A 126231-nucleotide genomic window follows, 5' to 3' on the forward strand; every position below is an offset into this window, starting at 1 on the left:
CTGGTGGCTCAGACGGTAAAGAATCCACCTGTAATGCAGGAGACCTGGGTTCGACCCCCCTGCTTTGTTCTCAGAGTGGCAGAGTGCTCTTGCCTGCCTGCTTGTATCCTTCACAAGCATCCTATACTATTAAATCCACTTCTTACCTATCACTTTGCCTCTTGTTGAATTCTTTCTGCACCAAGACAAAAGCAGCTGAGCTTCAGTAAGCCCTATGATTAGGTCTGACGTTTCATCTGGGAGATTGTGGGTTTGGGTCCCATCTGAGGCATGTGGCTTCAATTCCGTTCAGAAACAATTTCCTGGTCAGATTTTCCTCAGTCTGCCAGAACCGTGGGAAGTCCCAACTTGTTGTGAATTCAAGATGTTACTGAGAGCAAAATGATCTCAACCATGGAGAATTTTTCTATGATGTTTATGAGGCGTGAAGAAAAACAAAAGCAAACCTCAGGAAAATGGTGTTGGGAGGCCAGAAGGGGGAGCTCTCACGCAGTACACTCAAGGTCAATAACAGAAGAACTGTCCTTTACAGGTCCCAACAGAAGAATCATCAGTTACGGGCACCAAGAAGAAAAGATGTACATTGCATCGCCTACAGGAAATCGACTCCCCCAGGAACTCTGCCAATGAGAAACTGTCATCACATGAACTCTCACTTTTCTCCGATGGATTTTCCTAAAACAATGCCTCTCAACTTCCTCCTTTTTCTCTGTAATATAATGACACTCTCCTTTAAAAAAATGATTATCTATTCATTTATTTGGTTTTTCCAGTAGTCATGTATGGATGTGAGAGTTGGACTATATAAAGAGAGCTGAGTGCCGAAGAATTGATGCTTTTGAACTGTGGTGTTGGAGAAAACTCTTGGGAGTCCCTTGAACAGCAATGAGATCCATCCAGTCCATCCTAAAGGAAATCAGTCCTGAATATTCATTGGCAGGACTGATGCTGAAGCTGAAACTCCAATATTTTGGCCACCTGATGCGAAGAATTGACTCATTTGAAAAGACCCTGATGCTGGGAAAGATTGAAGGCGGGAGGATAAGGGGACAACAGAGGATGAGATGGTTGGATGACATCACTGACTCAATGGACATGAGTTTGAGTAAACTCCGGGAGTTGGTGATGGACAGGGAGGCCTGGTGTGCTGCAGTGCATGGGGTCGCAGAGAGTCAGACAAGACTGAGCGACTGAACTGATTTTGGCTGCACTGGGTGTTTGTTGCATCACGGGCTTAGTTTTGGTATGTGGGATCTTAGTTCCCCAGCTAGGGATTGAACCCAGCCCCTGGGTGTGTGTATTGAGAGCACAGAGTCTTATCCACTGGACCACCAAGAAGTCCCCTTCTCTCTTTTTTAATCATTGGACTTGCCTATGGTTTATGTCCTGAATTGCAGTTCCATGCTATTCCCCCATAAGCCCATCTTTGCTGGTAAAATAACTGTTTTTATTTTCAAGGTCAACAGAGGTGCTGGGTTTGTGTTCTCAGAACAGCCCTCTAAGGCCTGCGTGGTTTTATTCCATCTCACAGTGAAGCACAGAACCTGGGAGCAGTCACTCAGCCAACGGTATCTGTCAGACTACACAGCCCACTCCAGCTCGACCGGACCTTTCAGCTATCCCAGAATTTCCAAACTGTAGCACCTCCGCCCTTTGGGGCCAGATCATTCTGGGGGCTGTCGCAAACATCGCAGGACATTTGGCAGCATCCCTGGCCTCCACTCACTAGATACCGTAACACCCTCCACTCCCACCACTCATGATTCATTGTAACAGTTAGCAATGCTTCCAGAGAGTTCCCTGGCTGTCCTCGGCTGAGACTCTGAGCTCCCAATTCAGGGAGCCCACATTTACCCCTAGTCAGAGAACTAGGTCTCACATGCCACAACTAAGACCCAGCGCAGCCATATAAATAAATACATAAATATTTTTTAAATGTCTCTAGGTGTAAACAAATGTCCAGAGGGGGCAAGATCACCTCCTAGTTGAGAATCACCGTTCTAATGTGTTACCCTGCGGTTACTGGGCTGACTGGTTGCCCTTACAGAGACATGTGCAAGGCCTAACCCCCTAGAACCTGTGACTGTGACCTTTTTTTGGAAAAAGGGTCTTTGCAGATGTAATTAAAATTTCATGATGTGATCATCCTGGACTATTTAGGTAGGTCCTAAATCCAACAACAAGTGTCCTTGTAAGAGGCACAAGAGATAGACACAGGGAAGCAATGTGACGATGGAGGCAGAGATGGGACGAAGATGGCCACGAGCCAAGGAACGCCTGGACCTGGAGGCAGGAGGTGGATGCCCACCACCCAGAGCAAAGGGGTCAGAGATTCATTCCCTGTGGACTGAAACGCCAAGACAAAAACAGCAGGACAATTAAAGGAGGAGGTTGGGCCCTGCCCAGACCACATATTTCTCATTCTCGAAGTCAGGAGAACTGCCCGACCACACGCGTGCAGAAAGACTCTTTAGAAGTCAAAGAAGGCGATGTGGAGGGAGGCTCTACGCCTTTCCAGTGGAATCCATCTTGGCTAAGAGATGCGTACGCACACATGGGAGGGTCCAAACATGGACTGCGGACCAGGAAATCAAAATGACTGGCCAAAGGAAACCCGGAAGAAATGCCCCCTAAAAGTCATTCAACTACAAGGATGCAACTCAGCGGCCCTTTCTCTCTCTGCGTCTGCCTATGTGCCTATCCACGTCAGTCAGATCAATTGTTCCGTCGTGTCTGACTCTTTGTGACCCCAAGGACTGCAGCACGCCAGGCGTCCTGGTCCATCACCAACTCCCGGAGCTTGCTCAAACTCATGTCTATCGAGTCGGTGATGCCATCCAACCAGCTCATCCTCTGTCGTCCCCTTCTCCTGCCTTCAATCTTTCCCAGAATCAGGGTCTTCTCTAAGGCGTCAGTTCTTCACATCAGATGACCAAAGTATTGAAGCTTCAGCGTCAGCATCAGTCCTTCCAATGAATATCCACATGTACTGCACTCTTTTTCCTCTTAATACTTTGCTTCACTACTTTCCATCTTTGTGGGAATTCTTTCCTGTAAAGCCGAAGTGCCAGGTCCTTGTCACTGACCACCAGTCCACTGGCTAAGATTTGGTGGTCTCCCACCGACCCGGCCTCGGTCTCCAGCTGGGAACCCGAACCCTGCTTCAGGCTGTTGCTCACCGAGGACACCTGAGGTCAGAACCACCAGAAACTGAAAGAGGCAAGAAAGGACCCCTAGAAATTCCAGCCAGAGTGAAGGTGCTGACACTCTGATTTCTGAGCCCGGCTTCAGGAGGAACTGTGAGACAATATACTCCTGTTATTTTAAGCTCCTCAGTTTGGAGGATGTTATTATGGCATCCCCACTAAACTGATGCCTCTACTGTGGTGGGCACTTGAACTTGGCTGAGAGAAACTACTCCCTCCCCCACAGTGCTCATGTGTATTTATAGCGCAATTCCCATGCTTTGATTGTCCACTTATTTTATTTTATTTCAACGTATGCTTCACTTCTCTCATTCTTCCAGAAAGTTCCAATAATTCCCTCTGCTGAGGCCTGCAAACCCCTGTGGTTACCTGGGGAAGGGAGACACCTGTCCTTCTGTCTCCCCCACCTACTGTGTGCCTGTTCATTCTCCAGATGAGAAGCCCCCACGAAACTTTCTGCATGGTGCCCTGGGAGGTGAGCACCCAGAGGGCAACCAATGTGCAGAGGTGAGAGGTGACCCACCCAAGATCACCCCGCTGGAGAGGCTCAAAGCCTGCTTTGACCCTGAAGCTTGAGTTCTGCTCCCCTTGTCCAGGTCTCAGTTTCCCCTTCTGTGAAATGGGGACAGGACTGTTCCTTTACCGGTCATCTGGAACCCTGGAGAACTGCTGTTTTTGGAACTGGGAATTATTCAGATCTTAGGCAGGGAATGCTGCCATGTGTTGTGTGATGTCCCTGGGGGTGTGTGGAAGCCCTTATGTAAAGAGATAAACAAAGGGCTTCCCAGGTGGCGCTAGTGGTAAAGAACCTGCTTGCCAATGTAGGAGATGTAAGAGATGCGGGTTCCATCCCTGGGTCCGATGCCTGGGTCGGGAAGATCCCCTGGAGGATGGCACAGCAGCTCACTCCAGTAATCCTGCCTGGAGAATCCCATGGACAGAGGAGCCTGGCAGGCTACAGTCAGTAGGGTTGCAAAGAGTTGGACACAACTGAAGCGACTTAGCAGCAGCAGCAGGGGTAAAAAAAAAAGAACACTGCTTACTGAAAACAGCTTGGGTCAGTGCTAGGGAAATGGTCCCTCCACTGAAGTACTGGCACCATCTTAAGAAAAAGGTGGGTCTCCAGAGCTATTAGGATTTGGCGTTTGCTGACTGAAGACCCAGAAGAGTGTCTCCGGGAGCCATGGGAGGAGTTAGAAGAGATTGTGAATGCAGCATGTGGGATCTTAAGTTGCTCCACCAAGGATGAACCCTGTGGAAGCACAGAATCTTAATAACCACTGGACCACCAGGGAAGTCCCATGTGTATTACTGGTATTCAGTCAGGGCTCAGTAAACTTAGAAAGATGGGGGGAGGGGGAGAGAAGAATGTGGAAGAAGAGGAGGGGAGGAGGGAAGGCCACAGGCCGGGAGGAGAAGCGGCAGAGGAGTGGGTGGAGGAGAAGGTGAGCCAACAGGGAGTGGAGGAAGGCTAAGGGAGGGGGCGGAAAACTTGAAGAGGGGAAGGAGAATGGGGGAGGGGGAGGGGTGGGGGAATCAGGGCAAGATGGAGAAGAGGGAGAAGTTTAAGGAAGACTGAAAGCGGAAGAAGGGGAGCAAGGTCTCTGCCCACATTTGTGAAAGAATGAATCTCAACTCCAGGTTGACACTGTCAAGCCTCAGTTTCTTTATCTGTAAAATGGGGTGATCACAATAGCACTATCTGGAAGGAAAAGAGTAGCTGCTGTAGTTTCTGGGCATGGCTGAGAAAGTCAGGGACCAATGGCTGGCTTTGGGCCTGTCCTCCGGATCTGCCTCCTCAGCCCCATCTCACCCACCCTAGGCAGCCCGCAGAGACAAAAGGCAGCATGCGTGGGGGGAGTGCCTGCCCAGTCCTGTCCTCTAAATAGTGCTGGAAGCAGGCGCTGGCTGCCTCTCAAGGAGAAAACTGAGAAGGTCGGCCAAGCAGGGAAGAAACAAGCAGGGGTGGGACAGGCAGGGGGGCAGAGGAAGGGGGAGCTTGGAGAGAGGGTTCCAAGCCAGAAGCCCACATGGGCACAATGCAATCACAGCAGGCCCCATGAGACTGCAGAACCAGAAGCCCCAAGGGCAGGTTCTCTGTCTTGGCCTCACTGTCGGTGCCCGCCTCCTGCCTGAGCTTCTGGGAGCCCACGATCGAGCAGCCAAAGCCTGAGGATCCGTGAGTGGCTCCAGGTCAGCCAGGGAACAAGGTGGTGAGCAGTGAGGACAGCACTAGACTTCACCTGATCAGTTGGAGGGCTTTAGGGTCTCTAGGTGAGCATTTAGGACTCTGGGAGGCAAGTAAAGGACTCTGTGGAGCTTCCTGTGGAAGGATGGGGACCTGGTGTGTGGATTTTTTTATCCTCCCTGGGCAGCTGGGGTGTTATTGAGACTACACTCATAAGATTTGGAGATTCGGATTTGGGATTACCTGGGTCCCTGGAATATACCTTTAAGACTGAGGTGGGGTTGGATTCCCTCGCAGCTCAGCCTCAGTCGGTGAAGAATCTTTCTGCAGTGCAGGAGGCCTGGGTTCGATTCCTAGGTCGAGAAGATCCCCTGGAGAAGGAAATGGCAACCCACTCCAGTATTCCTGCCTAGAGAATCCCATGGACAGAGGAGCTTGGCAGGCTACACAGTCCATGGGGTCGCAAGAGTCGGACACGACTTAGCGACTAAACCAGCACCCAGGGGTTGGATATTCTGGGGCCCTTAGGCTGTGAGTTTAGGGCTCCTCAGGTTCCAGGAACGTGTGTTTAAAAACCGAAGAGGCGTTAGGGATTGGATTTAGAACAAGCTGAGCCAAAACCCAGTACAGGTAGGCCCTAAGTATAAACTGGGACTTTATAGTCCCCGGGCGGTTAGAATTCAGTTTGTCATCCAGGGCTTGGTCCGGGAGCGCCGGGGAGCCACGCCTCTTGGCTGAGGGACGCACAAGTTTTCTAATTACCAGGCTGGGAGGGGAGCTGGGAGCCTGGCGAAATTTGGTCTTGGAGACAGCGGCCGTCCTTGCCAGGGCGCTCTAGCCCCCAGGTCTCGTTGGCAGTCGTCACTCTGGCCAGAAACAACTCTCTATGGTCCTGGCCTCCGGTGAGGGGCGGGCCTCTGCTGTGCCGCAGCGGGGCTCTAAGTCAGGTCTGAAGAGAGCTTGCCTGGGAGGGCAGGCGGGGCCGGGCCTAGGGTGCTAGGTGGGCCCGGGGGGTGGTGACTGCCAAAGCCTGAGGGCGGGGTTGGCAGCCGGGGTGGAACTCAGGCCTGGGAACACCGGCTAAGCCCGGGACTGGGGGCGGGGCTTGAGCCCCAGGGGCGGGGCCTGATTCAGAGTGGGGCGGGGCCATGGGACTAACCTCGGGGCCGAACCTGGTCTGGAGCGGGCGGGGCTCTGGAACAGTGTTTGGCGCTTACGGGCGGGGCCCGAGGCCCAACCTGGGGGCGGGGCCAAGTGAGTGGCGGAGGCGGGTGGAGGCGGGACCTAGAGGAAAGCTCGGGACCAGGGACTGTGGTGGGGCCAAGGTGGAGCCTAGGCTTGTGGGTGAGTCGTTAAGGTGGAGCTTGGGTTCAGGGCACCGCCGCTCAATCGAGGCATGGAGCGGGGCTCGCCAGTGACTGACGGAACAGGACTGTGTCGGGGGCGTGGAGATACACTAATGATTGGCAGAAAAGCCTGGGCCGGGCTTGAAGCAGGGAGGTCTGGGACGGGGCGGAGCCTGTCCGAGACACGTCCAATCCCAGGCATCGGGGTGGGGCCTGGCTCGAAGCGGGAGCGGAGCTCGATCTGGGGGCGGGGTTGGGTCGGTCGTGAGGCGGGGCCCGGGCTGCCCGCGGCCTCAGAGCTCTCCGCCTCCCCAGGATGCGGGCTCCAGGTGCAGGTTCGGCTTCCGTGGCCTCTCTGGTGCTGCTATGGTTGCTCGGACTGCCGTGGACTTGGAGCACAGCGGCGGCGCTCGGCGTGTACGTAGGCGGCGGCGGCTGGCGTTTCCTGCGCATCGTCTGCAAAACCGCGAGGCGGGACCTCTTGTGAGTGCAGCCCGGGCCTGATCCAGGGGCTGGGGGCGGGGGCGGGCTGCGTGTCCGCGCGGGGCGAAGAGAGGGCGTCTGCAAGGGCGGCGTGAAGGCAGGGGAGAGAGGTTTGGGAGGCTGGGAGGCGGGGTTTGGGTGAGGGCGGGGCTAGGGGCGGTGCCGGGTCGGAAAAGAGTGGACTGGGGACTCTGAGGGCACCTGCAGGGGACAACTTGAGGGTCCTTGGAGGGAGATGAGTAGGTTTCAATGCCCTTGAGACGGAGTGGGTGACTTCAGGGAGCTGGACGACAGCTTGGGGGTATTAGGACTGCGAGTAGGACTTCCGGAGAGCTGAGACTGATGGAGGGGGAGCTGTGCGTTTTAGGGGGGTGGGGGTCTCTATGCGGCTTTGGTGACTGGGAGGACTGGGAACTCTTCAGGGACTCTGGTAGGTCCCTAGGGGTCTGTCAGGGAAACTGTCTCAGGGAAGATGAAAGGGCTTCCTGGGGAATGTGTGAAGGGTTTTTAGGGTCTTTGAAGGGTGTTTGTCTCTTCGGGGCCATTTACAGCTTTCTCTGTAGTTAGAATGCTGTTTGAGAGTTTGAGATCTGTGCGTGATTTTGGGGGTTGTTCAAGCCCTGCCGAGAGGTTGCTGTGTATTCCAAGGCTTGCTTGGAGGTCTCTGGTGACTGACTGTCTCTAGGGAGGGTGCACAGGCATCCTTGGAAGGTGTCTGGGCTGTCTCTGAGGGCCTTGCTCAGAGAAGCTGTTGGGAGTTTTTCTGGGGTGAAATAAATGTTTCTGGGCATTCCACCGGAGCAAGTCTTAGGAACAGCCTCCACGTGGAAGTCCGTGAACACTTGCTATGGGTCTGCCAGTCTTGGTGCCCATGAGAAGATGGGAGGACTAACCCATTGTAAACATAAACTGAGTTTCTGTGAGCAACAGGGATGGTGTGGAGTTGGGAAAAGTTCCTCTGCTAACTGACTGGTTCTGAACCTTTTAGAACCCGTCCTTTCCTTTCTACACCCTGGTCCCTGCCCCTGGTTTTCTGACATGCAGCTCAGATTGTACTCTCTGCTCATACATTTTCCACGACCTCTACCCACTGCAGTAGAAAAGACTCAGTCCCCAGCTGTGTCCTTGGGGTCCTGCCATTCTATTGCCTGCCCATTTGCCACTCCCCACATCTCCATAGGTGAACCCCAGACGGCCCCCAGATCAACTTGCCTTGTCAGGCTCAGGCTGCTTCCTCTGCCTGGAACATGTACGAGTGCGTGCTCTGTCGCTCGGTGGTGTCTGCCTCTTTGCAATCCCCTGGGCTGTAGCCCACCAGGCTCCTCTGTCCATGGGGTTCTCCAGGCAAGAATACTGGAGTGGGTTGTCAGTCTTCAGTCGTGTCCAACTCTTTTGAGACCCCATGGACTGTAGCCGGCCAGGCTCCTCTGTCCATGGGAGTCTCCAGGCAAGAATATTGGAGTGGGTTGCCATTTCCTTCTCCAGGGAATCTTCCTGACCCAGGGATCAAGCCCGAGTCTCCTGTGTCTGGAGGATTCTTTAACACTGAGCCACCTGGGAAGCCCACGGGACGTCTTTTTTTTTTTTCCCCACCTGGTGATGCCTTATGATGTTGCCTCCCTCAGAGGAACCTTTGCTGAATTTTCCTGGGCAGCACTCTCCCATGCTCTAACAATCTAGACCATGTGAGCTTTCTGACCTTGTTCCCAAACTCCTGTCCTTCTCTTTGTCACTCTTCCCACTACACCGGCCTCCGTGCCATTCCTAAACACGCTCCTATTTATTCAAGCCCCAGATCACAGTTCCCTTGCTCTTTATTTTCATCATGGGTTAAATGTCACCTCCTCAGACAGTCCTCCCCGACCCTGTGTCTCTGTAGACCCTCCTACCTTCTTGCTTTCTGGGAGAATAGCTAAGATTGACGCAGGGCTTCTTCTGTGTGAGGTACCCTGGGAATCATGACTTCTTCAAGTGCTCCCAGCCACCCTGGGAGGTCTGTACTGTCTTGTCCCATCTTACAGTTGAGCAGATTGAGGTGCAGCATGGTTTGGTCACTTGCCCAAGATCACACAGTCGGCCGATACAAGGGGCAAGATTTGAACCCAGACAATGTGGCCCCAGAACTTGACTTGTAACCACGAGCAGCATCAGTCACTTACAATTATCTTGTGTGTCTGCTTTCTTGCCTTTTAATTTTGGGGTCTCTTTTCCCCTTCAGACTAAACTGTGGGCCTGGTGGGGGCAGGTGGCACACACTGTGCCACTGTGGCCCTGGCCTCTCCTTCCATCATGGTGGCACTCAGCAAGTGCACAGGATATATTCTTTGGACCTTTCCCCACCTCCTTCCTTGGACTTGCCTAGGCCCCAGCTCTGCTCCACAGGGCATGCCCAGTCCTGTCTCCCCTGGAACAGGGTAGGAGCTAAGTCCACTCTGAATCCCTGACACAGAGCTTGGCACATTTCTGTAAGGAGGTAGCCTGGAAGATGACTGCACCTTCTGGTCTTCATACCTTTGTATGATCCCTTTCCTTTGAGTGTCGGCTGGACCTAGTGATTCACTTCTTTTTTTTTCAGTTCACAAATGTTTATTACCAAATTGCTGAAAGCTTTTAGGAGAAAAGATAAGAGATTTCCTTAAACTTGGAAAAACAAAACACAAAAGAACCAGCAACGTTTTAAGCAAAAAATCATAAAAAATTATAATCATCTTCATCAGTTCATTCAGTCCTATGCAATTAGCTTTTGATCTTCATCTTTTGTTAACAGTTTTATGAATCTAGTTTTTCTTTAGAGTTCTATAAATCCTTACTTAGTTGATGTTATGATCTGAAAGTTACCATAAACTTGTATCCTAGAGTACTTGTCAGAATCCTTTTTAGAAATTTCTCTGAAGAAGGAACACTCTTGTAGGAACTCTTTAGGAAAAGCCTCAGAGTAAAGCAATAACTGTCTGTAAATGTCAAAAGACTTAAAATGCCATGGCTAAAGATCTGATTAGAGTTCATTACAGTGTACTTGACAGGGAAATTTGGTTATTTCTATGATACATAGCACTCTAAGACAGTAACTAGAATTATGACTGATAATATTATCAGTTATTATATTATTATTATAAATAGAACATTACTATATGTATTATAATGTTTTATTACAACATTACCAGATACTAACATATATTATATTTCTGGGAATGTCATATAATTTTAAAAATACTTATATTCCTATATGCTGCTGCTGCTACTAAGTCACTTCATTCGTGTCTGACTCTGTGCGACCCCATAAACGGCAGCCCACCAGGCTCCCCTGTCCCTGGGATTCTCCAGGCAAGAACACTGGAGTGGGTTGCCGTTTCCCTCTCCAATGCGTGAAAGTGAAGTCGCTCAGTTGTGTCCGACTCTTAGCGACCCCATGGACTGCAGCCTACCAGGCTCCTCCATCCATGGGATTTTCCAGGCAAGAGTACTGGAGTGGGGTGCCATTGCCTTCTCCGATATACCTATATAAATACAATATAAAGAAAGCTTAGTATTTTTACTTCTTAATGCTTCTTCACATGTAATTTAATATATCAAATAAGTCTAATTAGTTTAACATCTATATTTTTATGAGAAGAGAGGACAAATCTTTTGTAATATGCTAGGGGCCCTCTAAAAAAATCCCAAAGTTAGTTTGAGGTCAAAAAAACTTCTTTGAGAATTTCATTTTTGGGAAGTTTGTAAAACAATACTAAAAGGTTTAAAAACACTTGGTCACATAGGGTCATAGGACACTGTGAAACAATACTAATGTATTTAACCAAAGTGGCAAAGACTTTACAGGCAAATATAGGTTGCATAGTTAGTGATTCACTTCTGATGAACAGAATATAGCAAAAGCGATAGGATATTATTTCTGCGATTAGGTCATCAAAGACTGTGGCTTCCATCTGGGGTGCTCTTTCGTGGGTCCCTTACATGGCAGTCAGTAAGGCAGCTCTCTGGAGAGTTTCACATGAGTGAACTTGGAAGTAGATTCTTTCCCAGTGAAACCTTGAGATGACCACAGGCCCAGCCAACACCTTGATTTACAAGAGAGCCAGAGCCAGACCACATGAATTCCTGAAACTGTGAGATAATGAATGTTTGTTATTTCCAGTCCGTAACTTTGGGTGTAATTTGTTACACAGCAATAGCTAACTAATGCAGCTTGTCATAATACCCACCTCCCACTCCATACCAGTGTTCTAGTGTTCTCACTAAGTGTTCTTGTAAGGAAGGAATGCTTACAATCCCATTTGATTGTTGATGAACCAAAGCACAAATGGGGCAGGTCATTGCCTAAAAATGCATAGCCAGGGAGGGGCAGGGCTCTAGAGTCTGTTCTTAGCTGCTGTGTTGTGCTGGAGTAGTGGTGGAGGCTGGCTACATTTAGATCTGAGGTTCAAAATATTTAAGCACCCTGCCCCAGTTCTTCCAGCTCTCCTCTATTTTCATCATGAAATCTGATCACATTCATCCTTGTTTATTTCTTCCTGCCCCTGTGCCCTGGGGCTCAGTGTGAAAACAGGAGGGGGCAAAAGGAACAGAGGGACAAGAAGAAGCCTCAGGAAGGGTCCAAAGGCAGACAGTGGCCTCTTTGTCCCCAGAGTGGGGGTGGCTTGTGCTGCTGCCAGGCAGGGCGGCCTAGGCATGTGGCTGGAGCCCAGCGCTGAAGTCCACTGCCTGCCCGTGGGTGTGCTGCAGAGAGGGCTGTGAATGCTCGGGTAACGTGAGCAGGAGCCCCTGCGGCCTCAGTTCGCATTTCTTTGCTGTGTCGTCTGTGGACAGGAAGCATCCTTGTGGGGACTGTTTCCTGTGGTTCCCACCTTTACTGCTAACCCTCTGCCCATGGCTGTAACGCTAGTATACCTTCATGGGGTTTTGGGGTACCCTACTGAATTCATCCATGGGAAGCTCTTAGAGGAGAGCTGGGCACAAAGCAGGTGCTCAGACTTGTTGGTCCTGATTGCCTTCAGGCAGCAGTGGGTGCCTCAGTGGTTAGGAGCTTGGTGGCTGGAGCCAGAGTAGCTAGCCCATGAAATATCACCCTCTGGGTCTCCATTCCTTCATCTGTAAGAGTACGCCTTGTACAGCACCTCTCCTTCAAGAAAACATGAATTGAGCACCTGCTGTGTGCAGCATGGGCACTTGGCCTGCCATGTGGGGCAAGCTTGAGCAGGAGCAGAGGGACCCTGCCAGGGGGCCTGGGTCTGGGTTGTTCTGTCCTCTCCTAGTTGTGTGACCTTGTGTATGTTAATTCACCTCTCTGAGTGCCCCCACCTCATCCACCATCTGACATGGGGATTTTAGAACGCTACTTTGAAGGGTGGTTGTAAGGTCAGCTCAATAAACACTGAGGACGCTCATCGGAGCAACTCTGTTTATTAGTTGAATGGTCAGGATATCAGGATTTGACCAGGGAGTTGAGTGCATAAACGGCTAACTTTTGACATTTTACATTTTCAGGTATTTTTTTTGTAGTGATTAATACATTTAACAGGTACAAAATTCAGATGTTACAGAGAGGTTTGCATGAATGTTACATTCTCTGGACTGCCTGCAACTCTGCAGTTTCCCTCCTCAGGGGTGTCTTATGTCTCTTTTCCAAGATATAGTTATGTAGGGGCTTCCCTGGTGGTCAAGTGGCTAAGACTCCATGTTCCCAATGCAGGGGACCTGGATTTGATCCCTGGTCAGGGAACTAGATCCTACATGCTTCAACTAAGAGTTCATAGGCCACAACTAAAGAACCTGCTTGCTGCAAACAAAACCTGGCGCAGCCAAATAAATACATACATATTTTGAAAAAGAAATATATGCAGACCTTTCGTTCTTTTTTAAAATATTTGGCCACATCCCACGACTTGTGGGACCTTTGTTCCTCAGTTCCTTTCAGTTCAGTCCAGTCGCTCAGTCGTGTCTGACTCTCCGCGACCCCATGAATCACAGCACGCCAGGCCTCCCTGTCCATCACCAACTCCCGGAGTTCACGCAAACTCATGTCCGCAGAGTCGGTGATGCCATCCAGCCATCTCATTCTCTGTTGTCCCTGTCTCCTCCCACCCCCAATCCTTCCCAGCATCAGAGTCTTTTACAGTGAGTCAACTCGTCGCATGAGTGACCAAAGTATTGGAGTTTCAGCTTTAGCATCAGTCCTTCCAGTGAACACCCAGGGTTGATCTCCTTTAGAATGGACTGGTTGGATCTCTTTGCAGTCCAAGGGACTCTCAAGAGTCTTCTCCAGCACCACAGTTCAAAAAGCATCAATTCTTCGGCGATCAGCTTGTTTCAAATAGGAAAAGGAGTATGTCAAGGCTGTATTTTGTCATCCTGCTTATTTAACTTCTATGCAGAGTACATCATGAGGAACGCTGGGCTGGAAGAAGCACAAGCTTGAATCAAGATTGCCGGGAGAAATATCAATAACCTCAGATATGCAGATGACACCACCCTTATGGCAGAAAGTGAAGAGGAACTCAAAGGCCTCTTGTTGAAAGTGAAAGAGGAGAGTGAAAAGGTTGCCTTGAAGCTCAACATTCAGAAAATGAAGATCATGGCATCTGGTCCCATCACTTCATGGGAAATAGATGGGGAAACAGTGGAAACAGTGTCAGACTTTATTTTTTGGGCTCCAAAATCACTGCAGATGCTGACTGCAGCCATGAAATTAAAAGACGCTTACTCCTTGGAAGGAAAGTTATGACCACCCTAGATAGCATATTAAAAAGCAGAAACATTACTTTGCCAACCAAGGTCCGTCTAGTCAAGGCTATGGTTTTTCCCGTGGTCATGTATGGATGTGAGAGTTGGACTGTGAAGAAAGCTGATCGCCGAAGAATTTGTTCCTCAACCCAGGGTCAAACCCATGCCCCCTGCCTTGGAAGGCAGAGTCTTAATCACTGAACTGCTGGGGAAGTCCCAGACTTCTCATGAGTGGCCACACATTCGTCATCATTTTCTTCACCTCATGCTTTCTTTCTTCTCTCCACTTACACTTGAAATTTTTACTTTTATTAAAGTCATGCAAGGTTCAAGATGCAAGATTCTAAGCCGTCTACCTCAAGTGGCAGCTGCCTGCCCAATCTTGACCCACATTTTCTCTTCTCTATCAGGAGTGATTCTTGTTTGAATCTCCAAATGGCTTGTGTGACAGTAGCTCCGTTTTTTCACTTTGAGCGATTGTCTGTCATCCCCCTCTATGGAAGATGAGGATTCAGCACCCCTTTATCCCCCTGTCATTTTCTTTCTGTTCCTGTTCATGCTGTACACCCATACATACCCAGACATACATGTTTCTCCATCCTTTCATTGTCCCAATGTTATCACAGCAGATTCTCATCATCTGTTCTACAGAATTGCTGCAAACATCGAATTAGCAAATACTGAACCATTGTTCCTAGGGAAAATACAGGGTTAGGTTCTTGAGAGCCTCTGATCACATTTCCATCAACCAATCAATACATAATCTTGTTTTATGAGTGTTCTACTTAAAGACACCTCCTATATATTGTTTATTTATTACAACTGAACTCACTGCCAACAACATTATAACTCATGCCTGAATAAAACTTATCTAATATGCACATCTTCTCCAAAAGGCACATCACAGCCTTCTTGTGCTTGGAAACCCTAGACATCATTTCAGCATTATGCGTAGGACCCATTTTAAACAGAAAAATCACCAATAAAAAGCAAAAAGCTTACAAAAACTGTGGTGTATGTGGTGTTTAGTAGACTGCCAAAAGGATGCTTGTTTATAATATGAGCTAAACAACTTTATGTGTTTTCTCTGGAGTTATTGATTGCCTTTGTATTTGTTAGTTTTCTGTGTATTTATCTCTACTTCAAGCTCAAACTCCACACATTTGTCTCTCTTTCTTCTTATGTTTATAGTATCAGATGGGCTTTCAATTTCACCTTTTTGGAGAAATCTCTGTTCTAGCCTCCAAACTGTGCACATCGCCCTTTCCACCTGGGGTGTAACCATCACCCCAGCCTTGCTCCTAGCCATCTTCCTGAGGATTAGCATCACTTTTGTCTTGGGCTGGATACCCTGTTTCCTGAGTTCCTGGTAGTCCTCCTCTTTGGTTTACTCTTTTAATTAGTTGGAGCACATCTTTATTAGTTTTGCGAGAAGTGATGGATGGGAATTTAAGTTTTTGAGACCCTCCATATATGAAAATACCTTTATTTCCACCCTCACACTTGACTGATGGTCTGGGTATAGACTTTTAGTTTGGATATTATTTTCCTTCAAAATTGAAGGCATTTCTTATTTTCTTCTCACATCATGGTTATTACTGAGAAGTCTAAAACCCTCTGGTTCCTGATCCTTTGTAGTGGCCTGTTTTTTGTTTTTTTTCTGGCAGGTTGTGGGATCTTTTCGAGATAGTGGGCTGTTTCCATCCATTGTACGATCTGTTGGTGGGGTTTCAGGTCAAGGAAGTTTTTTTAATGCTGTCATTGGTGATTTCTTCACCTTTCCTTCCTTTGTTCTTCTTGGAATCCTATTATTGAGTGCCTGGAACAATGTCTAGCTTGATAACTATTTGTTGAATGTGATGTTGGATCTTCTGGACTGATGATATATTTTCTTATCTTTTCTCTTTTATTTTCCATCTCTGTCTTTTTATTCTACTTTCTATGATATTTCTTCAAATTACTTATAACCCTTCTGTTAATGTTTAATTTTTGCTCTCACATTTAAAATTTTTATTTTGATTATCATTTGTTCAAATTAATAAACTTTTTATTGATATTTTATTATGTTTTTTCTTTTTTACAAAGACTTCATTTTTTATTGTCAGTTATAGGTTTACAGAAATTGAGCAGAAAGTATTATATACTCCCTCCCTATCCCCTGCAGTTTTCTCTGTTTTTAAGATCTTGTATTAGTATAGTACACTTGTCACAATTGATAAGTCATTATTGATACATTACTATTAACTAAATCCGTATTTTTCACTAGGGTCATGTTGTATACTTCTATGGTGCCCTCACATTTAAATTTTCCAGATTTTTTTTTTTCTTCATTCCCTGAAAGCTTTTTTTAATAGCATTCTATTCTTATTTCATGGATGCAGTAAATCTTCTTACATCTTCAGGAATATTAATGACTTTTTAGTTTTTTTCCCCTCTTTGCACAATTTTTTTTTCCTCAAAGATTTTCTTCTTTGTTTAGTTTAGTCTCCATCATCCCTGTTCGGAGAAGGCAATGGCAAGGCACTCCAGTACTCTTGCCTAGAAAATCCCATGGATGGAGGAGCCTGGTAGGCTGCAGTCCGTGGGGTCGCTAAGGGTTGGACACAACTGAGCGGCTTCACTTTCACTTTTCACTTTCACACATTGGAAAAGGAAATGGCAAGCCACTCCAGTGTTCTTGTCTGGAGAATCCCAGGGACGGAGGAGCCTGATGAGCTGCCATCTATGGGGTCACACAGAGTCGGACACGACTGAAGTGATTTAGCAGCAGCAGCAGCATCCCAGTTAGAGGAGATCCTCAGGAGTCTGGTAGTCATTGGTTGTAAAGCCAATTAGAAGCTCTCAGCATGAGTGTGTGTAAGGGGCAAGGGGTCTTGTCAACTGAGCTTTGTGATGAGGGTCACCTGGCCAGGTGGTGCTTTGGGGAAACCACAGTGCAGTGTCTTTGGATCGTTCCTCTGGGCCTGGTCACGTTTTCCCATAGGAAGCTCTTCTGGTCTTCTGCCTGGGGTAGAGACCCCACCAGCAGCATCCCAGGAATGCAGAGGGGGAAGAGGGCTGGAAGCTCGGTATCTGGCAGGTGAATGCTAACACCCATTTGCAGGAAGGTGTCCCATGCAGAAACCATCCTGTGGTTGGATGTTCAGTCTCCTCCTGGGTGGGAGAGGGGCCACTTTCTTTTTAAATTGTATTTATTTATTATTTTTGGCTGTGCTGGGCCTTCCTTGCTGTGTGGGCTTTTCTCCTGTTGTAGCGAGTGGGGGCTATGCTCTAGCTGCAGTGTGCGGGCTTCTCATCTCAGTGGCTTCTCTTGCTGCAGAGCACAGGCTCTAGGGCGCGGGCTTCAGAAGTTGCAACACATGGACTCAGTAGTTGTGGCTCCCGGGCTCGAGAGCACAAGCTCAGTAGTTGCAGCACAGGGGCTTAGTTGTTCCATGGCATGTGGGAATCTTCCTGGACCAGGGATCGAACCCTTGTCTCCTGCACTGGCAGGCAGATTCTTTACCACTGAGCCACCAGGGAAGCCCTGATTGAGATACTGACATATAATACTCTTGGTTTCAGGTGGGTGACATAATGATTTGCTATTTGCCTAAAGGTTTCCCCTGCTATACAAAAATAGAGCATTCCTATGAAACCGTTCATAAGCCAAAATGATATAATGCAAAGAAGCAGTTACCTTAGGGTGAATCTTGCTAATGGATGCACAAAATAAATTGAGACAAAAGTCAGATGCTCACAGAGTTCAAAGCTATAGTCGCTTGATACTAGGATGCCAAGTGTATTTAGTTCCAGGGTAAGGGGCTTGGCGGTGCCTCTCTTGCTCCTTTGGGTTCATGCTGCCCCTGTAACAGTTCCCTGAAAAACAAACGCTGAAGGCTGTTTTCACATTTTGCCTTTTACTGTAAAAGCGAAAGTCCTCTTTGGATTTCTTTTGGTTAGCAAAAACAGGTACTCATTTAGGTCTTTCACATAAGTGAAGAGGCATTAAAGTGAATGTTTGAGAAGTAGAGTGCATTATGTATATTACGAAATGATTGTATTATATATATCGTATCTTGTATATTATGAAATGATTAATCACATTAAATCTAGTTAACATCCATTACCATACATAGTGACAAATTTTTTTTCCTTAGGATAAGAACTTCTAAGATCTACTCTCTTAGCAACTTTCAAATATGCAATGAGGTATTATTAACTATAGTTGCCATGCTGTGCATGCATCCTCGTGACGTTTATTTCACAGGGGGAGATTCTTAATTTTATTTTATTTTTTGGCCGTGCCATGAGGTATGTGGGATCTCAGTTCCCTGACCTGGAGTGGAACCCGCACTCCCTGCACTGGAAGCACAGAGTCTTAACCACTGGACCTCCAAGGCAGTCCCAGAAGGGGTTTCTTAAACAGACTTCTATCAGTCCTGCAGCCCAGGATTCGGCTTTCTCCCACCTCCTAGAGCCCCCACCTCTTATCTGCTGTTTCCCAGCTTTCCAGAGTGAGGTGATTTGGTCTCTGTGCCCATCTTACCAGTCCTTGTGAGTACACACTTTAAAAAAAAAAAAATCCCTTTAGGGACTTTCCTGGTGGTCCAGTGGTTAAGACCGCACACTTCCACTGCAGCGGGCACGAGTTCAACCCCTGATTGGGGAACTAAGATCCCACATGCTGTGTGGTGCAGCCACAAATAAAAACAAAAAGCTGAAACAAAACAAAAAACTAAACCCTTTACTAGCTGTTTGGGGGGATGCAGAGAGGTGTGATGACCAGTCAGCGTCTGGGTGCTCAGTCGGCTGCCTTTGCTGAGAGATCAGCACTGACTTTTCCCGTTTACCTTCAGGGCCCTTCCTCACTCCGCGCAGTGGGGGTGCCGTTCTTGTGTGCAGCTTTCTGTTGTAACTTCGAGCTGATGTTCATCTAATCCTTCACCTACTGCAGGATGTTTGGATTCCTTCCTATCTTCTGCTCAGAACTTTCCAGGTGACTCAGTAGCAAAGAATCCACCTGTCAATGCAGGAGCCGCAGGAGACCCAGGTTTGATCCTTGGGCCAGGAAGATCCCCTGGAAAAGGGAATAGCTACCCATTCCAGTATTCTTATCAGGATAATCCCATGGACAGAAGCCCCTGGTGGGCCACAGTCCAGTGGGTCACAAAGAGTCAGACATGAACTGAGCACACATATCCATCTTCTGCTCATTGGAAGCTACAAACGAATAATGCGCTATTATTTCGCCCATGTGACTTTAATGTGCCAAAATCAATCCATGAGCTAGTGGAGCGATTCAGAGCCATGGAGAGATATTCCCGACCCTGTGCTCTCTCTACCCAGTCTCTGCTTCACTCTCTCTTCTCCCGTGGGCCTTTGCTCTCTTTCTTGTAAACCTGCCAATCTCCTTTCTGCCTCCAGGTCTTTGCACTCGTGGAGCCCTCCATCTGGAATTCTTTCCCTCGAGCTTAACCTATGGCTGATTCCTTCTTGTCCTTCAAACTTCAGAGCAAATCTTGCTTCTTCAGGCAAGGTTCCCCTGTCCCCGTGGGTGAAATCTGGTCCTGGTTGTGCCTGATCACATCATCTTGTTTGCCTTTTTCTTAGGAAACATATAAAACTGTCATGGTTTTTGTTTGCTTTCTCCTTGATTATTAACTGTAGACCCATGGTGGCAGGGATCATACCTACCTTGGTCACCTGTGTGTCCCCGTTCCTGTCATGATGTCCAGCATGTTGTAGTCCTTCATGGAGGTGCACTGCACATGTGGATCAACTCCTCTGGGGAGGCGTTCTCTGTGAGGAGGCTTCGGCTGCAAATAGTGGGAATCCCAATTAGAAGTGGCATCAATAGTAAAGCACGTTTATAGCCACGTTCAGTGGGGTATTGGGACATGATCAGGTTGATCAGTTTGTGTTCAGCATGTTCTATTGACCCAGGTTCCTTCTGCCTTTCTGCCCTGGCATCCTTGCTGCAAAGGCTTGGTGTCTCCAGTTGATTACCCTTATGGTCTCAGATTGGCTGCTGTGGCTCCAGCCATCACATGCTGACAACTTCTTTGGACAGAAGAAAGGGTATATGGGACTACCATGTCCCATGTTGCAGGGGGTGTGAAAGGAGCTATTGTGATGGCAGGGGGTCTGTGAGTTGGGCACTGATGGAGTCAGAGCCTGATTTCCAGAGCTTTGAACACTGAACAGAAGAGTCTTCTGTTCCTGGGGAATGGTTCTGAGTAGGGAAGCAGCACAGCCAGGCTGACCTGCAAAGAGGAGGATGGTGGCTTGCAGAGGAGGATTTGGGGCAGCCAGGCAGGAAGTGCTCTTGTTCCCAGATAGTGGGAATGGAGACACACACCCCTCTCTCCCCTTGAATGGGGCACAGGGGTGAGAGCAGTAAGGAAGACAACCAAAGGTTGGAGATGAAGCAGTGTGTGTTAGTTTCCCGTGGCTCTCAGAACAAAGTAGCACAAACTGGGTGACTTATAACAACAGAAATTTATTTGTGGAGGCCTGCAGTCTGAGTCTTCCCAGGTGGCACAAGTAGTAAAGAAACCACCTGCCAATGTAGGAGACATAAGAGACGGGGATTCAATTTCTGGGATGGGAAGATCCCCTGGAGAAGGAAATAGCAAACCAATCCAGTGTTCTTGCCTGGGAAATCCCATGGACGGGGGAGACTGGTGGGCTACAGTCCACGGGATCACAAAGGGTCAGACACGACTGAAGCGACTTAGCAAGCGCCCAGAAAGTCTGAAGTGAAGGTGTGGGTAGGGCCTTCTGGAGGCCCCAGGGAGAATCTGTTCCACGCCTCTCTCCTCGCTTCCAGCGGCTTCCAACAATCCTTGGCAGTTCCTTGGCTTGTGGTTGCATCACTCAGTCCTGTCTCCGCCTCTGCCTTCTCATGGCCTTCTTCTCTGTGGCTGTGTCTCCTCTTCTGTGTCTTAGAAGGACACTTGTCATTGGATTTAGCTGTGCTTAGTCGCTCAGTCCTGTCTGACTCTTTGCAACTCCATGGACTGTAGCCCGCCAGGCTCCTCTGTCCATGGGGATTCTCCAGGCAAGAATACTGGAATGGGTCGCCACGCCCTCCTCCAGGAGATCTTCCCAACCCAGGGATTAAACCCAGGTCTCCCGTATGGCAGGTGGATTCTATACCATCTGAGCCACCAGGGAAACCCATTGGATTTAGGGCCTACCATAAATCCAGAAGGATCTCATCTGAAGATCCTCAACTTCGTTACATCTGCAGAGACCCTTTTTCCACAGAAGGGCTCATTCACAAGTTTTGAGGGTCAGGACTTGCATGTGTCTTTGGGGGCCACCATTCACCCCACTATGTACAGGATGGAGCCTACCCAGGGTGGAGGTGGGAGACTCGGAGGAGGGGACTGCACTGTTTCAGGTGTGTGATGTGGGGCCTTGGGCGGGCTGGTGAGATCGTCAGGCTCCAGCTAGTCTTCAATGGAGAAAGTAATTTGTTGTATCCAGCCTTGAGGACCTCCTGGGCACCACACCCCATCTGGGCTTCGGGATGCCAGGGTCACTGTGATGTGCTGTGAACACATCAGGCACTTTTTGTGTCCTCTGGAGCCCACAGCATAGTGAGGGAGAAGGACACTTGAGAAGGAACTAAGGAAATAATTTAAACATCAGAAAGTGACAGGAAGGGGACTGCTCTGGTGGCTCAGTGGTGGAAGAGCCAAGCTGCCAGTGCAGGAGACACAGGTTCAGTCCCTGATCGGGGAAGATCCCACATGCTGTGGAGCGACTAAGCCCATGCACCACAACGACTGAGCCTGTGCTCTAGAGCCCACGAGCAACAACTGCTGAGCCCACCTGCTGCAACTACTGAAGCTCTGCCCCTAGAGCCCGAGCTCTACAAGAGAAACCACCGCAATGAGAAGCCTTTGCAACGCCACTAGAGTAGCCCCTGCTCACCACAGCTAGAGAAAAGCCCGAGCAGCAGTGAAGACCCAGCACAGCCCAAAATAAAAATAAATAAATAAAATTTATTTTAAAAAAGAGAGCAAGTGACACGAAGAATACAGCATGAAGCGGGGAGTCAGGGTTCATGCTTGACTACTTCAGCCAGGGCGGTTGGCATGGCGCACCCTGCATAGGCAGTCAGAGAAGAAGGAACCAAGCTTGCAAAGCCTAAGGAGGAAGACCTGCTCCAGGCAGAGGGAACACCAGGTGCAAAGTCTGGAGGCAGGACCCTCCTGGGCAGAGTAATGATAAATCCCTCTTATTTAGTCCTTTTACTTGGTCGGGCACTTAATACACTTGACACGTATTAGGCCAAGAATCCTATTGTTTCCCCATGTACACGGGCATTGCCACTCTAGGCCTTGCTTCCTGTTTATAAACGGGGTGATGGCAAGTACCCACACTTTGCTGAGCTGCAGAATACTTGAGAGGTTGTGATGTTTAGCCTTCTGATTCCAAGTAAGGAAACTGAGGCCCAGAGAGGGCAGGGTCTGCCCAGGTACCACAGTGGGTAGGTGGTACCAAAGGTGTCAACTCCAGGCCACTTCTTCTTTCCTCTGGGTTCTGCTGGAGCTCAGAGCTCTGGGATGGACACTTGAGGAATCAGTGTTTGCACAAGGCTCTCAGGTGATGTCTTGCCCCATCTCCTAGACTCCTTGGGGATTTCCTGTGCTGGCCTCCACTCTTGGAACTTGTTTGTTCCTCTTTCTTCCTTGAAGAGTGGGTATGAGTCAAGTTTGGGAGCTTCCCTGGTGGCTCATATGGTAAAGAATCTGCCTACAATGCGGGAGATCCAGATTTGAACCTCGGGTTGGGAAGATCCCCTGGCGAAGGAAATGGCAACCCACTCCAGTATTCTTGCCTGGAGAATTCCATGCACAGAGGAGGCTTGAGGGCTACAGCCCATAGGGTCATAAAGAGTCGGACATGACTGAAATGACTGAGCATGAGTCAAGTTGCTGGGCAGATAAAATGCTAATTCAATTCTGATTTCTTATTGATAGTGCATACCTCCCTGAGGACAGGACAGCAGCAGATTTTATTGACTGTGACTCACTGGAAAAGACTCTGATGCTGGGAGTGATTGGGGGTAGGAGGAGACGGGGACGACAGAGAATGAGGTGGCTGGATGGCATCACCGACTCGATGGACATGAGTTTGAGTGAACTCCGGGAGTTGGTGATGGACAGGGAGGCCTGGCGTGCTGTGGTTCATGGGGTCGCTAAGAGTCAGACATGACTGAGCGACTGAACTGAACTGAACTGAAGACATGTCAGGCCCTGTCCTTAGACGTCTCCGTCCATTTCTTTTATCCCCCAGTGACCTGAAAGGCACAGAATCTTATTGTCTCCATTAACCAGGAGGCCCAGTGCAGGATGTACCCACCAGGGTCCTCTGTATGAGTGTCCTGGGGCTGCTGTACCAAATGACCACAATCCTGGTAGCTTAAAACAAAAGGAACTTGTTGTCTCAAAGTCCTGGAGACCAGAAGCCAAAATCAGCTTCTGGGGACTCCAGGTGTCTTTGCCTTGTGGCTGCATCACCCCAGTCTCTGCCTCTGTCTCCACAGGGTTTTCTCCCTCGTGTCTCTGTGTTCTCCCTTCTTCTTCTTTTTTAAGATCAATACTTCCTGGCCTACGCACATCACTAGCATGCAAGGTCTTAGTTCCCCAACCAGGGCTCGAACCCACACCCCCTGCAGTGGAACTGCACTGTCTTCACCACTGGACCGCCAGGGACACCCCGTCTCTTCTTGTAAAGATAACTGTCAGTGGATTTAGGGCCCACCCAGGCAATCAGGAAGACCTCACCTCATATTTACCTTAGTTACATCTACAAAGACCCTGTTTCAAAATGAGGTCACAGTCTGAGGTTCCAGGCATACATGAATTTTGGGGCCACGCTTCCACCACTACAGTCTCATGGAAGAGACTGGGCTGCATTCAGGTCAGCCTGTGGGACACCAGCATTATCCTTACATCCTAGGCCCTATCTCTAGTGCCGGAATTACAGCTCTGGACACAACAGACAGACAGACAGACAGATGGGGTGCCTGCTGTCATGGAAACGGACACAGCACTTAGGAAACCCGCAAAGGAAGAACTGTGAAACCCACAGCTTCAGATTGTGATGGTTGCTCTGAAGGAATAAAACCATATAGGGGTGGGACCTGGGGGTGTATTTACCCACTGCTGTGTAACAGATCACCCGTGAGCCTCAAGGAGAGGCCTAGGGCAGAGTACTCCAGGCAGCGGGAGCCGTGCAAAGGCCCTAGGGTAGGAACCTTTGACTTGCTGAAGATCAGGGAAGGAGGCAAGAGCAAGGTGGGGAAATGAAGGGTGAAGAGGTGGTCAGATGCGTGCGGCCGGTCCATGCTGGGCTTCCCAGGACACAGGGAAGGCATTTGATCAACAGAACAATGGGAGCCTTTGGAGAGTTAAAGTATTATTTTTTAAAATTGATTTTTAATTTTTTTAAATTTTTTAAAATTTAGGGAATTCCCTGGGCAGTCAAGTGGTTAGGACTCCATGCTTCCATTGCAGGGCACCCAGGTTTGATTCCTAGTCAAGGATCTAAGATCCTGCAAGCCACATAATGTGGACAAAAAAATAAAAATTAAACATTTTTAATTTTTAAAATTGAAACATTTTATTTTAAATTAAAAATTATTTAATTTTACAGATTTATTTTGATTTTTTAAATTCTATATTAAAAATTTTACTCTGGAAAATTCAAGGCTGCAGAAGTAGAAAGGATAATGTAATAAGCCCATGTGGCCACCCCCCAGCCTTCGTGATCTTCATATGAGTGTTTCCTCGTCTCCACCCACTTCCTCCTCTGTCTGAATCTCAGTGGCATGAATTTTCATCTGTTAGTTTTCCAGAGTATATCTCTGGAAGGCAAGGACTCCCTTTTGTAAGCTTGCCACAGATAGGCTTCACGAGTTTCAATAATTTTTGTGGTAGTAAAATGAATATAATTTACCATCAGCCACACTGAGTACATTCACAATGTTGTGCAACCATTAGCTCTAATTCCAGAACATTTCCATCACCCCAAAAGGAAACCCTGTCCCTATTAGCAGTCATTCCCCATTCCCCCTTCCACAGCTCCTAGGAACCACCAATCTGCTCTGTCTTCATGGATTGTTTTTGAGGTGTAATTGACATATAATAAAATGTACCCATTCTAAGTGTTCAGCTGGGGCTTGGGGTATGACGCCCAGGTTACCACCACCATCAAGATTTGGAACATTCCTGGGCTTCCCTAGTGGTCCAGTGGTTAAAAATCTGCCTTGCAATGCAAAGGATGCCGGTTCAATCCCTGGTCCAGGAAGATCCCACATGCAGAGGGGCCACATGCACAACTACTGAGCCTGCACTCTAGAGCCCTTGAGCTGCAACTCCTGAAGCCCACCTGCCCTAGAGCCAGTGCCCCACTGCAAGAGAAGCCACTGCCATGAGAAGCCTGTATATCACGAATAGAGAGCAGCCCCAACGAGCCACAACCAGAGAAATCCCGTGCACGGCAAGACCCGGTATAGCCACAAATCAATCAGTAAACATTTGTAAAAGTTGGATTAATCATTTCAGAAGGATATGGGACATTCCTATCTTCCCAAGGACCTCTCCTGCCCCTTTGCTGTTAGTGTCCCTGCCCTCCGCCCCAGGCCCCCACTGATCTGCCTTCTTCCACTCGATCAGGCCACCTGTCCACAATAGGTGCTCACTGTTTCCGGGATGAATGATGGGAACTGTGCCTTTGTACTGCTCCAGGAGGGGAAAGGATTCTGGGCTCCATGTTCAGGTGTGTGAGCCTCTGTTTCCAGAGCACCTGCTATGTGCCAGGCTCCTAGTCAGATGCAGATGGTGTTGCTTCCTCTGGGCCCCCTCACCAGGTTGCTGCAAACAGTGGCTTTGACGAGGGGAACCCTCCAATTGGAGATGTTCACTTACAAGGATCCATTTGGCCACCAAAAGTAACAGGGCAGGCACCCAAAGGGACCTGGTGGGCAGGAGCCTGCCCAGGGCTCCTTGTCCTCGCTCATCACATCTGTCCCCATTGCTGGCCCCTAGACAGAGAGGCCTTGCCCCAAGACCCTATTCATGTGTGGCTGCCCCTGCCTTTGCCAAGGATCTGACCAGGGCCTGACCAGCTGCTCCCTTTGGTTGTGAGGTTCAGGCCTGGCCTGGGAGCCCCAGACACTCCTCCCTTCCTCCAAGTGTCCCATGCGATTATTTGTGGCAGGCTCACTCTACTCCAAGAGGATGAACCTTGGTCTGTCTCCTCCACTGCTGTCTCTCTCGGGCCGAGGATGAAAAAGACCGAAGTCTTGTCTACCAGGAGCAGGAGCAGAGACCTCTCAGAGGCAAATGGTGAACGAGTAAACTGCATTTGGCATTTGTGTGTGTGTGTGTGTGTGTTAGTTGCTCAGTCGTGTCTGACTCTGTGACCCTGTGGACTGTAGCCTGCCAGGCTCCCCTATCCAAGGGAGTGGGTTTCCATTCCCTTCTGCAGGGGATCTTCCTGACCCAAGGATTGAACCCAGGTCTCCTGCATTGCAGGCAGTTTCTTTATCGTCTGAGCCACCAGGGAAGCCCTTTAAAGACCTTAAGTCCATGTTAAAAAAACAAAGCAGGGAGGGGACTTTCCTGGTGGCCCAGTGGTTAAGACTTCACACTTTTACTATAGAGGCTGTGAGTTTGATCCCTGGTGGGGAGCTAAGATCCCACATGCTTTGAGGCATGGCCAAAGAATAATAATAATTAAAAAAAAAAAAGCAGGAGGGAGTTCCCTGGTGGCCTAGTGATTAGGAGTCCATGCTTCCACTGCCATGGCCCATGTTCAATTCCTGTTTGGGAAAGTGACATCCCGCAAACCATGAGACACAGCCAGGAAACAAACAACAACAAAGCAGGCACCCGAGAGGGAAGAGGAGAGGGTGGTGCAATAACAGATGGGGGTCCAGGAATGGCCACCTGAGAGGGTGGCATTTGAGCCACGACCTTATAGGGGTCGGGGAGGAGCTGCTTGGATGCTGGGTGGTCCAGGCAGAGGGCAGAGACTATGCAAAGGCCCTGAGGTGGAAGCGTGCCAGATGTATTCAAGCAACAGCATGGAGGCTGGAGTGAGTGAGTGAGGGGGAAGTCTTTGGGGAGGCCGGAGGGGGAGGAGGGTTGGTCTCCATCACCATTGGGTCTCTCTAGGCCTGGCACACAGTAGGTGCTCAGCATTTGGGGATGAATGGAATAGTCTGTGCTCCTGAGCTGGCTGCTAGAGAGGGCAGGCACATCAGTTTCTGAGTTCAGGCAAGAACAGTTATTCAGTTTCCGTTTACTGAGCACCTGCTACATGCTAGGCTCCTTGGCTGGAGCAGATGTAACTTCCCTGGCTGTGCAGAACCCTGGAGAAAACGGACTCACAATAGGGTGGCTTCACACAGGGGTTTTGATGGGGGGTGGCAGGTAAGGGGGATTAGGGAGGGCTCTTAGGGTGGACAAGAGAATATTCCCTGAGCCCAGCCAGCACCCAATCCAGAGTGCCCCCTTTGGGGATGTGATGGGAGGGCAGTGGGCGCAGCACAGGGCCTGAGCCCTGGAAGGCTCCCTGGGGGAGGTGGTGAAAGGAGTCACCAGAGAATGAGCAGGTATGTGGGGCTGTGTGTAGCTCAGTGTGCTGGCAGGTGACACGTGTGCAGGTGCGCTAGCTGAGCCAAGTCACAAGGGCCACAGAATCCTGGTCCCTTCCCAGGGGCAGCTAGAGGGGCCTTCCAGGGACTCTCAGGATGTGCATCTTGACCCAAACAGGAAGTCTCATAAATCTCTCGGAACCCTGACCTCTTGCTTTTAAAAACTACAGATGCAGGTGGCTGTCTGGATCCGTCCTCTCCTCTAACAGACCTTCCCAGGCCATCCAGGACCTTGTCTCCCTCCGTTCCCCAGGTCCAGTCCGACCCCAGGGCCTTTGCACTGGCTGTGAACCTGGCTTTACACACCACTGCTTTTCACTTCTGAGGCCCTGCACAGGCCTTACCTACCTGGTTCACTCCAGGGCCACCGCTGCCTCCATTCTGCCCCTCGTCACTCTGACTGAATCATCTGTCACAGCCTTGTCATCATCTAGCGCTTTCCTCATGCTCATTCATTTATGTAGAGGGCGTTTCTCTCCTGGGAAAACTGTGAGCCTCGAAGGGTTGGATCTTGTCGTCTCTGAGCCAAGAATGCCCAGAGTGCAGTAGGTGCTGGTACCAACAGAAAGCAATCCTGAAACAAAGCAAACAAAAATAAAGCCAATTAGATCTTCTAATTAAAATATAAAGAAAGTCAATTAGATCTTCAAACTGAAAAAAAACAACACACAGTAGGCAACTGATACACATCAGTTGCCTTCATGAATTAAGGACAGAGGGAATGAATGAGTGAATGAGAATGCTGAGGTCTGTTGTGGATCTGTTGAGTCTGAGGAAGCCACTGCAGGGAATTAAGGAAGCAGCACAGAGGAAACAGTAGGGACACAAAGGATGGTTCTGATAACCAATTTGATGCTAAAACTGCTGGACACAACAGCCAGATGAAGCCTAAAGAGGGGGCAGAGTCAAGACCACTTGTATTGGTCAGGGCAGAGGAAGCTGCTGTAACAAACAGGTCCTCGCTCATCAGTGGCTTAACCCAGCACCAAGTTACCTCTCAGAGCCAGGGGCTCTGGATGGGGGGCGCAGACAGGGAGCCAGATAAAGCCAGAAGACCACTTGTTTCTTGAGCTTCTGCACTAGGAAATTCTGGCTTTCTCGGTTCTGTGATCTGAAAGCCATCACTTTTGCTTTAAACAATACAAACAAGTTCAAGTCTCACTCATCTCACGGCTTGGCGTCAGTGATGGCTGCTCATCTCGACAGGGTCATTCGGGAGGCTGGCTCCTTCTCTTGGAGTTCTCCTTTCCCCTGGGACCTCTGATCGCCTTGTATCCGCTGTCAGGTGGGGACAGAGGAACAAGACACCTGCCGTTAGGGCCTCTCACTAGCCTGTCTCCTGGCCCCACCTTGAGCAGAGACAGCTCGCCCCCTTAGGTGGGGGCACCCGAGCTGGATGACTCAGCCAACTCAGCCTAGTGCCATTCAGTGATGGGGCAGCCACCCAATTCAGGATGGACCCCAGGGCCCAGTTGAGGCAGGCAGGGCATGAGGAGTCCAGGCTGGAGGCAGTGTGGAGTCAGCATGGGGTACTCTGGGTCCCCCAATAAGGAGAAAGGAGAACTGGGCCCTGGCTTCCTGAGGGTCACCGGGCAAGCTGTGATGGGGAGGACAGGGTGACTGATTAACACTGCATGGCCAGCTTTGAGAATCCGCCTCCTTCTGGGCTGGTTGGTAAATAGCCCTTTGCCCTTCGTTCTCCGAGAGACCCGGCAACCCAAGCATCCTCTTTGAACCCTCGTCGCCCATGGGGAACCGGGCTCTTTTCCTCTGATCTCTCCGTGTGGGGAGGCCGAGGCTTGGGGAGGTATCCTGGGGTGGGCGGGGCACCCAGTGACACCGTCTCCTCATCCCCCTCCCAGCGGCCTCTCCGTGCTGATACGCGTGCGCCTGGAGCTGCGGCGGCACCAGCGCGCGCGCCACACCATCCCGCAGATCTTCCAGGCGGTGGTTCAGCGGCAGCCCGAGCGCCTGGCGCTGGTGGACGCGGGCAGTGGTGCGTGCTGGAGCTTCGCACAGCTGGATGCCTACTCCAACACTGTGGCCAACTTCTTCCGCCGGCTGGGCTTCGCGCCGGGCGACGTGGTGGCCATCTTCATGGAGGGCCGGCCTGAGTTTGTGGGGCTTTGGCTGGGCCTGGCCAAGGCAGGCGTGGAGGCCGCGCTGCTCAACGTGAACCTGCGGCGGGAGCCCCTGGCCTTCTGCCTGGGCACCTCGGGTGCCAAAGCCCTGGTCTTCGGAGGGGAGCTGGCGGCGGGTGAGGCCGGGTGTGGGTAGCATCTTCCCAGTGCGGGCCTGGGGCTGCTCAGGGCAGGGAGATGGTGCTTCTCTGGCCCTGGGAGGGGCACCTGTCCATCTTCAACCACGACATGTTTCGGGCCGCAGCGGTGGCGGAGGTGAGCGGGCAGTTGGGCAAGAGCCTGGTCAAGTTCTGTTCTGGAGACGTGGGGCCTGATGGCGTCTTACCGGACACCCAACTCCTGGACCCGCTGCTGAAGGAGACCTCCACAGCCCCCCTGGCGCAGCCCCCTGGCAAGGGCATGGATGGTGAGTCCAGGTGGGATCCCCCTGCCCACGCCCATCCTGTCCGCTCGTCCCAGCCAGCCCAGCCTCTGGTCCCCAACACCCTGTCTCTCTCAGATCGACTCTTCTACATCTACACGTCCGGGACCACGGGGCTACCCAAGGCTGCCATCATCGTGCACAGCAGGTGAGGGGCCCGTGGGTGTTGCCCGCCCCCCCCCCCCCCCCCCCCCCCCCCCGCCAACTGCCACTGGAGAGCCACTCCAGGTTGTCTTTAAGGCCTGATCCTCCTGCCTCCCTCCCCCGCCCCGCCCCCGCCCCAGCTCTTGTTGAGAATCTTGTGGGCATCTTGATCTCAACTGGGTAAAACCCACAGCCCATCTCAGGACCCCATGCTGTCCTCTGCCCCTCCTCAGCCTCCTCCTGCCCCCATTCCAGCCCCCAACAGCCCTCCTCTCCTCCATGACCATAGGACATCCCAACTCGTGCAAAACTGCCCTGTGCTTACCTTGGCCCTTGGAATAAAAAGCCTCATTCATGTTGCGCACCACCTGCCACTTCTCTGATGTCATTTTCCTCCTCTGCCTCTTTGCTCGCTCTCTCCTCGATTCCTCCAACCTGCCAGGTTGCTTCTGACCTCAGGACCTTTGCATATGCTCTGCCCTTCACCTGCGTGCCCTTCCCTAACTCTCCCCACAGCTCCTTCTCACCAGGTCTCAGCCACCTCCCCAGCAGGATACCCCAGCCTCCCTGGCTTTGTCCCCTTCAGCCTCTCTCTGTTGCTCTGTTATAGTCCTCATGGCACCAAGCATCATTTCCTTTCTTTGTTGCATGTTCCTCGCCCACCAGCCTGTAAGGCCCCTAAGAGCTGGGCTGGCTCTGCCTGGGTCCCTGCTGTGTCCCCAGTACCCAGCACGCTCTGCCCCCCCCCACTCCCACACTTTTCTCGGGGACGTGGGCCCCAGCCCCTGCACTCCCTGCCCCGCAGGTACTATCGCATCGCGGCATTTGGGCACCACTCCTACAGCATGCAGGCAGCAGATGTGCTCTACGACTGTCTGCCCCTGTACCACTCGGCAGGTACCACGGGGCGGCTCGGGCGGGGAAGGGGGCGGGGGACCGGGGACCCCTCATCAAGTCCACTCTCTGCAGGGAACATCATGGGCGTGGGTCAGTGTCTCATCTACGGGCTGACGGTGGTCCTGCGCAAGAAGTTTTCAGCCAGCCGCTTCTGGGATGATTGCGTCAAGTACAACTGCACGGTCAGGCCCCGCCCCCGCCCGGTCAGGCCTGGCCCCGCCCCTCTGTCACCCCTACCCTCCTCCCACCTGTCCGCCATTACTTCTCTGAATGGCTACCTTGCAGGGACGTGACGGGGCTCGGAGGGGGCCATTGTGCTTTATGCTTTCTGTCCGGCCAGAGACTATACCTTCAACATGTAAACTCCTTGTATCCTCATAGCTGCTTGGGAGCAGGCAAAGGCATCACACCCATTTTGCAGGTAGGGAAACTGAGGCTTCTAATGCAGTTAGGATTGGACACAGACTGCCTGAGCTCCTTAAGATGCTGCCTTCCCCACACCCTGTGCCGGAAAGGTTTTCCCTGCTGGTAGCTGCCAGCATATGGGTGGTTCACCGCCCTGGCCTGGTTAAGGCCACAGGGCTTCCTGGTGGGGTAAGCATGAGGCAGAGGTGGAGGGCATCCACTGTCCTGCAGAGCAGGTAGGGGTTAAGACAAGTCCTTTCCTATCCTCTGCCCTCCTCAGTGAGAGGAGACAGCCCGAAGGTTTCAGTGCCGTGGTGGGGGTGGAAATACAGGTGCTAGTACCTTCCTCCAGGTGGAAGAAGGAGTGAGAAGGGGGTGTGTCCAGAGACTGACAAATTGGGAGGTACTGACCTCACCTTGAACAGGTGGGAATCGAAGAGGTTCAGCCAGTTGCCTGAATCACACAGTAGGGCAGAGGGGGGGCTCTGGGCTGGCATCCTGGGGGATCCCTCAGGGTGAGGACGGACCTGCTCTGCTTCTGAGGATTTTATGTTCTACTTGGAGGTAGGGGGGTCTGGGGAAAAATTGCTAATCTGAATCTTGAAATAGAAAACAGTCCATTTGATTAACTTAAACATTGAGAGTTGCAAATATAAATGCAGACAAAAACGTTTAGGGGCTTCCCAGGCACCCATCACTCAGCTCCAGAGGAAATCAGATACGCTGTCCTGCCCCCTCCGCCTCCCCACCCATGTCCCTCCTTCAGCCTTGTTGTGAAGCAGCTCCAGACAGCAGCCTGTTTCCTGCATAGATACCTCCGTAAAACCTCCAAAAGATGATTGGTTTTTTTCTAATTGAGGTGAAATTTACATAAGATTAGCCATTTTGAAGTGGACACTTTAGTGGTATTTAGTCCGTTTATAGTGTCATACAACTAGCCCCTCTCAGTTCAATTCAGTCGCTCAGTCGTGTCCGACTCTTGCGACCCCGTGAATCACAGCACGCCAGGCCTCCCTGTCCATCACCAACTCCAGGAGTTCACTCAAACTCATGTCCATCGAGTCGGTGATGCCGTCCAGCCATCTCATTCTCTGTCGTCCCCTTCTCCTCCTGCCCCCAATCCCTCCAAGCATCAGAGTCTTTTCCAGTGAGTCAACTCTTCGGATGAGGTGTCCAAAGTATTGGAGTTTCAGCTTTAGCATCAGTCCTTCCAATGAACACCCAGGACTGATCTCCCTTAGAATGGACTGGTTGGATCTCCTTGCAGTCCAAGGGACTCTCAAGAGTCTTCTCCAGCACCACAGTTCAAAAGCATCAATTCTTCGGTGATCAGCTTTCTTCACAGTCCAACTCTCACATCCATACATGACCACTGGAAAAACCATAGCCTTGACTAGACGGACCTTGGTTGGCAAAGTAATGTCTCTGCTTTTTAATATACTATCTAGGTTGGTCATAACTTTGCTTCCAAAGAGTAAGCGTCTTTTAGTTTCATGGCTGCAATCACCATCTGCAGTGATTTTGGAGCCCCCAAAAATAAAGTCTGACACGGTTTCCACTGTTTCCCCATCTATTTCCCATGAAGTGATGGGACCAGATGCCATGATCTTTGTTTTCTGAATGTTGAGCTTCAAGGCAACCTTTTCACTCTCCTCTTTCACTTTCATCAGGAGGCTTTTTAGTTCCTCTTCACTTTCTACCATAAGGGTGGTGTCATCTGCATATCTGAGATTATTGATATTTCTCCCAGCCATCTTGATTCCAGTTTGTGCTTCTTCCAACCCAGCGTTCCTCATGATTTACTCTGCCTCTATGCAGTTCCAAAAAATTTCCATCACCTCAAAAGGAAATCCTGTCCCCATTGGCAATCACTCCCCATTCCCGCTTCCCAGCCCTATGGCAACCAGGGATCTTTCTGTCTCTATGGACTGGCCCGTTCTGGACATTTCTTGTAAATGGGACCTCTGTGTGGGCTTTTGTGTCTGGTGAGGGCTGTTCTTAAAAGATCTGAAAGCAGGGTCTCAAAGAGATATTTGTCCATCCATGTTCATAGCAGATTATTGACAATAGGTAAAACATCAAAGCAGCCCAAGTGTCCATCCACAGATGAATGGATAAGCAAAATGGGTCCATCCCTACAAGGGAATATTATTCAGCCTCAAAAAGGGAGCAGATTCTGACACAGGCTACAGCGTGGATGAACGCTGAGGATATTACGCTAAATGAAATACAACCATCAAAAAAAGACGAATACCGCCTGATTTCACTTACATTAGGTACTCACAGTAGCTAGAATCATAAACAGAAAATAGGGTGGTGGTTGCCAGGGGCTGGAAGGAGGGAAAAATGGGGGCTGAGCATTTAATGGGGATACAGTTTCAGATTTACAATATGAAAAGAGTTCTGGGATGGATGGTGGTGATGGCTGCTCAATAATGTAAATGTGTTTAATACTCTTTTAAAATGGCTACCCAGGTGGCACAGTGGTAAAGAATCTGCCTGCCAATTGAGACATAGACTCGATCCCTGGGTTGGGAAGATCCACTAGAGAAGGAAATGGCAATCCACTCCAGTGTCTTGCCTGGGAAATCCCAAGAACAGAGGAGCCTGGCGGGCTACAGTCCATAGAGTTGTAAAGAGCCAAACATGACTGAGGGACTGAGCATGCACACACACAAAAATGACCAAGATGGAAAAAGAAAATGCTGAGATGGTGAATTTCATGTCACGTGTTTTACCAGGATAAAGAGGGAAAAGAGGAGAAGAAGCCCCAGCCACGTAACTGCCGTATCATTATCACAGCCCAAAGCGACAGGATTTCTCAATCATCAAGAGTCTGGACACCGATCCCCAGTGTTTTACCATGTCAAAAATATGGGTGTTTTTTTTTCCTTGTTTCTATATATTTTTTTAAAATTTAAGTTAGACAAGACCCACACACGGCAACTAGTTGATGTTTCTTGTAAGATTCCTTGTCTCTCTCTTATTCTTTCTCCTTTTTCTTCCTCCCTCCCCTTATAATTTATTTATTGAAGAAAGGGAGTTTGCCCTGTGGTGTGTTCCCAGTCTGGGGATTGCTGTGAGGTCCCTTGACATACTCCTGTCACTCTGCTATTTCCTGTACCTCGGGAGTAGGGTTAAGCCCAGCAATTCTTTTTAATCCATTTTTAAAAATTGAAGTGTAGTTAATTGACCTTGTTGTGTTAGTTCCAGGTGTACAGTAAAGTGATTTGGTCATGTATATCTGTTTTTTTCAGGTTCTTTTCCATTATAGGTTATTACAAGGTATTGAGTATAGTTCCCTGTGCCCCACAGTATGTCCTGGTGTTTATTTTATATATAGCAGTGTGTATCTGCTAGCCCCAAACTCCTGATTTTATCCCTTCCCACCCCCGGTCCCCTTTCATAACTATTGGTTCTCTATGTCTGTGAGTCTGTTTCTGTTTTGTAAGTAAGTTCATTTGTATCGGTTTTTTGTAAGTGATATATGATATTTGTCTTTCTCTGCGTGACTGGCTTCATTTTATGTGGTGCTCTCTGGGTCCACCCATGGTGCTGCAAATGGTGTCGTTCCGCTCTTCTCTGATGGCTGAGCAGTGTGTATATTCCGTTGTGTGTTTACCCCTCCTCCTCTTTACCCATTCATCCGTCAGTGGACATTTAGGTTGCTTCCGTGTGAACACTGAGATGCACGTATCTTTTCAAATTAGAGTTTTGTCCAGATACATGCCTGGAAGTGCGACTGCTGGGTCATATGGTAGCTCTATTTTTAGTTTTTTTAAGGACCGTCTGTGCTATTCTCCATAGTGGAAGCACAGCATTTCTCAACTACAGCGCTGTGGACACTTGGTGCTGCCTCATTCTCTGTGGTGGGGGCCATCCTGTGCACAGTAGGATATTTAACAGCATTTCTGGCCTAAAATCACTGGACGCCACCAGGACCCCACCTCCCAACTGTGATAATTAAAAATGTGTCCAGACATTGTCAAGTGTCTTGACCATGGTTGAAAACCACTGCTTTAGATATTTGATTGATTCAAGGTCTGCTTTTTGTCTGGGGTTCCCTGTGGGTGGTGTCATGGCCTCCTACTGGGCGGCCCGCAGTGTCTGGTGGGCCCTCTCTTTGTCCTGGACATGCATATGTTGCATCGGGCTTTGTTCACTGTCTCTAGGCCCCTGAAAGGCTTCCATTCTGTTTCCTTGAAGAGTTATTTCTGTGACCAAGAGAAAGCTTTGAGGGGCTCTATAAGGAGTAGACAGGGTGGAATCCTCAAGTGAAAGTCACTCAGTCGTGTCCAACTCTTTGTGACCTCATGGACTGTAGCCCGCCAGGCTTTTCTTTCCGTGGCATTCTGCAGGCAAGAATACTGGAATGGGTAGCCATTCCCTTCTCCAGGGATCTTTCCTACCCAGGGATCGAACCCAGGTCTCCTGCATTGCAGGAGGATTCTTTACCGTCTGAGCCACCAGGGATGCCAGGAAGACTTAAGAAATGCTGCTGGGTTCAGAAATCCCATCTCATGGCTGTTGGGTGGGGGAAACTGCATGGCTGTTTGCTTTTTTTTTTGCAGCAGTGGGTGCTGGCCCAGATCAACTGGCCAGCTATCCTCATCAGAGGCAACAGGCTGTAATCTGCTTTCTTGGCTGCATAAAGCAGGTGGGCAGGCAATAGACAAGTCAGCCCATCATCCATCCGTGGGTATACAGCTCCTGTGTCTCTCTGTCCATTTGATTATGTGCATTTGGAGTTGCAGCGGGGGTCCCAGGTTGAAAATTCACTCCTAGCTTCTGCCCAGACGCTGCCCCGCAGGCTGGAGGTCACAGCATGGGGCGCCTGGTGTCTCCCTCTCTGAGCTGACCTGAGTTGTTTTCCCTTTAGCCCTCGGTCTGTCTGAAGGTCCAGGCCAGGGTAAAGATCAGCTGTTTTACTCTCAGTATGTAGAGCTGGCCTCAGGGCTGCAGGGATGTCATTGTCACCTTCAGCTGCCTCAGTTGTGGTTGCGTTATCCCTTCCCCAGCCTAACTTCTGAAGAGGACAGGTGAAAGCTGCCTGGGACTACTTGTGATGGTCTGGAGGGCAGCTCTGTTCTTAGGCAGGACATTGTCAGCTGACAGGTAAAACCAAAACCCTAATCCCAGCCCTAACCTAAACTCTAGCTTTCTTGAGGAAAGGGATATATCAACTTATGGAAGTGAGGAGGCCAAATAGTAGACAGCTTCAGGCACACCTTGATGGGGGCGGGGAGGGTCTCTTGTTTTTCTCTTCCTCTTGATCTCCTCTTTCCTTAGTGGGTGGCTTCCTCCCCAACCCTGCTTCCCCAGGAGGGTTCCCAGCAGCTCCAGTTGACAAAGAGCCTGTGTTCCCACCAGTCCATTAAAAGTCTCAGGGATGATTCTCATTGGCTGAGCTGTAGTCACATGCTTATCCTTGAACCAATCAGTGTCTGAGGATGGACTGGACTGATTGGCCAGGCTGTATGACTTGCTCTGCCCTGGAAATGGGGTGGGCTGGGCCACCAAGACACTTGAAGGAGCCTGAGGGCAGAGGGACTTAGCCTTGCCCAGGCTTACCTCCTGGTGATCTTCGCCCAACTGTATCTCCTCTCTGGGTCTTATTGCGTTCATCTTCAATAGGGAGTGTTGGGAAGATTAAACAGATGAGCTCTGTGTTCGACAGGCTTGTATTCATCAGATCCGCACCAAGTCCTGCTCAGCCATGGTGGCATTTGAACTGAGACCTGATTCTCAGTGCGTCAGAGGGAAGAATGTTCTAGGCAAAGGGCACAGTACGTTCAAAGGCCTTGAGGAGGAGACCCATGTGTCAGAGCCACGTGAGCATGGGAGTTGGAGGGAGACAAGGTAGTGAGGAAGGCAGGGCCAGATGGAGTTTATCACAGGTCAAATTTTATAATGCATTTTGGTGTGAGTACTTTGAAGCTATAATGATTGTCATGGTGGTTCATTCTGAACAGGTAACTGTTTCATTGAGACTCTGGAGCCAGGCTGCCAGATTCATATCAGATTTTACCACGTTATCAGCCTTGGTGGGCACTCACTGTCTGTGAGCATCTGTAAAGTGGGGAGGGTAATCATTCAGAAGCCCACCTGGAGATGGGGACTCAAGGGCAACTGGGGTATCTGGAGATGGAGGGTGGAGCCATAGGAAAGGGAGGGGTGGTGAGTAGGTGACTCCCTAGGCCACTGGGGCTAGGTCTGTGCTGTGACTTCAGGGAAGCCACAAAGAACATGCCCTGACAGTTGTCCCACCCCTTGGGCAGGGCTGTGGGTGGGCAGCCTGAGCTCAGACAGGGCTCTGAGCGAGTGCATAGATATAAATGGTCTGGACTGTTCTGCTGTCATAATCTTTAAGGCCATTTTGCTCCTAGCGCCCAGATGGGAGGAAGGAGGTTGCTAGGTCTGGGGGGCCCCTAGCCCGTGGCAGCCCCCGCCCCCAGTGGGCTCCTCTCTGCCCCAGCGCAGGCGCCCACTGCTCACTTCCCACCCCACCCCCAGGTGGTCCAGTACATCGGGGAGATCTGCCGCTACCTCCTGAAGCAGCCGGTGCGCGAGGCAGAAGGACGGCATCGTGTGCGCCTGGCAGTGGGCAACGGGCTGCGGCCGTCCATCTGGGAGGAGTTCACGGAGCGCTTCGGCGTCCGCCAGGTCGGCGAGTTCTACGGGGCCACCGAGTGCAACTGCAGCATCGCCAACATGGACGGGAAGGTGGGCGCGGGTGCGGCGGCCCGGGCGGGCCTAGGGGCTCGGGGAGCGCCGCTCCTCGGCCTTGCCGCCGCCGGGTTCCCAGAGAACAGCCTGGTTGGTGGTGAGCAGCTCAGCCAGGGCGCTGGGCAGCCTTCCTGCCAGCTTGCTCAGTCACCTGACCGTCGCCCCTGAGTTCCGGTTCACAGCGTGGCTCTGTGCCCCTGCCTTTCAGAGCCTCAGTTTGTAGCAACAGAGGTGGCAAAGGAGAGCAGGGCTCTGGGGGAGCCACGGCCAGGAATGGGGTGCTGATCCAGGCAAGTCACTCAGGCTTCTTGGGTCTCGGTTTCCTCATCAGTAAATGGGATTAACAACTTCAGTTCAGTCAGTTCAGTTCAGTCGCTCAGTCGTGTCCGACTCTCCACGACCCCATGAATCACAGCACGCCAGGCCTCCCTGTCCATCACCAACTCCCGGAGTTCACTCAAACTCATGTCCACAGAGTCGGTGATGCCATCCAGCCATCTCACTCTCGGTCGTCCCCGTCCCCTCCCGCCCCCAACCTTTCCCAGCATCAGAGTCTTTTACAATGAGTCAACTCGTCGCATGAGGTGGCCAAAGTATTGCAGTTTCAGCTTAGGTTTGTTCTAATCATGGAACATCCTGAACTCAGCACAGCACCCTTTCCCTCTGCAATAAGCTCTCTGAAAGCATGCAGACGTTTATGATTAGCAAGTATTATCTCCGCTCTATGCTTGCAGGACCCTTCTTCTCTCTTATCAAGCCTTTCCCACCCAATGTCAGGGACAGAAAAGGAGAAGAAAAATACAGCAAGCGCCCTGGAGGCAGGGGTTCTTTTCTGTCTCTTGCTGCTGGGTCCCCAGCACTGGACGACAAGGCCTGGTTCCCACCATGCACATGGGTTCGGTATGCAGCCCCAGAGTACATTCTTGCCAAACCAGTAGAGGCTGCTGCTGTAACAAACACGCCCAACCACGTGCAGCAGTGCAAACCCACTAGATGGGCATTTCTGCTCATAGAACTGAGCCGGGCAGCATGCCACGCACTGGGCAGAAGCTCTGCCACGGTCCCTTCATGGCTTCAGAGTCACTCTGGGCATCCACTTCCTGCCAGCCTGGAGGGTTTTAAGGACCAGGAAGTGGTGACCGACGGGCAGGTCTCCTCACGTGACTACAAGGGAGGCTGGGAATGGGGAGAGAAGGGGCATGATTCCGGGGAGCCTGCACTTCATAGTCCCCCCGTTCAGATCATCAAAGTTCGCAGAGTCAGTGCTAATTCTAGGCCCTGAGGCAGGAGAGGCAAGGTGTCGGGGGTGGGAGTTGGGGGAGGCCACACCGTGTCACTGCAGGGCTCCTCGCTGACTGGGTTGGCCCCATCCCAGGTCGGTTCCTGTGGCTTCAACAGCCGCATCCTGCCCCACGTGTACCCCATCAGGCTGGTGAAGGTCAATGAGGACACCATGGAACTACTGCGGGATGCCCAGGGCCTCTGCATCCCATGCCAGACCGGTGAGCAGGGTCCCGTCCAGTGCCCCCCAGGGAGCTGGGGGCCCCACCTCCTGCCCGCCCGGCACAGCCTGAGTGCTGCCTCCTCCCCAGGGGAGCCCGGCCTTCTCGTGGGTCAGATCAACCAGCAGGACCCACTGCGTCGCTTCGATGGCTACATCAGTGAGAGCGCCACGAGCAAGAAGATCGCCCACAGTGTCTTCCGCAAGGGTGACAGCGCCTACCTGTCAGGTGTGCAGATCCCGGGGGCCGGCTGTGGGAGTGGCGGGTCACCGTCTCACCTCCCCCTCTCCCCTCTGCCAGGTGACGTGCTGGTGATGGATGAGCTGGGCTACATGTACTTCCGGGACCGCAGCGGGGACACCTTCCGCTGGCGTGGGGAGAACGTCTCCACCACTGAAGTGGAAGGCGTGCTAAGTCGCCTGCTGGGCCAGACAGATGTGGCTGTGTATGGAGTGGCTGTGCCAGGCAAGCTGGGACTCTGGGGGTGGTCCTTGGCTCCTGGGGGCAGCCCCAGAGGAGCCCAGCCAGGAGGAACTTGGAGGTACAGATGCCCTGGTAGGCAAGACCTAAAGCAGTGCACAGCCTGGACAGTCTCTCAACAGGGTGGTGGCTTGGATCTGAAATTATTCCTCATGCCTGATGTTGAGCTTCAGTTTCCTCATCCAGGAAATGGGCTCATGAAATCAGCTGTGGCTCAAGGTTGCAGGGAGTGCAGCAGGAGCTCAATAAAGTGTTCACTGCTTCAGCGAGGTGGATAGGGCTGGAGATCAGAGGCCAGGGGCCACCACTGGAGGATGGATCTGGTCTCATGGGCAAGGGGTGGTGGTCTCAGCCAAATCTCTGTCTCTAGGAGTAGAGGGCAAAGCAGGCATGGCAGCCATCGCAGACCCCCACGGCCAGCTGAGCCCCAATGCACTGTACGAGGAACTGCAGAAGGTGTTGGCGCCCTACGCCCGGCCCATCTTCCTGCGCCTCCTGCCCCAGGTGGACACTACAGGTGCGGCCCCTGCCTCTCTGTCCGTCCCTTTGTCAGTTTCTCGACCATTTACTTGCCCGCTCTGGTTCCGCCCCTGTGCCTGGTCTCACTGACGGCCCACGGCCGCTGGCACTGTGAGCTGTGCTCTTCCCTTGTCTTCAACATTCGCTTCTTTCCATTCCTCACTCCTACGCCCACGGGCCTTCCTGCTATGTTTGGTGCATTTCTTCGTTTTCAGCATTTTTCTGAGGACTAGGAAATTTGACCTGGAGAAGGCAATGGCACCCCACTCCAGTACTCTTGCCTGGAGAATCCCATGAACGGAGGAGACTGGTGGGCTGCAGTCCCTGGGGTCGTGAAGAGTCGTCCACGACTGAGCGCCTTCACTTTCACTTTTCACTTTCACGCATTGGAGAAGGAGATGGCAACCCACTCCAGTGCTCTTGCCTGGAGAATCCCAGGGACAGCGGAGCCTGGTGGGCTGCCGTCTGTGGGGTCACAGAGTCGGACACGACTGGAGCGACTCAGCAGCAGCAGGAAATTTGAACGAAACGTCCCCACCTATGAGGCTCCCTGTTCTGTGAATCACCTGCTCGTCGTATCCTTGGCCGATCGTAGTATTGTCTCACTCTTTCTTTGTGACTTACAGGAGTTCCTCCTAACAGTCTAGATGTTAATTCCTTAGCAATTTCAGACATTTTAAATCTCCTCTATTTTGGACTCTGTTAACTTTGTCCATGGTGCCCTTTATTGAAAAGAAGCTTTAATTTTGATACAAACAAAAACCCCACCATCATCACCTCTGCCCCAGCTTTTTTAATCTTGAGGTTTGTACTTTTCAAGTTGCTTTCCTTTTTTTCTAATGGCCAAGCAGCCTAACTTGCGGGATCTTAGGATCAAACCTGTATACCCGCAGTGAAAGTGCAGAGTCCCAAACACCAGGGAACTCCCTGAAGTTTCATTAAAAGAAAAAAAAAATCCTTCCTAATTCTTGAGCACACAGGGATTCTCCCTCGATTTTCTACAAACCCAGATCTTTCACAAAACCCTTCTTTAATTGCCTACTGCAGGGACTGCAAACTTTTTCTTTAAGGCCCAGATAATAAATGTTTTCAGTTTTGCGGGCCACAGCCTCTGCAGCAATAATTCATCTCCTCAGCTGTAGGGCAGAAACAGCAGTAAGTAGTGTGTATGTGTCCGGGGGTGGCTTCCTCAGATAGGGGGTTGAATTTGGCCCGTGGGTGGATCATGGGCCTATAAGTTGCTGACCCCTGACCTCCTGTGTGACTGACCCAGCCCTTTCACCTTCTTGGTCTTGTGTGGGGTGACCATGTGACAGGCAGGGAGTATACATGGAGTTTTGGGTCATGAGGGGGGTAGTCAGGGAGGCCTCCCTGGCGGAGGGAGCATGAAGCTGAGATCCAAAGGCCAAGGGGGAATCCGGCGGGCAAAATGGGGAAGAATGCTTCTGGCAGAGGGGACAGCCTATTCAGAGGCCTGGAGGTTCTGGAGAGAATAGTGAGCTGGGGTGGGGTGGGGTTCCTGGCAGCCCCCTGCCAAGTTCCCACCCCACCCCCACCCCTACTTCCGCACATGTCCCCACAGGCACCTTCAAGATTCAGAAGACCCGGCTGCAGCACGAGGGCTTCGACCCACGCCAGACCTCGGACCGGCTCTTCTTCCTGGACCTGAAACAGGGCCACTACCTGCCTCTGGATCAGGGTGTCTACACCCGCATCTGCTCAGGCGCCTTCGCCCTCTGACACTCCTCTGTCGGCCCAAGACTCTGCGCCAGGCCCAACAAGCAAGGCGGGCTGGAGCCAAACAGCCCTGCCCTGTCGTGGGGCAAAGAAGCCCGATTGCAGAAGGAGCCCTTGTTTCCCGCCTTCTTCCTCCTCCTCTCCACCAGCTGGCTGCCCCCGCCTGTCTTCTACTCCTGTGTCTGTGTGTCTATCTGTCTGTCTCTGCTCCCTGCTTCTGGGCCTCCCTGCTGTCCCTGACTGCCTCACCTTTTCCTCCGTCTCTCCTCCCCTGCCCACTTCCTTCTGGGAGCTGCAGTCTGTGCGGGGCCACAGCTGCCCTGGGGGCCTCTGCTGGTCCTCCCCACTGGGTGGTAAACCTGGAGGGGCCGCTGCACCTCCCTCTCAGCTGTGCCTTGTGAACAAACCCCACCCAGCCCAGCCCTCCCTAGGCTTCTGGGTTCCAGGACATTGTGGCCCTGTGGGAGCTCCAGGCAGCCCCTCTGCCTTCCTTGCTGAATGAGGAGCTAGGGATGGTCTGCCTGGACAACCTGGGTTCAAGGGGGCCTCAGCCCGGGGCCCTCCAGGTCAGCAGGGAATCTCTGCCCAGCTGGGCCAACTGCCTTTTGCACTTCCTGTCCCTGGTGGCTCTCCCTTCTCTTGCCTGCCTTTCCTGATGCCCCAGAAACTTCTGGAACTGACTGTGACCACTTGGATGTGCATGGAGCTCCTGCTGGAGGGGACCTGAAGATGGCCCTGCGTGGCTGCTTGGCCCACTGCTCAGATGCTTACCCTGGTGGAGGCCTCTTGGGGACCCCACCTGCCGTGGCTGCTGGCAGGACCCAGGGGAATGGCAGCAGTGGATTTGGGGGCGCCTCCAGGTCAGAGGTGGCCTCTGAGATGCCCTCAGGGGTTCCTGCCTGTTGACTGTTGCCCTGGCCTTGCTAGTGACGACTTGGACCCTTGGTTGGCGACATCCTGAGTCCACCCCGCCAGGACAGCCCGGACATTCCCATCAGCTTCATCAGTGGCTCATCCCAGACACCCATCGGTGGGGCTGGCCACCCAGGCTGCCCCGCGTCCCTCCCTTTGGCAGCACCATCCAGCAGTTAGAACAGCAAGGCCAGTAGGAAATGACCCCATGCTTTTTCGCATGGGCCTTTTCAAGCACTGAGGTTTTGTTTCCTCGTTGAGTTTAAGAAATAAACCTGCAGAGCGCCTGGTGCCTGATAGGAGCTCAGTCACTCACCTGTTGTCCCCACATGGCCGAGAACCCTGTGAGTTTCAGAGAGCAGGCCCCTCCCAGGGAACACATGGTTGGTCGCCAGACTCGGGCAAACACACTCGGCCTTTACTGACAGCTCCTGTTGCCTCTTCTCCCACCTGCAAGGTCCGGGGTCTGGGGACTGGGTAGGGGCTCGAGGGGCCACGGGTTAGCATTCTTACCACCTCCCTGCAGCCTCTGGGTTCTGGCAGGTGCACAGGATGGCCCGGGACAGTGTGTCTCTGCAGGTCTGGCCGCCCCTCTCTGGGGGGCCAGTGTGTGTGGCTGTAGCTCTGAGTGAGAGCCACCAGGCCTGCGAGGGTAACTGTCTGAGCTGGGATTTGAACCCAGGACATTGAGCTCCAGAGTTCATCTTCTCAGCTCCCGCCTGTCTCGTCTCCAAAGGAGAGAGGAAGAAAATCTTATGAAAATTGCTAGGTGCTAGGTGGGGGAACCCGGGGGGTGACTGGGGATGGATGGGGGTGGATGAGTCCTGGACCAGCCTAAGAATGGATGAACTGTTGTTGTGGGGTGCTGGTCCTTCACTGCCCACAGTGCAAGGAAGGTGACGGCAAGGTAGAGCCTTTGAGATGCCCTGAAGGTGAGAAAGGTGTGTCGTGGTGGGGATGGAGCCCCCTGGTGTGCTGATGGGTAACATCCCTGCAGACATCTGACCACCTCCAAAGGTGTCATGGTCCCTGTTGAACAAATGAGGAAACTGCAGACACAGGCGGGGAATGAAGTCACTGTCAGGGGCTCTGGTGAGGAAGCGGTCTAGTGGGGCCTTTCTCACTGCAGTCAGTCACTCTAGCTGCAACAGTGTAAGTTCTCTCCAGACCAGCAAGAAGACAATCCTGATGACTCTTAGGTTCCAGCTCTGTGTTTGTTTGCTCTTAAAAATTAATAGATTTTTATTTATTAGGGCAGTTTGAAGTTTACAGAAAAATAGCAGAAAGTAGAGTTCTCATATGCCCTTTGACCACTGTTCCCACTAGAATTAACATCTGACATTCGTGGGCTACATTTGTTACACCTGATGAGTTAATGTTGATACATTATTATTAAGCCAAGTCCACAGCTTGCATTAGGGTTCCACTCTGTTGTACATTCTATGGGTTTCAACAAATACATAATGGCTTGCAACCACAGAGTATCACAAAGAATAGTTTCTCTTGCTCTAAAAATCCCATGTTCCATCTCTCATCACTCCTATCCCAACCTGTGGCAACCACTGAGCTTTTTACTGTCTCCCTACTTTTATTTTTTCCAGACTATCATGGATGGATTTGGAATCAAACTGGGTGTCATCTTTTCAGAGTGACTTCTTTCATTTGAGGTTCCTCTCTGCCTTCTTGTGGCTTGATAGATCTGTATTTTTTTTTTTTTCATACCAAATTAGAAGCTCTGTGACTTGCCCCTGGGAACCCTCAGTAAATCATGAAGAGAGATGGGAGCTGATGGTGCTCTACCCTGAGTTGCTCCTTTCTGGATGGGCCCTGGAAGAATGTGTACAGAGAGGATGCCTGTACTTGTGGGAAGAGAAACACCCCAGCCTGGTGTTGGCAAGTGTCCTGTGAGAGGCAGGGGCTGAGCGGAGCACAAGGGACCAGGAAGAAGCAGCAGCTGCCTGAGAGGGCATATGGAAGAGGAGAGTTAGCGCCAAGAACTTCCCAAGAATAGGGGGCTGCAGGCTGGGTCCCTGCCCCACACTCTTCTGCCGTCTCCATCACTTTGGGGAAAATTCCAGGCTCTTCGGCTAGCACTGCCATCCTGCAGGCTGTTTTCCTTGTACCATGGATAATTGTTTCCAGCTTGTGTCTGGCTTCAACGCCTTCATTCCTATTGTTCCTTGGGCCCAAATCACTGTTTTTAATTGAGCTAATTATTTAGACCATAGATTCGCCCTTTTAAATTGTGCAACATAGTGGTTTTTAGTATATTCACGAGGTTGTGCAACCATCCCGTGTGTCTAATTCCAGAACATTTTCATCACCCCAAAAAACCCTCGTATCCGTTAGAAGTCACTGCTCTTCCTCTGTCCTCAACCTCTGGCAACTACTACTTTCTGTCTCTACGGATTTATCTATTCTGGACATTTCATAGAAATGGAATCACACAGTCTGTGGCCTATGGTGTCTGACTTATTTCTCTCAGCATGTTTTTAGATTCATCCAAGTTGTAGCTCATTCCTTTTTATGGCCAAACAATATACCATTGTATGGATAGACCACTTTTCTTGTTTAATCACCAGTAGATGGATGTTGCGGAGAAGGCAATGGCAAGCCACTCCAGTACTCTTGCCTAAAAAATCCCATGGATGGAGGAACCTGGTAGGCTGCAATCCGTGGGGTCGCTAAGGGGCGGACACGACTGAGCGACTTCACTTTCACTTTTCACTTTCACACATTGGAGAAGGAAATGGCAACCCACTCCAGTGTTTTTCCCTGGAGAATCCCAGGGACAGGGGAGCCTGGTGGGCTTCCGTCTATGGGGTCACACAGAGTCAGACACGACTGAAGTGACTTAGCAGCAGCAGCAGATGGATGTTGGTTTATTCCCCCCCACCCCGACTTTGACTATTGTGAGTAATGCTGCCGTGACCATTTGTGTCAAAGTTTTTGTGTGAACATATGTCCTGAATTCTCTTGGGTGTAAACCCAGGTGTGGAGATGCTAGGTCACATGGTAACTATTTTTAACCTTTTCAAGAACTGCCAGACTGTTTTCCACAGTGACTGTATCACTTTATATTCCCACCAACAGGAGTGTGTGAGTTTCAGTTTCCCACATCCTTGTCAGCACTTATTTTCTCTCTTTTTCTTTTTGGCCGCACCGCTAGGCATGCAGGATCTTAGTTCCCCAACAAGAGGTCGAAATTGCACCCCCTGCAGTGCCATCTTGGAGTCTTAACCACTGGACTGCCAGGGAAGTTCTTTTTTATTGTGATCATTCCAGTGGTATCTCCTTGTAGTTTTGATCTGCATTTCTTGAGGGCTAATAAGCAGAACATCTTTTCATGTGTTTGTTGTCTAGTTGTTAAGTCCTGTCTGACTCTTTGCCACCCCATGGACTGTAGCCCACCAGGCTCCATGGAATTCTCCAAGCAAGAATACTGGAGTGGGTTACCATTTCCTTCTCCAGGGGGATTTCTTCCCAATCCAGGGATTGAACCTGCATCTCCTGAATTGGCAGGCAGTTTCTTTACCACTGAGCCACCTGGGAAGCCATCTGTATACCTCCTTTGAAAAGAAATGTCATTCATATCCTTTGCCCAGTTTTTAACTGGGTTGCCTGTTTAGAGTTGGAAGAGTTCTTAATATCATTCTGTATACTAAATCCTTGTAAGATATGGCTTGCAAATTTCTCCTCTCCTGTGGATTGTCTTTTCACTCTTTTGGTAAGACCCTTTGAAACATAAATATTTTTCATTTTTATGAAGCCCAGTTTGTCTTTTTTCTGGTCACACCATGCAGCATGTGGGAACTTAGTTCCACAACCAGGGATTGAACCCGTGCCCCCTGAATTGGGAGCATGGAGTCTTAACTGCTGGACTGCCATGGAAGCCCCACTTTTGCTTTTGGAATCATTTTCTAGACCAAGGTCATAAAGATTGATGCATCTGTTTTCTAAGAAGAATGTTCTCGTTTTAGCCCTGACATTTAAATTTTTGTATACGGTTTGAGGTGGGGATCTGTGTTAGTTTTCTAGTGCTGAGGTGACAAACACCACAAACTTGGTGGCTTAACACCAGTTATTTTACAGTTCTGAACGTGAGAAGTCAGAACTGGATCTTGGCTAAAATCAAGGTTTGGCAGGGCTGCATTCCTTCTGGAGCTTCTGAGACAATCCACTCCCTTGCCTCTTCCAGCATTTAGAAACGGCCCGCGTTCCTTGACTCCGGCCTCTTCCTCCAGCTTCAAAGCCATCAACAGTGGGTTGAGCCTTTCTCATGACGTGATTTCTCTGGTCCTCCTCCTCCTCCCATTTTCGGTGACTCAAGATGATATTGTGCTCATCCATGTACCCTCTTCTAAGGACAGGGGATTAGCAACCTAATTCAATCTGCAACCTTCATTTCCCCCTGCCAAGTAACCTAACAAATTCACAGATTTAGGGAACTAGGGTGTGGACACCATTGGGGGACTATTTTTCTGCCTACTACAGGGTTCAATTTCATTCTTTTGCATGTGACTGTCTAATTTTCCCAGCACCAGTTGTTGAAAAGACTGTTCTTTTCGTACTGAATGCTTCTGGCACTCTTGTTGAAGAGTCATTGATCACAGACATATGGTTTATTGTTCTAGCTCAGCTCTATTCCATTGATATATATGTCTATTGTATGTCAATACCACAGTTTGATTACTGTAGCTTTGTAGTAAGTTTGAAATCAAGAAATGTGAGTCCTCCAATTTAGTTCTTCAAGACTGGTTGGCTATTTGGGGCCCCCTACAGTTCCTCATGAATTTTAGGATCAGTTTGTTGATATCTCAAAAAAGGCTCTCAGACTTTTGACAGGGATGACATCGTGCCTATAGACCAATTTGGGGATTGTTGCTATCTTAACGGCTTTCCCATGTGGCTCGGTGGCAAAGAATCTGCCTGCCCATGCAGAAGACGCAGGAGTCAAGGCCTTGATCCTTGGGTTGGGAAGATCTCCTGGAGGAGGAAATGGAAACCCACTCCAATATTCCTGCCTGGAGAATCCCATGGACAGAGAAGCCTGGCGGGCTACAGTCCACGGGGTCACACACAACTGAGCACAAGCACAAGCACACATTCCATCTTAACAATATGAAGTTTTCCAATCCATGGATATAGGATGTTTTTCCATTTATTAAGATCATGTTTTAAGTTACTTTTCGGCAAAGTTTTATCGTTTTCAGCGTATAAGTCTTGCACCTCTTTTGCTAAAATTATTAAGTATTTTATTCTCTTTGCTGCTATTATAAATGGAACTGTTTTCTTAATTTGCTACTTCTTTGAAAGATGCACTACCTCTGCAAATCTCACTGCACTTACTACACTATCCTAAACTCTCAGGTTCTGAAGTGGTCCAGCTGCCCTTACCCACCAGACCTCCTTCCAATCCTCCCTGCTCATGTTATTCCCTGAATATTCTATCTTATCGGGCTTCCCTCATGGCTCAGTCGGTAAAGAATCTGCCTGCAATGCAGGGGACCCCGGTTCAATTCCTGGGTCAGGAAGATCCCCTGAAGAAGAAAATAACAACCCACTCCAGTATTCTTGCCTGGAGAATCCCATGGACAGAGGAGCCTGGCAGGCTACAGTCCATGGGGTCGCAAGAGTCGGACACGACTAACCGACTAAACCACCAGCATTCTACCTTATCAGCCAAGGCCCACTTGTCTCAGTCTGGGAGCTTCTCCAGGCAAGACCCAGGGCGGAAGAGATCTCCACAGAGAACACGCAGGAGAAATTCAACACTGCTCCTACACTGTGCCACAGTTCAGGAGGGTTGAGAGGACTCTGTGAACAAACCAAATACACCCGTTCTTATCAAGTATATACTTTAAAATACATAATTATACTTTAATTAAAGAGAGAAACAACAAATACCAACAAGATAAACGTGCTAGTTCAGAAATTTCAAAGTCACCAAAATGCGCGCCCTCCAAGAAGTCGGCTCCCTCCAACCCCACCCCGGGGCCCCCTCATTGCTAGCCTCGAAGCTCTGAGCTCCGCTCTCTGGCCCCGCCCTGATACCGGGAAGTAGAGCTCAGTTGCACCTTCGCCTGCTCCAGCCCAGGAAAAAAGCTCCATGATCAGGCAAAAAAATCAATGAGCCCAACCGGACCAACTGCCCGGCCCCTCCGGGACGTCATTCGTGGGTCTGCGCATGTGCTACAGGCACCTGGGTAGCGGGACTGGCGTTCACGCAGGCGCACTCGTGGCCGCCGGGAGGGCTTCCTCCTCCCTGCCACCGCCATCGCCATGGCCGCGCCGGGCCCCCGCCTCATCTCCGTCTTCTCGAGCCCGCAGGAGCTGGGTGCGTCGCTGGCGCAACTGGTAGTGCAGCAGGCAGCATGCTGCCTGGCAGATGCCGGCGCCCGCTTCACGCTCGGCTTGTCCGGCGGCAGCCTTGTCTCCATGCTGGCCCGCGAGCTGCCCGCTGCCGCCGCCCCCGCTGGACCCGCTAGCCTCGCGCGCTGGACGCTGGGCTTCTGCGACGAGCGCCTCGTGCCCTTCGAGCACGCCGAGAGCACGTACGGCCTCTACCGGGTGAGAGCTACGGGGGCCGCCGGGGGTCACGCCGAGAGGGCCGTGCACATCGCCTGGACCCGGCTACGGAGGCCACCGGGGGTCATTTCGAAAAGGCCGCGCCCACCGCCTGAACCAGGCGACGAGTTATGCAGGGTAGCACCGTGCCCTCTGCCTGGAATGGAGCTGGGGATGGTCTGCTGGGTGCCCCGAGGTTCCATCTGGGGTGCACCTCCACTGCCACCCGGGTGGACCGGTGATGCATAGTTTGTGTGTGCTCTGTCGCTAAGTCGTGTGCGATTCAGGTGGCCAAGTAGAGGGAATGACATGAGCAAAGGCATAGAGGCGAAACAGAATGGTCCATTCCAGGGACTTCGAGAAGCTCAGGCGCTGCAGGCTAGTAAGTGCAGAGGCCGAGTTAGGGAAGAGTCAGGTAGGCGGGATCTGGTGTGGAAACTGGGCCTCGGTTTCCGCATCTCTAACCTGGCGAGTTTTCTTTGATCTCCACTCTGCTTGTGGCGCTGACAACTCCGTGGCTGGTTATCTTTGGCCTGGGGCCCCAGACTCCTATAGAATCAGGGCGACTCCCCCACCCCCATTTCATAAGCAGGGAAACTGAGGCCTGGAGGAGCTACTATCTGAGCTGCCCCTCCCCCCCCCCGCCCCCCGCCCCGCATCTGAGTCAACTCTGCTGTGGATGGAGAAGGAAAACCCACCCAGGGAGGTGTGGCAGGGGTGAGTTAGGCCAGAAGCCTCAGGTTGCTCAGGTCCTAGGTGTGTTGAGTTCTCTTCACAAAGAAGCTTGAACTGGGTTTTTTTGTTTGTTTGTTTGGTAATAAGGAAGGTTTACTGATTACCATGGCTTTATCCACATCATCTCAGGAAACCCCACAAGTGCCTATGAGGCGGGAATTGTTAGTACCTGCATTTCATAGATGGGGAGTCACCTGGTGACCAGGGAGGGAGCTGGGGTATGAACCTGCCTGGCGGAACCCCCAGAGAGCACCCGGGACACATTTCAGGGGCAGGGGCCACTCTCAAGTCTGCTGTCCTGTGTGTCTTCCCCTAGAGCTTAATTTAAAAGTGAGCTCGTGCTTCTTTTTCACTTTGCCAGACTTTGAAAGACTTAAAATTTTTTTTTAAATTTAAAAATTTTTTTTTTTATGTGGACCATTTTTAAAGTCTTCATTGAATTTGTTACAATATTGCTTCTGTTTTATGTTTTGGCTTTTTGGCGGTAAGGCATGTGTGATCTTAGCTCCCTGACCAGGGACAGAACCCATATCCCCTGTGTCGGAACAGGAGGTCCCTGAAAGACTTTTAATTAGGAAAGCCATACTTGGTCAAGTAACAGAATCCTAACAAAACAGTCAAAGAGAAAGTTGCACGGATATACAGTGTGTGTGTGTCCTTGTATCCAGCACTAGGCACAGTTCCCTCATAGGGCTCATGGGGGGTGGGGCACAAACACACAGGGCAATAAGAGTGGAAATCCACTCTTGGCCGCTGTGTAATGCAGTTTGGACAGAAGATAATAGTATGAAATGAGGAGGACTTCCCTGGTGGCTCAGAAGCATCTGCCTACAATTCGGGAGACCTGGGTTCAGTCCCTGGGTCGGGAAGATCCCCTGGAGAAGGAAATGGCAACCCACTCCCAGTATTCTTGCCTGGAAAATCCCATGGACGGAGGAGCCTGGTAGGCTACAATCCATGGGGTCGCAAAGAGTCGGACACGACTGAGCGACTTCACTCCCTGATAGTCCAGTGGCTAAGACTCCTCGCTCCCAATGCAGGGGGGCCTGGGTTTGATCCCTGGTCAGGAAACTTAGTGGAGAAGGCAATGGCACCCCACTCCAGTACTCTTGTCTGGAAAATCCCATGGATGGAGGAGCCTGGTGGGCTGCCGTCCATGGGGTCGCACAGAGTCGGACACGACTGAAGCGACTTCACTTTCACTTTTCACTTTCATGCATTGGAGAAGGAAATGGCAACCCACTCCAGTGTTCTTGCCTGGAGAATCCCAGGGACGGGGAAGCCTGGTGGGCTGCCTGGGGTCGCACAGAGTCGGAACCGACTGAAGCGACTTAGCAGCAGCAGCAGGGAACTTAGATCCTGCATGCTACGATGAAGATCAAAGATCCCAAGTGCTGCAATTAAGACCCAGTCCAGCCAAATAAATATTTTTTAAAAACAGTGTGAGATGATAAGAAGTGCCAGGAGAGAAGGGAGAGCATCTTTCAGCCAGGGCAGTGGGGCACTCTGAGGAGGTGACATTTGGGCAGCGACCGGGAGGATATGAGGAGGTAGCCACAGGTGCCCTGGGGCAGAGGGTACAGCAGAGGCAAATGCTATGTGGTGGGAACTGATGTGGGGTGAGGATTTGCTCCTGCCAGTTTCCCGGGGAAGGGAATCATATTAGTTTCCTGGGGCGTGGTAACAAAATACTAACCATTGGTAGCTTAAAACAACAGTTCTGGAGGCCAGAAGTTCAAAATCAAGGTGTCAACAGTCCCATGCTCCCTCCAAAGGCTCTCAGCGGGGAGGCTTCCTTGCCTCTTCCAGCTTCTGGGGTTTCCAGGTGTTTCTTGGCTTGTGGCCACATCACTCCAATCTCTGCCTCTGTTTCTGTGAAACTTGTTCATCTTATTCTCTCTTTGTGTCCTCCTCTTGTAAGGACACAAATCTTTGAATTTAGGGCCTATCTTAATGCCCTGTGACCTCATCTACACTAATGACAACTGCAAAGGCCCTCTTTCTAAATAAGGCCACAATCTTTTTTTTAATTAATTAGTTAATTATTTTTGGCTGTGCTAGGTCTCTGCTGCTGCACGGGCTTTTCTCTAGTTGTGGCAAGTGGGGACCACTCTAGTTGCAGTGCACGGGCTTCTCACTGTGGTGGCTTCTCTTGTTGCAAAGTTCGGGCTTCAGTAGTTGTGGCTCCTAGGCTCTAAAGCACAGGCTCAATAGTTGCGCACAGGCTCAGTTGCCCTGCAGCACGTGGGATCACCCCAGATTAGAGATCCAAGCTGTGTCTCCTGCATTGGCAGGTGGATTCTTTACCACTGAACCACCAGGAAAGTCCACATTCTGAGATTCCAGGTGGATGTGAATTTTGTGGGAGGGTCACTAAGCAACATGGTACAGGGATGCAGAGATGTTCCTCTCCTGGAGGATGGACCCCGGGCAGTTGGGATTTTCTGAGCATGAATGGTTCACCCTGGGCCTTCTGCTGTCCAGGCTGGGAGGATGAGCTGGGCCCACCTTCCTGGGGATGGTTCCTCAGCACCTGCCAAGTGTTTCGAGAGAACCCACCCGATCAACCAGCAGTTCCAGTTCTAGGAACCTGCCAAACCTGGAAATGGCTGTGAGCCTCTGGGGGGGAGGGCAGCTATGAAGGGGACTCAGGTGACAGAAATAGGGCACCTGTACTCCCCCCGACTTCACTCAGTACAATCCCCAAGGGTGTATGTAGATAGGGACCTTGGGCAAAGCTGGTCTTTCCAACAGTGGATCTGTCTGATCATGCTCCTCACCAGCTCACACACCCTCCTTGGCTCCCCGTTGCCCTCAACGCAGAGCCTGCTCTCCTCAGGCCAGCATTTGGCAGGGAGTCAGCACGGTAAGTTCTGGCTGTCTTATCCCATGTCCTTGCTGCCTTCCCCCTCTGTTCCAAACACCATAGTTTTGTTGTTTACTTACTTTTACTTTGTGGGTCAGCCTGGCATTGCCTTGGCTGAACTAGGCCTTGCCCCAAAGGAGGCACTGAGGTGGGGGTTGCCAGCATCCATCCCAGAGCAGGTCAAAGGGCATAGGACTCATCTCTGCGGGAAAGGGCTGGAGCCTTCTGCCTTGCAGGATGCTTGACTCCAGGTACTTCTGCATTAAACCCACTGATCATAGGCTGATCATAGTGCTTGCTATGGGCCGGGCATGCTCAGCCTGTAGTGCAACCCAGAAGAGTAATCAATGTTTACCACGGTTACACGTCACACCCCCAAGCAGCAGTTGGGGAAGGTACAGGCAGAGGTGGCTGCTCAGAGGAGGCAGCTTGAGGGATGTGTAAGAGTTTCCCAGGCAGGATCAAGAGCTGGTATACCTGCTGAGGCCTGGAGGTCAGCAGGACCTTCTGGAGGGCTGACAGGGGCTAGGTTTTATCCTGAAGCCCAAAGGACCCTGGGCGTTTAGAAACAGGATCCTGGTGTGGCCAGAAAGGTGCAGGCCGGAGCCAGGAGACCTCCAGTCACCAGGGGCTTGAAAGACCTCTGGCGGAATGCCACTGGGATCCTCACTCACAAAGGAAGTGGCTATGAGGACGGTCATGTCCTAGCCTGGAGGATCCAGGTAGTCCCAGGTGTAAGCCCGTGCCCCCACTGACTGTGTGCTTCTGTTGGTGACACTGTGCCTCTGTCTGCTGCAGACCCACCTGCTGTCCAAGCTCCCTATCTTCGACAGCCAGGTGATCACCATCAACCCCGCTTTGCCTGTGGAGGAGGCAGCTGAGGACTATGCCAGGAAGCTGAGACAGGTGAGCCCCCTGGAACCGCTGCAGGAAGACCTCACCCACCCAGTGAGCTCTCCCAGAGCAATGGGGTAAGCCTACTGGTGACACTGAGTGGTCGTCACTGGCAGAAGCTCTCCCTGGGGGTGGTCGGTAGACCCAGTCTCACCCTGGGCAGACTCCTTTGAGGATCCCCCTCTCTCTGAGAGGCCACAGCCCTGCTCTGGGAGAACCCCCAAAGGCGGCCTCACTTCTGACACCCTGGTAGTAGGCCTGAGTGTTCACATCTTGGGCACAGCTGCATCCCCAGATTGTCAGGCTTTGAGACAGTGAAGTGTGAGCCTTGCAGATGAATAGAGTTCCTTTTTTTTGCAGGTGAGGCTGAGCCTTGCTTACTTGCTTACAAGTGTTACAGCAACTTGTTTTTTCTGACAACTGTTTCTTTGTGTCCTCTGAGCTCTTCCCTCACAACTTGTTGGGGCTGTCTTCTTTCCCCACCCAGGCCTTCCAAGGGGACTCCATCCCGGTTTTTGACCTGCTGATTCTTGGTGTGGGTCCTGATGGCCACACCTGCTCACTCTTCCCAGACCACCCCCTCCTGCAGGTGAGCACACCCACGAAGGCCCTGCTCACGTCTGAGCCCTGACCTCTGCCATCTGGGGCTTCCAGAGGGTTGGGAGGTGCCTGCAGCATGGTGTGAGTCAGCCTCAGCCAACAGGCGTGCCCAGTGGGGCTTGACCCTTCTGAGCCTCAGTTCACCCATCAAAACGGGGGCCTTCAATCAAGTGCCACAGAATTGGCAGGGTGGGATGGAATGATGGCTGGACGGTGCCTGGCCTGTGTGAGTACTCAGGAAGTCAAGTGATATTTTCCTGTTTCCACCTTGGGCCTCCCTGCCCCCAGGAGCGGGAGAAAATTGTGGCCCCCATCAGTGACTCCCCGAAACCACCTCCGCAGCGTGTAACCCTCACTCTTCCCGTGCTGAACGCAGCTCGAATGGTCATCTTTGTGGCAACAGGAGAAGGCAAGGCAGCTATTCTAAAGGTAACAGTGAGGGCCCCCTTCCCTAGAAGGTTGTAGGCGAAGAATGTGATCCTGGACACTGTTGTGCTGAAAGCACCAGATCCCAAGGTATTTAGGTAATTCTTGGGTTGAAGGAGAGATGAAAGCTGCAAATGCAGGCTAGTGAGGGGTCAACAATTATGAATTGAAATTGACGCGATATGGCCAAGACAGCTCAGAGGTAAATTCATATCACTTAATGTGTATACATATGTAATTCATTATTAACTAGAAAACAATTGAAATAAACCAGTCAAGCACTTTAGAATGAGAACAAAGGAAAATAACATAAATCTAAGAAAAGTCAGAGGAAGGAATAAGTGAGATTGAAATCACTGAATTGGCTCATATTCTTAAAAACTTGACGGTAAATAGATCCGTAACATAGACAGAGCCATAACACAGACATAGATCCATAGCATAACAACTACCCCTGGTGAAACTGGAGAAAAATCATATGTAGTAGGAATAAGTTTTAAAAAAAAAAAATAGGAATGAGAAGAAAGGTACAGTTGCACATAATATATTAGGAAAGTATGAAATTAATGAATTTATGTTGGGCTACCCTGGTGGCTCAGTGGTAAAGAGTCCTCCTGCCAATGGGGTTGGATCCCTGATCCAGGAAGATCCTCCATACCATAGGGGAGCTAAGCCCATGCGCCACAGCTGCTGAGCCCACGTTCTGCAGCGGTTGAGGCCCCCATGCCCTAGGGCCCATGCTTCATAGCAAGAGAAGCCACCGCAGTGGAAGTGCATGTCCCACAGCTAGAGCGCAGCCCCCACTCGCCACAACTAGAGAGCCCGCACATCTGCGTAGACCCACCACAGCCAAAAACAAACAAAACCACGTTTAAAACAAGCATAAAGTGGATATTAAAAATAAACAAAAAAACACTTTAATTACCGTCACTGAAAAGACCATGGAAGAAGCTAGACATATTTTTAAAGATAAATAAGTAACAATTCCTGCACCAGCTGTTGGGTCCAGATGTCTCCATGAGGGCGGCTAATGTCGGGGTTCAGGTGTGGTCTCCAGCAGACCCAGTGTCCCTGCCAGTGATACCCAGCATGGCCTTAGATGGTCACTGAACCGCCCCGCCCCACCAAGCCTCAACTTTCCCATCTGCAAGGTGGACTAGGAAGGTTCCTCCCCGTGGATCTCCTGAGGGTCAGTTAAGGCAGCTCCAACTCACAGTCCACTCACAGGAGGATGCCCTCAGCCTCAGCTTCCCTGACTGTAAAGAGGGGTGAGACCAGAGGCAACCCTGCAGGGCTGTGGTCAGAAATGAACACGTTAATGACTCAGAGTGCTTGCGGCAGACCCAGCTGGCAGAGAGTACTATTTCCCATGCCCGCTGATCATGAAATCACATTAGGGGGTCAGCCCACCACAGCTAGAGGGACCGAATCCTCCTGACAGCTAAGAAGGCTTTTGACCTTTTAAAGTGGTTGGGAGAAAAAGCAAAAGAGGAGTATTCTTTGGTGTGTGAAAATGTTACCGAATTCAGATTTCAATGTCCACGAATAAAGATTTGTTGGAACCTGGCCACACCCACTTGGCAACGAGTCGTCTGCTGGTACTTTTGCCCTGTAACCGCAGAGCTGAGTAGTTGCAACAGAGTTGGGGTGTGATCTGCAGAGCTGAAATAGTGACTCTCTGGTCTTGGCAGAAAAGGTGTTCTGGAGACTTCCCCGGTGGTCTAGTGGCTAAGACTCCATGCTCCCGATGCAGGGGGCATGGGTTTGATCCATGGTCAGGGAACTACATCCCACGTGCCGCAATTAAAGATGCCCAGTGCTGTAGCTAAGGCCTGGTGCAGTCAAATAAATATTTTTTAAATGTGTTTAAAAAATAAAAATTGTGCTGACCCCACTGTTAAACAGTCACAGATGATAAAAAGGAAGAGACCCCTGTCTCTGCTGATTGGTTGAAGCCAGGACATCTGGGAAGGGTGATCTCACCTCCTGAGGGTTGGAGAGGTCTGAGGGGTGCGAGGGAGCAGGTGGGGCCCCATGCTCCTGCCCTCTCCACACAGCGCATTTTGGAGGACAAGGAGGAGAACCCGCTCCCCGCCGCACTGGTCCAGCCCAGCACTGGGAAACTTTGCTGGTTTCTGGACGAGGCAGCAGCCCGACTCCTGACCGTGCCCTTCGAGAAGCATTCCACTTTGTAACCCGTGCCGAGAGATGCTACAGCTGTGACTATGTGCAGCCCCAGTGGCCTGGGACCTTCTGGGGCTGGGCCCCACTGCCAGCCCACTCCAGGCTTCATTTTAGAAAAGCCAAGTGGTGCCACTGGAAGCCAGTAGGGTCTGGCCACCAGACCCACCCAGGGGCTTAGCCCATGGGCCATGGCTCTGGGTGACTCAGATATTAAAAGGAGCATCTGTTTAAAGTTTCCACTGTCTCGTGGTCCTTGGTGGGTGGTGGAACCATCGGTCTCTAGGTGGCACGCCTGACTCGTAACACTCATCCCAGCCTGTGGAGGGCAGGGATGGGCATCTGGCATGAGTGTCCTGGGCCTGCCATAGCAAAGTACCACACATCAGGTGTCTTAAAACAAGTGCAGGTCTCTGTCTCACAGTTCACAAGGCCAGAAGCCTGAAACCTCGGTGTCAGGAAGGTTGGATCCTTCTAGAAGCTCTGCAGGAGAGTCTGTCCCAGGTCTCTCTTGTGGCTTCTGGTTGCTGCTGGCAGTTCTTGACCTTTCTTGGCTTATAGACGCATCACTCTAGTGTCTGCCTCTCTTTCACATGGCCTTCTCTTCGTGTGTCTTTCCGTGTCCTGTCCTTTTCTTTTTTTCTTTTGGTTTGTCTTGTTTTTTTCTTTGGCCATGTTCCTAGGTTTATGAGATCTCAGTTCCCAGACCAAGGATTGAACCTGGGCCACAATAGGGAAAGCCCAGAATCCTAACCACTAGGCCACCAGGGAACTCACTCCCATCCTCTTCTGATAAGGACCCCTGTCCTTGGACATAAGGCCGCCCTAAGTCCTAAATCTTGAGAGTTTGTCTCAAGATCCTTAATTCATTATGTCTATAAAAATGCTTGTTCCAAATAAGATCGCATTCTGAAGTTTCAAGGGTTAGGACATGGACTTAACTTTTTTTTTTTAACTATTGAAGTAACATAACATAAAATTTACCATCTTAACCATTTTTATACAATTCAGTGGTTTCAAATACATTTACATTTTTAAGCAGCCATCACTACCATCCATCCCATAACTCTTTTCATCTTGTAAATCTAAAACTCTGTATTTGGGACTTCTGTGGTGATCCAGTGGCTAAGACTCTGTGCAGGGGGCCCGGGTTCAATTGCTGGTCAGGGAACTAGATCCCACATGCTACAACTAAGACCCAGGGCAGCCAAATAATTAAATAAAAATAATATATATGTATAAATATGCATATATACTTGTTTATTTAAAAACTGTATACTTATTAAATGCTCACTTTCTATTCTCTCCTCTCCCCAGTCCTGGCAACCACCATTCTGTTTTCTGTCTTTATGATTTTTTTTTTTAAGTATAGTTGGTTTACAATGTTGTGTTAATTTCTGCTATATAGCACATTATTCAGTCACACAAACATAAACAGTTTCTATGTGCTTTTCCATCCATGGTTTATCATAGGATATTGAATGTTGTTCTCTGTGCTATACAGTAGGACCTTATTGCTTATCTATCTTTATGATTTTGACTACTCTTCAGTTCAGTTCAGTCCAGTCGCTCAGTCATGTCCGACTGTTTGCGACCCCATGAATCACAGCACAGGCCTCCCTGTCCATCACCAACTCCCGGAGTTCACTCAAACCCATCTCCATCGAGTCGGTGATGCCATCCAGCCATCTCATTCTCTGTCGTCTCCTTCTCCTCCTGCCCCCAATCCCTCCCAGCATCAGAGTCTTTTCCAGTGAGTCAACTCATCGCATGAGGTGGCCAAAGTATTGGAGTTTCAGCTTTAGCATCAGTCCTTCCAATGAACACCCAGGACTGATCTCCTTTAAAATGGACTGGTTGGATCTCTTTGCAGTCCAAGGGACTCTCAAGAGTCTTCTGCAACACCACAGTTCAAAAGCATCGATTGACTACTCTTAAGTGCTTCATATAATTAAAATCATACAGTATTTGTATTAATGTGATGGGCTTATTTCACTCTGCAAAGTGTCCTCAGGATTCATCCATGCTGTAGTGTGTGTGAACTTCCTTCCTCTTTAAAATACGATCATATCACATTTTAGTTATTTATGCATCAATCGGGCACTTGGGTTACTTCTGTGCTTTGCTATTGTGAATAATGCTGCTGTGAACAAGGGTGGACCAATATCTCTTCCAGAGCCGACTCTCAGTTCTTTTCCAGAAGTGGAACTACTAGGTCATTTGCATATGGTGATTATGCTTTTAATGTTTGGAGGGCCCTCCGTATTGTTTTCCATAGCACTGGCATCATTTTTATATTCCCGCCAACAGTACACAAGGATTCCAGTTTCTCCACATCTGGGCTCATGCTTGTTTTCTGGTTTCCTGATAGTGGCCTGTAGACATTATCCTTTGGGGGGACACAGTTCAACCCTCTCCACACTCACCTGGCCGAACTCCTGCTGCAAACCCAGGGCCAGGGTGACTTCTGCACCTGGCCCTGCTGCAGGTCTACTCAGAACCTTGAATGTGCTGAGGTACTGCTCCTTTGCCTCAGGGCTACAGCATTTTCCCCAGAGTGTGCATGTGCTTATGGCCCACCTGGCTCCAGGGGCCAGGGCAAGCTGGTAGGCAAGGAGCATGGGAACTGAAACCTCAAATCCAAAACCACAGAAAGTGAAGTTTCTTTCAACGTCTTGTCTGGGTTGATCACTCAGCTGTGAGAGTGAGGAAGTGGAACCGATTCTGAGTGGAAACTGAGGATGGTGGAGGAGAGGTTTGGAAGGAAAGCAGCCCAGCCGTGACCTTGGGCAACAGCAGGTGTCATGACCCCTGAAGCCTCAGGCGGAGGCTGAGAAGTGGAGGGAAAGCGATGAGACAGTTACAAAAACCCCCTGTGGAGGGCCCTGCTGAGGTGTGTCACTTCTGTACTCCTCTCCCCTTGCCAGCAGCTCTAGACCTGCCTGTGGCTCCCCTTTGCCTTCATAGTGAAACCCATCCTTCACACTCGACCCACAGGCCCCCATGTGGCCCCTGCAATCCCCCACCCTCCTACCTAACATCTGCTCCCCATTCGTGCTCCTCCAATCCATCCACCTTGTCCATTCCCACCTCAGGGCCTTTGTATGTGTTGTGCCCGCTGCTCAATGTTCTTTTTCCTCCAGCCTTTTGCACGACTTGGCCCTGTTTCCTTCAGATCTTGGTGCCCCATAGCCTCCCTGACCCCTCCTTGCCCCTAGCATTTTCTGTTTTTTCCTGTTCCACATTTCTCCCTTATCCATACTGTCTGACAGTTTGGTTGTTGTGCTAACCAATGGCCCCTGGGGGCTGGACCGGGTGGTCTCTTTTGCCCATGTCTGCATCCCCTGCTCAGGGATGGCACTCAGGCTACTATGGAGGGATGTTGAAACAGGAATTCTGGGGAATTGGTGAAGATTACAGTCAGATTGCCGGGAGAAATATCAATAACCTCAGATATGCATATGACACCACCCCTATGGCAGAAAGTGAAGAGGAACTAAACAGCCTCTTGATGAAAGTGAAAGAGGAGAGTGAAAAGGTTGGCTTAAAGCTCAACATTCAGAAAACTAAGATCATGGCATCCGGTCCCATTACTTCATGGGAAATAGATGGGGAAACAGTGTCAGACTTTATATTTTGGGGCTCCAAAATCACTGCAGATGCTGATTGCAGCCATGAAATTAAAAGACGCTTACTCCTTGGAAGGAAAGTTATGACCAACCTAGATAGTATATTAAAAAGCAGAGACATTACTTTGCCAACAAAGGTCCTCTAGTCAAGGCTATGGTTTTCCCAGTGGTCATGTATGGATGTGAGATTTGGACTGTGAAGAAAGCTGATCGCTGAAGAATTGATGCTTTTGAACTGTGGTGTTGGAGAAGACTCTTTTTTTTTTCCCCATAGGTCGACTTTTCTTTTTTTTTTTTTTCTAAGACTGTTCCACACATCCAAGTCTCTGCTGTTGTCTCGTATACAGGGTTATTGTTATCCTCTTGCTGGAGAAGACTCTTGAGAGCCCCTTGGACTACAAGGAGATCCAACCAGTCCATTCTAAAGGAGATCAGTCCTGGGTGTTCATTGGAAGGACTGATGCTAAAGCTGAAACTCCAATACTTTGGCCACCTCATGCGATGAGTTGACTCACTGGAAAAGACTCTGGGAGGGATTGGGGGCAGGAGGAGACGGGGACTACAGAGAATGAGATGGCTGGATGGCATCACCGAATTGATGGTGGTGGATTTGAGTGAACTCCGGGAGTTGGTGATGGACAGGGAGGCCTGGCGTGCTGTGATTCATGGGGTCCCAAAGAGTCGGACATGATTGAGTGACTGAACTGAACAGTCAGATATTCCTGGTTTAAACACAATGGAGATTTAGCTTTTGCTCTGGAGGGAGGCCATCCAGAAATGGTGGAGCAATGTCAGGAAATCTTCGGGGACTCTGCAACTGACATCATAGTTGTGCCATTGTCATCATGTGAGTTTTACCTCATGGTCCAAAGTGGCTGCTTATGCTCCAACTGTCACGTCCATGTTGCACCCACTGGAATTTGATGCTTTCTTCATCTGAAATCCTGTGAAAACCCCATCTGATCACATTTCAGTTTGAAATGTAGACCTTCCTTCCTCCCTTTCTGCCTTTCTATCTTTCCTCCCTCCCTCCCTCTCTTCCTTCTGTTGCCAAACACTGAGGACTGCTTTGTGCCAGGCAGTAGAAAAACAGGTGAAGGGGTAAGAAGACCCAACTAATTCAACACAGTCCTCTGCTGCAGACAGGTAAAGCAGGATCTGAAGGGACATGTCCCACCTGTCTACAGCAGAACAGTGGCACCCCACCTACTCCTGCCCTAGCACGGACCCCAGGACTGGAGGTGTCCAGTTCTGTCTTCCCAACCTGGGGCTGGACTAGGCCTAAATCCTTTTGGGCCCCAGAATCACCCCGCATGGGTACAGACGAGGGGATAGGTACATGATTTAGATGCCCTATCCCTGCCTTCTCCCTGTTTCCCTGCCCTCTCCACACTAACAGTTGCTCTCATGTGCTGCCAGATATCTGCCCTTCCTCCACCCTCCAAGGCCAGCTAGGTCTTTTTTCTCCACCCGCACCCTGGGGCAGCCCCTACAGAAACCACCAGTTCTGGGGAACTTGGCCCAGGTGCAGGTGCAGGTGCAGGGTGAGGCAGGTGGGGCCGGGGGCAAGGCAGAGTGGGGAGCAGGCATCCCACGCACACACACACCAGGACTGCTCTGGCTGTGGATCCCAGGCGGCTGGTCTTGCAGCATTCGGGCCCCTTGGGTCACCTTGCTCCCAGGGTGGCCCCTGAGTTGAGGAACCTGGGGCGTTGTGGGGAACAGAGGGGTGTTTACTTCACTTAGTGGAGCCCAGGAGGTGGCAGCAGGATGGGCGGGCGCCCCTCAAGCCCCCTGGACAAACAGCAGCAGCAGCACCTGAAGGGTGAGTGAGGTGGGAAGGAGCCCGATGTTGGCAGGTGGGATTTAGGGGTTGTCAGCTACACAGGATGTCCTGTTAATGTGAATTCTAGAAAAGCAATGAGTACTTATTTTAGTATCAGTGTGTCTCAGATTTTGCATGAGGGCATATTTGTGCTGAAAAATGTATTCCTTAGTTACCTGAAATTCAAATTTAATTGGTGTCATGTACTTTTATTTGGTTAAATGTGGTAATCCTACTTGGGCCATGGGTTCAGTTGTAGGTTGGGGGGCATAGGGCCAGGAGGGAGGTGCCCCTAACCTGGCCAGATGTAGAAGGATCCTCTTAGGTGGGCAGGGATCGATAGGCCTCTCTGTGTGGACCTCAGGGACTGAGTCACAGTTCTTCTTTGAGACAAAGAAGGGCCAGTGTTGTTCACACTCCGTACCTGCAGCTGAGCACTCACTGTGTCGCGCTGGGGATGTGGGGGTCTCACATAGACCAGGAAACGAGGTCAAGACATCATTATGTGAATGGGTTCAATAAGCTACTCTGCAGAGTTTTGAAGTTTTTTTCTGTAGTGGCTTAAACAAGATATTTATTCTCTCTCTTAGAGAGGGTTAGAATCCCTGAAGAAGGAAATGGCAATGCCTGGGAAATCCCAGGGACAGAGGAGCCTGGCGGGCTCCAGTCCACAGGGTTGCAAAAGAGTTGAGCGCGACTGAGTGACTAAACAACGGCGGCATGGAGGGGGACAGTGGGAGGCAGGCTGAGGATAGACAGCCCAGCCCCTCCCATCTCGTGGCTCTGCCATGCGTGCCTTCTGTGCCTGAGGTCACCGCCTGACCCAGAACTGCTGCTCACGCTCCAGTCATTAGATCCACATTCCAGTCTGCTCGATGGATGTGTTGTAGACACAGTCAAGTGCACACGTCTTAGAACAGCTGGAAGCGCTTTAACACTTGTAGCCTCCTAGATCGGGCTACAAGACACGTCCATCACCCCAGAAAGTTCCCTTGTGCTGGGTGAGGTTTTTAAAGATTTTGATAGTCTCCTCAGGTAAGAGGCACAAGGAAATTTTCGGATGCAATGATCTGTTCTTTATCTGTGATGATTTTACAGGCGTGTACATGTATCAGACTCATTCAGTTCAGTTCAGTTCAGTTCAGTCGCTCAGTTGTGTCCGACTCTTTGCGACCCCATGAATCACAGCACTCCAGACACATTAATGCCTGTGATTTATACAATTAAGGTGTGTTGTACATCGGTTGTAAATTAAGCCTGAGTCCCTTAACTCCCCTGCCCCCCACCAACCTCCCTGTGGATAAAAACAGGTAGCGGAGGGTTAAGGATGAATGGAATTGGAGCCTGTCTTTCGGGAAAGCTTTGGGGTGTGGGTAGGAATCCATAAGTAGCTTCTCTGCCTGTTTGGCCTCCACTCAGGCAGGTTGAGAGGACCTGATTCAGCCACCTCAACATCCTCTTGTCCCTGCAGGCCAGGTGGACACCCTGCTGAGGAACTTCCTGCCTTGCTACCGCGGGCAGCTGGCAGCCTCTGTCCTGCGGCAAATCTCCAGAGAGCTGGGCCCCCAGGAGCCAGCCAGATGCCAACTGCTGCATAGCAAAGTGGGTGCCACAAGGGGGGAGGGGGTGCAGAGCAGGCAAGGCTGGGGGGCCATTTGTTTGAGGGGCCCTCTTCACACCTTTGCCCTAGATGGAGCCATGACCTAGGGTGACTATTAAAACATTCATTCTTGGAAAGCAATAATGCCATTTGCAGCCATATGGATGAAGCTAGAGATTGTCATACAGAGTGAAGTCAGAGAAGGAGAAATATCCTATGATATCCCTTATATGTGGAATCTAAAAAGAAATGATACAAATGAACTTACAAAACAGAAAGAGACTCACAGACTTAGAGAAGGAACTTAACAGTTGCCAGGGGGAAGGATGGGGGAAGGGAGAGTCAGGGAGTTTGGGATGAACAGGTACACGCTGCTTTATTTAAAATGGAAAACCAGCAAGGGCCTGCTATATAGCACGGGGAACTCTGCTCAGTGTTATGTGGCAGACTGGTTGGGAGAGGAGTTTGAGGGCAGAAAGGATACAAATAAGAGAAAAAAGATTCATGCTTTGAACAGACATTCACTAAGCATCAACTGCCTGCCACATCCCTGGTTGGATGCTGGGGTGCAGGGTGATGCTAAGTTGCTTCAGCTATGTTCGACTCTTTGCGACCCCATGAACTGTAACCCACCAGGTCCGTGGGATTCTCCAGGCAAGAATACTGGAGTGGGCTACCATGCTCTCCTTTAGGGCATCTTCCCAATCCAGGGATCAAACCCACATCCCTTATGTCTCCCGCATTGGCAGGCAGGTTCTTTACCACCCAGGCGCCACCTGGGAAGCCTTACCAGGGAAGCTGGGGACACAGCAGTAACTGGGAGAGGTCTCCCTCTGCCCTCCAGGCCTCACCGTCTAATTGGGAGAAATGACAAGTTAGTTATCAAGTTAACATATGATGCAGGATAACCCCCAATAGGTGCTAGGAAGGCAAAATAAAAGGTGGAGTTGAGGGTGGGAAGCTGGGGTGTAGGAGGGCCCTTCTGAGCTGAGATGGAAAGGATGAGACAGCCAGAGCGTTCTGGAGCCCACATCGGAAGGTCATTTTGGGAGAGGGCACAGCCAATACAAAAGCCCTGAAGTTGGAAAAGGTGTGGCCTGGCTGAGTGTAGTTCCCAAAGGCACAGCATGCCCATTGGACCCCCAGGCCTTTTCACGTGCCAGCCTCCCTATTCCATCCCATACTTCGGCTGCTACTTCTTCCAAGAAGCCTTCCTTGATTCCATTACCCTTGCCTGAGTTGGACACTTCCTCTGGAACCCCCCGTCTGTCTGCTTCTCCAGCACAGCTCCAGGGTCACAGGTCTGCCTCCTCCACTTGTCTACTTTGTAAGGACAGGGTTCAAGTCTTATTTCCCCTTCCCCCTTACTTCTTGTGCCCATGTGGTGCCTGCACCTAGTAGGGGCTCAGGAGGAGTGTGTCAATGGAACAAAAGAGCCTGGAGCTGCCCATTCTCAGCTCCAAATGTCTTCTGAGCTGGACGATGGTGCCCAGGATCTCCATGTGCCCTGCCCAACTTACTCCATCTTCACCAGCCTCAGAAGATGAGTCTTTGACCATTGAGGAAACCAAAGCACAGAGAGGTGAAGTGATCTGCCTGAGGTCACAGTGCCAGCAAGAGGCAGAGGCGAGATTGGAACCCAGAGCCCACAGTCCTTATGACACTGGGTCATCGGTCCCAAGCAGGGCTCTGAGATTTCCTCTTGGACACCCCATCTCCTAGCTGTGTCTGCCTTGGGATCGGGGCTCCATGGTACTGTGGACACAGAGCCCATTCCCACCTGGGATGCCACCTGTCCTGCTTGGGCACCACGGTGTCTGGGTGTTGCCCCCACCTGCACCCTCCACCGCCTGCTGGTCCCAGCCACCTGGCCAGGGCACAGCTGATGTCAGGGTTCAAGCAGCATGGAGGGATTTCCTCTCGCTTCAGTTGGAACATTTTCTTTAACATTTATTTTTATCTATTTGCATTAGGTATATCATTTCTATAATAACATTTTAACAATACTGCTGTGAAAAATGTCAGACCTAGGAAGAGGAATGGAGAATCCTTTAACAAACATCTTAGTTCCCACTACTCTACCAAAGAATTAAAACATCACAAATGCTGGTTATTTAGTCATCAAATATTTACCGATTGCCAACTATCCACCACGCACCCCTCTGGGACCCAGTCGTGGGGCAACACAATTCAGGTGGACAGGTAGTGAGATGAGCAATAAAGAAAACGAAACAGGTTAATGTCCCATCCTGCCTGAGGGAGGGGCCTGTGGACAGAGGCCTGGCCATTTCTCATAAACTTAAGCTAACACCCGTTCCATGATCTAGCAATCCCACCCGGATCAGTTAGCTATGCTGCGTAACAATACACTGCAAAATCACTCCTTCGAACAACACACATTTATCTTTAAAAAATGTTTTTAATTTATTTTTGGCTGTCCTGGGTCTTCGTTGCAATGTGCGGGCTCTCTCTAGTTACAGCAAGCAGGCGCTGCTCTTAAGTTGCAGCGCATGGGCTTCTCGTTGCAGTGGCTTTGCTTGTTGCAGGGTGGGGGTATAGGGTGTGCGGGCTCAGTAGTTGAGACTTATGGGCCTCAGAGCATGTGGGCTGAGAGTTGTGGTGCCAGGCTTAGCTGCCCCATGGCATGGAACCTTCCTAGACCAGGGCTCAAACCCAGATCCCCTGCGTTGGCAGGCGGATTCTTCACCACTGGACCACCAGGGACGTCCCAGCACACATTTATCATCTCAATTACGGTGGGTCAGGAATCTAGATGGGGCTTCGCTAGGTCCTTTCTTTCAGTTTCTCACGGGCTGCAATCAAGATGTTGGTCAGGGCTGGGGTCTCATCTGAAGCTCAAATTGGGGGGGATCCCCTTGCAAGTAAATTGGAGATTACAAAAGTGTCCACCTCCATTTGTATTTGGAAGTGAATGCTGTGAGCGTGTGTGATGAATAAAACATCGCAACAGCAGCTCCCAAGCTCCTTGTACTTGGGGGCACCCAGCTCACGGCACGAGCTGGCCAGGGGATTTGGGCACTGGGACACTGCCAGATGCTCCTGACATCTGCTTGCCCATCCTCCCCCAGAAGCTACCCCGAGTCCGTGAGCACCGAGGGCCCCTGACCCAGCTGCGGGGTCACCCACCCCAGTGGCAGCCAACCTTCTGTGTTCTGCGAGGGGATGGCCGCCTCGAGTGGTTCAGCCATAGGGAGGTGAGTGAGTGGCTTCCAGTCCCTCTACCTCTCAATCCCACTCTCCCCAGCGTGGGTTTGGGGTCCAGTTCCCAGCATACCCCGCTCCTTTCTTCAGTCATCAAATATGAATCAAGGTCATCTGTGTGCTTGGCCCCTGGATGGGCAACTGTCCCCTGCTGGGGTAAACTGAGGCCCAGGCCAGGGTAGGGACTCACTTGTGGTCATCAGCAGAGTGAGGTTGAAACCATGCGGGGCCTTTGCATATCCCACTTGTGTCCTGCTTCCCAGCTGGGGAATTCTTGTCCCCCTGGGACTCAGTTTTCACCTCTGTGAAATGGGGTGATGATGGTCTATGCCACATGGGGGCATGAGGATTCAATTAGATAGTCCTCATATAGCACTTCGGACTGGCCTAACACACAGTGGGTACTGGGTGCTCCACTATGGGGAAGGGGGGAGGGTGGAGGCAGGGAGGTGGGTTAACCCCAGTTAACCCCAAATCTTCCCCTGATCCCACACTGGGACATAGAAGCCACCGTTCAGACCTGTCCCAAGACAGTTCTTTGGATGCCTTTTGCAGGAATATGAAAATGGGGACCGCCCCCTGGGCTCCACGACCCTGACGGGGTACACAGTCCTGACTTCCCAACGTGAATACCTCCGCCTGTTGGATGCTCTCTGCCCAGACTCCTCAAGTAAGGCTCCTGGGGACTGCAAAAGCCGCTTTCTCTAATTTTGCACTGGTGATACTGGAGCCAGATCATTTTTTTTGCAGGGAGGGCTGTCCTATGCACCACAGGGTGTTAAATAGTATCCCTGGCCTCCACCCACCAGACGCCGATAGCACTCTGCACCCCAAATGTGATAACCGAACATAACTCCAAACATTGCCAAGTGTCCTTAGGGGCCACATTGCCTCTGGGTGAGCACTCTGTCTCTTGGAAGAGAAACACCCACTCTAGTCAGCGTGAAGGAGTTAGGGCACTAAACCAGAATCAGCAGCAAAGGGTAAAAATGATAAAAATCTGGTGTCAGCAAGCATGTGGAGAGATGGACAGTGGTGGGCAGGAAAACTGTACAGACTTGTTAAGAATCTAATTGTTCAGTTTAGTGTTTCCAGGAGGGTTCTCCTTCCCGCCTTCCTGCCTTTACTCCCTTCCTCCATCCTCCTCCTCTTCCTGCCCCTCCAACCTCTCTTCCCCTCACCTCCCCTTCCTCCCCACTCCTCCTCCTCCTCTCTCTGAATACAGTAAGGAGCAACATAAGTGGCTGGCATGCATCTGACTGAGAGCCTGCATCATCTCATTGACTCTGCCCAGGAGGCAGTCCTATCACTAATCAGCCCGTTTCGTAGAAGGGGACACTGTGGCTAAGGACTACCATACCATAAGAGATAGCGCCAGAATTACACCCTTTGCTTCACTGCAGAGCTATTCTGCTGCTTCATGATGCAAAGATGGAGCAACAAAAACCATCTTCAGAAATGCTGATGATGTTGAAAAGATGGGAGTCCACCCAAATACTCATCCTTTGGGGTTGATTAAATCAACTATGGCCTAACCCTTAGGAAGGAAATCTGTGCAGCCTCTGAAGGTATCCCAGAAATACATAGGAGCCAAAGGCCAGTTATACATCAGAAAACTCCACCCTGTTAAAAAAAATGCATCCCGTACAGCTTTCTGCAGATTTTAAAATCTGGAGTAATGTCTCCCAAACTGTTAACAGTTATTATCATCGCTGGGGACTGCGATTAAAGGGCTGCATGATGAGGAATGTCCACTTGTCTCTGCATTATTGTATTTTACTGCAGTTTATATATATCACTCTGGAAATCTGAACAAAACACTTAAGGATTTACAAGATCCCAATTTAATTAATCTGGGCTTCCCTGGTGTCTCTGTTGCTAAAGAATTTGCCTGCAGTGCAAGAGACCACAGGCAGCCTAGGAGACCTGGGTTTGATCCCTGGGTAGGGAAGATCCCATAGAGAAGGAAATGGCAACCCACTCCAGTATTCTTGCCTGGAAAATTCCATGCACGGAGGAACCTGGTGGGCTACACTCCATGGGGTCACAAGAGTCAGACACAATTTAGCAACTAAACCACCACCAATTTAATTAATTGAAATAAATTCACTCAATTTTGTCCTCCCAATAGTTCTAGGTCATTGGTATCACTTTTAAGCCCATTTTACAGATAAGAAAACTGAGGGGTTTTTTTAGGGTGATGAAAATCTGTGCAAAGAGCTAGAAAATGGTTTCACAAGGTATGAATCTGGGCCTAGCTGACTCCAGCACCCTCCAGCAAGCAGGGCTCAGATCACATGCCAATTCAGACAGTTGTTGGTGGTTGCCCAGGCCACTGTGTTGAGAATGCTGAGACAGATTATTAATATCTGCCCTGGGCACACCTCCTCCTGGGACTGACCTGATCTAAGCATTTCAGTATTCTTGCGAAAATTCCATGGACAGAGGAGCCTGGTGGGCTACAGTCCATGGGGTCACAAAGAGTCGGACACGACTTGAGCAGTTGAGCTCACACACACACAAGCATTTCATGGTGAATGAAGGGAATAAATGAACATGCCAGCTTCTCTGCTTTCAGGAGACCATACACAGGAAGAGCCTGATCCCCTCTTGGAAATGCCTGTTAGCTCCCCCCTGTTCCTGCAGCATCCTTTCCGCCAGCACCTCTGTTTCTCTGCAGCCACAGGGGAGGCACAGCGTGCCTGGAGACTAGCCCTGCAGGGCGGCATCCGACTTCGAGGCACAGGTGGGTCCTGGCAAAGGGCAGGCAGTGGTGGGGTGCAGAATCTGGGGTCAGATAGCTCTGCTCCTGCAGGCTGTGGAATCCTCTCCAAGCCTCAGTTTCCTTATCTATAAAATGGATTGTGGGAAATGACAGAGGGGAAACAGGCAATTATGCATGACCAGGGCTGTGATGAGGGCACAGGCCTGTGGGAGCTTAGCCTGGGGATCTGGGAGGGGAAGTCAAAGCTGGAGTCTCAAAAAGATGAGGGACCAGCCAGGTCAAGAAGAGGAACAGAATTGACACATACAGTTGGCCAGGTTGTTGACTCAACAAAGGTACCTAACTGGAGAGGCAATCGGAGACTGCCTTGGGACCTGGGTGGTAACTGCTTGTAGGGGATGTCTTTTCCTAAATGGCATCAGCATCGACAGGAATTTACGCCAACTGCAGGAGATAGTGGAGGAAAGAGGAATCTGGCGTGCTAACAGTTCACGAGGTCACAAAGAATCAGACACGACTGAGCATCTGAACAACAAAACATAAAGCTCGCTTATGGGCTGATGATGGTCTTAGGGAGGTGTGCTTCCTGCAGAGGGCAATTCTTTGTGCAAAGGTCTGGAAGTGGTTGACCTAGCTGTTTGAACCTGCCGAGGAGGTGGAGGGCTTCCTCCTGAAGTGGTGGGGAGCCAGGCAGCCTGAGGAGAGCAGGGGAGGGATGGGTGGACACTTAGGAGTCGCCCCCTCAGTCCTGCAGCGAAGTCAAGCGCCGGCAGCCCGTGCCTTCCTAGATGCCATACGGCTCTACCGGCAACAACACGGCCAATTTGGCAACGACGACGTGACCTTAGGCTCCGACGCTGAGGTCAGTGCCTCACCAGGCCGCACCCGGGACCCCCAGGACCCCTCTCGGCCCACCGAAGCACCCATGGTCACCTCTCCTGCAGGTGCTGACCTCGGTACTGATGCGGGAGCTGCTGCCAGCGCTGCGAGCCCAGACCCTGCCCGGCCTGCGAGGAGCCGGCCGCGCCCGGGCCTGGGCCTGGACCAAGGTAGGCACAGGGTCGAGGTGGAGTAGGGACGCTCGGGAGGCCAGGAGGAGGATCGGAGTCGGACTTGAGTGCCCAGTTTCTCTGCGAGTCTCTCTGTGCCTATCTCCGTCTCTCCGTCCCTTTCATCCCCGCCCCGTCTCGGCGGTCTACCGCGCCCCTGGCCCTTGTGGGGTCCCCTCGCTGGTCTGAGCAGCTCCTGGACGCCGTCCACGCTGCAGTCCTGGCTGGGGCCTCCGCGGGGCTCCGCGCCTTCCAGCCCGAAAAGGACGAGCTGCTCGCGGCCCTGGAGAAGACAATCCGCCCAGACGTGGATCAGATGCTGCGGCTGCGGGCGCGCGTGGCTGCGAGGCTGAAGGGTGCGGCTCGGGGGCGTGGCCTGGGGCGGGGCTTGAGTGGGCGGGGCGGGGCTGGGAGCCCTAGAGAGAGAAGGGGAACTGGTTGTGTGTAAGGCGTGAGGGCGGATGATCTGGAACCCGGAGACCTAGCAGGGGCAGGGCCAGACAAGGAAAGGGCGGGGCCGAAGTGGGAGAATGGACGCGGTTTTGAGGTTTAGGCTGAGGGTGGGGCGAGACGAGGGCCGGGTCAAGAGGAAGGGCGGGACCGCGGGAAGGGGGAGAGTAGGGATGCAGAGGGTGGGACTCCAGACCCTGACTGGGTAGGAAGAGGGGCCGAGGCGTTGGCAATAGCGGTCTGACCCGGGCTGTGGGTTATCCGGTCAGACAGCGGAGATGGCTCCTGCTCAGCGCAGTAACAAAGAGAACTGGGCGGGAATCCGGACTCAGCCTCCCAGTGTGCGACTTTTGAGCTGATCCTCATCGCGCTCGAAGCCTCAATTTTCTCATTTGTAAAATAGGGTAGAGGAGGATGCTCAGAGTCCGCGCTCCCATCTTCCTCACCCTGTTGAGCAAATAGTCGCACACCTTCCCCCTGCCCTCTCCCATTTGCTGAGCACCTGGAGGAGATCCAGGCCAGTGTCTTCCACTCGCAGCCGAGGTCCAGGGCCCCCTGGAGTCATGCCTGCGCGGGAAGGTGGATGCACAGCTGCCCCAGATCACGCAGACACTGCTGAGTACTGTGGAAGCCGAACTCGCAGCGGTGAGGACCCTCCTAACCCAGGGCATGGACCGCCTGTTACGCCTCTTGCGTGGGAGCTCCTCCAGCACCCAGTTGCGGAAGGAGGTGAGCTCCAGGGGCTCTGGGTTCATCGGGCCTATGGGCAGTGTCTTATCTTTATGGAAGAGTCACGTGAACCTTGCATCTTTCTTGTTTGAAAATCATCTTTTGAAAATCTCCGAACTTTCTTCTAGGCTGCATTTTACTCAGGTAGGCCATGATGGGCGAGGAGGAGTAAGAGGAAAAGATTAGTGATTTAGTAACATTCATCTGGAATGTTACCTGAAAACTTACCTGAAAACTCTTCCTCCTGAAAAGCTCTCATTCACTTGTTTGGCCACAGCCCACCCCATCTCCTGAGACAGAATTCTGCTCTATGCAGGTCAGCTCAGTTCTTCTGATATGAAATGAGAACATACTATATGCCAAGAAACATTCGACTCATTGTCTGCTGACCTTTAAAATGAAACAGCCAGTTATTTTACCAACAAAACATTTTAGGGAGAGAGAGACAGCCTCCACATTGCAATTTGGGACATGCAAGCTAGGGCAAAACCATAGGCAAGCCTGACAAAGTGGAGGAACGTTACTTTATAGAGAAAAAGGAGGAAGTTGGGAGGGGTGACTTTGAAGGAAAGCAGGAGTTCAGGATGGTGACACTTTCTCATTGGCTGAGTGGCGGTAGTTTCTCATTGGTTGGGACTGTTACTGGGTGAGGAGAAAATCTTCCTCCTGTGGGAGTGGTAAAGCAGTAATTTTCTTTTCCCTGTTTGGAGGGGAGGGCAGAGGGCAAGGAGTGGCAGTGCATGAGAGCTCTCCCTTTAGGGCTTAATGGGTTCATTTTATTTATTTACTTGGCCCAGCCACTCAACTTGTGGGATCTCAGTTCCCTGACCAGGGATTGAACCTGGGCCATGGCAGTGAAAGTGCCAAATCCTAACCACTAGACTGCCAGGGAACTCCCACGACTTCATTTTAAATGAGGTTTCCAGTATTCTTGCCTGCAGAATCCCACTGACAGAGGAGCCTGGGGGCTACAGTCCACAGGGTCTCAAAGAGTCAGACATGACTGAGTGACTAACACTAATACTCACTTTATTAATCTTCACATCTCCATTTCATAGTCACCTCCTCCAGAAATTTTCCCTGGTCCTTTCTGCAGCTGCAGCTGCTTATGCTTCCCTTCTCATGTGAGCATTTACCCAATACTATAGTTGTTTGTCTAAACTCTGTCTCCTCCAACTTTTGCGTGAGCAATTTGAGGGAAAATACCACTTTGGATTATTCCACTTTTGCAGCCCCAGGATCTATCACAAAGAGAACATCAGGTGATGGCATTGGTGGCACAAGGGCTGGGTGTGCCCATTTCCTCTCAGTCGCACCATCACCGCATTATCATTTTTTTCAAGTTTCACCATTTTATGTCCATCACACCGTTCAGTCACTCAGTCGTGTCCGACTCTCTGCGACCCCATGAATCACAGCACGCCAGGCCTCCCTGTCCATCACCAACTCCCGGAGTTCACTCAAACTCATGTCCACAGAGTCGGTGACGCCATCCAGCCATCTCATTCTCGGTCGTCCCCTTCTCCTCCCGCCCCCAACCTTTCCCAACATCAGAGTCTTTTCCAGTGAGTCAACTCATCGCATGAGGTGGCCAAAGTATTGGAGCTTCAGCTTTAGCATCAGTCCTTCCAATGAACACCCAGGACTGATCTCCTTTAGAATGGACTGGTTGGATCTCCTTGCAGTATAAGGGACTCTCAAGAGTCTTCTCCAACACCACAGTTCAAAAGCATCACTTCTTCGGCGATCAGCTTTCTTCACAGTCCAACTCTCACATCCATACATGACCACGGGAAAAACCATAGCCTTGACTAGACGGACCTTGGTTGGCAAAGTAATATCTCTGCTTTTTAATATACTATCAAGGTTGGTCATAACTCTCCTTCCAAGGAGTAAGCGTCTTTTAATTTCCTGGCTGCAATCAGCATCTGCAGTGATTTTGGAGCCCAAAAAAATAAAGTCTGACATTGTTTCCACTGTTTTTCCATCTATTTTCCATGAAGTGATGGGACCAGATGCCATGATCTTAGTTTTCTGAATGTTGAGCTTCAAGCCAACCTTTTCACTCTCCTTTTTCACTTTCATCAAGAGGCTTTTTAGTTCCTCTTCACTTTCTGCCATAAGGGTAGTGTCATCTGCATATCTGAGGTTATTGATATTTCTCCCAGCAATCTTGATTCCAGCTTGTGCTTCTTACAGCCCAGCGTTTCTCATGATGTACTCTGCATATAAGTTAAATAAGCAAGGTGACAATATACAGCCTTGACGTACTCCTTTTCCTATTTGGAACCAGTCTGTTGTTCCATGTACAGTTCTGACACCGTACCTCACCTTTATTGTGTGTGTGGTGTTTTGTTTTGTTTTTGATGACAACAGAGTTGGGATGTGTTTCCAGTTGTGTTTCCCCTTCAATGAGTTGGCCGTGAGGCCCTTGGCCCTGCTTTCCCAGTGGTGTGTTTTTCTCACCTGACTGTCATTGGAATGCAGGTGTACTCATTTGGGGAGATGCCATGGGACCCAGAGCTGATGCAGATTTGCTACCGAGAGGCCAAGAGGAGCCGGGGGCAGCTGGGGCAGCTGGCAGCACTGTTTGGCTTCTTTGGAATACAGAGCCTCGTGTTTGGGGCCCAGGATCTCGCACAGCAGGTAAGGGTTAGTGGGACGCTGGGAGGAGACGAGGCAAGGATGGCAGCCCCGGTGCTACGTGTGTGCCGAGGAGATCACAGTAGCCCAGACAGACCTGAGCCTCCCTCGCCGGGCTCCCAGTGTCACGCAGACATGAACTCATGAGCAGGCAGTAACCACATCTGATGGACAGGGCTGTGATGGGGACACCCGAGGTGCTATGGGAACCCTGAGGAGGCACCTGATCCACCTCCAGGGTTGGGAGAGTTTCCAGGAGGAGAGGACTGCCAGGCTGGGGCAGCCATGGGAGGAATGGGAATAGGGTATGTCCTGGGTGTAATGGATAGTGTGGTTAAGCCCTGGGAGGTGAGAGAGCTTGTCCACCTTTGGGAAAGGAAAGCAGTTAAGAGACATTGGGTTGTAGATTTCAAAAGCAGGCAACGATGTGAGAGATATGACAGAGAGGTGGGGAGGCAGATGAATCAGGGCCTTGAGTATCGGGGCTGCAGGGGCTGGGTTCTTTTCAAGGGCAGTGGGAACCACAGCAAGTGTGTGAGCAGGAGTGGGGCATGAGCACATTCGAAACTTTTTAGAAAGCTCTGCCTGTCACGGGGGGCAGTGGCTGTCCATGGCAGGAAGAAAGGAGGTCTGAACCAGAGCAGGTTGGTGGAGAGAAGCCAGGGGTTTTGAAGGCCAAGGGGTGGGACCTGCTAATAGACATGGTAAGTGAGAGAGACAGAAATTGAGAAGACCCAGTACTGCCTGGCCCGGTTGCTCGGTCTGCATACTGCACGAGAGGGCTCAGTCGTGGAGAACTCCCTGGACGACGCTCTGCTCCCCATGCTGGGCCTCCTGGCACTGACTGGATGAGGCCCAGGACCTGAGAGGAAGACAGTGCTATATTTTTCTTTTTTAAATTGTGTTTTTAAATATTTACTTTTTGGCTGTTCCCAGTCTTAGTTGTGGACGCAGGGTCCTTAGTTGCAGCACATGGGGATCTTCAGTTGTGCCATGCGAACTCTCAGCTGCATCCTTTGGGACCTAGTTCCCTGATCAGGGAGCAAACCAGGCCTCCTGCATTGGGAGCTCAGAGTCTGAGCCACCAAGGAAGTCTCAAGGGTACTGTATCTTGGGACAAGAAGGAGCCTGGGGGGAGGTAGCTGGTCAGGGCAGGCTGGATACTGAGAAGGGTTCAACTGAGCAGGCGCAGGGCCCAGAAAGAGCATGGATTTCCAAGGCTCATCTCAGCATCTCCTCCCACAGCTCATGGCTGATGCCGTGACCACCTTCCTACAGCTGGCTGACCAGTGTCTGACCACGACTCTGGACTGCGACCAGGCCACCCAGCAGCTGGAGAGAGTCAGGGGGCGTGTGCTGAAGGTGAAGTCTGCGAGGAGGGCATGGCAATGGGCCTGACTGTTTGGGTGGGTGGTTGGGGGACCAGCCGCTGTGTGTGTCATGCAGAAATTCCAGTCAGATAGCAGCTCGGCGCAGAGGACGTTCATCCATGGGTGGCTGCTCTGCATCTTCCTGCCCTTTGTGTTGAGCCAGCTGGAGCCGAGCTGCAAAGCGGTGAGCTGATGGGGGACAGGCCCTACAGAACAACCAAGCATCTTAGAGCCACCTTGATGCTTAAAAATTTTTGTTCCCTGAGCCCTGAGGCTGGGTCAGATGGCTCTTCTGGGCTTCCAGAATGTTCTCTGCTTCTCCCATGACATTGCTCAATCTCTGCCATTTGAGGACTGGCATGGGGTCCCGTGTATCACATATCAGCAGGTGATACAGGCTTCAGAGAATGGAGGAAGCAGAGAGGGACTGTGTGGTTAGGGAGGCTCTCAGTGGTTAGGGAGGCTCTCTTTGAGAAGATGATGCTTGAGAAGCAGTGAACTAAAGGCATGAGCCATATTCAGGGGAGGGGTTCTTTGCATGTGCCTAGGTCCTGAGGTAGATCTGTTTCTGATATGCTGGAAAACAGTGAAAAGGCGAGTGTGGCTGGAGCTTGGCGAGCAAGAAGGTAGGAAGTAGCCAAGGGAAGAGGTCACAGGCATCTGGCTACACACGGCTTAGGGGCACTGGGAAGTGGTCCGCAGCGGGGGTCAGGCGGGAAGTGGCTGTGAGAGGATCCAGCAGGAAACCTATACTGTTCCCACTGAGGTGTGATGTGCTTTGTTTCACCAATCCCCACAACAGCCAAGGGAATAACAAGCCAAGCAGCCCATTTTAAAGAGGAGGAGACTGAGGCCCAAATTTCCCTGGCTAATCAGTGACAAAGCTGGGGCTGGAACCCAGTCACACACAGCCTACTCCTCTAGCTCAGCCCCTCACCTGCTTCGGTTCCAGGAGCTGCTTAAGTTTGAAGGGGACGTCCTTGCTGTGGGCAGCCCTGCCCTGACCATCGAGGGGATTTACGAGGATGTTGTCCGGGGGTTCCTGCTCCAGAGGATTAATCGAGGTGAACCCCTCCCCCTACAGCTCAGGGGAGTCTGGTGACTCCTTGCTGTGTCTACTATACACTCCTAGAATCCCCATTGCCTTTCACTTCCTGTGAACACTAGCCTTTCGACTCAGAGCTAAGACTGGGAGAGACAGTATCTGGGGTGGGAGAGCCTATAGAGACAGGGATGGAAGTTCCCTGAAGGAGGGGGCACTGGAGTGGGGCTGTGAGGGATGTGTAGGAGTTCTTAGGATGAAAGGAGGGAGGGAAAATTTAAAAACTGGGGATACATATTTACATTTATTCACTCAATAATCTCTCCCTGTTTTATTCTGAGCTGGCATTGAGGCCCCAAGTGTACTTGGACTTGGGAGTAGGCCTCTCAGGATTTCCTGGGCTGGGAAGAGGCTCCTGAATAGTCTCTTCTCCCTCATGCCTTGTCGCTTCCTTCTTGACCCAATGCCTGTGACTGCTGAGACATGTGTACTCACAGGATAATGAGCAATGTGTAATGGTTATTCAGGGAATGCCACAGCTGACACAGAAGGAAGGAGAGGAGGCTGGAGGCTGTCAGAGAAGATGTGCAGGGCCTTGCATGACAGGCAGAGGAGTTTAGACATTTCATGGCAGGCAATAGAGAGCCATGGAGAGTGTGTGAGCAGAGGGCAAGAGAGGCCAGACTGGAAACCAGAGAGGAGGCTGAGGACCTGGTCCTGGGAGCAAATGATGCAAAAACCAAGGAGACGGAGCCCAGGCATGAGGAAGAGGCAGATATCAGAGGCTGTTGTTGGCCTTGGGTGTTACTGGGTACATGGGACGGACCACAGCCCTGGAAATGGTGTGGATAGCCTGGAGAGGTGTCCCAGAGGGCCTGGATTTGAAGGACACAAAGAAGAAGAAGGGATTTTCCTGGTGGTCCAGTGGTTAAGAATCTGCCTGCCAATGCAGGGATACAGGTTCAATCCCCGGTCTGGGAACTAAGATCCCATATGCCTCAGGGCAACTAAGCCCATGCACTGCAACTACTGAAGCCCCTGTGCCCAAGAGCCTGTGCTCTGCAACAAGAGAAGCCAGTGCAATGAGAAGCCTGAGCACTACAATTGGAGAGTAGCCTCACCCACTGCAACTAGAGAAAAGCCCACATAGCAACAAAGACCCAGTGCAGCTGAAAATTTAAAAAAGATAAAGAAAATTCAATGCATATATATGTATATGTAGTTCTTTTAAAAAAAGGGTAAGAAGGGATGCAGAAAGAGCAGTCAGAGTTAGCAAAATTCTGGGAGCCAGGAAGTAAGGGTAAGAAGTTTCCTTGTTCTGTGCATGGTCAAACGAAAAGAACCCAGTTATTTTAGAATAGGGGACATTTTAAATGGAAAAAGGCTATCCTGTGGGAGAAAAATTTAGGAAAACAAGTTTCTATTCCTAGAGGCTTTACATATCATGTGGGTGGGTTATGGTGGGTAGTTGGGGGCAGGGTTTCCATCCTGAATTGATTTGTGATGTCTGTCTGAAGTGCTGTGCTGGAAGGTAGAGTAGGTCGCATTCAGGCTCAGTGAAGGTGTGAGGATTGGCTAGCAATGTCTGCCATGGGTCCAGTGTGGACATAGGTTCGTATGAGCCATTCCTTTAGGGTTCCTGATTGAGATACATCCCCCATCCTTTGCCCTCTTGTGGCCTCTCTGGGAAATTCATGGAAGCCCGGGGATTACGGGGTTAATCCACATGGGCCCAGGGGTTTCTGTTTTATTTTAGAATTGAAAAAGGCCCTTGGGGCCAGAAACATGTCCTGCATTCTGGATGACTGCTCAGAGGAACCATGGGACCAGGCAGAAGCAGGTGAGGCCCTCAGAGGTTCTTGGCCCATGCCAGTGAATTGCTGGGGGTCAGACAGGGGGGTCTCCAGGGGGTTCTGAGTGTGGGTTCCTGGATGGAGCAGCATGCACCTTGTCTGCTGATTTGGCCAGGTTGGCCAGGCTCATACTGAACTAGGGCAGTGGGAAGCCACAGAGTGTGGCTGCATGCATATGAATTTGTGTCGCATTTCTTCTTGTCAGGACTCTAAAGGGCCTCTCCCAGCAGCTGCTGGTTCCCAACACTGGCGGGGAAGATAGTGGTGATGGGAGTTTTGAGTTCACCTCGAACAATGCAAGGAACTGTGTTCAGGGCCAGGGCAGCCTGGCCTCCTACTATAGGGCCCTACAGCAAGCCCCTTGTTGGAACAGTAAATGCGTGTAGGGCAAGAATCCCCTGAAATGGGACAGACAACAGCTGGTCCCACTGGAAGCGGACCAATGGGCAAGATGTTTATAATCTGGGTGCTCAGAACCCAGGGTGGATGTAGGGATTCTGGAGTGGCTCACAGCTCCCCAACTCCCTTGGGTATCACTGTTTTGAGACCTTTGTGAGTTCACCCAGCTACGTGGCTCCCACATTCTTTACCCACAGAAGCTCTGAGATAATAAATGTAGTTTTCAGTGGCTAACTTTTGGGGTCCTTTGTTATGTGGCAGTAGCTAACTCATACACATCCCAGCTGATCTGGGATAGCATCTCAGAGTCAATCGGGTTTCTCAGGTAGCTCAGTGGTAAAGAATCTTCCTGCAGTGCAGGAGATGCAGGAAATATGGGTTCAATCCCTGGGTCAGGAAGATCCTCTGGAGGAGGGCATGGCAACTCACTCCAGTATTCATGCTTGGGAAATCCCATGGACAGAGGAGCCTGACAGGCTATAGTCTATAGGGTTGCAAAGAGTTGGACATGACTGAAATGACTGAGCTCAGGGTCATTTCTCAACAGATTTAAATGTCTACTAGTGGAATTTCTGGGAGGAGGCAATGACAACCCACTCCAGTACTCTTGCCTGGAAAATCCCATGGATGGAGGAGCCTAGTGGGCTGCAGTCCATGGGGTCGCTAAGAGTCTGACACGACTGAGCGACTTCACTTTCACTTTTCACTTTCATGCTTTGGAGGAGGAAAGGGCAACCCACTCCAGTGTTCTTGCCTGGAGAATCCCAGGGACGGGGGAGCCTGGCGGGCTGCCATCTATGGGATCGCACAGAGTCAGACACGACTGAAGTGACTTAGCAGCAGCAGCAGCAGCAGTGAAATTTCTGAGTCAAAACATATATACCATTTCAAGGCTTATTATGACCCTCACACCGTCATCTTACTCCTCTCCGGAAAGGCTGTGCCTTTTAATGAACTCAGAGTCAATTGCTGCAGATAAACTGACAAATATTCACACTCACTGGGATGAATGAAGATTAGACAATTTTTAAATGATTAAAATTATCCTGAAATGTCAGAATATTTGGGGATTTGCAACTAGGATGAGGGATTGTGGGTGGGCTTCTTAGCCTATTGTTCAGTCGCTCAGTCATGTCCGACTCTTTGCGACCCCATGGACTGCAGCACGCCAGGCTTCCCTGTCCTTCACCATCTCCCAGAGCTTGCTCAAACTCATGTCCATTGAGGCAGTGATGCCATCCAACCATCTCGTCCTCTGTTGTCCCCTTCTCCTCCTGCCTTCAACCTTTCCCAGCATCAATTTAACCAGAATCTAATTGATGGTGGGGTTTTGCTTCTACTCTTTTGCACTGATAGCTAATGCCACTGTGAATGACCTTTCATGTACTTTTCATGCAAGTGGGTAAATCCCCCAAGGTGAAATCTCAGGGTTTAGAGCATATATGTTTGTCATTTCAGTAGCAGTTTCCAGAGTGCTTTCCATCAGGGTGGTCCCATCTGGTACCCTCTCACCTGGAGGTGAACTATTTCCCCACAGGCTGTCAGCTGACTTGGGATTTCTCAGATCTTCTGGGTGAAAAATGTCTCAGCATCATTTTAATGAACATATCTTATTGGGAATGAGGTGGAGCATCTTTTCATGTGTTTAGGAGCCTCTCTGTGATACTGTTTCTCTCGATGGCCAACGTACATATCTTCTGGGTGCTTTTACATTTCAATTAAGCTTTTCTCACTAAGCTTCCATTTCCTAGGTATCTATTATATGCCAGGCACTTCATATGTCCAAATGTTTTGGCATCATTATGATACTTTTCCATTTTACAGATGTAGAAACTGAGGCTCAGAGAGGGACTTGCTCCAGGCAACCAGGCCCCAGCACCGAGGTCTCGCCACTGTGCCCACAGCTTCCTCCGGGGACATTCCAGTGCTGAAGCTCTGCCCACACTTATCATCATTCTGAACGGATAAATGTCTACTTGTGGAATTTCTGAATCAAAACATATGTACCATTTCAAGGCTTATTATGACCCCTACACCTCCGGAAAGGCTGTGCTGTGCCTTTTATTAACACTCCCACCAACAATATTTGTGCATATTCTCCTTTCCAAACACTGGGACTTTTCATAAAAGAAGATTGACAATCTGATAGACACACACAGATTGCATTGTTTTAATTTCTTCGATGACTACGTGCATGCATGCTAAGTCACTCAGTTGTGTCTGACTTTTTCTGACCTTTTGGACTGTAGCGCATCAGGCTCTTCTGTCCGTGGGATTCTCCAGGCAGGAATCCTAGAGTGGTTTGCCATTTCCTTCTCCAGGGGATCCTCCAAACCCAGGGATCGAATCCTCATCTCTTACATCTCCTGCAGTGGGAGGGGGGTTCTTTACCATTCAGTTCAGTTCAGTCGCTCAGTCGTGTCCGACTCTTTGAGACCCCATGAATCACAGCACGCCAGGCCTCCCTGTCCATCACCAACTCCCGGAGTTCACTCAAACTCATGTCCATCGAGTTGGTGATGCCATCCAGCCATCTCATTCTCTGTTGTCCCCGTCTCCTCCCACCCCCAATTCTTCCTAGCATCAGACTCTTTTCCAGTGAGTCAACTCTTCGCATGAGGTGGCCAAAGTATTGGAGTTTCAGCTTTAGCATCAGTCCTTCCAGTGAACACCCAGGATTGATCTCCTTTAGAATGGACTGGTTGGATCTCCTTGCAGTCCAAGGGACTCTCAAGAGTCTTCTCCAACACCACAGTTCAAAAGCATCAATTCTTCGGCGATCAGCTTTCTTCACAGTCCAACTCTCACATCCATACATGACCACGGGAAAAACCATAGCCTTGACTAGACGGACCTTGGTTGGCAAAGTGATGTCTCTGCTTTTTAATATGCTATCTAGGTTGGTCATAACTTTCCTTCCAAGGAGTAGGCGTCTTTTAATTTCCTGGCTGCAGTCAGCATCTGCAGTGATTTTGGAGCCCAAAAAAATAAAGTCTGACACTGTTTCCACTGTTTCCCCATCTATTTCCCATGAAGTGATGGGACCAGATGCCATGATCTTAGTTTTCTGAATGTTGAGCTTCAAGCAAAACTTTTCACTCTCCTCTTTCACTTTCATCAAGAGGCCTTTGAGTTCCTCTTCACTTTCTGCCATAAGGGTGGTGTCATCTGCATATCTGAGGTTATTGATATTTCTCCCGGCAATCTTGATTCCAGCTTGTGCTTCTTCCAGCCCAGCGTTTCTCATGATGTACTCTGCATATAAGTTAAATAAGCAGGGTGACAATATACAACCTTGACGTACTCCTTTTCCTATTTGGAACCAGTCTGTTGTTCCATGTCCAGTTCTAACTGTTGCTTCCTGACCTACATACAGGTTTCTCAAGAGGCAGGTCAGGTGGTCTGGGATTCCCATCTCTTTCAGAATGTTCCACAGTTTATTGTGATCCACACAGTCAAAGGCTTTGGCATAGTCAATGAAGCAGAAACAGATGTTTTTCTGGAACTCTCTTGCTTTCTCCATGATCCAGCGGATGTTGGCAATTTGATCTCTGGTTCCTCTGCCTTTTCTAACACCTGCTTGAACATCTGGAAGTTCACGGTTCACATACCATTAGTGTCACCTAAAAATTTCTCTACTGACCATTTGTATGTTTGTGTGTTTTTATGTTTTGCTTTGTTTTATTGAGTTGCCTGTTCAGAGCTTTTATGTACTTTTCTCTTCAGGAGAGTTTTATCTTTTTCTTATTGATCTCTAATAACTCTTTATATATTAAGGATATTAATAGTTTTGTGATACAAGCTATAGATTTTTTTTTCCCCCTCAGCTTGCTGTGGGCCTTTGGGATTGTTTACTTGCTCCAAATCTTGACTTAGTATCAAGTTTCCCAGCTGACAGTAGCGCTTTTACTGGTTTCCCCCTGCCTGCCAGAAGCCATCAATCCACTGGAGGTTGGCAGCTTCTACACATCACAAGCCTTCCAGCTGCTTCCGGCACCAGTCCCGAGAGGGATCTCCCAGTGTTTTTCTCAGTTCAGCTTTCAGAGGGAGGACATGAGACTCCCTGGTTTTCTCCCATTCTGCCCTGGAATGTTCATCCTCCCCAAAGAGAATGAGATTTTCCTTAGCTTTCCCTCCTAAACTTTTGCCTCATGTCCCTTAAGCACATTGAGGACACACAATCTGTGCTCTGAATTTTACTTAACAATATTGAGCCTCCCCCCACCGCTCACGTTAACAGACATCTGAGCATCTTTCTTAAAACAACTTTTTATAACGACACAAAAGCTATCAGGGAAGCCTGGTGTGATGCCGTTCATGGGGTCACAAAGAGTGGGACACGACTTAGCAACTGAACAACAACAAAAAGTTATTAGAAACACATTAGATTATTGGGAAAAAATTAATTATTGGAAAAAAATAGATTATTGAAAAACAATCCCCTTGTAGCATTTCTAGGGAAACGCCCACCTTGTCTCCAGAGCGTGTGCTCAGCGAGTTCTATCCTCTGACAATCCTGAGGTCATTATGACTCCATTTTACATATGGGCAAACTAAAGCTCACACAGCGACCCCACGCGCGGACTGGATTTATAGCCAGGTCCGGGGACCCCAGGGCCCATGCTCTTAGTATCCAACAACCCCTGAGGACATCTCTAGGAGATCGAAAACTAAGACGGTAAAACCATGTTGCAGAAGAGGAAACTGAGATTCAGGCCTCAGGAGTCTCAACCCAAATCCTAACTATCCAGGCCTGCCTCGTGACACAATCGGGGTCTTACACAAATAGAAGTGGGACAAAGAATCGGGTTGATCCCGGCGGGCAGCAGTTTCTGAGGTAAGGCAGTTTCTGAGCTCTGACACCTTTACTGCACAGACCCAAGTTCAGAGCGCTCCAAGTCTATGAGGGGGCGGGGGATCCAGAGCCTGCCTGTAGGGTGACGTCATTCCTCCTAGAGGGCTGCTGCTGAGGGTACGAGGCACTTTGTGTCTTTAAGACCGTTTGGAGGCGGGCCCTAAAGCCTGATTCCGCCTGGAGCTCTCCTCCCCTTTAAGGCGCGCAGTAGGGGCGGGGTCCTAACGTCCCCTTTAAGGCGCGGTCCGCGTCCGCCGGCAGAAAAGCGGCTTAAAGGCGACTCGTGGCGCGATGGCGGCGGCCCCACGCGCGTGCAGGGGACACGGGCGGCCGCTCCCGGTACTGCTGCTGCTGCTGCTGCTGGCGCTGCCGCCTTTGGGGGGCCCGCCCGGCGCCGCCGCCTACTTCCCCGAGGAGCGCTGGAGCCCCGAGTCGCCGCTGCAGGCGCCGCGAGTGCTGATCGCGCTGCTGGCGCGCAACGCGGCCCACGCGCTGCCTGCCACGCTGGGCGCGCTCGAGCGGCTGCGGCATCCGCGGGAGCGCACGGCGCTGTGGTGAGCGCGGCGCCCAGCGGCCCCGCATCTGGCCTGCTGCCCCCGCCCCGGCGGCTCCACGCCGCGCCCTGCCCCCTGTCTTCACACTGGGCAGGGCGGACCAGCCCCGCGCGTGCCCTCTGCTTGCTGTCTCCTTCGGGCGGGCCAGACCCGCGCCGCGCGCGCCCTGCCTGCCGTCCCGCGTCAGAGCGGACCGAAGCCGCGTGTGCCTGCTCGCCGCCGCCGCCTTAGCACCGGCGGAACCGCGCGGAGCCCGCTGGCCCCTTTAGGGTGGGGCGAGCCACTGCTCTGCGCCTACTGGCTTCCCTGCCCCCACTCCCTTTAGGACATATCCGGGATCACCCGTGCCGCGCAGCCCGAGACTAACCCCTAACCCACTTGGGAGCACTCACAGCTTCAAAGATGGGAAGCCTGAGAACCACCCCCCGCATTGGGGCGTTGCCGTGGCCCACACTGCACTTCTACTAACTGAACGTCTTTTCGCTCCTGCTGCCGTTTTGGTCCCTGAACCCAGCCTGAATCAGACTTCCTGCCTCCTGACTACTGGAGTGGGTGGGTGGGGTGCCCCGCGGATGGCGGAGGGTAGAGGGGAGCAGATCCTTCCTGGAAGCGGAATGGGGCAGGGCCAGGAACAAATCTGGCTGGTGACTCATTGCTTCCTACCTCAGTTTTCTCATCTGAAAAGTGGGGATACTAAGATAACTCTGAGTGAGTTCTTTTTGAAGATGAACCAGTTAATGAGTGTGAAGCCCTTGTGCTGGGCATCAGTGACCCGAGTTGTGAATATTATAATAATTTTGTTCGATTTTGTTGTTATTACTGTCATCAGTGTTATCGTTGTTGTCAACTAAATAACAATTCATTTGGGAGTATAGTTCTCTGCTGATGGCTTCCAAATATTCCTTTTCCCTCCAGTCCAGATAATCCAAGCACTTAGTTGGTGCTTAAGAAATGTTTCTTGAATGAATGACTACAACCCCACTGCTCACAGAAGAGAGTTGAAGAAGGCAGTACCGGACTGTGTGATATATATGTATTTTTACTAAATTGTACATATTTAGTAGCGAATATGGTTGTAAGATCCTAGATGCCCTAGAATACTGGCATCATGTCTAATGTGTTTTTCCAGAGTTACCTTGTATAGTCCCCTCTGCAACTCAGTGAAGTGGGCCCAGTCCTTACCCGCTGTGTTACAGATAAGGAAACTGGGGCACGGTGGGGGGACGTATCATGCCCAGGGATGTGTAGCTGGTGTGAGGCCCAGCTGGTATGCGGCAGCCCTTGCTGCCTTACTGTTGCCTGTCCTGCCTCTGTCTCCCTCACCTCACTCACTGTCCTGCTCTGCCTACAGGGTGGCCACAGACCACAATGCAGACAACACGTCAGCAGTGCTTCGGGAGTGGCTGGTGGCTGTGAAGGGATTGTACCACTCTGTGGAGTGGCGGCCAGCGGAGGAGCCCAGGTGAGTGCCAGGCCTTGCCCTGATCCCCTCCTCCAGTTGGACCTGGCTGTGTCCCTGCTCACACACCCTCCATGGCTCCCGTTGTCCTGAGACAGACATGCCCGCCCCCTCCCTCCAGCGTCTGACGCTCCAGTCCGGCTCTGCAGCCTTTAGCACTGGCTCTGGCTACCTCCCCTCCTCCCCTCCAGCTTCCCCAGTGGGCCATAATCCTCCTGTTGGACTTTTACCCGTTCTGTTTATTCCACCTGGAATCCTTCATTCCCTAGGCTTTGTGGTGGACGCCCGCTGCCTTATTCCTTATCTCTCTTGGCTCAGCTGCTTACCTTCCCCACGAGCCCTTGGCTGATGTGAACTTCAGTTCCTTTCGTTCCTTCAGGCTTTAGTTCTGTACCCACCCATTGCTCAAACCAGATTAGGAGTCTAGGAGGACAGGCTCCCAGTTTTCTTCGACTCCCCCTCCCCTCAGAGATGGGGGTGTGTCCCTACAAGGCAGTAGAGGCCCCTTTGCCCCTCACCCCTCTCCAAGCTTTCTTCCCCTCTGGGTCTTTGCACACACTGTGTCCCCTACTTGGGGACACCATACCTCCGTCCTCCTCTATCTTCTCCTTGCTTCTTCCCAGCCTTCAGATCTAGCTTACACAGCCCCTCCTCCAGGAGGCCCTCTCTGACTACCCCACATTCAGCCAGCTCAAGGCCTCTCTGGGCTCCGACAGTGCCCTGTGCTTCCCCCATCACAGCTGCCTCTCCGCAGGTCCTACCCAGATGAGGAGGGCCCCAAACACTGGTCTGACTCACGCTACGAGCATGTCATGAAGTTGCGCCAGGCGGCTCTGAAATCAGCCCGGGATATGTGGGCTGATTACATCCTGGTGAGTTTCTCGGACACCCAACCCAGCGGAAGGTCTGGGGTCTCCAAGGGAAGGCGGAGCAGCGGGATTCAGAGACCAACCTTAACCCCATTTTACAGAGAGGGAAACTGAGACTCTAAGAGGGGAAGTGCGTTGTCAGAGGTGACATAGCTGGTTAGTTGGAGGAGCTGGGTCTTGGTCCTAGGCAACCTCGGTTCTTAATCATCAGAAGTGAGTGGGTTTTTGTGTCCCCTGTGGTTGGACGCTTGTCCATCTCCCCTTTTATCACCGTCACTAGTGATCTGATATTTCTGCCCAGTCACAGTGATGACTTCTGGTGACTCCGAGAAGCGGGAGGATGGGGTGGGGGCTGGGGGATGTTGGCGAAACTGAGCTGCTGACCCCTGACTTTCACTTCCCCCTCCTGGGCCCCTGGCAGGAAGGGGCTGGTTGAGGTTTGAATGCAATATTGGGATACATGCCCACAGATCACGAGTCTTCTGTGAGCTCCTTCAGCCTGGCCCCTTGACCGGGCGTGGTCCCCTCACTTGTTGCGATGGGCAGGGGGCACTGACCGCTGAGCTTAACTCTCTGTGGAGGTTGACTGTAATAATGCCAGACTAACAGTGCCTATGGCGGTTTCCCATCTATGCACCAGACCCCAAGCTTTGATCTTTTCCTTCTCTTTGAAAACATTTTTTTTGGCTGCGCGGTGCGCGAGCTCCTCATTGCGTGGTTTCTGTTGTCGTGGAACACGGCCTCTGGAACACGTGGACTTCAGTAGTTTGGTGCGTTGGCTCAGTGGCTCTGTGGCACATGGGATTGTCCTGGACCAGGGACTGACCCTGTGTGCCTGGCCTTGGCAGGCAGATTCTTAGCCACTGGGCCACCAGGGAAGTCCTGGTGTCTATCTTCTTTATTTATTTTTGGCTGTGCTGGGTCTTGGTTGCTGCATGTAGGCTTTCTCTAGCTGTGGTGAGTGGGAGCTTCTTCTCGTTGAGGGGCACGGGCTTCTCATGGCGGTGACATCTCTTGTTGAGGGGCACGGGCTCTAGGGCGCACAGGCTTCGGTAGCTGCAGTGCATGAGCTCAGTAGTTTCGGTTCCTGGGCTCCAGAGCCCAGGCTCAATAGCTGTGGTGCCTGGGCTTAGTTGCCACTCGGCATGTGGGATCTTCCTGGATCAGGGATCTAACCTGTGTCTCCTGCGCTGGCCAGTGAATTCTTTACCGCGGAGCCACCAGGGAAGCTCTGGTCTGTACCTTCTTAATGTATCAGTCAGCACATGTCTATCAGCCAGTGCCTGTGCCCTCCTTGCGCCAGGCCTGGGGCTCACAGTGACGATAAGCACAAGCTGAACCCCACCTTCCTAGCTTCCCAGGAAAGGTGAGTGTGACCAGAAAGCAAACAAAACCGAACAGGGAAGTATCAGAAGGCGGCCAGTGCTCTGAAAGACACTCGACAGCGTGATCAGCGTTCAGGCTCTCCTGTAACAAAGGGCCAGCACCGAGGGGCTTGACGGGACGCAAGTTTCTTGGCTCACACTTCTGGAGGCCAGCAGTCTGAAATCTAGGGGAGGGGGCTTCCTTGCCGCTTCCAGCTTCTGAAGGCTTCAGGTGTTCCTTGGCTTGCGGCAGCATCCCGCCAGTCTCTGCTTTTATGATCACGTGATCTCTTCTTATAAAGTCACCAGTCACTGAATTTAAGGCCCACTCTAATCTAGTATGGGGCTTCCCCTGTGGCTCAGCGGTAAAGAATCTGCCTGCGGTGCAGGAGCTGCAGGAGACAAAGGTTTGATCACTGCATCGGGAAGATCCCCTGGAGGAGGGCATGGCAACGCACTCCAGGATTCTTTCTGGGAGAGTTCCATGGACAGAGGAGCCTGGCGGGCTACAGTCCAAAGGGTCACAAAGAGTCAGACACGACTGAAGCGACTTGGCATGCTTGCACTAATCTAGTATGGTCTCCCTGGTGGTCAGATGGTAAAGAATCCGCCTGCAGTGTGGGAGAGCCAGGTTCAATCCCTGGGTCAGGAAGATCCCCTGGAGCAGCAAATGGCAACCCACTCCAGTATTCTTGCCTGGAGACTCCCAGAGGAGCCTGGCCGGCTACAGTCCATGGGATCACAGAGTCGGACCTGACTGGAGACTGACACTTTCACTAATCTAGTATGAATGCCGTCTGTTTTTTTAAGTGATTATTGTTTTGTTTATATTCTTTTCCATTATGGTTTATCACAGGATATTGCATGTAGTTCCCTGTGCTATACAGTAGGCCCTTTTTGTTTATCATCCTATGTTTAATAGTTGACATCTGCTAATCGCGTACCCCTAGTCCCTTCCACCCCTACCCCTCCTCCCACTGGGCAACCACGAGTCTGTTCTCAAAGTCTGTGAATCTGTTTCTGTGTTATAGAGAGGGTTCATTGGTACGGTGTTTTAGCTTCTGCATATAAGTGATACATGGTATCTGCCTTGCTCTTTCTGGCTCACCTCACTTAGTATGATCGTCTCTAGCTGCGTCCACGTTGCTGCGCATGGCGTTGCTTCGTCTGAGTACCCCATTGTGTATATACATGTTCTCTTTATCCGCTCATCTGCTGATGGACATGTAGGCTGTTTCCACGTCCTGGCTATTGTGAACAGTGCTGCTGTGAACATGGAGGTGCCTGTATCTTTTCAAATTAGAGTTTTGTCTGGATATATGCCCAGATCTGGGATTGCTGGATCGTATGGTCATTCTATTTTTGGTTTTCTGAGGAGTCTCCATAGTTCTCCATAGTGGCTGCACCGACTTAATTCCCACCAACAGCGCAGGAGAGATGAACTCCATCTTAATTACATCCGCAGAGACCCAGCTCCCAAATAAGATCACAGTCACAGGGGTTGGGGACCTCCCTTAGGAGGGGGCCCTAGCAGAGAGCTGAAGGAGCACAGGAACCAGCCTCAGTGGCAGCTGGGGGTCAATGTCTGAGGCAGAGCGAACAGAGCAGGAAGCAAGTTTGGGACATTCAGGGACTGGCTAGGAAGCCAGTGTAGCCAGAGTGGAGTGATGGAGGGGGTGATGCTGAGGTGGTGGTGGGGGCCAGACTATACAGGCCAGGAGGGAGGGATGTGGCTTTTACTTTGAGGGTAATGGGGAGCCATGGAGGATGTGTGAGCAGGGGAGGGCTCGGTTCTGATTTCTGACTTTTAGAAGTCCCTGTGGCTGCCATGGGGGCAGGGCCGATGGGGCAGGAATAGGGGCAGCAGGAGGCCAGGGTGGGCACTGGTATGGGGCTGTGGCTTCAGGAAGTGTTCTGAGGCTGAGAGAACAGTCCCTGCTGGATGTTTGAGTGCCAGAAGGACCTCACATCCTGGTGTGAGCCTTGTGGGGAGGACAGAGCCATTTCCTGGGAGGAGGAAGGAGGTAACCGGCTCCTCCTGGGAGCCCTGTGACTTGGTGCTTTATCAGACCATTTTATAGATGGGAAAATGGAGGCTTAGAGAGGTGACAGCCTACCGGGTGGCGTTCTCAGAACCAGTGAGGGACAGAGGTGGGACTCAAACCTCCTGGAATCATCCAGCCCAGGGCCACCTTGTCTGCCTCCCTGGGTTTTGCTTTCATGGTTTGAGGTTGGCTGGTTTTCACTTTTTTCCCTCAGCAAACCTGGGTGGAACTCAGGGATCTGGTTCAGAACTCAAAGCAGCTTTTGACACACTGATGTATTTTTGTAACTGAGGGCTTTGGTAATCCATATTGGAATGTGAAATCATTTGTTGAGTGTTTTGGGGTTTTTTTATAACTTTATGCATTTATTTGGGGCTTCCCAGATGATGCCGTGGTAAAGAATCTGCCTGCCAATGCAGGAGACTCAAGAGATCCAGGTTCCATCTCTGGGTTGGGAATATCCCCTGAAGGAGGAAGTGGCAACACACTCCAGTATTCTTGTCTGGGAGATTCCATGGACAGAGGAACCTAGCGGGCTTCTGTCCATGGGGTTGCGAAGAGTCAGGCACGACTGAGTGACTGAGCACATGCATGTATTTGTTTGTTTTACTGCTCGGGGTCTTCATCGCTGCACGTGGCTTTCTCTAGCTGCGGCTAGCAGGAGCTACTCTTTGTTGCAGAGCACGGGCTCGAGGGTGTGCAGGCTCCATAGTTGTAGCATACAGGCCCAGTTACACCATGGCACGTGGCATCTTCCTGGACCAGAGATCTAACCCTTTACCCCCTGCATTGACAGGCAGATCCACATCTACTGTACCACCAGGGAAGTCCCTAGTGTTTGAAAATTATTATTAAAAAGCCCTCTTTCTCTTTTTATGGATACTGTGGGTGTTACTTGTAAGAAAATACACAAGAGACAGTAAGAATTAGCTTAAGAAAAAAAAAAAACATACCTTGTAATGTCACCTCCTAGAGAGACTCACTCTCTGGCTGTTTTTTTAATTGAGGTACAAGTCACATAACATAAAGTTAGCCCTTTTCAAGTGTACAGATCAGCGGCATTTAGTACGTTCATCATATTTTGCAACCACAGCCTCTGTCTGGTTCCAAAATTAGCTTCCATCACCCACAAGGGAAAGCCAGTGCCCATGGGCAGTCACTCCCGATTCTCCCAGTCCCTGGTGGCCATTGATCTGCTGGATGTTTCTGTGACTTGGCCTGTTCCGGGCATTTCGGAAACCATGCAGTCTGACCTCACGCGGCCTGGTGTTCTCAGAGTTCACCTGTGTTGCAGCGTGTGTCCCTGCTTCACTCCTCGTCACGGCTGAGTCCTGTTCTGTGCGTGAAAGGACCACATTCTGTTTTCCTCCGCTGATGGACACGTGGTTGTTCCCACTGTTTGGCTTCTGTGGATAATGCTGCTGAACATGGTGTACAAATGTCCGTTCAAGTCCACGTTTCCGGTTTCCTCAGTCTGTATCTCTGAGTGAACTCGCCGTAACTCGATGTTCCACTTTCTGAGAAACTACCAGACTGTTCTGGCCGTTTTCACCGCGTGTATATTCCAAGGTCACAGGTTCAAATGTCCACAGTGGCCGGGCGGGAAATGTGACAGGACTACACGGTTTGCCCCAAGGGGCAGCCCCCTCCCATCTGTAGCTGCGCCTCGCCTGTGGGAATGCCGTTCCCAGGTTGCTGGAGAAGGCTGGTGTTCCAGTGTTCGCTGTTTGCAGCAAATGATTCGAGCATTCTGAAAACCCTGCGTGGGTAATGGAAGGCATGTTCTGTGGACCAGATGCCTTAAAAAAAAAAAAGAAAAACCAAGAATCCCACCTCCTGACAGCTCTCTGTAATATTCTGTGATCTGTGTGTTTTCACATCCCGGTAGATAGATCCTTACCTGTGTTCTGTTGCTTGATTTTCACTTGTCTCGACTCTGTAGCCAGACAATGGGACAGGGCCAGAGTTTCTGTAGCTGATTCTCCATGGCTAGACTCCTGAGTCGTTCCCAGCTTGTGTGATGAACAACTCTGCCATGTGGCCTTCCGGGGGGAACCAGCAGGCACATACCCCCACATGATGACCCTGTCTGTGGGTTGGTGAATTTCCTTCCAGGTTGCCACAAACGAGTGATCATCTTTTTACTCCAATGTTCAAAGTGTTCAAAGTGTTTTACTCCAATGTTCAAAGGAAAAAAAAAGAACCTTACATAAAGATCCTATTTTTACAAAATTTGTGGTTGGCATTTAACTCACATAGAAAAAACTGTCTTCCTCCCAGCCCCTCCCTGCAGAGGTGGCTTCTGCCCCCACCGTCCTCCTCGTCGACCAGTGCTGCCCGTCTTGAAAGTTCCCACAGACGGAGCCACGTGGTGCACCAGCTGTCGCCTCCGGGGTCTCGCCAGCACTGCGTGGGGCCCGTTCGTACTGCTTTGCGCCGTGTGGCCCATCCCTTCCCTTGCCGTGTAGTGTATTTCATCATGTGATCATAACTCTGCTGGTGACTTAGGTCAGAGCTATCTGTTGAGAAGCATGGGGGCTTCCAAGGCCACGAGTGCTACTCAGGGTACCCCAGCCCCCCGGGACTCTGGCCTCGGCCCCAGCTGTTCCAAGCCATGGCCCAGCCCAGGCGACTTTCCTGGCCCACACTGATGCCAGCCCAGGTAACTCTGATGGCCCATGCTGATGCCACGTCGGGTGTTTTGCAGTTTGTGGACGCCGACAACCTGATCCTCAACCCTGACACACTGACCCTGCTCATCGCAGAGAACAAGACAGTGGTGGCCCCCATGCTGGATTCCCGGGCTGCGTACTCCAACTTCTGGTGTGGGATGACATCCCAGGTCAGGGGGCTGCTGGGGTAGGGCGGGGGCCTGGGGGTGGTGGGGGCTGGACAGAGCAAGTAGGGGCTGGGTTTGAAATCTAGCTTATTACCACTCTGCCTCATCATGAACATTTTATAAACACCATTGTGACAATCCTTAAATTAGGGGATGGTCTGCGATTGTTTCCACCGCCCCCGCCACCCCCGGCCACTAATACTCTAAGGCAGAAACGCAGATACAGAGAGGGGAGTGACTTGCCTATGCAGACACAGCTATGACGTGGCAGTGCCAGAATGGGACTTCAGGCATGGCTTGATCCGTGTGTTCAGCTAACATTCCTCTTCCTCCTTCCCTTGAGTGACTTTGTTTTCAAACGCCTGGGGAATAATTCCAGCAGCATTCAGCTAGTTCACTCTGATTGAACCTTGTCCAGTCTCCTTAGCCTGAACCAATTACTGAAGCCAGGAAAATGCCAGACTCTGATTGTCCCACCCCAGAGTTGAGGGTGGGGTTGTAGGGAAAGCCAGAGGGAGTGAGGGACAGGTGCTAGAGCAGGGCTGTGCCACCAGAAGGGGGCCAGGTGGCTAGAGCCAGGATGCTAACCTATCCTATCTCTTCCTGTCTTTTTGTTTTGAATTGATATATAAGTCATAGAATATAAAGTTCACCATTTTAAAAGTGAATAATTCAGTGGTGTCTATATCTTAAAGTATTCGTAGAAGTCTAAATTTATATGCCAACAATTCTAATTTCTAAAAGATACACGGAAGAGAGATAACAACTCCAGATTGTTCCAGAAGCTTTTAGGACTTCTAAAAGATTCCCCCTGACTTTTTTGAAGTCCCACTTCTGGTGTTTTAATTTTAAAATCAAAGAATCTCAAGTATCCTGTCCCTTTTCAGCTTTTTTTCATTTTTTGCATGTAAGATCTTAATTCCCTGACCAGGGATTGAACCCATGCCCCCTGTAGTGGAAGCATGGAGTCTTAACCACTGGACCACCAGGGAAGTCCCCCCTTTTCAGCTTTTTAATTTCCCTTCCCAATTGCTGCCTTTCTGATGGAAAGTATTGATCTGGGCCTGTGAGTGACTATTTCCCTGTGCTTCTCTGCCACTGCCCAGCGACTAAGGTTTGGGGGTTGGCGACTGCTTGGCCCTGCCCAGAGCTCTGCACTCAGAGAATGCCCACTGCAGCCAGAAGCTGACACCTGGTCTTACTCTCCAGGTGTTCTGGGCCTCCCATTGTCCTGATCTCCAGCCTGCGTTTTAGGGACCCCCACGCAGAACTCTGCCTCCACTCCCCACAGGGCTACTACAAGCGCACGCCTGCCTACATCCCCATCCGCAAGCGGGACCGCCGGGGCTGCTTTGCAGTCCCCATGGTGCACTCGACCTTCCTGATTGACCTGCGGAAGGCGGCATCCAGGAACTTGGCCTTCTACCCTCCGCACCCTGACTACACCTGGTCCTTTGATGACATCATTGTTTTCGCCTTCTCCTGCAAGCAGGCAGGTGAGCCCACATTGGATTTGCCATCATGGGGTGTCTGTCTGGTTCTTTGGGACCAATTCTCAGCCCAGAGAAGGTTCATAGAACCAGCACTACAGAGTACAGCAATGACTTCAGGTGCAGCTATATCCAGGTGTTCAAGTGATATCCTCAGGACCCATTCTCTCTCCAGCCCTGGCTCTGCTGGGTGACTTCACTCCCCAAGTCTTTATGACCTCCTTATTGATATTTACCTATATTCTTCCAATTATCTATAGTTGAGCATAATTGTTCTCTAATTGTATACTTCGGGCGAAAAAAATTTTTTTTAAGAGAAAGAGAACACTGAATGCTGACTTGTCGTTTATTTTATTTTTTATTTTTTTTTATTTTTTTTACCTTATTTCATACATTTATTTACAGCTTATTGTCAACATGCGTTAGTTACATAAAGTGAGAAATTATGAATAATCAAAGTATAATTATGAAGATTCAAAACAGATATTCAACACAAAAAATACAACCATAAAAGCAGGTTAACTCATGCATACATCGCAGCATAGATGCAGCAGATATTTCAAAGGACAGCAAATGCTTGCTTTTTTATTTGAAGATGGTGGCCATATCATATACTAGAATGCCTCAGTTTATCAGTGCCTGAGAGCCAAAATTCATTTGTAAAAATGTTTTTCACATTGACACTGTTGTAAAAGATATGTTTTCCAGAATTAAGCCTCCTCTCAGGCTTCTTGCCAGTTTCTAACACCTAAAAACTGATACAGAAAGTATTATAAATGTAACTATGCTGATTCTTAAAGGTTAAAAAAAGTATCTCTCAAAATAATTTAAAAGAATTATTGCAAACAGTAATGCTGGTGCTCTCCCAGATTTACTCCAGCAGGAGCATATCTGGTTCTACTTCTGCAGCCTTCGCCACACTGCCATCACTCTGCTTGCTTCCTTCCCTGGTTCTTCTACTGGTAGCTCCACCCTGGCTCCAGGCAGCTTTGTATCTTCTAACGATGCCTGCTCCCAAAGTCTTGGTCTGAAGCTCAGTCCCACATAGGCCTAGACTCAGGACATTCCCAACACTGATGAGGCTTGGGCGGCTCCTCCTCCAGCCAAGAGACACCTCTATACTGGTTGCCACAGTTCACATCAGGGTGATCAACTCTCACCATCGCCTTCTTTCCCAGCAACAGTTTGGAGAAGATTTTGTAGACAAAGTTCCAAAACAACATTATTGCTGGCAGTCCTGTGTATGTCACTGCTGCTGTGTCCCTGGATGTTCTCTAGACATTCCCTGGAGGGGGCCTTTGGAGAAGAGCAGTCAGCAAGAGACCTGGGAGAACTCTAGGACAGGCTTCTCTGTCCATGGATTCTGGGAAGAATGCTGGAGTGGGTTGCTATGCCCTCCTCTAGGGGATCTTCCCAACCCAGGAATCAAATCCAATTCTCATATCTCCTTCACTGGCAGGTGGGCTCTTCAGTTCTAATGAGGTGGATGAACCTAGAACCTGACACCATCAGCCAACTTAGGACTAGACCTTGATGTTCTTCTTGACCAGAGAGAATGGGGCCATAGTTAGAGCTTCCAATCCAGCATGTAAGCGTCTTAGAAGTCATCACTCCATCCCAACAAATAAAAAAGCAGAACAAACTGAAAAATCAACAGTTCCTCTTAGATCTATCAGAGAAGTGAGGTTGTTACTGAAAGCTCGGCCTCTCTGTACTCTGGTGCTGAATCAAATCCCAGGGAAAGAGTTTTGGGTGAAGCAGAAAAGGATAGCCCTATTGCTTTTCCAGGCTAAGACAGATACACTGTTTGTCGTTTATTTTAAAGACAGGTCAGCAACTCATGGCCCATGGGCCAGATCCAGCCCACCATCCATACTCACTCATATGGACACAAGCTAGAATGTCTTTTGGGTTCTAGGATCCAAGTTCCGTGTGTGTATGTTGGAGATGGGGTAATTTCCCGTGCCAACCAGCAATTCTAGGACACCAGCAAGGTGTCTGATAATTCAGCTCAATTCTCTTTCAATTTTGACTCAGTCTACTTGGAGATAGCATCCGATTCCACAGGTTAAGGTCTCAGGCCCGCAATACTGACCCTTCTCCTGCTTCAGGTGCTGGTCACAAGTTCAAGTTGCCACCTGTGTTTCTACTGCATACTCAGTTGCTCAGTTGTGTCTGACTGCGCGACCCTATGGACTGTAGCCCGCCAGGCTCTGTCCATGGGATTCTCCAGGCAAGAGTACTGGAGTGGTTTGCCATTTCCTCATCCAGGGGATCTTCCCAACCCAGGGATAGAACCAGCATCTCCTTCATCTCCTGCATACATTGCAGGTGGATTCTTTCCCACTGAGCCACCAGGGAAGCCCCCATACTTCGGACCAAATGGCTGTAAGTCAGAGGTTTCACAGCTCCTTCCTTGGGTTCTGCTGATTTGCAAGAGCGGCTCACAGAACTCGGGAAACTCATTAACTCACTAGGTCAGTGTTTATTGTAAAAGTGTATGTAATCCAGGAACAACCTGCAGGAGGTGCCTGGGGCGAGGTGTGGCAAGGGGCGCAGAGCTTCCATGCCCTTTCTGGGCACATTCTGAGGGCAGACTTGAGTTATTGAGATAGAGCAGTTTGGCCCACAAACCTAAATGTTTACTGTCTGGCCCTTTAATGAAGGGCTTCCTTGGTAGCTCAGCAATAAAGAATCCATTTGCAGTGCAGGAGCCTCAGGAGATGTAGGTTCGATCCCTGGGTTGGGAGGATCCCCTTGAAGAGGGCATGGCAACCACTTTGGTATTCTTGCCTGGAGAATCCCATGGACAGAGGAGCCTGATGGACTACAGTCCACGGGGTCGCAAAGAGTGAGCCACAGCTGAAGCGACTCAGCACCCACACACCTTGAATGAAAATCACTTTAAAAAAAGATGTATACTTGTTATAAAGTTTTAAAGCATTCACAAAATGTTTTAGCTATTCACAGAAGGACAAACACAGACAGAGGTGATGACATTCACGGTTTGTCCAACTGCGTCTCATTTCTGTGCATAAATGTGCGCGTTTACTGTTCACCCACCGTTTCGTGGTTTGCTTTGTCATGGGAGCCTGCAGGGACTGTCAGTGCCCGTGCAAGGTGCTTGCTAACGGTCCTGGAGATTTTTTGTCTTCTCGCCTGGCACTGTGAACCCTTTTCTGACTCCAGGTCCCAGATGGAGTGCTGGGGTGGTCTCTGCCAGTTGCTGGGAACAGCTGGACCCTATTATGCCCCGGCTCTACTCTGGGCAGTGAGGCTAATGCTGCTGCTGGAGGCTGCCTCCGCGGCCTTACTGCTCTGTGCTCAGTTCTCATCGTTGTTTCCTTGGCCCCAGAGGTCCAGATGTACGTATGCAACAAGGACGTGTACGGTTTTCTGCCGGTGCCACTGCGGTCACACAGCACCCTCCAGGATGAGGCCGAGAGCTTCATGCACGTGCAGCTGGAAGTCATGGGTGAGTGTCCACACCGCCCAGGAAGGGCCAAGTTGCCTCGCTTCCCCCACCATCTCGCATCCGTCCGTGAACACTGATTGAGTTTCTCGTGGGCATCAGTCTCTTTGCCGGGCACTGAGAATCCAGTGTGAACAGTTATCCCCGCTCTCAAGGCTTGCAAGCAGCTATGCATGGCACACTTGGGGAAATCAGGGTGAGCTTTCTGGTGGGGGTGGCATTAAGATGCAGGGTGAGTTAGCTGGAAGGGAGATTGCAGCCAGAGGGAGCAGCATGTGCAGAAGCTGGGCAGCTGGAGGGGCAGTGAGCTCAGAAAACAGGCAAGGTTGGTGGGGCGGAAGGGGGACAGAGCCAGCAGGCCTGGCCACGGTGCGGGCATCAGACATTGGACTCAGGAGTGGGTCTTGTCCCCGGGGTAGGCAGGAGCCGTGGAGGGTGTGGGAGCATGGGAGGTAGGAGGTTCACTGATGACCCTGCACGTGCGTGGCCGTGTCAGCCGTTTCATCTCCCATCCCCCTGCCAGCCCCCAGACCACTATTTGTTTAATGTTTATCTTACCGGACACTTTCTTTTTTTTATTTGAATACACTGAAAAGAAAACTTTAATATGTATTTTCACTGTGGTTGCAAGCTGATGTCTTTCTAATACATATACAAATAAATCCATAGACTATTATATTAGTACCTGTACCTCTGATGAGGTGGGCTGAGTGCACAGGGCTGAGCCACCATTGAGGCTGCTTGAGGAAGGGGCCTCTGCCCTAGCTGGGGAGTCTCTGAAGCAACCAGACAGTGGAGCAACATCCTCTTCTGTGGGGGCCTGGCCCCGCGCTGAGGACCCACTTCCCTGTGAAGCCTGTGAAGCAGCACATCGATTCCTTCCACTGCACAGAAAGAGGACTGGAGGGCCAGGCCCCTGTCCCGGGGCTCAGTCCCCATCCCCCCATCCATTTCTAGAAGGTTCTGTCTATGGCTCCCCCTTGTGGTTGAAGATGGAATGACATTCTGCTCTCTGTTTAGAGGGGACTTTTGATGCTGGGAGGGATTGGGGGCGGGAGGAGACGGGGACTACAGAGAATGAGATGGCTGGATGGCATCACCAACTCGATGGACATGAGTTTGAATGAACTCCGGGAGTTGGTGTTGGACAGGGAGGCCTGGAGTGCTGTGATTCATGGGGTTGCGGAGAGTCGGACACGACTGAGCGACTGAACTGAACTGAACTTGGGGTCTTTCCTGGTGGCTCAGATTGTAAAGAATCTGCCTGCAATGTGGGAGACCTGGGTTCGATTCCCTAGGTCGGGAAAATCCCCTGGAGAAGAGAATGGCTACCCACTCCAGTATTCTTGCCTGGAGAATCCCATGAACAGAGGAGCCTGGTGGGCCACAGTCCACAGGGGTCACAAAGAGTCGGACACAACTGAGCTTAACACTTAACACTTTGGGTGTTTTGAGATAACACCTGGAGGCTGCAAGGTCACCAGGGTGAAGACTGCCCTCCCACCCCCAGCACCCACGTGTCTGTCCCATGCAGTTGCCCAGGCCCAGGATGGCAACCCCACCATCATCACCAGAGGCAGGTCTCTGCTTATTGCCAACTCCTTTCAGTGACTGGGCCCTGAGAAACTTCTCTGTGGCTACTATTAATGGTCCTGGTTTAAATTTTCACAGTCTTGTTTCTGGTCAGGAAACTGTTCTCTCCACTGTTACAAACTCAAACAAAACAGAGGCATGAATATTTTCCTGTTTTTTTGAGGGCTTGAGCAGATCCCCCAGGACAGACAGAAGTAGGATCTGGAAGTTTCAGATATTTGTGCAAATCCTTCTTTACAGTTCTTGTGAAAACCATCTTTTCTCTCTACCTGTGTGTGGGTACCTGGTCCCAGGCCATGCATGTGATTTTACATGTGTTCAAAGATCTTTCTTACAATAAAATTTCAAGCTTACAGAAAACCTCAGAAAGATGCCCTCTGTTCATGGGGAATCCAGCAACTTGCTTCCTTCCCTGCCTGCTCATGGAGTGTCTTTCCCAGTTGGCCCCATACACTTGGCTCAATATAAGGCCTGTTCTCTGAGTTTTAGCACACAGAGCAGTGACAGGTCATGGTTGTGCAGCGTGATGATCATTTTATGTCCTTTTATATCCACATGCAGACCAAGCCCTGACCCTCCCCAGTGTCCCCACTGCCCTGAATCCACCAGCTGACGGGCTCTTCCCGTCGTGTGCTTCACATCAGTGGAACCGCGCGGTCTGCTGCTCAAGTGCGCTCAGCGTCCCTGTCTGTGCTGTCCCTGGCTGCTGAGTGTGGCTGCGACTCACTCATGCCTTGCTGTCTAGTATTCCGTGTAGATGTTCAGCTGTAGATTTATGTACTCTTGGCTGTGTCATATGTCACTTTACCCATCTTCTCTGGGGCATGTAGGGCATTTCTTGTTTGCCAGCGTTGCAGTGTGTGAAACAGTTCTAGACATGCGTCTGTGGCTGCAAAATTAGGAAATATCTACAAGATTGCTCTCACTTCTTACACCTGCTACAGCATCAGGAGTCCCCAAGAACATGTTCAGGTTGGATAGAAGTACTCAGAGCTCACCGCAAGCTATCAAACTCACAATTTATCACAGCAAGAAGACACAAATTGCACTTTTGGCAAAGGGAAAAGGTGCATGGGGCAGCATCCAGGAGAGTTCCAAGCACTCCTGGGATTGCTAGTGCCTGTTCTCTGTGGAGTCGCATGGACAGTGCTTGCTTCTCCCAGCACTAGCGCATGGCAACATGCATGGTGTACTGCCAGCCAGGGCTGCTCCCCAAGCCTCTGCCTCGAGGGCTTATGCTGGGGCTCATACAGATAGAGCTGACTGCCATGTGGCTGCCTCCCATCTCTAGTCGCTGTCGAGACTGAGCCAAGACCCTCACCCTGAGTTACACTGTTGGCATAGATACCCACTATGGCCCAAGGCCTGAAATAAACAAAGACATTTCCAAGGTCTTCAACTACCCAGGAGCAGAGAGCAAAGGCCACACCTCTCTGTGGTCAAGTTTAATCCTTTACACTATAATAGGTTTCAGTTCAGTTCAGTCATGTCCGACTCTTTGCGACCCCATGAATCACAGCACGCCAGGCCTCCCTGTCCATCACCAACTCCCGGAGTTCACTCAAACTCATGTCCATCGAGTCGGTGATGCCATCCAGCCATCTCATTCTCGGTCGTCCCCTTCTCCTCGCCCCCAATCCCTCCCAGCATCAGAGTCTTTTCCAGTGAGTTAACTCGTCGCATGAGGTGGCCAAAGTATTGGAATTTCAGCTTTAGCATCAGTCCTTCCAACGAACACCCAGGACTGATCTCCTTTAGGATGGACTGGTTGGATCTCCTTGCAGTCCAAGGGACTCTCAAGAGTCTTCTCCAACATCACAGTTCAAAAGCATCAATTCTTCAGCACTCAGCTTTCTTCACAGTCCAACTCTCACATCCATACATGACTACTGGAAAAACCATGGCCTTGACTAGATGGACCTTTGTTGGCAAAGTAATGTCTCTGCTTTTTAATATGCTATCTAGGTTGATCATAACTTTCCTTCCAAGGAGTAGGCGTCTTTTAATTTCCTGGCTGCAGTCAGCATCTGCAGTGATTTTGGAGCCCAAAAATATAAAATCTGACACTGTTTCCACTGTTTCCCCATCTGTTTGCCATTAAGTGATGGGACCAGATGTAATGATCTCAGTTTTCTGAATGTTGAGCTTCAAGGCAACCTTTTCACTCTCCTCTTTCACTTTCATCAAGAGGCTTTTTAGTTCCTCTTCACTTTATGCCATAAGGGTGGTGTCATCTGTATATCTGAGATTATTGATATTTCTCCCGGCAGTACTGATTCCAGCTTGTGCTTCTTCCAGCCCAGCGTTTTTCATGATGTACTCTCTGTATATGTTAAATAAGCAGGGTGACAATATACAGCCTTGACGTTCTCCTTTTCTAGCAATGTTGCAGTTTTTCTTTTTTTTTAATTTGACTGCGCCTGGTGTTAGCTGCAGCCTGTGGGATCTTCCACTGTAGCTCACGGGCTTCGTAGTTGCCCCTGTGCCGGCTTAGTTGCCCTGAGCGTGTGTGATCTTAGTTTCCCAACTAGGGATTGAACCCACATCTGCTGCACAGGAAGGCGGATTCTTCGCTGCTGGAAGATGGTGGAAGTCCCTAGGGGTCTTGCATTTTTATATCACTGTGGCATAGCTTCATTTCTTTGCTCTTTCTGGACCCTAATATGCTCCATTTCCCTAGAACTGATCAGACAGGATAAAGAGATACCTCCACTTCCCACAGGCAGATCCTTCCCACACATACACCCCAAGGGGGCAGGCAGAGACTGAGAAAGAGAGGGAAAGCGATTTGAAGCCAGATTCGCAGATTCCAAAGCCTTGCCCTTTTGGGTCCCAGGGCCCCAGAGGATGGCAGGGGGTGGCAGGGAGCTGTGATGGGTCCCGAATAGGAAGAAGCCCCAGGGCACAGTGTTCCTAGAGGAGGAGGCCCAGGCCGCGAGGTGGGAGGCTCCGGGTGGACTCTGGGCCTCACCCAGGCCCCTGCCAGACAGAGGGGCCTGTGTCTGCCCTGCTGGCTCACACAGGGCCTTTGTTCTTGGGGAGGTGGATGCCACAGTCACCAGCATGCTGGGCTTTTCTGGGCCTCAGCAGGCTCACAGTCCCCTGTGGATCTATTCCTCCTATGGGAAACCATCAGGAATGGGCCAAGACAGGGCTCTGGGGATGTGGTCTGAACACTGCCCACAGCAGCTAACAGGGGCGCGATCATGACCACCCTGAGATTCTTAGCATGCCTGGGCTTGCAGACGTGTCACTGCAGTCACGTGGCTGCCAGCTCCCTGTGTGTCTTCACCCCGTCTACCCTCCGTGTGGGTCTCTGTGTCCAGGTTTCTCATTTTTATTTCACTTTTCACTTTCACACATTGGAGAAGGAAATGGCAACCCACTCCAGTGTTCTTGCCTGGAGAATCCCAGGGACGGGGGACCCTGGTGGGCTTCTGTCTATGGGGTTACACAGAGTCGGACACGACTGAAGTGACTAAGCAGCAGCAGCAGCAGCAGCAGCAGTCATACTGATTACATGCCGAGTGTATATATGTTAGTGGCTCAGTCGTGTCTGACACTTTGTGACCCCATGGATTGCAGCTCTGTCCATGGGATTCTCCAGGCAAGAATACTAGAGTGGGTAGCCATTCCCTTCCCTGGGGGATCTTCCTGACCCAAGGATCGAACCTGGGTCTCCTGCATTGCAGGCAGATTCTTTACCGTCTGGGCTACCGGGGAAGCCCATATTGATTAGGGCCCGCCACCCTAATGACCTCATTAAAGATCATATTTGTAAATAAGGTCACCTTCTGAGGTACTGGGGATCAAGATGCCAGCGTATCTTTGGGGGGAGGACACAGTTTAACCCAAAATAACAAGTGTGATTTCATGGCATCGTCTCATGATATAAACCTCTGAGAGGCTTTTTAGCCCGTTTTCAAGACTGAGGGAAGGAGGAGAAGGGGGTGACAGAGGATGAGATGGTTGGATGGCATCCCCAACTCAGTAGGCATGAGTTTGAGCAAACTCTGGGAGATGGTGAAGGACAGGGAAGCCTGGTGTGCTGCAGTTCATGGGGTCGCAGAATCGCACACGACTTTGACTGAACAACACCACAGATGAGGAATGTCATTCCTTTGCTTGTTTTATGAGTTTGTGCCAAGTCCTTTGTTGGGCACCAGGGAGCCAATGTGAGTGGGTGCACCTGGTATCCCTCTGCTGGAACTTACAAGAGATAATCAGAGAACTGGGACTTAGGGCAGCGGAATGAGGCTTTGACGGAAGCCCAGGTGCTGTGGGGGCCTCCAGAGAGGTACCTGATTCAGCCTGGGGAGGTCAGGAGACTCCTGTTGGTGCATCACCCCCTCCCCAAGAATATATCTTAGCTGATAACTCAGGGAAAGGAAGAGAGGAAGGAACGGGGTTTCAGCAGAGGCCCAGCATGTGCAAAGGTCCAGAGGTAGGAATAGGGGATGGGTAAGTCTGGAGCAGTGCCAACAGCCAGGGTGTTTAAGAGGCAGAGGAGAGAGACTGGCACTGCTTCTGTGGGCGGGGCTGGGTCAGGCAGGGTCTCGAGCATCAGGTTGAGGAGCCCGGGGTGACACGGAGCCAAGCAGAGGTGGGGGAGGGGCAATCAGGACCGAGGCTGGGGCCTTCCGTCTCCATGACCCTCTGGTGACCCCTCGGCTTTGCTGCCTCCCAGTGAAGCACCCTCCCTCGGAGCCCTCGCGGTTCATCTCAGTGCCCACCAAGACACCAGACAAGATGGGCTTTGACGAGGTAGGCCGGGCCTTCCCTCGGGGTGGGGGCCGGGGGCCAGCCTGGAGGGTCCGACAGAGGCTCTGGGCCGCAGGTCTTCATGATCAACCTGCAGCGGCGGCAGGACCGGCGGGAGCGCATGCTGCGGGCCCTAGAAGAGCAGGAGATAGCGTGCCGGCTGGTGGAGGCTGTGGACGGCAAGTGAGTTGGACCCTGCCGGGGGAGGGCCGGCGCCACGAGTGGGTGTAGACCACCCTGATGGCGCCGCGGCCGGGCGTGGGTCTGACGCTGGCCGGGTGCTCACAGACCTGCGCTTGGGCATAGACCACACCCTGGCAGGCCACATCCGGTCCAGGATGGGTTGGGGGAGGGTGGGGAAGGGAGGCTCACTGACTAGTGGGATTGTGGATAGATAGAGCCTTCCTCTGCCCCCCACCCCTCCCCACTTGCAGAGCCATGAACACCAGCCAGGTGGAGGCTCTGGGCATCCAGATGCTGCCGGGCTACCGGGACCCCTACCATGGGCGGCCCCTCACCAAGGGCGAACTGGGCTGCTTCCTCAGCCACTACAACATCTGGAAGGAGGTACGTCTGGCATGGAGGCAGGACCCTCCTCAGCCCTTGTTTTTATAAAAAAAATCTTATGTTTTATGATTTTTATTTATTTTGCTGCATCCGGTCCTAAGCACTCAGAATCTTCCCTTCACACGGGGGCTTTTCCTCGGGGATTCTCCAGTTGCGGCACTCGGCGTCTCTAGCTGTGGCTTGCAGGCTTAGTTGTCCCACAGCATGCCGTATCTTAGTTCCCCAACCAGGAATCAAACCCGTGTCCCCTGCGTTGCAAGGCGGATTCTTAACCACTGGAGCACCAGGGAAGCCCCCTCCTCGGCCTTCTTAACAGCTCAGAGAGGGAATCCCCTGCACTCCAGGCAGACTTCCCAAATCACTGCAGTACACTCAGCCTCTCTCCTTGGGTGAATGTGGCACCCAAACCCCGGGTGGGGTCCTTCTACTGTGCAGATGTGAGTCCTGAGTCTGAGGAGGGATGAGCCTGACTCTGGAAACAGGTGGGGTCTGAGGCCCAGGACCTCCAAGTGAAGCCTCTTCATACCCAGCCACTATCAAGTGTCTTGAGCCTGGGCACTGTGCTCAGAGCTTACTAGTAGGATCACCCCCCATGGTGATGTTAACTAATGCACACCCCACACCTTGGTACCCGATTAGCCACAGAGGCTCATCAGACACCCTGGGAGGGAAAGGTTATGATGGGCGAGGATTCCAGATGGGGTTTCGAGCCTGGGACCATCCAACTTGAGGCAGTGCATTCTCGCCCAGGTTGCTCTCTTTTTCTGACATTCATCATGGAAGGTTCGGGGCAAAGGTTGCATTGTCCAGGCAGCTATGGAGCCAGAGGGGATCCAGGTTCAAGTCCAGCCCTGCCTCTGAGCAGGGTAAGCTCTGTGAGCAAGGAAGGCATTTCCCAATCTGAGCCTTGTTTTCCCAAATGAAGAAGATTATCAAGTTCATTCATTCAGGGAAGATTTGTCAAGTACCAACTGCATGCCCAGCCTGGTGCTGGTCCAGGGGACATGACAGCCCCCAAGACACAGCCAGCCCCCACAGGGGATTCACAGCCCTGGGAGGTGGGGAGACTGATGATAAACCACAGAGAAATGACTAAGGTTGAAATAAGTAGAGGCACGTACAGGAGAGGTCCAGGGTTATGAATCGTCCTCAGCTAGCAGTTTTGGGTGATAGTCATGAAGGATCTCTTTAGTTGGCATTGGAACTGAGGCCAGCAGGGTGAGAGGGATCCTGCCTGCTGCTGCATGGGAGAAGGGTGCTCTGTATCAAAGGCCCAGGGTAGGCCAAGGCCCTGGGGTGGGAAGGGGCAGCCAGGCTGAGGCTGTGGAATCTGCTTCCAAGTTGTAAGGAGAAGGTTTTGGCCAAGAGGTAGATTTGAACTTCTGGTAGTGTGTGTGTGTGTGTATTTTGCTTTTTTGCTTGTGCCCCAGACCTCTTAAGCAGAACTGGCTTTTGGGTCAGGCCTGGGCTTGATTTTTCCAAGATCTCAGCGGGGCCACCTCCCTCAGGTTGTGGACCGCGGGCTGCAGAAATCACTCGTGTTTGAGGATGACCTACGCTTCGAGATCTTCTTCAAGAGGCGACTCATGAACCTTATGCGGGATGTGGAGCGGGAGGGTCTAGACTGGGACCTCATGTGAGTCGGGCCTGGGTGGGGCCGGAACTCGGAGGTAGCTCTGAGGGCCTTTGCAGGTTAATAGGTTGGGTCAACTTGTGGGAGGTTGGCAGGATGACTCATACTTGACCTGGAAGTGTGGGGTCTTGGAAGCCTGCCAGCTCTTTCAGGGCTTGGAGATTTGAGTGGGGCTTAGCCAGTGTGGCTAAGATTTGACCTGGAAGCCTGTGGGTGAGGCTAAAGAACTTGGGGGTGTGGCCTGGGTGGGTGTGGTCAAGGCTTGGGAGCAGGGCGGAGCCTTTAGTGCCGAGTGTGGGGTGTGGCCAAGGGAGCCTGGGTCTTAAACCAGTACTAGGTGGAGGGTGGCCAACGTATTTCCAGAACAGCCTCACGTAGGTGGGTTGGTTCGTCCCCCACTGCTTCCCCCTCCCCTTTGCAGAGCCCTGATCCAGGTTCTGAGCCTCAGACTCACCAGCGTGTCATTAAAATGAATAGTAATGAGTCCCCTTCACCCCTGACCACTTCACCTGAACCCACCACCTTGCCCACCTGTCCCACTGCCCTCTGAACCCAGAGCAGCTTCCTTCTCAGTCCCACTCTCCTCCTTGTGGGCCCTAGACCTCCATGTGCCTGTTCTCACCGAGGCCAGTCACACCAGCCTCCTCAGTGCTCCCCAGCTCCCCCCACCCCCAAGGTCTGACAGCGGCTCAGTGTCTGCCTGGGTTAGCATTCTTGGGCAGGTAGACAGGCGGAGGGTGACAGAGCCCCCATTCTGCACCCCAGCTACGTGGGCCGGAAGCGGATGCAGGTGGAGCACCCCGAAAAGGCTGTGCCCCGCGTGAGGAACCTGGTGGAGGCCGACTACTCGTACTGGACCCTGGCCTACGTGATCTCCCTGCAGGGCGCCCACAAGCTGCTGGCTGCCCGGCCGCTCTCCAAAATGCTGCCCGTGGACGAGTTCTTGCCAGTCATGTTCGACAAGCACCCAGTGTGAGAGGGGGTGGCAGTGGGCGAGGGGATCTGGGGTCTCGCGTGGAGCTGGCCTGGGTAGGTGTCGTGAGGTGCGCGGGCCCCGGGAGGAGGCTTCGCCTCTGCCTTCTCCTCTGCCGCTTCCTTCAGGAGTCCCGTTCGCCTCGCACTTCTGTCCCGGTCTGCCGCTGACCCCGCCCCGCTCCTCCCCTGCAGGTCTGAATACAAGGCCCACTTCTCCCCTCGGGACCTGCGCGCCTTCTCCGTGGAGCCCCTGCTCATCTACCCCACGCACTACACAGGGGACGACGGCTACGTGAGCGACACGGAGACCTCGGTCGTGTGGAACAACGAGCACGTCAAGACCGACTGGGACCGCGCCAAGTCCCAGAAGATGCGGGAGCAGCAGGCCCTGAGCCGCGAGGCCAAGAACTCCGACGTGCTCCAGTCCCCGCTGGACAGTGCCGCCCGGGATGAGCTCTGAGAGCTCTGAGGGGCGGTGGCCGTGGAGCCAAAGCAGCGGTCGCTGGCCTGGCCCCCGCACGCCCACCGGGGTCGGCGGGGCCCCTGTGGCCCCTGGCAGGCCCCGGAGGGCTCCCCGCAGGGGGCAGCCCCCAGCCGGTTCTTGCTCAGCAGTCACGTGCACGCAGGCAGCATTAATGGAGTGCCTACTGTATGCCAGGCGGACTGGGTGGGAACTGTTCATCTCGGGGTTCACCCAACACTTGGATTGGTCACAGGGTGCCAGGCTCCCGTGCTCTGGCAGTGAGTGAGATTTGATTACCCCCTCCATCAGTGATGGAGTCAGTCATCAAGCGTTACCGACCCCCATCAAGAGTCAGGCACTAGTGATACACATTCACTGTTTCAATTCATGCGAGTATTTATTGAATGCCTACTGTATGCAAGGCACCATTCCAGGCTCTAGGACAAGTGAGGCAAACTTTCATTTATTTGAACACATACTGAACACCTACTCTGTGCCCGGTACTTGCGACACAAAAGTCCTTACTGACTTGGTGCATTTATGGAGTGCCTGCTGTGTGCCAGGAGCTGAGCGTGGTGCTAGGGCTGAAGATAATCAAGGTGCTTTTCACTCTAATTGGTTTCTTCTCCACGCATCCAGAGAACATCTCCTGCACTAGTGATGCAGAAAACAGGACGACAGCTGTTCAGTCAGCATTCGATCCCCCCACAGAGATGGATGAGTCCTTCCATTTCTTCATGCAGCAAGCATTTATTGAGTGCCTGCTGTGTGCCTGACCTCGCGGACTCCCAGTGGGGCTGACTGAGTTTGATTCCTCTTCTGCACCACCACCCCCCCCCCCGTCACCTTAACTGTGTGTACATAACATCCCCCCACCACTGCCTAGGAACAGGGGTGACTCTTCCCTCAACAGGGAGAGCCACGAGTTTCAGTGACCCCGTGTCCTCATGCAAGGCTCCCCTAGACCCAGCCCCCCTGGAGGGGGCGAGGAACCACCTGTTCTCGGTTACTTGGCCGCCCTGCCCTGCATCTCAGGTGTGGTCTACCTGCTTGATGGCATTCTTTTGTCCAAGCCTCTGGTGGGATCATGTGTTTGGGGCCTTGGACAGGCTCCGCTGCACTGGGGCGCTATCCATGGCCTGGGCAGGACGTCCCCAGCACAGCCTGGAGGACTCACCGTGCCTTCAAGCCTGAAACGAATGTCAGAACCGGCCAGCGGTGCCTCGTTCTCTGAGGGGTAGCTAACTTGCTGTCCCGGTCGGGTTCTGGATAACTTGCTTATTTTTTTATTAAATGTTGCTGGTTGGGTTTTCACATACATCTGTGTTCCCTTCTTGGCCCGATGGTCTGCTCATTGCAAACACACCACCCACACTCCCCACCCCGTTTCAGACCGAGACATGGGAGGAAACCAGGTGCTGGCGAGAAGCCGTTGAGGCGGGGTGAGGGTGGAATGAGAGCCTGGTGTCCCTGCGCGCCCCATGAAACTTACCCAAAATAGCGTGGGGATGACAGATGGTCAGCTGTAGGAATGTCTCAGATGACAGAATGAGGAGGGGGCTGTCATAGTTTGGAGTCTCCAAAAAATAGACGCTGAGGTGAGGACTTGAGTTATCCTAGAGATGACCCCCAGGTAGCCCCCAGGGCGACGTGGAGAGGAGAGGGAAGGAGTCCTGCAGGGGTCGCCAGTGAGCCATTCAGCTCCGTTCAGCCGCCCAGTTGTGTCCGACTCTGTGAGCCATTAACTACCAGCAACTGGGGGCTGAGCAATATAGAGCATCGACCCTAGAGTGGTCTCAGCCCCCAGATGAGGGAGGTGGGGCGTTTATCCAACCTCAACAACATGTACATTTTCTGGGTCAAATACTTAAAAAGTTTTCAAGATTCTTAAGCCCTTAGGGCTTGCAGGCATATACCGGAGGCTTTTACAAAATAACAGATGGTGTGTGATCCTAGTGAAGAAACGAGAACTTAAGTGCTAAGCAAACTGAAAAAAGCAAAATTAAATCACACCTCCTGAGAGACAACAACTCAACTTTTTGGTGACAAACCTTTTCAGTCTTACCCATGTGCATGGTGAAAATATATACATGTTTTGAAAAAGAAGTTTCTTATTACAGAAACTCTGTTACGAGCGGCTTGTATTTTCTCCCACACAACACATTTTTATTTCAGAAACACAGGATCAAATTGTACCCAGGTTTTTTTTTTTCTCTCCCAGCAAGGTTCTTTTTAAGTTTAACAGCATATTGTGGACATTCTAATCAGCACAGGCACCTACTAGCTCTTTTTGGATTGTTACATATAATACAAAATAACCATAATCAGCATGGATCAGCATTTACTCAATCATCCTGACTGAAGAATGTCATAGTCCGGCAGTGAACAGCAGTGGTACAACACATCTTTCCTACTGGATTTTTTATTTCAGTTGGGTAAACTGATACAGATGAGATTGCTGGGTTAACAGAAAAGAATGCTTGATGTTTCAGTAGAGACTACCATAGTTGCTCTTGTTAAATCCTAACTATTCATCCTTTGTCTACCAGGGTGTCCAGTCCCCTCTCATCAAAGGGGAATCATTTCTCATGTGTTACTGTTGCGAGTGATGTTTCCATCTTATTTTAACCCTTAGGGGTTAAATTAAGATTTTTTTAATTTGGTGGGTCACTATTGGACTGGATTGTGTCTCTCCAGGACATTTGGTGGTGTCTGGAGACGTTTCTGGTTGTCATGACTGGGGGTGGGTGCTATCGGCATCTGGTGGACAGAAATTAAACACCGTGCAGTGCATGGAGAAGGTCCATAACAAAGAATGATTGGGACCCAGAAGTACACAGTCACACCCAGTTCCATTCAGCCTCTTGAAGACATGAGCCTCTAGAAGAGACTTCTTCATGGTGTGAGTAAAATTTCCTTGGCTATGAAATGTTTCTGACTCAAATGTAGACTCTTAGACTCTGTTTCCAAACTGAAGGGGTCAGAATCTTGGAGCTGATGCCTAGGAACCAGAGTTTTATTTAGAGGGCAGCAGAGGATGAGGTGGTTAGATAGCATTGCTGCTAAGTCACTTCAGTCGTGTCTGACTCTGTGCAACCCCACAGACGGCAGCTGACCAGGCTCCCCCGTCCCTGGGATTCTCCAGGCAAGAACACTGGAGTGGGTTGCCATTTCCTTCTCCAGCATTACCGACTATGAATTTGGGGAAACTATGGGAGATAGTGAAGGACAGGGAAGCCTGGCAAGCTACGGTCCATGGGTTGCAAAGAGTCGGACATGACTTAGCCACTGAACAACAACAATCCAATTGTCTATGGGACTTTACAGGTGGCTCAGTAGTAAAGAACCCACCTGCCAATGCAGGAGACGCAAGAGACTCAGGTTTGATCCTGGGTTGGGAAGATCCTGCTGGAGAAGGGAATAGGAACCCGCTCCAATATTCTTGCATGGGAAATCCCATGAAGAGAGGAGCCTGGGGGCTGTAGTCCATGGAGTTGCAAAGAGTCGAACAAAACTGGGTGACTGAGCACACACATAAGCATCTTGTTATCTAACTTGGATCTCTCCTTTGCTCTCCGAAACTGGGAGAACCACATCCTTCTAGAACATTCCAACAGAACTGGCTTACCAGAGGGAACTGAGGCTTCCCACACTCACAGGAAGGGGGTGGTTGGGAGGTTCTAGAAACCTCCACCTTGGGGCGCATACCTTGTATCTGCCTCCATCAGAACCGCCTTTTTTTAATTGTTGTTTTCTATTTAGTTTTTGAGTTTTGGCCAAGCCATGTGGCATACAAGATCCTTAGTTCCCTGACCAGGGATCAAACCTGTGCCCCTGCTATGGAACCATGGAGTCTTAAGCCCTGGACTGGCTGGGAAGTCCCATAACTGCTTTTCAATGCCTTCCAAACTGGTCACCGAACAAGGGAATTTGAATTCCAAAATATCAGATGTTTCCATGCCCCGCTGCCGGCAGTGTGAAGTGAAAGCAAAACCAAGACATCTCCGATTTCTTCTGCCTTCCAGCCCTCCACTCCCGCCCGAGGGCACCTCTGGCCTGTGGACCTGAGCGCAGACACTGAGGCAGGGACTTCTCGCAGTGTGGTTGCTGCTCTGCAGCCTCTGCCCAGAAGGGAGTCGGGTGGGGGTGATGTCAACCCAGCACTCCCTCTCATTTAAGACTGTCCATTGTGATGGTGGGAAGAATGCCTGTGTAATTGCAGACTGCATAATCAAAGAAACCGTTCTATGTAATTGCAGGATTAGGAACTGAATAATTATAATGCAGTATAACAAATTACAGAATGAAATGTAATCTTACGTAGATCGGGAATCACATAGTCACGTTACACCCTCCAGGAACTGTGTGCATTTGTTGACTTTCTCTGAGACAGCCTGCTGTGTTGGCAGGTGTCATGATGGCTGCAACTGAGAGTTCGAATGCCACAACTAAAGATCCCACATGCCTCAACTAAGACCCAACTCAGCCAAATAAATAAAAAATAAATATTTTTAAAAAAAATAGATTAAGTCAGGAGTTGGCAAACTATGGCCTGAGGGCTAAATCGGGCCAGCCATGTTTCATCGTTGGTTTTTTTGTTTTTTTTTTAAACTGGGACTTGCCTGGTTGTCCAGTGGTTAAGAACCTGCCTTGCAGTGGGGACTCAGGTTCGATCCCTGATCGGGGAACTAAGGATCCCACATGCTCTGGGGATGCTACTGAACCTTTGAGCCACAGCAAGTGGCTCCAGAGGTAAAGAATCTGCCTGCCAATGCAGGAGACACGAGATATGGGCTTGATCACTGGGTTGGGAAGATTCCCCTGGAGGAGGAAATAGCAACCCAATCCAGTATTCTTGACTGGAAAATCCCCGTGGACAAAGGAGCCTGGGGGGGTACAGTCCATGGGATCACAAAGAATCGGACGTGACTGAGCACACATACACAGCCAAAAATAATAAATAAATATTAAAAAATAAAAATAAAATTTTTATTTAGGTGAAACTCAGGTGACAGAAAATTAGTCATATTAAAGTGTACAATCTGATAGCATTTACTGTATTCACGTTGTTGTGCCACTATCGCCACTAGCCACTTCCAAACATTTTCATCCTCCGAAACTGAAATTCTGTCCCCAGTAGGGACTAACTCACCGTTCTCCCCCTCCCAGCCACTGGCACCCACTGTCCTGTTTTCTGTCTCTATGAATCTGATGACTCTAGTGACTTCATATTAGTGGAATTATGCCATAATTGTCATTTTGTATGTAGCTTCTTTCACTCAGCATAGTACCTTCCAGGTTCATCTATGTTGAGGCAAGAACCAGCATTGCTTTCCTTTAAAAAAAATTATTGACTTATTTGGCTGTTCCAAGTGTTAGTTGCAGCACATGGGATCTTCAGTCTTCATTGAGGCATGTGGGGTTTTTTTTTTTTCTTCTTTCTTTTCTTAGCTGCGGCATGTGGGATCTAGTTCCCAGACCAGGGATTGAACCTGAGACCCCATTATTTGGAGTGTGGAGTCTTAACCACTGAACTGCTGGGGAAGTCTGAAAATCGCCTTCCTTTTTAAGGCTGAACAATATTTTGATCTGGGTGGCCTTGGCCGGCAGCAGGGTCTTGAAGCAGGATCTCAGTTCACCCACCCGAGACTGAAGCCAGGCTGCAGCAGTGAGAACCCTGAATCCTAACCACGAGACTGTGAGGGCCACTGGCCAGTGACAAGGCCCTGGCTTTTCTGCTTTGTGGAAATGAATTCTTAAAGAGACAGAAAGTGGTGAAGCAAGTAAAGTGTACATCAGGAGGAAAGTAAGTACATGGGAATAGACTCAGAGAGAGAATCTCTCCTTTGTGGTAGTTTAAGTCATTTATATGGGGCCCTTTCTGCCCGGTTTCCTCTGGCCAATCACTGCTTTCCCTGGCTCTGAGCCTGTATTTAGTAAAACTCAGGGCCTTCCCCTGTGTGCATGTGCACGTCTTAGCCAAGATGGATTCCAGCGCGGAGGCCTATGGGAAAGTTGACACCACCTATGATGGGCTGGCGTTGCCTCCCTTTTTGGCCCCCGAGAAGCCTTTCTGTGTGTAGTTGGAAAGGTCTCCCCAACCTCAAGAAGGAGAACTATGTGGTCTCTTTATCTTTTATCTGGACAGGACACAGGTCCTCTCTGTCCCTGCCATTGTCTTTATCTTGGAGTGCCTGTCCACGGGCGACAGACCAGCTGCTCAGCATGGAGCTCATCTCGCTCCTGCCTCAGTGCCACTGCGTGTATGTACAGACCACATTTTGTTTACTATTCAGACACTTAGATTGCTTCCACCGTCTGGCTATTCTAAAGTTGTTATGAACATAGATGTACAAGTATCTCTTCCATATTTATTTTCAGTTCTTTTGGGTATACACCCAGAAATGTGTTGTTGGATCATATGGTAATTCTGTTTAATTTTTTTTATGAACTCTCATCCAATGCTCCATAGTGGCTACATTTTAAAAAAAATTGTTTTAAGCATTTATTTATCAGGTCCCGGTTGCTGCATGCAGGATCCTTGCTGCAGACTCAGTAGTTGTGGCACACAGGCTTTGTTGCCCCATGGCATGTGGGATTTAGTTCCCCAACCAGGGATCAAATGACTGTCCTCTACATTGGAAGGTGGATTCTCAACCACTGGACCACCAGGGAAGTCCAAATTTCCTCTTTTCCCTCCCCATTTCTTTTTTTAAAACTTACTTACTTTGTTTTTGGCTGTGCTGAGTCCTTGCTTCGGGGGCTTTTTTTCCGGTTGCCGTGGGCGGGAGCTCCTCGCTAGCTGCGGTGTGCGGGTTGCTCGCTGCGGTGGCCTCTCTTGTTGCAGAGCACAGGCTCCAGGGCCCGAGGGCTTCAGTAGTTGCAGCACACAGGCTCAGTAGCTGTGGCTCAGTTACTTTGCAGCATGCGGGATCTTTCGAGATGAGGGATCCAACCTGTGTCTCCTGCATTGGCAGGCAGATTTGTTACCACTGAGCCAGCAGGGGAGCCCCCCATCTCTTTTTAAAAAATTATTTATTATTATTCATTTTGGTGAAACTCACATAATATCAAGTTAACCAATTAAAGTGTACAATTTAGTGACATTTGATACATTCACCAAGTTATGCACCCATCACCTCTATCCAGTTCTGGAACATTCTCATCACCCCAGTGGAAACCCGGTACCCTTGAGCAGTCACTCCCCAGTGTCCCCTCCCTGCAGCCCCTTTCTGTCTCCTCCTCTGGACATTTCATATGAATGCAATCATATCTATGCAGTCCTTTACGTCTCGATTCTTTCATCACCATGCTTTTTAGGTTCATCCACATTGTAGTATGCATCAGTGCTTCTTTACTTTTTAAAGCCAAGTAATACTCCACTGTATGGATGGACTGCATTGTGTTCATCCACTCATCTGTTGATAGACATTTGGGGTTGTTTCCAGCCCTTGACTAGTGTGAGCAGTGCTCCCCTGAAGAGTGGCTTGTTTTTCTGAGCAAAGTTCTATTGTCGATGAAACCTGCCATCATTCACGTGTGGCTGCTTTCATGCCATAGTGGCAGAGTTGAAGAGTGGTGTCAGAAACTCTATGGCCTAAGATATGTACTATTTGGCTCTTTACAGAAAAAATTTGTTGGCTCCTGAGTGAATGAGTTTGGGAGCTGGGTCACCTGGGAGAAACTTCTAGGTCTTTTTTTTTTTTTTACTCAATATATATTTTTTATTGTTGGTTGACAATGTGTTAATTTCTGCTGTACAGCAAAGTGATTCAATTATACATATATATGTATATTCTTTTTAAAAATATTATTTTCATGATGGTTTATTATGTTATGTGTGTGTTAGTTGCTCAGTTGTGTCCATGTGACCCCCATGGACTGCAGCCTGCCAGGCTTCTCTGGGCATGAGGTTTCCCAGGCAAGAATACTGAGTAGGTTGCTATTTCCTAGTCCAGGGGAACCTCCCATACCCAAGGACTGAACCCTGGTCCCCCACACTGTGGCAGATTCTTTACCATCTGAGCCACCAGGGAAGCTCTTATGGTTTATCATAGGATATTGAATACAGTTCTCTGTGCTTGTAGAAACTTCTAGTTTTGCCCCAATATCATTCTTTTCTCCTGTAGAACTATAACTATGGTTGAGAAAATGGCCGCAAAGAGCACATTTCCCAGCATCCTTTGCAAGGAGGTACGCGCCATAGGAGGTTCTGGTTGGAGGACTCCTAATGGAAGTGATGGCCACAGCCTCTTGGTCTGGCCTGAAGGGATGAGATTTGACCTCCTCAGGCCTTCCCCCCCTTTACCACCAGCTGGAGCAGACATCTTAGAACCTGAGGTAGAAGCAGCAAGATGACAAGATGGTTCCACATGGCCATATCAGCCCTGGTAATATATAATATAATATAATGTAATATAATATAAAGCCCACTGTGGCTCTCATTTTCGTTGTCTGATTACCAGAAGTGTGTGCCTTTCCATATGTTTATCAGCTGTCAAGTTTTCCGTTCAGGAAATTCCTATACATGCTTTCTCGTATTTTCTATAGGGTGTGATCTGTCCCTTACTAATTCAGGGTTCTTTACAGATCCTGTTCTTTTTTTCTTTCTGGCTGCGCTGGCTCTGCTGTGGCACGAGGGCTGTTTGTTGGGGGGCTCTGGCTTTCTCAAGCTGCAGCACTCAGTTGCCCCACATCATGTGGGATCTTAATTTCCAGGCCAGGGATGAAACCCAAGTTGTCTGCATCGGAAGGTGGGTTCGCAGCCACTGGACCACTAGAGAAGTCCTGATGCTATTCTTTGTTTGGTCGGGTGTGGTGCACACTCATGCTCTCAGTGTTTGGCTTGTCACTTCTTCTCTTCACAGGGTCTTTGATGAACTGAAATACTTCATTCTAATGAAAGTCAGTTGGTCACCTTTTCCCGTATTTCCCTTCCATGCTTATTGTGTCTCCTTTAAAAAGTTTTCCTGGAGCCAACATCATAAAGCCATTCTCTTACGCTGACTCCTAAAATCTTTACCATTTTGCTTTTCACATTTAAATGTTTAATACGCCCAGAGCTGGGTTTTGTATATAGTCTCATGTAGGGACTTCCCGTGTGGTTCAGTGGTAAAGAATCCACCTGCCAAGCATGAGACATAGGTTTGATCCTTAGGTTGGGAAGATCCCCTGAAGAAGGAAATGGCAACCTACTCCAGTATTCTTGCCTGGGAAGTCCCATGGACAGAGGAACCTGGTTGGCTCCAGTTCATGGGATCACCAAAAGTTGGACATAGCAGTTCAACAAGAGTGGTTTCATGTTGGGTAAGCCAGGGTCCTTTTAATTTTTGACACAGAAACCCCATTTCTGTTTTTATGAAAATCATCAGTGGAGCCCTTGTAAACTTGTAGCAGGATTATCTTCCCTCTTATTTCTGATGTTGGATTATACTCTATTGTCATTCAGTTCCAATGCACTTTTCCAGCAGAAAAAAGCAGACCAAAATGCCCAAACCCCTGTGAGCTTCAGGATTAGGGTGGGAATTTAAAACCAAAGGAAGTGTGGTCATAGTTGGGGAACCCCCAAGATGGCCCCCAATGATCTCTGCCTGGTCTTCAAGCCCTTGTGTCACCTTCTCCCCTTGATGTGGGCTGGACATAGTGACTTCCTCCTAACTGACAGATTATAACAAAAGCAATGGGATGTCACACCAAGATTAGGTTACAAAGGCCTGGGACATCTGTGTCCCTCTCTGATAAAGCCAGCTGCTATGCTGTGAGCCGTCCTGTGCAGAGGCCCCTGGCATAGAACTGAGGGGAGCCCCAGCTAATGGCCAGCAAGGAGCCTCAACCTGCCAACAACCACACGAGTGAATTGGGAAGCAGCTCCTCCCACAGTTGAGCTTTCACATGAAACCACAGGTCTGGCCAACATCTTGATTGTGGCCTGTGTGAGACTTTGAGGAAGAGGCGTATCCCTGACCCAGAGAAACAGTGAGATGATAAATATTGGTTGCTTTTTTTTTTTTTAAGTATTTGTATTTACTTATTTTGCTGTGCCAGGTCTTAGCTGCAACATGCTGGATCTTTTTTAGTTGTGACTTGGGGTATCTTTAGTTACAGCACATAAACTCTTAGCTGCAGCATGTGGGATCTTGTTCCCTGACCAGGGATCAAACCCAGGCTCTCTGCATTGGGAACTCAGAGTCTTAGCCACTGGACCATGAGGGAAGTCCCAATATTTGCTGTTCTAAGTTGGTGCATTTGAAGGCAGTTGTTACATAGTGTTAGATAACTAATACAGAGGCCACCCAGTGTGGGGCAAGGACAATGAATGCGGCTGATTCTGGGGGCTGTTTACCTGGAAGCCACCGTTTGCTTCATGGGCTGGGCAGCCTGGTGGGAGGTAGGAACCAGTACTAAAGGTCTGATTGGTCTGCGCCAACCCTGGTGACCCATCTCACTTGTCAGCTTAGGTGTAGGCTTGTGACCCAGTTCTGGCCCTTCCCTTCGTTCCGTTCCGTTGCTCAGTCGTGTCCGACTCTATGCGACCCCGTGGACTGTAGCCTACCAGGCTTCTCCGTCCATGATTCTCCATACTGGAGTGGGTTACCGTTTCCTTCTCCAGGGGATCTTCCCGACCCAGGGATCGAACCCGGGTCTCCTGCATTAGAGGCAGACGCTTTAACCTCTGAGCCACCAGGGAAGCTTGCAAAAGGAGATTTCCAGAAAATTTTAACTGCCTGAGAAAAAGAGTATACACAAACGGAGTTTTGGAGCTCTGACAGCCATCCTGGGATTGAGAAAAAGGCCATTAAAGACAGAGAAAAGACAGCAAACACTGCCCAACACAGGACCTGTCTAGCCTTCTTTTTAAGGATATGACCTAGCTTTGTCCATGTGGCTTCTGCTCATACCTCATTGGCCAGAAATGGTCACATGACCACGAGCTACAAGGGAGGCTGGTAAATGTAGCCTTTGGTTAGCTAGCTATGTCCACAAATGATGCTTCTATTATTGTACTAAAGGAGGGAAGAAAATGCTGGGGGAGGGGTAACCAGCTACCTCTACCACAAAAATATATGTTGTACATTATAAAATAACCCCCTACAAAGCCGCTGCCCACTAAAGGACCCGATTTTTATTGATGTCATCTCGCCCACGCTTCCCCCCCCCTCCCCCCGCTCCCTGCTCCCTGCTCCCACCTCCCTGCCGTCCCCGCTCTGCAAGGCAACCACTGCCCTTGGTTTTTTTGTTTCCTTTTTTAATCTTTGATTTAAAAAATTGTGTTAAAATACATATAACCTAAATTTTACCATTTTAACCATTTTTAAGTGTACAGTTCAGTGGTATTAAATACATTCACAGCATTGTGCACCATCGCCACCATTCATCCCCATAATTATTTCATTTGTAAAACCGATATTCTGTACCTGTTAAACACTAACTCTTCCTTCTCCCTTCCCCAGTCCCTGGAAACCATACTATATTTTCTGTCTCTGTGATTTTGCTTAGTCTTGAGTACTTCATATAATTAGAAACATACAGTATTTGTCTTTTTGTAACTGGTTTATTTCACTCAGTATAACGTCCTCAAGGTTTATCCAGTTGTAGCATACTGCAGAATTTCTTTCTTTTTTAAGGCTGAGTAATATTCCATTGACTGGATGGATCCCATTTTGCTTATCCATTCTTCTGATGAGGGACACTTGCGTTTCTTCCATGTTTTAGCTATTGTGAATAATGATGCTATGAACAGGGGTGTACAAATATCTTTTTGAGACCCTGATTTCTATTCTTCTGCAATGGCAAGCCACTCCAGTACTCTTGCCTAGAAAATCCCGTGGATGGAGGAGCCTGGTAGGCTGCAGTCCGTGGGGTCACTAAGGGTCAGACACGACTGAGCGACTTCACTTTCACTTTTCACTTTCACACATTGGAGAAGGAAATGGCAACCCACTCCAGTGTTCTTGCCTGGAGAATCCCAGGGATGGGGGAGCCTGGTGGGCTTCCATCTATGGGTTCACACAGAGTCGGACACGACTGAAGTGACTTAGCAGTAGCAGCAGCATCAGGGCATATACCAAGAGGTGGAATTGCTGGATCATTTGGTAATTCTATTTTTGACTTTTAAGTATAGATGATTTAGAATATTTCGGATATACAGTAAAGTGATTCAGTGATATGTATATTTATATATATATTCCTTTGTCAGATTCTTTTCAATTATGACAAGATATTGAATATAGGTTTCTGTTATACAGTAGGTCCTTGTTATTTATCTTTTTTATATCTAGTAGTATGTATCTTTATAATCCCAAATTATCATTTTATACCATCCTTTTCTCTTTGGTAACCAAAAGTTTGTTTTCTATACCTGAACTATTTCTCTTTTGTAAATAAATTTAATTCTTCACATCAGGTGGCCAAACTATTGGAGCTTCAGCTTCAGCACCAGTCCTTTCAATGAATATTCAGGGTTCATTTCCTTTTGGATTGACTGGTTCGATGTCCTTGCAATCCAAGGGACTCTCAAAAGTCTTCTCCAACACCACAGTTCAAAGCATCAATTCTTTGGTGCCTAGATTTCTTTATGGTCTAACTCTCACATCCATACATGACTATGGAAAAAAACATACCTTTGACTATATGGACCTTTGTCGCCAAAATGATGTCTCTGCTTTTTAATGCGCTGTCTAGATCTGTCATGGCTTTTCTTCCAAGGAACAAGTGTCTTTTAATTTCATGACTGTGTCACCATCCACACTGATTTTGGAACCCAAGAAAATGAAATCTGACACTGTTTCCACTTTTTTTCCCATCTATTTTCCATAAAGTGATGGGACTGGATGCCATGCTCTTCGTTTTCTGATTGTTGAGTTTTAAGCCAGCTTTTTCACTCTCCTCTTTCATCTTCATCAGCAGGCTCCTTGGTTCCTCCTCGCCTTCTGCCATTAGGGCGGTGTCACCTGCATATCTGAGGTTGCTGCTGTTTCCCCATGTCTTGACGGTTGTAAATGGTGCTGCTGTGAACCCTGGGATGCAGGCATCTTCTTGAATTAGTCTTGTTTTTCCAGATACATGCCCAGAAGGAGGGCTGCAGGATCACATGGTAACTCTGTTCAGTTTTTAGAGTCTCCATACTCTTCTCCATAGTGGCTACACCAATTTGCGTTCATGTTTACTCTTTTGAGGAACCATGTACTGTTTCCATAGCAGGGATATCCTTTTGCATTCCCACCTAGAGTGCACAGAGGTTCCAATCTCACCACACATTCACCAATGCTTATTTACTGTTTTGGTTTGCTTTTTGATAACAGCCAGCAGCAGCAGTGTATATAAGGTAGAATTCTCAATTTTTTAACCCTTGCTGTGTGTGTTGTGCTGAGTTGCTCAGGTGTGTCCAACCCTTTACGACCCTTTGGATTGTAGCCCACCAGGCTCCTCTGTCCATGTGATTTTTCAGGCAAGAATACTGGAGTGCGTTGCCATTTCCTTCTCCAGGGGATCTTCCCAACTCATGGATCAAACACATGTCTCCTATATCTCCTGCTTTGCTGATGGATTCTTTATCCACTGAGCCATTGGGGAAGTTTTCTGCTTATCATATTTTATTAATCACCCTTAATTATCCCTAAACAAAGTCTCCGTGGGTGTACCTGGTAGGTCTTTTGAGCTTTATAAATGTAGCATCATGCTCTTTGAAGCCTTCTAGGACCTTTTTTTTTTCCCCACTCATTTTTTTTTTTTTTTAAGAAACAGTTTATTTTCCATCAACCAGATTTCCATGTGGAAGTTCTACAAGTGTGTGGGAGAACAGCTTACGACCGCTCAGTGGGGGTTCCTACCCATTCCGTGGCCTGAGCGCTGGGAGCTGCAGGCCAGTCTTCAGCGGAAGGCTGAGCACTCCAGTCTTCAGTGGGGAACTGCTGAAAGGGCACGGAAGGCACCTGCACACCTTCGGACCAGTCTGCCACCTCAGGCTGAGCAGCAGTGACCTCTGGAGCTGGAGCGGTCCATTCACCCTGAAATTCCTCCTTGGTCACAGCCTTCTCAGCTGCTGCCTGATCTTCCTTTTCAATCTCTTCAGGATCTCTGTAGAAGTAGAGGTCCGGCATGACCTCCCACGGGTGTTCTCGGGAGATGGTGCCACGCATGCGCAGAACTTCCCGGGTGAGCATCCACCACATCAGACCCACCGAGTGTGCTCCCTTTTTAGGATCTCAGAGAAGGATACATGAACTGAGAAAACAGAAAAGTACTGCCTGGAGAGTTAGGAATACTGAAGAGAGAGAAAAAAAGGCTATTTTTAAAATGTTTTCACCTCTCCTTAAATAAGCTCTCATTCCTTAAAACCATACTTTTGTAGCAAGTATTACTATCCAACCCCACTTATTGGGCCAGAGACCCTTGTGGTGTTAGCGAAAAACTTGCCACTCGTGTCGCACACTACCTACACTTGTGAGTTCATTAGCTTCCCCACTCATTATCACACTTCATTCTTTTGTCAGAATGAACAAGCTCGTTTCCTAGAGAATGGCAGAAATAAGCCTGTCCTTCATCCACTGGTGTGGAGTCAACTGTGGGACTCACTGCATCAGAGCAAGAAAGTCTCACAGTTCAGCAAGCATGAGCCTCAGTCCCCAAGCCCATGGGTGACACAGTGGACTTCACATGCTGAGAGGCAGAGGGCCAAGGGCTGAACACCTTTCGCGGAAAGCAGTAAACAAGCCAGCTTCCCTCTGTCAGGGACGAAACGGGTATGCAGAAGTCATGCTGGGGGCGGGGGAGTGGGGTTCCTGGCAGTCCAGTGGTTAAGACTCCGTGCTTCCACTGCAGGGGCACCAGTTCAATCCCTAGTCTGGGAATTAAGATTTCGCATGCCTCGTGGCCCAGCTAAAAAGAAGAGAAAGTCATGTTGTGTAGCCTATGTGCTTAGCCATGGAAACTGCTTGCTCTTGGGAGAAGTACGGATCTGCAGTCTGGCACAGTCAGCAAAATCCTGCAGGTGGACTTCCCTGGTGGTCCAGTGGCTAAGACTCCAAGCTCCCAGTGTAGGGGGCCTGGGTTCGATCCCTAGTCAGGGAACTACACCCTGCATGCCACAAGAGTTTGAGTGCCACAACTAAAGATTCCACATGCCACAACTAAAAGATCCTGGCTGCCACAACTAAGGAACCAGCATGATGTAACAAAGACCAAAAATCCCTCATGTCATCACAATAGTTACAGATGGAATTCAGCTTGGAAATTTGCACTCCACTCAAACAAGTGGAATAGGTCAGCCCATCATTGTGACCGTGCCAGATGGACAGCAAGTATTAACAGTACCAGCAAAGGACATTGCTGAAGAAACTGTTATAAGTGAAGAACCGCAAAAGGCAATGTATTGAAATAACTGAAAGCCAGGTGGAGTCTGCAGAAATAGAAGTAAAGAATCTTTTACCCAAATAGATAAATTATTATAAAAAAGCATTAATTAAAAAAAAAGAATTTAAAAAAAGAACTTGCAGGGTGCTCAGGACCTGCAGGCTGCCTGCACGGAGGTCACGCAGACACGTGTGCCTTATCCATTTCATAGCTATATAATATTCCTCCACTGTGTCATTGACGCTGCTTCCAATCTTGCCCACATGCGAGACTCTCTTGAGGACAGAATTACTGAGCTATGGGTTACCCCTGTGGTTTAGCCACTTTTTCTTTTATATTTTACCCTTTTTCTTTTGGCATGCAACATGTGGGATGCTAGTTCCCCAATCAGGGATCAAACTCACACCTCCTGCAATGGAAGCACAGAGCCTTAACTGATGGACCACTAGGGAAGTCCCTTAATTTTAGCCTTTCTGTTACTTGCAGCCAAATGCACTTATCAAACTCACTTCCAGGGGTTGATCCCACAGCCCCTGCCCTGGCCACTCAAATGTAGAAACAACTCCAGGTCTTAGGAGGAAAACTATAGAAGAAACCTCAAGAGGAATCTCTGGATTTTATCGAGGAAACCCTGAGTTGACTAAGACTCCATTTCTGCTCCCTGGTGGGATGGGGGATCAACAGAGAAGTCAAACTCAGATATAGAAAAATGAAGCCTCATTCTTTACCCATCCAAGTTGATAACATGAGATTCTCAGCAGCTACATCAAAAAACAAAACAAAAAAATTTCCAAACAAGGGTGAGTGGGTGGAATTTGAGTGCACCCCTGGCATTTGTGTCTTAACTTGTTTGAGCAAAGAGCAACAGTTGCCCAATATCTTGGATTCAGATCCTGGCTCCATCCCTTCCTAAGTATCTCCCCTCCCTGGACCGGCTTTCTTCTCTGTAAAATGGGACCATGGTAGTTGTAATGATTTGCATTCATTGGCGGGAAGTATATTGAACAGTGGCTGCTCACAGTAGGTGCTATGTGATTTTTTTTTGCCAATTTAGGAAGGTAAGGAGGTCACCACGCATTGAGGCTGTGTGCTTTTTCTTCTTTTAATGTCTGCTGTTAATAAAATATTTTTACAGAGACCAAAAAGTCAGAATAGTGCAAAACATCTCAACACCATGCATTCATGACCACTTCTCATTGGTTTTAAACATTTGTTCCAATATTTACAGAGAAATGGGGACATCTGTGCAGATGCCAGACTGACGGGATGGAATTAAAACAGACAAACAGCATTTTGAGTTCACATTTGCAATCACATGCTAAGAGAAGGTGTGTGGAGGAAGAACCTCCCTGGACTGCGTGGCCAGGTTTCAGGGTCTCAAGGGGCCGGGGCCAGAGGTGGGGTCTGAGTTTCTCTGACTGTGTAGCCAGGGATGCCTAGGGACCGTCCGCCAGTGACTTGTGCCTCTCACAAGAGTCACTATGGCTGGGCGGGGGTTGGGGGGCAGATGGGGGGAATCTTACTTGACACTGTCAACTTGATTTGTCTCTTTAAAAAAAAAGGCAAGAGAAAAGCAACACGTGTCAGTGAAAATGACTTTGGTCCTTGACAATCATAGGAAAGGATGTTCAGGGGACAGCAGGGGTCAT

General features: G+C 50.5%; 4 protein-coding genes, 2 non-coding genes and 1 pseudogene across 13 annotated transcripts; 4 read left to right on the top strand and 3 right to left on the bottom strand.

Annotated features, from left to right (window-relative positions):
- The first annotated feature begins 5203 nt into the window (after positions 1-5203).
- On the top strand, positions 5204-43784 carry SLC27A1 (solute carrier family 27 member 1). 5 transcript variants are annotated; one of them, XM_055431186.2, is made up of 13 exons: positions 5204-5480; positions 7056-7223; positions 29466-29860; positions 29989-30150; positions 30244-30313; positions 31115-31206; positions 31279-31388; positions 38125-38334; positions 39713-39839; positions 39930-40067; positions 40140-40304; positions 40690-40836; positions 42421-43784. In XM_055431186.2, the coding sequence occupies exons 2-13, from the start codon at positions 7057-7059 to the stop codon at positions 42576-42578; spliced, it is 1941 nt and encodes a 646-aa protein (XP_055287161.1). In that variant the 5' UTR covers positions 5204-5480; position 7056; the 3' UTR covers positions 42579-43784. The 5 variants fall into 5 exon arrangements, with proteins under 5 accessions (XP_055287161.1, XP_055287163.1, XP_055287164.1 ...); XM_055431188.2 differs by having other exon boundaries at positions 5204-5399; XM_055431189.2 differs by lacking the exon at positions 5204-5480 and adding an exon at positions 6685-6738.
- A 5894-nt stretch (positions 43785-49678) lies between these two features.
- On the top strand, positions 49679-61910 carry PGLS (6-phosphogluconolactonase). Of its 3 annotated transcripts, XM_088839170.1 has the most exons (6): positions 50202-50436; positions 53573-53655; positions 54454-54561; positions 55037-55138; positions 55438-55578; positions 57633-57995. In XM_088839170.1, exons 1-6 carry the CDS (start codon positions 50364-50366, stop codon positions 57768-57770), a joined length of 645 nt encoding a protein of 214 aa, XP_088695296.1. In that variant the 5' UTR covers positions 50202-50363; the 3' UTR covers positions 57771-57995. The 3 variants fall into 3 exon arrangements, with proteins under 3 accessions (XP_088695297.1, XP_088695295.1, XP_088695296.1); XM_088839169.1 differs by lacking the exons at positions 50202-50436; positions 53573-53655 and adding an exon at positions 49701-50057; XM_088839171.1 differs by lacking the exons at positions 50202-50436; positions 53573-53655; positions 55037-55138; positions 55438-55578; positions 57633-57995 and adding exons at positions 49679-50057; positions 61733-61910 and having other exon boundaries at positions 54454-54626.
- Positions 61911-62052: 142 nt separating this feature from the next.
- NIBAN3 (niban apoptosis regulator 3) lies at positions 62053-82446 on the top strand. Of its 2 annotated transcripts, none has more exons than XM_088839167.1 (15): positions 62053-63210; positions 64682-64812; positions 67900-68025; positions 68588-68702; positions 70611-70778; positions 71504-71619; positions 71702-71806; positions 72000-72162; positions 72795-72985; positions 75473-75631; positions 76874-76990; positions 77075-77182; positions 77951-78062; positions 79797-79880; positions 82117-82446. In XM_088839167.1, the coding sequence occupies exons 1-15, from the start codon at positions 63156-63158 to the stop codon at positions 82221-82223; spliced, it is 1857 nt and encodes a 618-aa protein (XP_088695293.1). In that variant the 5' UTR covers positions 62053-63155; the 3' UTR covers positions 82224-82446. The 2 variants fall into 2 exon arrangements, with proteins under 2 accessions (XP_088695293.1, XP_088695294.1); XM_088839168.1 differs by lacking the exon at positions 82117-82446 and adding an exon at positions 80099-82108.
- Positions 73806-73877, bottom strand: TRNAE-UUC (transfer RNA glutamic acid (anticodon UUC)). The gene has a single exon. It is a non-coding gene; the product is annotated as a tRNA-Glu (tRNA).
- Positions 82447-85382: 2936 nt separating the features above from the next.
- COLGALT1 (collagen beta(1-O)galactosyltransferase 1) lies at positions 85383-110549 on the top strand. Its single transcript, XM_055431193.2, has 12 exons — positions 85383-85701; positions 87053-87163; positions 87915-88032; positions 94146-94280; positions 95569-95773; positions 99123-99242; positions 105520-105596; positions 105670-105776; positions 106028-106160; positions 107669-107796; positions 108559-108765; positions 108961-110549. The coding sequence occupies exons 1-12, from the start codon at positions 85439-85441 to the stop codon at positions 109226-109228; spliced, it is 1872 nt and encodes a 623-aa protein (XP_055287168.2). The 5' UTR covers positions 85383-85438; the 3' UTR covers positions 109229-110549.
- Positions 110550-123033: 12484 nt separating this feature from the next.
- On the bottom strand, positions 123034-123369 carry LOC148777183 (small ribosomal subunit protein uS2 pseudogene; annotated as a pseudogene).
- Positions 123370-123573: 204 nt separating this feature from the next.
- LOC129559650 (small nucleolar RNA SNORA62/SNORA6 family) lies at positions 123574-123733 on the bottom strand. Its single transcript, XR_008686597.2, has one exon. It is a non-coding gene; the product is annotated as a small nucleolar RNA SNORA62/SNORA6 family (small nucleolar RNA).
- Between the last annotated feature and the right edge of the window lie 2498 nt (positions 123734-126231).

Source organism: Moschus berezovskii, chromosome 8 (genome assembly GCF_049115385.1).
Source record: "Moschus berezovskii isolate FMDL1 chromosome 8, NW_MosBer_1.0, whole genome shotgun sequence".
Lineage (NCBI taxonomy): Eukaryota > Metazoa > Chordata > Mammalia > Artiodactyla > Moschidae > Moschus > Moschus berezovskii.

Coding starts and splice junctions, on each gene's coding strand:
- PGLS (XM_088839169.1), top strand. CDS start 49,770: ATGGCCGCGCCGGGCCCCCGCCTCATCTCCGTCTTCTCGAGCCCGCAG. Junction 50,058..54,453: donor GCACGTACGGCCTCTACCGG/GTGAGAGCTACG, acceptor TGTCTGCTGCAG/ACCCACCTGCTGTCCAAGCT. Junction 55,139..55,437: donor CAGACCACCCCCTCCTGCAG/GTGAGCACACCC, acceptor CCCTGCCCCCAG/GAGCGGGAGAAAATTGTGGC.
- SLC27A1 (XM_055431186.2), top strand. CDS start 7,057: ATGCGGGCTCCAGGTGCAGGTTCGGCTTCCGTGGCCTCTCTGGTGCTG. Junction 7,224..29,465: donor ACCGCGAGGCGGGACCTCTT/GTGAGTGCAGCC, acceptor TCCCCCTCCCAG/CGGCCTCTCCGTGCTGATAC. Junction 30,151..30,243: donor CCCTGGCAAGGGCATGGATG/GTGAGTCCAGGT, acceptor TGTCTCTCTCAG/ATCGACTCTTCTACATCTAC.
- NIBAN3 (XM_088839167.1), top strand. CDS start 63,156: ATGGGCGGGCGCCCCTCAAGCCCCCTGGACAAACAGCAGCAGCAGCAC. Junction 72,163..72,794: donor CGTGGCTGCGAGGCTGAAGG/GTGCGGCTCGGG, acceptor TTCCACTCGCAG/CCGAGGTCCAGGGCCCCCTG. Junction 72,986..75,472: donor GCACCCAGTTGCGGAAGGAG/GTGAGCTCCAGG, acceptor ATTGGAATGCAG/GTGTACTCATTTGGGGAGAT.
- COLGALT1 (XM_055431193.2), top strand. CDS start 85,439: ATGGCGGCGGCCCCACGCGCGTGCAGGGGACACGGGCGGCCGCTCCCG. Junction 95,774..99,122: donor CTTCTCCTGCAAGCAGGCAG/GTGAGCCCACAT, acceptor CCTTGGCCCCAG/AGGTCCAGATGTACGTATGC. Junction 99,243..105,519: donor CGTGCAGCTGGAAGTCATGG/GTGAGTGTCCAC, acceptor GCTGCCTCCCAG/TGAAGCACCCTCCCTCGGAG.